General features: G+C 36.7%; 3 protein-coding genes and 1 long non-coding RNA gene across 5 annotated transcripts; 2 read left to right on the plus strand and 2 right to left on the minus strand.

Moving 5' to 3' along the window:
• Positions 1 to 324: 324 nt before the first annotated feature.
• Positions 325 to 15821, plus strand: CFAP36 (cilia and flagella associated protein 36). Its single transcript, XM_034427343.3, has 10 exons — positions 325 to 703; positions 2976 to 3040; positions 4656 to 4757; positions 5662 to 5776; positions 7116 to 7203; positions 9673 to 9724; positions 11127 to 11232; positions 12162 to 12292; positions 14244 to 14396; positions 15439 to 15821. The coding sequence occupies exons 1-10, from the start codon at positions 577 to 579 to the stop codon at positions 15523 to 15525; spliced, it is 1026 nt and encodes a 341-aa protein (XP_034283234.1). The 5' UTR covers positions 325 to 576; the 3' UTR covers positions 15526 to 15821.
• A 557-nt stretch (positions 15822 to 16378) lies between these two features.
• Positions 16379 to 61708, minus strand: PPP4R3B (protein phosphatase 4 regulatory subunit 3B). 2 transcript variants are annotated; one of them, XM_034427338.3, is made up of 16 exons: positions 61267 to 61708; positions 59631 to 59686; positions 56076 to 56174; positions 54860 to 55483; positions 48529 to 48606; positions 47869 to 47985; positions 46316 to 46432; positions 44102 to 44233; positions 39607 to 39709; positions 36051 to 36089; positions 35307 to 35465; positions 32793 to 32962; positions 26160 to 26299; positions 24355 to 24539; positions 19765 to 19967; positions 16379 to 18728 (listed from the first exon to the last, which is right to left on the minus strand). In XM_034427338.3, the coding sequence occupies exons 1-16, from the start codon at positions 61406 to 61408 to the stop codon at positions 18633 to 18635; spliced, it is 2460 nt and encodes an 819-aa protein (XP_034283229.1). In that variant the 5' UTR covers positions 61409 to 61708; the 3' UTR covers positions 16379 to 18632. The 2 variants fall into 2 exon arrangements, with proteins under 2 accessions (XP_034283229.1, XP_034283228.1); XM_034427337.3 differs by having other exon boundaries at positions 44084 to 44233.
• On the plus strand, positions 61210 to 65633 carry LOC148116935 (uncharacterized). The gene is made up of 2 exons (XR_015732828.1): positions 61210 to 62597; positions 62865 to 65633. It is a non-coding gene; the product is annotated as an uncharacterized LOC148116935 (long non-coding RNA).
• Positions 65634 to 65891: 258 nt separating this feature from the next.
• PNPT1 (polyribonucleotide nucleotidyltransferase 1) lies at positions 65892 to 100189 on the minus strand. Its single transcript, XM_087888616.1, has 28 exons — positions 99775 to 100189; positions 99110 to 99170; positions 98875 to 98949; positions 98201 to 98306; positions 95949 to 95998; positions 95179 to 95242; positions 95036 to 95083; positions 94386 to 94499; positions 90680 to 90866; positions 88713 to 88764; positions 85188 to 85245; positions 84093 to 84189; positions 83542 to 83644; positions 82665 to 82735; positions 81016 to 81052; positions 79550 to 79616; positions 79380 to 79469; positions 78695 to 78748; positions 76138 to 76247; positions 74682 to 74753; positions 74511 to 74574; positions 72551 to 72634; positions 71052 to 71135; positions 70852 to 70958; positions 70069 to 70124; positions 68413 to 68491; positions 68011 to 68058; positions 65892 to 67116 (listed from the first exon to the last, which is right to left on the minus strand). Exons 1-28 carry the CDS (start codon positions 99984 to 99986, stop codon positions 66964 to 66966), a joined length of 2403 nt encoding a protein of 800 aa, XP_087744742.1. The 5' UTR covers positions 99987 to 100189; the 3' UTR covers positions 65892 to 66963.
• Between the last annotated feature and the right edge of the window lie 24377 nt (positions 100190 to 124566).

A 124566-nucleotide genomic window follows, 5' to 3' on the forward strand; every position in this document is an offset into this window, starting at 1 on the left:
TTCCCTATCCGCAGGTGATCATAGATGAGAAGGGAAAGGGGAATCCACCAATCTGGACTTTTGAATTGTTTCAGACTAAATTCTTAACGGCCCCTCTCCAGCTTCATCTCTGAGGCAGGCAGCGCACTTAACGTCTGCATATCTTTCTGGCAATTGAAAGACTGCAGGAATGCAATTAGGCAATCTTGAGAAAAGGCAACATGCCGACCCTCTCCCTCCACGTGCTTCAAACTGTTGAGTTACGGAAGTCCGGCTCTTACAAAAGAGAGAGAGAGATATATAATTGGACAGCAAGGGGGAGGAGCGGCGCATGCTTATTGAGTTGGGTACGATCTCGCGCCTTTTCTCGCGTGAGTTTATTATAGACCCTTCCTCCCCCCCACTTTTTAGTGACGGCGATTGCCATAGTGACGGCAAATCGAAGCCCAACCGTCGCCGGAGTTTAGCTGTCATCTTTTTTTTTTTTTCCCCTCCCCTCCGGCGCACGCGCATATTGTCTCATTTCGCCGTACAGGGCGGGACGCGCGCGAGCTCCTGCGCTTGAGGGCGTGGGAGCAAAAGGGGAGGGGAGATGTGATGGCGACCGAGGGAGAGGCGGACGTCGAGGCTGAAGTGGAGTGGGTGGTAGATAGCATCGCCGGCTTTCTCCGCAGCCCCGCGTGGTCTATTCCCATTCTGGAGTTTGTGGAGCACAAGTGTGAAGGTGAGAAAGCTTGCGGGGCCTGTGGAAATCCCGCCAATAGGCTTGTCGCCGTGTCCGAATGGCCATCCTCGGGTGGTGATTTTCCTCATTCCTCTGTATAGTTGCGTTTAACGGGCTGTGGATTATTATCGCAATCATTATCACCGCATTACGGTAGGTCATAAGGAATGGGAGTGGCTGCTGGTCATGATTCAGCCGAAGCTCAATATTTTACTATCCCATTGATTTCGGTGAGTCCCCTAACCAAGGGGATGTTTATTTTTTCCCTTACGATGTACAATGCGTAGAATTATTAAACACCCCCTCCCCCAAAATTAAGATGTATTGTTGAATTTAATGGAAACCTACGAAATGAGTGATTTGGAAGGATGGGACGTTCTGCCATAGCAATGTTTTAGATTTTTCAGCAAATTGGAGATTTAGGATGCTGTGCTGCAGGGGAGAGAAAGTGCCATCTATTTTATTTGGTAAGAGTAGCATGCTATTCTTCTTTATGAAGTGTTAAGATGAGAGATCTGAAGTTTTTTAAAAAAAGTTATTGACATATTTAAAGAAAAATTATGTGGTCACCTACTCATTCATAGTGACTCTGGCCAGCTGACAGAAGAAAAACCCCAAATACAAAATCCATCCCCCCGCTCCCCCAAACAACAATCAAACCTCTTGGTGGGCTCTATATCATCCTGGGGTCCTAAGCCTACTGGTAAAAGCCTGTCTTCCCAGACTTTCAAAAGAGTGTCAAGGTAGGAGCCAATCTTATCTCCATGGGGATGATGCTTCACAGGGAGGGAGCCACACAGAGAAAGTCCTTCTTGTTCCCGTTAGATCACAGGTGTCAAACTTGTGGCGTCACATTGCCCTCACATGACATTTTGTCATGGTTTTTCCCCTTTGCGGAGCTAGGGTGGGCGTGGCCTGCACGTGAAGCATCTGGCCCACGGACCGCCAGTTTGACACCCCTGCACTAGATGGACCTCTTTAATAAAGGGGACCAACAATGTACCCTGCCTCCCTGATCTGGTGGTTGTAACTGGGAAAAGATAATTTTTCAAATAATTTGATCCCAAATAATAGAGGGCTTTAAAGGTGACCACCAGCATCTTGAATTGGAAGCAAATCAGGAACCAGTACAGCTCCAAACGATGCAGTTATTTTGGGTTCTGGTGCAATGGAGTGTGTGGAATTTTAAGTATTTCCCCCCTTTTATCAGGAGGGTTCTGTTAAACTGTAGTTGTTTTCATTTTTCTTATAGTAGGCGTTTTTGTTGTATTTTAGTTTACTGTAAACTGCTGGGAGTTAAAATTATTTGGTGGTATATAAATTTAAATAAATAGTAGTAAAAGTACTAAAGTATACTGGCAGGTTAAAAACTTTTGCCAGTAAATATGTATGTATGTATGTATCAGTGGTAGGTTGCTATTGGTTCGTCCCGGATCTGGCGAATCAGTAGCGGCGGGAGATTCCACCCACCCACCTGGAGGTCTCTGCACATGCACAGAAGCTTGTGCACATGTGCAGAAGTGTTGCATGTGCGCATGTGTGCACGCGCGCCTGCGAGCAAACCAGTAGCGACCAAAATTGAAACCACTACTGATTTGTATGTATGTTTCTTTAATACAGACTATCCCTTGACATCTGCTTAATATTTTAAAGAGTGGGATGAAAAAATATAGAATGCTTTTATTTAATGCATTTATGGACCTTAGTAGAATTAAAAATAAGAACTTCGGTAGCACAGTGGTGTTTGGTGATTATTTTTATCATTCCAGGAGCAATTAGTAGCTGCTTTTCAAAAAGCTAAAACAAAAATTCCTAAAGTAATCTCCTAGGTCTAGGACACTGAAGCTGCTACTGTATTTGTTCATTGAGTCAAGATTACAGAGTGGCTTGGCTCAGATGAGCTGTCAGATCTTTCAAACACTTTCTTGCAGGTTCCTGAAATAAATAAATAAATAAACAAAGAGTGTGTGTGTGTGAGAGAGAGAGAGAGAGAGAGAGAATGAGCGAGAGAGTGAAAGAGAGAGAGAAAGAGAGCGAGAGAGCGTACTAGCTTGCAGATGTGTTACATGCACCCTCTTTGGGTGCCTAAACACCCAACACAACATGTGCCTGCACAACGCATTTTGTACGAGCTGGAGCTTTTATTTTTATATATTTTATATTTTAGTTCAGATAAATGTTGCGTGCAAAATGCAATTTTAAGATATTACTAGATGAAACTATTTTTTTAGTTTGCATATTGTAAAGAACCACGAAATATTACTTTTTTCAGTTTTTGATGATGAGGAAGAAAGCAAGTTATCTTACACTGAAATTCATCAGGAATATAAAGCTTTGGTAAGTAGAATTCCTTAGCCTTTAAAACATAATATGTTAAAGCAGAAATGTGCTGTGTATCTCTTTGAATATATTATAAAATGTAGTTTCATTTTTTGGTAAAATGGGAAATCAGAGATTCTTATGTATTTATATAATTTAGTACTTATGTATTCCAAGAAAATATACATTGATTAAGGAAGTGTTATATGTGTGATGTGCCAACTCACACAAGATCTGAATCCATCTTTTCTATTTTGAGTCTGGATTGCTGTAGATCCCTACAAGAATATATTTTATTTATTTGTTGAATTATATGCCACCCATCTTACTCATAGAATCAGAATCAATACTGAATATCCTTCTAAATGATTTTCACAGTCTTTTCATAGAAGGTCTATTAAAAAGGAAAGGGGCTGTATTACATGAATATTGAAAACTTAAGTACTTTTAATTTTATGACCTATATATCTTTAAGTTTTCTAGGCATAGCTTTCTTCATTCTAGCTATATGTTTTCCAGATAAAAGAAGAATGTACAGATGTTCTGTGTTTCCAATGTTTTCCAAATGCTTGTTTCCCAGTTTCCCAGGCATTTGAGAAGATAAATAATATCATCTTTCTCATGAAACGTTTTGGTATAACATTTTTAGCTTTCTTACTCAACTAAGCCCAAGCAAATATAACCAAAATAATTGCAGATTCTTCCCTGTCATCCTTTTTCTTCTCTTTTCCCTTGCTGAATTTAAAACTGTAACTTGTTAGGGTCTATCCTGCTGCTTTTAGTAAACATCATTGAATATTGAGCTCATGTGTTCAAAATCAAAATTACTAGCTTTTAGGAAAAAGGATTAATCACCTTGAATGCAGAAATAAAATATAAACTAAGAATGTGGATGGAGTGCTGAAAGGGAGTAAAAATATTTGAAATAAAATATTCCACCTACATGGTCTATTATAGAAACAATTTTAACATTCTTGGTAATACTAGTATAATCATTCATGATGGTTTAATCTGAGATTGTTTCTCCTCATCCAGTCCAATTAGTTCCAAACATTGATTCAGGACTTCCATCTCAGCTCTGCCTAGGTAATGAGTACAATGGACTATTATCAGTGTACTGCTGATATCTCAGTCTGCCTCATACCGCTCCGACTTGTTTTATTTGGTATTAAATAACATGGAGGAGACATCTGAACTTCCATATTGGAGGAACATCTCTCTTTTCCTTGTAACTACTGTTTTATTTTTTAAAAAAATATTTTAGCTACATTTATAAGGCCAGTCATCTCAAACAGTGTGACTCTGTGTCATGCAGCAAGAAAAAAAACCCTATATAATAAAATATGTATAATATACAAAAATACTGAGGGATTTAGGAGTATTTCAGAGCAGATTTGGGAGATGCAGGAGAAACAGAGGAAATCCTGTTGTGGGAGGTCATTCATCCACTAATAAACCTTTTATGTGATTTTAGATGTTAACCTCTAGATTTATATTTATGAATCTGAATCTGATTTCATTGTATTTTGAATGGAAGCCACAACTACTGTATTTCTTCATTTAAAGTAATTTATGTCCCATTTCTTTGGTAAAAAGATGAATAAAAAATATCTGTTTTTGTTGTTTTTTAAAGGTTGAAAAATTATTAGATAGTTATCTTAAAGAAGTTGGAATTAATGAGGACAAGTTCCAGGAAGCTTGTATGTCTCCTCTTGCTAAAACTCGAACCTCCCAGGTAAACTTTTTAACAAAATTAAAAATAGCAGTGAGCAATCTTTTTCTGACTAATATTGTACTTGTTAAAAACCATTTTTGATTGATGAGACCTGCAAGTCATTGGAATTGATCTAGCTGAACTTTTTTGTCCCTTTTCCCCAGTTAGTTTGGGATTTAATGTACCTATTTTGCTACTGTTTTATTTTTATAGTCGGAAATTGGACTGTATGGCACTGGAAATTGGCTTAGTGTGGCACTTGGGAACTACAGAGTGCTCTTAGGGATTTTATGTTGCTCAATTCTCACTTAAAGGCTGCACTTTATCAATTTAGAATAATAGGATTATGCTGATGTATATGAATAATGTTATAAACCACAGAGTTAGGCAAATGTGATTTAAAATTACACATTGAAAATAATGGAATTTATGAATTATTACTCAGAATTGCTAACATTCTGGCCAGACACAAAAGAATCAGATTGGTCCACAGAAAGAAATAGACATGTATTGCTAGTACAATTGGGACCCTTGTTGTCCTTATGGAAGAATTAGGGACTGAAATTTTCCTCAATGGCAATGAATGTATCTTGCAATCAACTAATCAATCAGCTATGAGTTGCTCATAGATTGCTCAGTGGTTCTAGAACAGCCACCGAGCAATTCAGTGTTCAGAACATTCAATGCTATTGAATGCTCACGTTTGGGACATTGCTTCTTCCAATATATCCTTGTTAAAATAAAAAACGGACGTCTCCAAAGCAGTCTTAAAGCTAAATTGGTTTTGGCTTTATGTCTGCCATACCTGAGATCTTACTAAATGTCTTTTTCCTAATATTTTGATTATTGTCATAAGGAAATTTTGAATTGTTTAAATTTTGAATTTGTTGGCATTCTGAAATAAAACACTTTTCATTCCTTTCAGGCCATTTTGCAGCCAGTACTGGCAGCAGAAGATTTCAGATTGTTTAAAGAAATGATGGTCCAGAAAAATATTGAAATGCAGTTGCAGGCCATTAGAATAATTCAAGAAAGAAATGGTAAGAAATAATAAATAGAACAATATTTTCATTTGCTGGGATTAGCTGGAACATGGGTTTAAGTGGATTCCCTAAACCTGGATATATATAGCCAAATCAGATGAATAAAATCAATACTGATCAAGGAGGCTTGGTGGCGCAGCAGTTTAAGGATGCCAGATCTGCTGACCAGAAATGTTTGACACTCTAGTGGTTTGAAGCCTGGTAGCACCGTGGGATGGGGTGAACTCCCGTCACTCGTCTCTAGCTCCTGCCTTGCCCACCCAGCAGTTTGAAAGCATTATGGTGAGTAGATAAATGGGTACCACTCAGTTGAGAAAGGCTAGCTGCAGAAGGAGAACGAGAGCTGGTGCTGGACAACTCGAACGCCATAGCCAGATTGCTACATACCACAGCCAAGCTAGTTATGAAACCAAACAAACTAGCAGTTAGGCTGTCAGGACTACTCTGTAAAGTGTAGATCTTCCTGACAAATGTATGCTATACGAAACAAACAAACAAACAAACAAATAATCAAAGGAAGGTGAAGAGAGGCATTAAAAGACTAAACTAAATAGGGCAAAAAGGAAAAATAAGGAAGGAAAGGAAAGGAAATAAGAAAGGCAATGGGAAGCTGAAAAGGTAAAAAGAAAAGCCAGTATGCAATTAAGATGAAGGAGATATCCTGAAAGGTTTCCTCAGTCAGAAGATTAAGCTAGTATCTTACTAGTTGGCTTTTGTTTTCATCACCCATTGCAATTGCTTGCATAGATAATCTGAAGTATATTATTGCTTTTAAACTATCTTGACAGTGATTATTTACTATATTTACTTGCTTTTCCATGTGTGAAGAAATTGATCTAGTATCAATTGAAAAAAATGATTTTATTAAAAGAAACAAAATCAACCATTCTATTAACATACAAAATATGTGGGTTAAAACCATTTCTAAGGAAACAGCATTTAACAGCCAAATATATTTTCATATCCCCATAAAGGCAATGGCAAATATATCTGTTAGAAATCTTCCTAAAATCAAAGGATAGTTATATTTCCTTGTGCAGTATTTTATTTCATACTAAATACTAAAGTCAGAAGTCTACAACTTAATTGTCAATCTCAATAAATCTCATTGAGATTGCCATGTGTAAAGAGAAATATACATTTCATTTAGAAACAAGCTTTGATGATAATTCAGTTTGCTATCTTCAAATCACGACATGAAAAAATTAAAGCAATATTTTGAATATAATTTATTTTCTACTCTAGAAAAAATTCTTGATTTTGATAATTATTTGAATAGTTTGTCATTACTTTAATCACCTATTGATCCTTTTACTCTTTTTTCACCATAAAATAGGTGTGCTACCTGACTGTTTGACTGATGGATCTGATGTATATACTGAAACTGAAGAAGAAGAAATGAAAATACTAAGAGAGGTTCTTAGGTTAAAAATAGTTTTTTCCCTTGTTTTATATACATGTACTTGGATATGGCCTCTTAAAATAAAATTTGATTGCCACAAGATCCACCTAATTTGCACTTGAAAGCATTTTGCACACATAGTGACTGAGGATTCATTATTCCATTCTGTGTTAAATTAGAAATATATGGTTAAGTATTTGGAAAGTTTGAGATACGCTTTTAGCACAATGCATAAGTAAATATTGATTATATTTTTATTGAAGGGCAATGGGAAATGTTACATTTCTTCTTAAATCTTTGTTTTAGATAGTGTCATTGCAAGTAGTCCTCATTTAGCAATTGTTTCTGGCAAAAGAGTCACTAAGCAAACTACATGACACAGAGAGAGAAAGATGCTGTGAAGATTGCTGGTTGCTGCCTCCTCATTTAGATAAAGTTCTCTTGTGCAGCAATGCCAGTGTTATTTTCACCGCACACGTGTTGTTGTCAGGTGGAAAAATTTGAGAGTAAGTGCAACCATTGCTCAAATAACATTTTTATTAGTTTATTACCGTTGTATTTATGGACGGTCACTTAACAAGGCAGTTGCTAAAAAACCTACTTGTATATTATTTTATTGCCAGGTCTTACGGCATCTGTAGGCTTGGATCCAGAAGGACATTGATAGCAAGTAGTGAACCTAAAGTGACTTTCTTCCTTTTCTGGGCAGTTTTTCCATTTTGCTCAATCAATAAATGAGAAAAAAGGGAGAGAAACCTTGCAGAAACATTAGACATTAGTCTGCTTGTTAAGTTTGTTTTAAACATTTTTTCATTCAATTGCTTAGTGCCTTTTTTTTTTTTAACCATGGAATATTTCAGAAATGTATGTCATTCACATTGACTTGAAAGATTTAGGATTGTATTATATTATGGCTGTAAGTTTGGCTGCTTGCAATATTATGTGCTTACTTGAATAAATATAACTTATTTTGAATTTGAGTAAATAAAGTATGTTAAATAATAAAAGTCTCTTACCTTTTGAGAATTTTAGTTTGGAAGTTTCACAGCTATTGTAATTTATTTTTCAATTTATATTTATATAGAACTTCTATTCTGAGAGCTTTTATAGATGGGATCTTCTAGCCCGCTTTTGTTCACCCTAAAATCTAAGCAGAATCTTAAATTTGTTACTTAGCTTACATCCAACAATCCCAGCCTATACTGGGAAATTAAAAAAAAAACTTAACATATTGGAAGAAAATACAGGCAAACTACTTCATAGTTGGGGCTCAATGGCTCAACACACTGAATCTGTTAGCTGGAAAGCTGACAGGCCGGGACAGTGATTTCCTGTCCCTGCTCCTGTCCACCTAGCAGTCTAAAAGTATGCAAATGCAAGTAGATTAATAGGTACCACTTCAGTGGGAAGGTAACAGCATCCCATGTGCTTTTGGGGTATAGCCATGCTAGCCCCATGACCACAGAAATGTTAGCTCCCTCAGCCAAGAAACAGAGATGAACCTCACACTCTAGAGGAGGGGTCTGCAACCTTAAACACTCAAAGAGCCATTTGGACCTGTTTCCCACAGAAAAGAAAACACCGGGAGCCACAAAACCCTTCCCATGCCTGACTTTCTTGAGCAGCCACAAAACTAGCATATGTAGTTGAATTAAATATTCTGTTTTCTTCTGAAACTTATTTCTTTTCTTGGATTTATCCATGGTTGTCTAACCGGGGGTTGAAAAGCTCAATAAAAAGCTCAATAAATTGCGTCCCAGCCAGTGTCGCACATTGTGTTGTGATTCATATTTTGAGTGACAGGGAGTCACAGCAGAGGGGTGAAAGAGCCACATGCGGCTCCAAAGCTGCAGGTTGCTGACCTCTGTTCTAGAGTCTTTATATTTTTATTTCATAGTCACTAGAAGCAAATCTGTTCAGCTTTTTTTCTTTAAAGAATGAATATAGGGATTTATAGGATTTTCTTTAAGGAGTGCATATAGGGATCTCTTATTTTATCCTCAGACCTACAAACCTGTGATGTAGATTAGGATGAGAGTGATTGGCTCTTTGACTCTGCTCCCTATGTCTAAATAACAGAAGTAGTGGTCATGAATTGTGTTCCCTGGGTTACTTATGCCTAATATTCATAGTGTCCTTTCACTTCTCTCCACAAGTCCAGCCTCAGAATTCACTTTTTCCGTGAGGTCTTTGCTCTTTTAATTTTTTGTTCCCAATTACTTGAACTGTATTCTGACTATTACATTCTGTTTCATTGTGTTAGCTTTAATTTTGTATGTTAGTCTTATGTTTCTTATCAACATTTTAAAGAGATATTTCAATAGAGAGTGGTAAAACTAAATTTCTTCTCATTTGTCTTGTCATTTTAAAAACTATTTCTGGTTTGTATTTATTTAGATTTATTTACTTAAATAAACTGCAACCATCATATGACTGTTAAAGAATGGTAAGGCAGTGTATATATTAAAATATTTCCTGTTTATCTTTTCAGGAAATCTAAGGAAGAATATGATCTAGAGCAAGAAAGGAAAAGAAATAATGAGGTATATTGGGAAATCAATTCAACAAAACCCCAAGTGGTTGCAATTATACAATTATTATCTTCAGTAAATTCAGTCTTCAGTAAAAGCTGCCCAGAGTTGCTTGATAGTGAGATGAGTGGTATATAAATTTAAATAAATAAATAATGAATGAATGCATGACATTTATTTTTCGTAATTGATGGAATAAAATGATCAGCATATTCCTACTAATTGAAATCATTTTTTGCAACTCTGGGTCTCGTCCCAGAGACATTTTGGTAAAATTTTCTAATTATTTTCTAATTATTACAAAAAAGAGAAGCTGATGATGAAGCTGAGGTCGTTAGCTTTATTGAAGTTTCAAGGATCCACAGTTCAAGTGTATAACGAACTTTGTCACCAAACAATTAAGTGGAGGCGTAGTGTTAAATCAATCACCGAAGAGCTCAAGAGAAGGGAGATAAAGTACGCATGGGGATACCCAGTATTTATGAGGTTTATGTATGATGGGAAACAATATAGGATTACCTCTTTGGAGCAAGGCATTGAGCTACTTAAAAGTCTGGGGCTGGAATTGCAGGGCGATGCTGCTCTTAAAAGTGCCAATGATGGAGGAAGAGGAGCCACAACATTTTTGTTCCTGACAAACCAAAAAACTGATACTTAGAATTATAATTGATGCATAACATAGTCAACCAATTCAAAAGTTCTTCCAATTAATTGACTCATCCCTGTGCAGTGGTAGTACATTGCTTCCTCGTGACACAATCATGAAAGCTGCCTTTTTCTCAGTACTTAGTTGCCTGTGAGCTGCAGAGAGGTTCACCACAAAGCAGTTTACTCTGCCTCAGAAGATGCCAGTCATAACTGCTGGCAAAACATTACACAAAACTAGATTATGGCCATTTGCCTGAAAATTCATCACTGCTTCGTTGATGCCAGCCATGAAAACTTACATCACTATATTGTTCTGGGTTTGTTTACCCAAGTTACCGTGTTGGATAAGTTGATTGAGATAGAAATTTGCACAATAAACTCCTTTCCCTATACATTTAAGCGTTTTGTGCTAAGGTGTTTGCGAAGTACTGTGAAAAAAAGGTTTTGATAGTTTTTCTTTTTTTAATGAGAGTATTTTTATTTGTGAACTGTAACTTTATAAGAAACATGTTTAATTTGTAAGAAAAGTACAGGAAACAATGGATGAAAGAAAATCTTGCAGAAGCCCAATCTTTCTTTAGGATAACTCAATCTTAATATTTTAATTATTCCTACATCCTGCTACCTACTTTAATAATGAAGAAAGTAACTAGATTTAAATAACATTTATTAAATAGTGTATTTTATGATATGTTGGTTTTTACTGTATTTGCTGCTTTTGTAATACTTAAATTGATTTCTCACTATTTTTTTCTGAAAAATTCAGGCACATGATAAACTGAAATCACCTGATGCTGCACATAAATCTCCAGGACATTTTAATGAAAGTGCAGGACCTAAGAGGTCTCTAGAACACACTACAAAATTGCCAGGTATGATTATTTTCAGATATTTGCCACATTTATATTAAACTTTGTGACTGTGTGTGCTTTCAAGTTCAGCTTGACTCCTGTTGACAGAACAAGTCCATGTAGTTTTCTTGGCAACATTTTTGGAAATAGTTTCTCACTGCCTTCTAGGAGAGTGGCTGACCTAAAATCACTCAACTGGCTTCGGGCTTAATGCAGGACAAACTCACTGTCTCACAGTATCTAACCTAGTGGTTTAACTACTACCTGGCTCTTTTATTAAACATACTTAGGGTATTTATTCATATTTCTGTTGAAAGAAATTTCTTGCTTCAACTAAATTGATGCCAAACTTTGTTAGTTGGGTGTTAAATATCCATTATAGCAATTGGTCAAAACTCCATTATAAACAAAATCCTTATTTTCATTTCAAGATAAATTTAAGGAAGTATGTTTTTGCTTCTGAACACATGGCTACTGGTTATACCAATTGGATGGCACAGTTGGAGAAAAAAGGAAAAAAGTTAGTACATATTCATTGTGTAATTCAGCATTACCTGAAAGTAATTTGTTCATGAAATGTATTTATTTAGTTTGTAGTTTTTCTGTTATTCAAAGTTGCAGCTCTAGATCCAAATGCCAAAAAGCATTTTTTTATTTGAGATCTGTATGAATTGATACTGAATTCCAGTTGTGCTATGGATTTATTTAGTTTTTTGTAGTTGTAAAATGGAAAAAGAAATTAGTGGCTTTCCTTGTCGAATGGCTGAGGACACGTTTCCATCAAATTTAACTGTGAATTGCTTTGCCTATTACATCAAGTTGGCAATTATTCTAAGAAGTGAAAAATTAAATTAGAAACCTTTGATTTTAACTATTCAAGTTATAGATGATTAATATATTCATATATGGCAGACATATGAGTATATGCATTTATTTCAATATATATTTAGGTCCAGAAGCAAAACAAAACGATATATCTATTCAAGATCATTCCTCTGTCAAACTGAAGGAAGATAGTTGCAGGAAAGCAGTTGGGGATGTCTCTGAATATGTAACAAAGCAAGGAGTGCTAGAAGGACGTGTAAGCTGCATGCTCACTTTATTTAAAATATTATTGAACTAATATTTTGTAACACACACACATATAACTTTGCAATAACTCTATAACAATAAAATTTTAGGACCTTATAGATGTTGTGCATACCTAATAATACAAAGCCTTCCTTGTAGCTTACCGATTAAAGCAAGCCACAAGGGAAGAAACATCATAGAAAAACTGATATATAAGCTCAATTATTGTAAAAGTGATAAAAGCAGTTTTATCAGGTATTTAAATGTACTGTATTCATCCCAGGATCCAGTCAGATAGCAAAAGGTAGTAAGTTTCAATGATGGGGAGCAGTAGAGAAGAGTAGACTATTTGTGGACTTCTGTTATGATTAGATCATTCTCTGATTGCTTTGGCGGCATCCGAACCTGGATGGAGATAGGGTTCATTAGATCAGCTTACCCCAATCAATTTAAGAACTCCAGAGGGTTCTATGGATAGCTTAGTGTTCCCTGAAGGTCTGCTGGGCGTTAGAGGTTCTTGTAAGTAGGCAATATCTTCTGAGTATCTTGGTTGTTGACATCTCTACAATACAGTGTTTGGTACACTACTTCCATCTTCCTTTGATCTCTTTTAAACCAGTTGCTATGTGTCCCTTGGCATTGTTTGACATACCAATTCAAAGTTGGAATTTTCTTCTAAGTTCAGAGATCTTTCCTTGTTTTTCCATGTCTCTTTCCATCTTCTGTGTCTTTAGATGTTGTTGTAATACTACTTCTTATCTCTTCTAACACATGTCTGAAACTCTTTTGTTTAATATCTTTCTGCGATTTTTTTACTTTCTTGGTTTTGACTTCTCTTTTCTTTTTAGCAATTTCCATGATTCGTTATGATATCCACTTGCTTTCTTCTTTTTCTTCATTTTTGGCAGTCTCTTTTCACATTCTACTTAACAAATTCTTTAAGTTCATTCTATAATTCCTCTGGTTCTCTATCAATGACCTTTCTGGAAAATGATGGGCATATCTGCAAGATCTTATTATGGAAGCTGACACGCTTTTTCATTTTAACTTGGAATTTACATATGAGCGGTTTGTGATCTGTTCCACAGACAGCATCTGGCCGTAAATTTGATGCTGTAATGGACTCTTCCATCTCCTTTTTGCAATTATTTGATTTTTATGTACTTCCATCTGCTAATGCCTATGTGTAGGGCATCATTTTGGTTGTTGGAAGACAGTGTTAGCTACAGAGAAATCAATGGAGCCACAGAAATTAGTTAAAATGGTCTCCTGTTTCATTTCAGTTTCCTAACCAACTAAAGTTCCAGTCTCCAGTCACAAGCAGCACATTTTATTTGTATCTTGTTTGCATGTTCTGACAATTTCAAATTGAACTTGATCATGTAAACTTCTGCATCAGTGGTTGGAAGTCATAAATATCAATTAATTTGGTCATTGACTGCATTGTAGCAAAGTTCTTACTTTACCCCACCTAAGAGCAGTGCTATCTTTCTTTACTTTTTATCCTGAATATGATCTTTTGACTGAAAAATCAATTCCAATCAATCTTAATTCGCTGTTGCTTAAGATGTCCATTGTTAATTGTTTGATTTTTCATATGTTGAGCTTTCTGTGTTCCTTTTAATTCCAACATCACAGCAAGATGCAAACATAGGATCACATTTTCCTATGTTCCATGTCGACTTCTCAGATGCAGAGTAAATGGGGAGTTTGGCAGGAAGTGGCAAGTTGTTCCTACTCTTATTTTTTCTACACTGTTTTTCAGTCTCATTTTTAGCTGAAAGAGCATGGTAGAATAAACTTTCTTCTGCTACCCATATTTTGTGATCTGGATGGAATTTGGGAAGGTTTTGAGCAGTTCTGCACAATGTTGTATTTTTTCTCTCGTTTTATAGCAACTGTATCCGATAAAAATGTTTTTCAGAAACTATATATAAAATCTGATTTTTAAATTCAAATAGAAATTATCAGAACTTGGAGCAAAAGAGTTGAGAGAGCGTGAGGACTATCTAAAGCAGAAACGAGATGCATTGATGGCTTTGAAGAAGAAATCAAAAACAAGTATCCCACCACAAAATATAGAAGAGAAAGAAGAACTGTCCACTTCTAAAGAGGTGAAGGATAACAGAATTAAAATTGCCTGTCTAACCATCTGTCTTCTTTAAAGATCAGTCTACTTTGGAAAAACATTCTAATCTGGAAATGTACATCAGTCTCAAGGAGATACTTTTACTAAAACAAACAAGTTAATCTATTTAAAGGCCTTGTTTACTTAGTTGGAGGCAGTGGAGGGCAGATAGTGAAAACAGCTAAATCTCATGAGGATGACTGTGGCTAGAAAAAGTTAATTCAGTTCCTGAGTAGTTCCTGGCAAAACTAATTCCATTCATTCAGCTGCAGCTGCATTGTGCTTGACAGTGTTAAACCTCTTATGAAGTTGCCAAAATACCATCTAAAGTCCAGTGACTGTAGGAAAAAAATTGGGCTACCTTAGAAATTTATTTTGTTTATTTGACATGGCATCCTCTGCCTTTGACTAAATAGGGATAGGTCTAGAGATAGGCTCCTTTGACTCTGCCCATAGTGGCATACAGCTATTTTACGCCAGTGTGATTTTTTTTCCCTGTTAAAAGTAAGAAAAAAGTGTCTCAAAGTGATAAGCTGCTAGCATTCTTTAGGCCAGTTGAGGAAGGATGATATTGAACATTTTTACTCTCCCATTGATGATTGGGACAATCTTCATTGGCAATGCATTAAAGCTGTAACAAATTTTCAGAGCAGATAAATAGGAAAACACTATTATAAGGGAATGCTTTAAACATTAGGCATAAATACTGTACAAATAAGAACTGAAATCACAATCACACATATTCCTGTCCAGGACAGAGCTAGAGTTTGCCCTTTCTAATATGTGAAGTAGCATTTTATCTATTGCTTTTCTTACTTTAATATAACCTACAAAATGGTAATGATTTTATTTTTGTTTTAGTGTACAAATAGAAACTAACGTTTATTTACATGTTCTACAAATTGTTTTTGTCTTTTGCCTACAATCCAATTTATCTTGAGTGGAAACTTCATTGAAATCAATGAGAATACTAAATATAAATGTAGTTAGCCATAATTACTGCAAGCTAATATATATTTTCTTTTCAGGCAATGTCAGAAGAAGAGGAACAAAGATTGTTAAAGAAGCGAATCCTTGCAGCAAAATTAAAAGAAGAAGTTATTAATAAGCGATAGTTTAAAGAAACTGCTTCTAAGGTTATATATTTAACCATGAACTGTTTGCTTACAACCATTCCATGCATTAACTTGATTTTATATATTATAAAAACAGTAATTCTTTAAATTGGTTCAAATGTAGAGTGGAAAGCAATGATTCAATATTTTTAATAGATTCCACTATTTTGTTTCTTGCTACTTCTGATATATGCTGGATCAGGCTGGTCACTGTTGTACTTTTGTTGGATTTAATATTACTTTTTGAACGTTGCTGTCAAATACTTTTATTAAAACATTAAATTGGCTAAACTTAATTTTTGTCTTAAGATAGCCTCATCATCCTAACCAAGAGATGGGAAAAACATACATGGGCAACATCAGTTCATACACTAATTGAAAACTGGGGAAATCTCACTCATGTGCTCCACTGTGTCTGTTATCACAAGCAGATAGAAAAGATTTTAGTATCTCATAGGATTTACTGCTATTCATAATAATGGTACTCAAGGTAGCTCTTTAAATTTCATAGGAATTAATTATATTTGTTGAGCTCAATTCCTATTGTTTTAAGATCAACTTATTTATAGTCTGGATTTAAACTCTGTCATTGTGTGAATCAGGCTCGGTATGCATTGTACAAATGATAGCATGATTAATCAGATTGTTGAATGTTAGCATTTCCAAACCTTTTAAATGAGCCTATGCCATGACTAATTTTTTTAAATATACCATTCAGCTTCATTGTAATCATAATTATGCCAAAGAGCTTTCTAGTATTGCTTATATTTCATTAGTCAGAGTAACTTAAAAACTCTACCTCGGTGGTAAGAAAACTTTTCATTCTTGTAACACAGTATAAACACAGGTCATCCACATTTCATATAACTTTTTATTAAAATAGTATTTAACTCAGACATGTTGGCAGATGTCATCTTAAAAAAAAAAAAAAAAAACCTTAGTTGAAGGACCCCAGGCATTTGAAATGTAGGCTGTCTTGTGGCAAAGAAACCAGACTAAAAGAACTGAGATGGAAGTATGTACCTGAGGCAGATTGCGTAATTTAAATGGGAGAAATTCAATGCATTTTTCACACCATTGCTGAGTGTTCAGATATTGGCTAAAGTGTCACCTATTGTTTATATTGAAGTAAAAAAAAATCTTTTGTTCTCATGTATTGAAGCAGTAGGGTGAAAGAAAATGATCCAGATGTGTATTGGATCTTTTTTCCAGTGATTTATTAAATAGTTTGCATCCAGGCCAGATGAACATCACTGTCAAGGAAATGGCATACCTTTATTTTCCTATGGTTTGTTATTCAGTTTTATGGGAGTTACTTCTATGAAGAGTAAAGACTTGCCAAGAGTAGTCGAAAAAGTGCAAGTCAACATAGAAAATCTGCTGAAGCAAACTGTTTCTGTAACAACTTCTTCTAAGTTTTCATTGAAAAAGAGAAAAGGAAAGCCCCATTGTTGGTTGCCTGGAGCCCCTAAAGGGCAGAAATATGTCCTTCGGACCACATTGTCAGTCATCACAACACACTGAATCAAATCTAAGAGTATTGCTTTTTCTGCTAGATTTGATTCAGATTAAATTGTACAAATCACTATCATTAAAATAAACTAAAATGGCCACATCTCTAAATTTGAATTAACTTACCATTTACAACAATAAAACAATAAAAAACCATTAATCATGGAATTACAGGGTCACATTTTAATTCCTGAATTTTACAGGTCAGCATTAGTATTACCACATGTATACAAATGGTGTAAAACAAGTACAGTGGTTTTTTTTCCCCCTCAATACAAAATAAACTTCTGTTTCATGGAAAAACTATACTTCATATCTACAGACAGCCCATCTTTTCAAACAATAGTTAAAATTAAAACTATGAAATTTCCAGGAGAAATGGACCCATGACGTATTGTTAAGAGTGACCAATAACTGAGGATTCCTGCTGGTTTCAATTTGTATCACTCTTATCACAATTTGTAATTTAGGGAATTTTGTGTGTGCATGATCTCAGATCATATATGGCCAAACTAACATTAAAATATTTACAATTCAGTTGCTCTGAAAGGAAAAAAGTCTCAAAATTGTTGCCTTCATCAATTCACCTAGTGTACTTTTAGACATTTGCTTAAATACATGGAATGTGTTTAAGAAACAGCTTTATGCTAAACCCCTTAGGTTTATAGTGCTGCATATTAACTCTGCCCCCCAGATTACATATATCGTTGAAGTAAGGTTCAAGAGTTTCTGGTAGCATTTCACAACACCTGCTTTTCCTAATGTGAAATGTGAATGGCTGAAGGAAAAGATTTTTGGAAATTAGCAGGGAGCAATTCCATTCAATGTTATTTCTGTAAAATGCTACTAGTAATTGCAATTCAATTGTCATTTCAAGTACCAAGGTTTATTGATAATTTCTAGAGGGTTGTTTTTTTTTCCTGGAAAGCTGATGATCTATAGAATGATTTTCCTGGATAGCTCCTTCTAGTCCGCTTGCATTTAGAACCCAGGTTCTTTTTTTTTCTTCCAAAATAATGGAGTTGAGAAAAAAATAAATTTGCCACTCAACATGCACTATGTAGCAGTGTGCAACCCTCTATAATTTGGCTGACTGTGCAAACAGTGGTCCCCAATTCTGATTTTTTTTAATGGAAAGAGAATTCACTATTTAAAAAGAGGCAATTGCTAAAAAAAAAACACAATGGACAGCACCATTACGAAGTTATATTACTAGGTTTGCAACTGAAGCCTTACAAGTTTCTTCTAGCTTGCTACAAACTGGGGAAACCCTGCAATATCAAAATTTCTTCTCCCATCCCCATCCCCTCACAGAACCCAAGATGACTATTTTTTTCTGGCAAGCTTTCATTCCAGGTGCTGATTACTAATCCACTGTTTTAACATTTTAACAGTCTGAATGGCAGACTCCTTGACTAGAAAGGGATTAGGTTCTTTGGAAGCGTGGTGTTCTCAGAACATAACCTTTCTAGTAGATTTTCGTTTGCTACTCCTTGTATTCTCATGTATTTTCCAGGGAGAACGCTTTCTGAGTCAGACTATTTAGTTCAGTCATAGCATTTAAGCACCCTCTATCAGAGTTTGTTCCAACATTTTTAAGAGCCAAGACGAGGTCTTTTTCTTGGGGATGTTTCTTCTTCTTCCTCTTCCTCTTCATCATCTGGATAATCCACAAGGCCAACTAAACTTCCCTGTTGGATGTAAAGAGTCACATGTGAACCAATGGAGAAAGTCCTTACAAATAGCAATGACATTTTCCCATTTTATAAACTTTGTTCTCCACAAAATGTGCCAGCTATCACTCAATGAATTGATTTTAGAAGAGCTTTTCCAAGAAGAGATCAGAGACCAGCAGTTATGATAGCTAAATGACATTGCCATGATAGAAAATACTGGGGCAAAATACTAAGGAGAGGCTTTGAAGTCTTGGTTATGTGGCTAAATAATAAGAGTATAGATGATCTTATTCTCATGCAGCAGGGCAACGTGTTCATTTACAATTCTGGTTACCATGTCTAAGGCTGTCTATATTCAAACTAGGACAATTTAAACAATGTAAACGTAACAGTTGCACCTATGAACATGAACTCTCCTGCATATACAAAATCCAGCATTAGAAACAACCCTAATGCCTATCAATATCAATATGGCAAAGTAGCCATTTCATGGCTTCAATATAGTACATTTTGAGTTTATTAAATATTTAACCTCCCAAATAATACATTTTAAGTGACACATACTATTAACATTATCTATGTATTACATCTTAAGTGTTTCAGCTTGCCTAATTACCAGTATGTATTTATTTAAACATTTATAAGGCTGCTTATCACACGAAAGTGATACTGGCAGTGTAGGATTAAAAATAATTTAATAAAAAGCACAAACTCTACTTAAAATAGATAACATTATTTAGCAGAGCTCACCTAATTATACTACCCAAATGCCTAGGGGACCATACTATGAAAATCATTTCAACTCATGAACTCATAAATTCAGGGCACAACAAAATGTCAAACCTAATCTGCTGAAAACAGTACAAGCTGCAAGTCAATATTACACTGTAATAGACTACTGACAAAAGATATGCAGCTTCACTTTACGCACTGAGCAAATCCCCCCTCTGGATTCTTGAAGTGTTATATATGGATGTTCACAGTAATTGTCCTTATCATATCACTAACATAATTTTAAACTGCAAAACTCCATAACACATGTTTAACTCACCTTTGTGGCTGTGACTGCTGTAGTCAAATTGGCATTCTTGGAAGAAGAACCATTTGAACTTGCTGGTGACGTTTGAGCTGCAACAGATTTATTATTTGTACTATTTGCTCCATTAGTTGCACTGGTAGAATGGGAAAATGTAAATTTGAAGCCACCTGTGGAAGTCCTTTTGGGGAGATTTTCTTTGTCTTCACTTTCTTTTGCTAAGAGAAAAAAATGTTTATTTATAGTAGTCATTGAGATAAATGAAATCCACTAATTCAATCTGTTGTTTTCTTAACAAAATAGCATATTAGTAAGGGTGGGGAGGGGGCATTTTATCTAGCTACATGCTTAGAACTTTTCTGATAAAACCAAAACATGACCCTTGAAATGATGAGACCAACATTCTGTATTGGTGGTTTCCTCTTATTTTCTATTTCCCTCAACCTTGCCATGCACGCTGTAGTCATTTTTCTTCCTGGTTAATCATCAATAGACATCATTTATTCAAAATATGAGAGTTACGCATTGCTGATCACCAATAAAGGAAGCAGTCAACTTTTATTTGGTCCAGAACTGGTTGATTGATTCTTCTTGAAACCCACTGTGTTCTTATTAACCATTTCTATTATTTTATGTTGTCTTATCTTTTTAATCTTTTTCAGTGCCCACGTTCCATAGCGATTCATTACCACTAGAAAGGCAACTACTTTCATGTTTGTTGTCACTGAATGCCCAGCCAACTATGAATACCCAAAAGGTGTGGCAATTAGTTTCCACTACAATGATTTTGCAAAGGGAACAAAGTTTGCGTATGAATGAACAGAAACATACATACAACATGTATACATACAAACTGGTGGTTGTAGATCACTTTCATAGCATAGTTTCACAGAAATTAAGACACATTAGGAAATTGGGTTGTATAAAAAGTTTTTTATTTTTATATTTTTATTTTTCCCAGTCAAATAAAATGCAATGGATCCTCAAACATCCAAGGTATAACATTTCTAAGTGACAAAAGGAACTGGAGAAGACTAACAGAATCAAATCGTGGCTGAAATCTATTGATTATGGAAAGAAATGCATTATCTGGTCAAAGATACTTATCCTTTCATAAGAATAAATAAGGCAATTAATCCAAAGAGTTTCACAAGATAAATAATAGAAAATGCTTCTGAGAATGTCTTACTAGAGATGGAACAAAAAATTGCATGAAGACACTAAAACCCATGCAGCTTTGTATGAATGCTGTTCCATCAATCCATTAATAATGCAATATAAAGGAACATAAAAAAGAAGCAAGCCCTTCCACTATAAAACAAACATCTTAAATGTGACAAAAGAGGAGGAACCAATATTACAGAAAGGACAACTTTAATTATGCAAATGGGAAAAACATTAAAGTTTCAGCCTTCTTCAGAATTGGAGCAATGGCAATGAGTACCTTTGAGACTCTGTTACCCACTACTGCTAGCAAAGACTATTATGTTCTTCCATGAGAACAGAAACTAATCTGGATTAATAAAGTAATAGAGTAATAAAAAAAACGGTAATAAAGATGGAAAGACTTGTACTGAAATTAGGCAGTTCATGAAATGAAGCACTCTGTAAAATGGCTGTTCCAGTAAATGTCTGATGATTTTAATGTTTTTATGCTGTAAGCTGTCCAGAATTGCTTCAAAATGAGATGGGTGGCAAATAAATAAAATAAAAAAGTAGACTTTAATGAAGTCTACTGACATATTCATTAGGAATCTGCTAGAGAAACAAAAAAAAAAAAAAAAAACCCCTATGATGTCTATATCAATAAAAGAAATTAGTGAAATATCAATAAAAAAAAATTCCAATTTCTCCCCACCAGTGGATTCAGTAAACTTTACTAAACAAGAAGCAAAAAAAAACCTTTTCCTCCAGAACAAGGGATATAATTTTTTGAATATTCTCAGGTAAGAGGATGGGAAAGAGTGCAAAGAGCAACACAGATGATTAGATGGAGGCTAAACATATAGGAATTGAGTATGTCTAGTTTAATGAAAAGAATTACGGGTGACATGATAGCAGTGTTTCAATATCTAAGGGGCTGCCACAAAGAACCTTGGTGGCGCAGCAGACTAAAGTGCTGTTAAGTAACACCAGCTGCCTGCAATTACTGCAAATTCAAATCTCACCAGACTCAAGGTTGACTCAGCCTTCCATCCTTTTGAGGTAGGTAAAATGAGGACCCCGGTTTGTGGGGGCAATAAGCTGACTTTGTATAAAAAAGAACACCGCTTGGGGGCCCCCCGAAAGCCCTACTAAGCAGGTATATACAAAAGTATGAAGGCTATTGCTTAACGCATTGTAAGCCGCCCTGAGTCTCCAGAGAAGGGCGGCATATAAATCGAACCAATAACAAACAAACATATTCTCCAAAGCACCTGAAGGCAGGACAAGAAGCATTGTATGGAAACTAATCAAGGAGAGAAGCAACCTACAACTAAGGAATAATTTGCTAATAGTTAGAACTATTAAATCAGTGGAATGGCTTGCTTCCAGAAACTATGAATGCTCCAGTACTGGAAATTTTAAAAAGAGATTGAACAACCATGTGTCTGAAATGTTATAGGGTTTCCTGATTGAGCAGGGAGTTGGACTAGAAGACCTCCAAGTCCCCTCTCAATGCTGTTATTCAATAGTAGGGACTCATTTATAATGAATGTTCAACCCAAATGGCTGAAAAATTGAGAAGATCTATTGAAGTCTGTCAGCAGAGGTGAAAGGGAGAAATATATTATTGTTTTATTGAACTTATTTAATATTATAGATGTCTAGTGTGGACTGAATGCACAAAAAAGTATTTCATGATTTGTGGAGTCCCAACTTTGAGGATGAAAAACAATAGGCCTCATTTTACATGTGATCTTCAGTTTTTTGGATTCTGTCCCTAATATAACCTATTTTGGCATTAAATAACCTTTATTATTAAAAACAATTTATCTATTTAGGATCTGACTTCTTATATGAGCATAGACAAATATGTCAATATTTGATGTATAAAGCACCAGCTCAGATGCCATATAATGACATACAGTTATTTTTCTTTAGCCAGTTGACTTAAGTGAATACTGTCACTCCTTAATTATTGCCTTAAGGAAGATGGCTCAAAAAGATGATAGTCTTCTTTTGATTTGAATACCTGGCAAACTTGATAATTAGCAACAAAAGGGGATAACATTGCAAGGGAGTTCCATTTTATTGTATTATTTCCTTTCTGAAGGGATGATATTAGTTTCAACAATTTCTCCAATTCTTTAACAGCTATATGAAGGCACTTGACAGGATCAACATCTCTACATCTTGATCCTCGGTTAAATACAGAAAGCTGTCAAAGTGCTACCTTGGTGCTTGAATGCTGTTCAGAACAGGATTACACTCAATCTCAGAAATTTAATTTAATTTAAATATTAATTTTCTGTGCCTCTGGATTTGAAGGGTTTGCCATTTCTAGAGAGGTACCATTTTTAGTTCTGAATGAGATCTTTTCCCAAGAAGAATGTGGTCAAAATTTGATATCCAAGATTCATATGTATCCTTTGTACCAACTATGAATTTTCCTTCAACAGAAGAATTACTGTCACTCATGTCTTTGTTACGTTTTGATGGATTATTGCGATACATTTCACATGAGACTGTCTTTGAAGATTGTCTGAAAAATAATGCTGGTCCAGAGTGCAGCAGCCTGAATAAATATATTGGTGCACATCAAGGTTCCCATATAACCTCTGCTTTGAGATTACAAGTTACTTTTGACCCCAAATCAAATAGTTGAATGTCATCTTTAAAGCTGTTCGTGAACTATACTCTCAAGCCTGAAATTCCTAATGATCTCCTCCCAGTAATATTTGCCCACTCAATAAGACTGAATGGAATGGGTTGTCTTCATGTCATCTACAGAGATCGTGTCTGAAAAGACTTGGTAGCTCCATTGCTTTATTTTTTGTGCTTTCAAGTCAGCATTGACTCCTAGTCGCTACAGTTTTTTGGCAAGATTTTCAGAAATGATTTGACATTGCCTCTTTCCTAGAGCTGACAGAGAGTGACCGGCCCAAGAGCACCCAACTGGCCTTTTGCCTAAGGTGGGGCTAGAACTCATGTTCTCCTGGTTTCTAGCTGAACCACTGCACTAAACTGGCTATCAGCTCCATTTAGAAGATTTTAAAAATTCTACTCTAAGATACAGATGGTCCTTGACTTATAATTGAATGTTTTGATTAAATGTAACTTTTGACCTACAGTATATTTACAACTGACAACTGTTGCACCACCCCCACAGTCACAGGATCGCAATTCATGTTCTTGACAACTGGCTTGCACTTATGACAGGCTGCAGCATCCTACATTCATGTGACCATGATTTGTGTTTCTTTTTGTGATTTTCAGGAAAGATTCCCATTGGGGAAGCTGGATTTGCTTAATGATAACCATAAAAACTTATCATAAAATTGTCTGACAAGTTATGACTGAATAATTTATGAGGGAAATTCTATTTCCAATTGTGGTCATAAGTCAAGGACTACTTGTAAGTCACACAGAAATATAATGTGCTACAAAATAGAAAAAAAATACCTTTTTTTGTTTCCATAAACTTCTCATAACTTTCTGGAAAATCATCCTCAGACTTGGATTTCTCTACAGGTGGTACAATTGCTTCACCTTCTTCCTCCTCATCTTCATTGAACCACATTTCTTCATCTTCCTCCAAAGTTCTGGCATCTCTACGAAACCTATTGCTACGCAGTATAGACGGGACGCTGTAAAACATACAAATATATATATATATATATATACACCCCTTTACAATTTGATAATGTGACTGCAAGCAAGGCTGATAAATACTAGTAAATAGTTTTGAGAGTTTATATTTTTATTAATGTTGCTATTATTTTAGGCTTCTTTTAATAAGTTGAGGGCAATACATGGGGTTTCATGAGTTTCCTTCTGAGCCTAAAGGCCAGGTGATAACACACATTTTCTGTACTAAACATAATCTGGATTTAATAAATTAAGACCAGATATATTTTATCTTTATTATGGAAAGATTACAAGATCTGTTAAATTCCCTTTCCCCTATTTTTTCTAGTCATTCTCTTTCTAGAACGACAGAGCCTGTTTTATTTTGATTTATAGTTCGTTCATAGTTGATGAGAATAATAAGCAAAATTATGCTCTTAAAATATTGTTAAAATGTTTCTCAAAAACTATGCTTTAGTATCTAAAATACTGAACTAACTAAGTCCTAAAGAAGATAATAATATGGCTTATGACAGATTCTATGGTAATATAGAAAGTTAATTTCTTAATACAAATAAAAAAAAAGTCAAATGCACACAAAGGTATACCTTTTGATGGGTTGGAACACTAAGTTAGCTGTGTAAGCAAATGTCCTCTTTAAGAACATCCTAATAAGCCAAAGAACAAAACTCATTGCTATTAGTTTTGCACTGACATGCTTGGTGGTACAGTTAATATCTATTCCCTTTTGTTTGATTTATCACCCCATCTTCTATAATATCTTAACTTGAATTGGGGATGCAAATACACCAAGGCTATTTGTAAGCTGTAAAGGCTTGGTTAGAGCCCCTAGAACCGTGATGGCAGACCTATGGCAAGTGTGCCAGAGATGGCACGCAACTCCCTCTCTGTGGGCACGTGAGCCGTCACCCCAGTTCAGCTCCGCCGCGCATATGCACACACCTCCAGCTAGTCTTTGGGTCTGTTGCACAGGTGCAGGCGGCTATGCGCGTGCTGGGGTGGGGCGCATGCAGGGGGGCTGCATGTGCATGCCTGGGGGAGCGGGGTGCATGCGCAGGGGGTGAGGCGCATGTGCAGGGACCGCATGTGCATTGCATTTTGGCGGTTCAGGCGCACATGCACATTTGCATGTATGTGCGCTTTGGGCACTCGGTCTGGAAAAGGTTAGCCATCACTGCCCTAGAAGCTTTCCCAAAGTTGTTTTCAAAATTAAATTCTTAATATGACAGGGGAAAATTAATATCTGGGGACCATTCAATAATTTAGCTGTTCATCTCTCAGGGCACTACCGAAAGTCATAAAACAGATCCCAATCAAGAATAAACCACAACATCCTTCCTGACAGCATGAATCTGAATTTTTTTGGTTATTTAGAAATTTTGAAATATATTTCAAATTAACCAAGAACAAAACCTTAAGCATTAGAATATCTCTAAAACAAGGACTGGAGACAGATATGGATTATATATAGAAATTCCTGTGACAATTAAAAATTGCACTGCTAAATATAATACCTATATGAAAAGTGCATATCACAATATTAATGGAACAAACAATAATGGCTTAGGAAACTAGACTATCTAGTACTGGGTTTCAGATTTTAGTTTTAAGGTGTGTACCTGTTCAGTTTCTGGCTCTGTCTGTCTTTCTCCTGCTCATATTTTGTCTTCAAGCCTTTGAATGTTTGAACATATTCAATAGATTCAAGTGCCTTATAAAAATTTTCAACGATATGGGCAGTAAGTGATTTGATATCTTCCTGCATTAATACAAAATAAAAGTTTAGTGCTACTCAGCTAAAAAAGATAAGAAACATCAATATGAAGTTTTCATTAGTAATTTATGTAAGTTATGTAACTTATGACGGCAAAAGACTTGATTTTTTTCCCAAGGACTACAAAGGAATTCTAAGTGATTCACTTTTCTCTTCTACATTGGTGAGCTGAGACAATATTAAGAGCCTTGATAGTACAGGGGTTTAGTGCACCCTGTAATTAACACAGCTGCCTGCAATTTCTGCTGGTTCGAATCTCTCCAAGGCTCAAGGTTGACTCAGCCTTCCATCCTTTCTAAGGTAGGTGAAATGAGGACCCAGTTTGTGGGGGCAATAAGCTGACTTTGTATAAAACATACAAAAGAATGAAGGCTATTGCTTAACGCATTGTAAGCCACCCTGATTCTCCGGAGAAGGGCGGCATATAAATCAAATTAAAAAAAAAAAAAAAGGTAATTTGAATATACAGAACACTTTGTAGACAAGAATTCTGAGATCATTGGACAAATGTTTCTCCTACAATGGAAGAGAAGACTCAAGAGCATGTCTTTAGGATAATTTTCCTCTACTACATCACATTTATTTTTAACCTACTACACAGAAGACGGAAGCAAAGCAAGTGGATTATTGTCCAAAAATAAGGAAGATAAAGGAGAATCTCAAGATGTCTTTGACCTCATGAAAGTGGTATCTCTATGGAAGCTCCACTATCTCTCCCTTAAAGGCAGAAAAAAAATTAAGTAGTCTTACAAAGATTTTGTTCCTAGCATCAGTGTAAGTTTGGCTTTCTTGAAGATATTATAGACTATGCTGAGATTCTGGGATGAAGAAACAATATGTTCTAATGTTCTATAAAACTTACTTTTTTATACATATGCAAACACACATATTTAAATCAAATCCAAAATCTTTAATAGTTTTATTTAATAGTTACATACATTTTTATTTAAGAAGTGGGGATTAAATTTAGATTATTATAAATTTTTACTTATCTCTTGGGGGGGGGGAAGAGCACAACATATAAATGCAATGAATGAATGAAATTTTACTTAAAGCTTTATTTGCACATAGAATAAATCTGATTAACTATATCTTGTCCAGCTGCATGCAGTTTGTGCAACTGTATGAAAAATGATGTGGAGCAGATAGAGAACACTGTTGATATTCATGGGAACAAAATAATTACCAGAACTATAACATTTAATTTGTATGTATATATTTTTTCCTTCCTAATGTTTTCCCACAAGGGCAGCATCTATTAATTTCAGACCAACTTTGTGTTGATCCATTGGTTGTGATAGGAATTGACCAACCAGCTTGGTCTGAGAGAGAGTGACAGGCCCAAAATCACCCATCCAACTTTCATGCCTAAGGTAAGGCCAGAACTCAGTTTCCTGGTTTCTAACCTGGTGCCTTAACCACTAAATCACTAAATTATTAACTAAAATTACCTTTCTCATTAAATAAGAACATGTTCCTAGGAAAGGTTGCATTTGAATCACAGGGAAAAAAAAGTTTAGATGCATACAGGGAAGAAACAGGAGCAGTTCTGAACAGAAGCAGTTTTTAGCTCACTGAGTAAGCACAGTAGGAGTAGTCGTAGGTGTTTGTTTTATGGAGTTTAAAGGGAAGTCCCTAAGAATGTTTTCCTCTAAATCAAGCTCAAAGAGGAAGGCAAAGAAAATGCTATATCAACCTACAAGACAGAGTGTCATGATAGTGATTCATTACTGTAAGAGACTGAAGCACACACATGCTGCTTGTGAGCCACACTATCTGACAAGAGCAAAGAACTCTTGATCTTTGATAGACAAATTCCAAGATGGTTATATCCATTTGCAATCATACTTCCCTGCTTCTGGAGACAAATTACAACACAAAGAATAGCTCAATATGTATTACTAGAGACTTTGAAAAGATGTAGAAGGACATTCAAGACTTTGGGAGCTCAGGTAGCATTCTCTTCTTCCCTTCTAATCATGGTAATGGACCAGAAAGAAAAGAGAAAAATACTACAAATCAATAACTCATAATGGCATCAATAAGACACACTTGGTCTAAATAATCTAAATTATCTAGATGATGGACTATTGATACACTAGCTGCGTTTCAAAAGGACTAGTAAAACTGTACTAGGCCACAAGAACCCTTAACTGGGAATGTTTTAAAATGAATAACATGATGGTAAGAAACAAAATACTGAAGAAAGGATTTCAGAAAGACATGGGTATGGTAAAAAATGGGTGTGTTGCTCACCTGGGATAGGATGGGGATGCTTTGGGTCCCATCAATTCAGGAAGACAGGGCTTTTCTACCATAGTGCACACTCTTAAGAAATATTCTCCCTCCAGAGATAAGAATCACCTGACCCTGTTGGCCTTTGTAGGCCCTAAAAACATGGCTCTACAGCACCAATTTCTTGGTTAAATTTGTGATTATGGGCTATATTTTCTTGGCTGCTCTGTATTTTAATTTTTGCATTGTTGCAATTGTATTTAAATTTTGTTCACTGCCCTGAGCAGACCTGGGTATTTTATGCCCTGCAGGCCATGTATCATCCTTTGGATGTCCCTTGGCGGTGTGACGCAGGGTATCAGACTTCGGATGGGGGTAGTAGGGGCATTAGGGCATCAACAGGGGATGGCACATCGGTGTGGGAGGGTGGGACAGTGGTAGTCCTCCACAACAGTCCCAGTTTCTCATGTGGCCCCTTGGAAAAATTAATTACCCACTCCTGGCTCAGAGTAACTTGCTGAGATGGAGAGCCATACAAACTGAATAAATGAATGAATTCCAAAACCAAACTGCAAATCCCTCAAAGAGGCACAGTGATGGGTGACTTTAATTATTTTGATATCTATTGGGTGACAAACTGTGCCAAGAATGGTTCTTCTAGAGTAATTTCTGATTTCCCATGCTGACAATTTCTCCTTTAGAGGGCAGAGTTGACACAAGAACTATTTTATAGTATCTTATAAGAGCTACGCGAGTTTAGGTTAATTAATTTGGAAGACACTGAGGAAGTGAAATTACCTGGAATACTGGGGAAACATGAACCATATAATGATGATGTTTTAGAATTTTAGAGAAACTGATTATAATTAAATATGTATCTTAAACTTAGAACAACATAGTTTAATGAATTCTGAGCAATTACAAGTAGGTTATTATGATAGAAGCAGATAATGGGCAAAGAAGTTCAAGACGACTTAAGAGTTACTAAAGAAACATATAACAAAAGCATAATTCAAATAATTTTAAGGAGGAAAAAATGCAATAAAGCAGAAAAATTAATATGACTATGTAAAAAAGGTAGTGAAGATGTGAAAACAAAAAGATCCTTACAGAAAATTAAGAGGATCAGTTGCTAAGGAAGATTATAAACAGTATCCAGAACAGAATAGCTGAGGTCAGAAAAACAAGCACTAGCATACAATGACAAGAATAATTAAAAAAAGGCTTCAGTAGATATGCTCAGAATAAAATGATTTTTTTTTTCAAAAAAGACATCAGTACACTACTTGTTCCAGAAAGATGGAAAAATGCAAATAAGTAGGAACAATAATAACAAAAAAACCCAGAGCTATTCAATTCCTATTTTGGTTCAATATTTTCAACTAAAAGAATATTTATTCCACCAGGATATTATAAAAAGCAAGATGAAAGGGAAGAACTGAAATTAATAGAGACATGGTCAGGGAATAAATACCTCTTTATTTTGAATGAGTTTTAAATGTACAGGATCAGATTTGTCTCTTTTAATATTGATGGAACTGGCCAATGGTCTATCAGAATCCTTATATATTTATTTCATTTATTTTATTTTATTTTATTTTATTTTATTTTATTTTATTTTATTTTATTTTATTTTATTTTATTTTATTTTATTTTATTTTATTTATTTTATTTTATTTATATGCCGCCCTATCTCTGCAGGACTCAGGGCGGCTCACAACAATAAAATATCCGAATAAAAACATGTTAAAATACATATTATCCCCCCAGTTTTTCTATACTTAGAAAAATTCTGGAAAAATAGTTGATTTCTAGATGAGTGGAGGAAAAGAAATGTCCTCAGAAAGGGAAAGCAGAAAGATCAACAATGTAGGATCACTCAGTCTGATAGCAGTGTTTTGGAATATTTTAAACAGATTATAAATAGATTGATTTGTAAGCACTTTAAAAACAAAGTATTGATTATAGAAGTCAGTATGGAATTATCTAGACCTTATGCCGCAATGTCTTGAAAAGGCTTTAATTTTAATGTGTCTAGACTTCAACAAACCACTTGACAAAGTAATCCATGATATGCCAATTAGTATGCCGCTTTAGTAACATGATACACAGTTGACTCAAAAACCATAATAAAGAATACAGGTAATCCTTGACTTACAATAATAATTGAGCCCAAAATTTATGTTGCTAAGCAAGACATTTGTTAAGTGAGTTTTGCTCCATTTTACGGCCTTTCTTGTCAAAGTGTTAAGTGAATCATTGCAGTTGTTAAATTAGTTACATGGTTGTTAAGTGAATCTGATTTACCTATTGACTTTGCTTGTCAGAAGATCAAAAAAGGTAAACACATGATCCCAGAACACTGCAACATAAATGTCAGTCAGTTGCCAAGTGTCTGAATTTTGATCTCATGACTATGGGGATGCTACAACAGTCCTAGGTGGTCATAAATTCCTTTTTTCAGTGATGATGTAACTTTGAATGGTCACTAAATGAACTATTGTAAATCAAGGATTACCTGTATTCAACATTAGTTCTTAATCAAATCTGAGCAGAGGATCAAATGGGATTCCATAAGAATTGGTCTTGGGTCTTCCATTCTTCAGTATTTTTATTAATGATTTGATGAATAAGTGAAGAGAAGGGTCATCAAATTTGCAGATGATACAAAATTGTGAGAATATACTCGATGTCAGAAATAAAATTTAAAATAATTTTGATATGTTACAGCAATAGATTGAAAGTGATGTGAAAAGGTACCAGAAACAATATTTTTTTATTTAGGAAATCAAATCACAAGAAATGGGAGAGAATAACTGGCTTCATAATTCTTGGAATTGTAACTGATTGTCAGTTGAATATGAGCAAGCAACATGATGTAATTTCAAAAAAGACAAATGCAATTTTAAGCTGAATGTGTAATTTTCAAATCACAAGAAACAATCATTCTACTTTATTTTGCTTTGACTAGTTCCAACCTCATGCATTACATTCAGTTCTGTTGACAAAACCTTAAGAAGGATACAGAGAAATTGCAACAGATTCAGAGATTGCGACAAGGATAATAAGAGGGCCTGAAATGAAATTATGTTTTGAGAGATTGAAGCAGCAGGATATGTTTAGGCTTGAGGAAAAATGACTGAGCCCATTCCAACTTTAGGATTTTGTTCTGTTCAGGCATTATTGAAACTGAGTTAAAATACTGGCTTAAACTCTGTGATTCTCTGAGCAATAATTCTGTTTGTTAATGTTAAGAGCTCTATCGCTATCATTTTCTTTAGCAACTACTGATATCAGTGCTAGAATAAAATTAGTCATTCGTCACCTTACTATTGGAATTAGGACCATTTTTAAACAATAACACTCATTTGGGAAAATTTATACAATCAACTTCAGCATTTACTGCAGAGCAGGATTTATACTTCTAGTTTTAACCTTACCATCTGACACCCCTCCCCCCCCAAAAGCTCACCTGACATCAAACTTCTCCAGTTTCCAGCACTATCTACATTTAATTCGGTGTGTTCATCATTTCTTCTAATTTGGATCTAGCATAGGGGTCCCCAAACCTTGGTCCACGGACTGGCACTGGGTCGTGGCATGCCAGAAACCAGGCCACAAGCATGCGAAGCCCTATTTGCAGGATACAGGCAGCATGGAAAATCATGCTCCCCCGGGTCCATGGAAAAACCTCTCTCTACGGAACTGGTCACTGGTGCCCAAAAGGTTGGGAATCGCTGATCTAGTAGATTGATAGAGGTTTTAACTGAAAACTTTGGTAACAAAAAGAAAATTTTCATTTATTCTTACTGAAGATGATTCTGAGCTCACAAGTTGATGAGCTCAGTACCTCTTTGTAATTTATTGAAGTACCTAATCTTTTTTTCTCCAGGTTTCTATATAACTCTGAAAAAAGATGCTATTGCTTTATGCAATCTAGTTTTTAAAGTTAGTGAATGCCATAGAAGTTGCTTTAATGACCAGAAGGGTGTCCATAATAATATGGATATAGTTGTAACTATTGGCTCTTAACAGATAAAGGGTCAGAAAATATAAGCAATGGACCAAGACGAAGGTCCTTTCATCTTGTGTTCATCTCACAATAGTTTTCTAGAAAAGAGGCTTTTTGATATTGCTGCCTTTTTTAAAATTGTGGTTTTATAATTAAAGTCTTGAGGTATTGCTATGCCTAAAACAATTATGTTTGAACGATAAAAAATTGAAAAATATACATAAAACTTACCACTCTGATGAATTCAAAAAGTTCAATGACTGCTGAATTCAAGAGATTATACCTAGTTCCGTTATCCAGAAGAGCATTTATGACTGGTTCAAATAAGTTTCCTTTGGTAATATAACGGTTATAAAATTCATCTTTTAGGCCAATTATCCTCCTCAGAAAACGAAGGGCACCTATAACATTAACATATTAAAAGCATATTTCTTGTCTTTCCTATATCTTTTCTCCCATTCTTTGCATTTTACAATAAACATTAAAGGTTATTCTACTTCAAAAAAGAGCAGCAAAAAAGCTGCACAAGAATTTTAGGTATTTAAAAAGGAGTTTACAAATACATTAACGCCAGGGATCTAGCCAAGAGAAGTTGCAGCACCTCTGAAATGTGAAAGCATTTTAAAAGTACAAGCATAATCATGTAGTTAATGAAGGGCAAGAGCGTTGATCGTGGAATGCTAAATTTTGTGTTCAGGGTATGTTTAAACTAGTTTTATCAAGCCCTGGGAATCTTTCTGGAGCCAGTAGAGAAACATTGAAGACATAAACAAATAAATAATGAAAACCAGTTTCTGGATTTTTTTTTAATTTCCATTTTTAAATTTCACAGTGTTGGCTTCTCTATATCCTTTGCTCACTTCTTCTCACTGCCCCACTGCCCATCTAATGGGAATTAGGAAACATTGTATGTGTGTGTGAACGCCAATGTTTAATTTTCATGAAAAGACATACAGGGATTTAGGTTTCTACTATTCTTTTTAATTATATATATATATTTATTTATTTATTTATTTATTTTTTGAATTTGTATACCGCCCTTCTCCCTGAGGACTCAGGGCGGTGAACAGCCAAATAAAAACATCAGATACAAATATTAAAATACAGTTAAAAAAATATATATAAATTTGGCCCCATTAATTAAAACAATAAACCAGACAATTAAAAACACTTAAAAAGAATTAGGCCAGCCCGGCTTGTTGGAAAAGGAAGGTTTTAAGGGCACGGCGGAAGGCACTGAGGTCATGGATTCTCCTTATCTCAGGGGGCAACTGATTCCAGAGGGTGGGAGCCCCCACAGAGAAGGCCCTCCCCCTGGGGGTCACCAGCCTGCATTGTTTGGCTGATGGCACCCCGAGGAGGCCCTCTCTGTGGGAGCGCATGGGTCGATGGGAGGTCGTCGGTGGCAGCAGGCGGTCTCGGAGATAGCTAGGCCCTATGCCATGGAGCGCTTTAAAGGTGATAACCAACACCTATATGGAGAGGATGGGGATATTATGTAATAAATTTTATAGTAAGTATAATTTATTAATTTAATTTGTGACTTATAACATGATGACATTTATGAAGACCAAATGCAATTTATGGCTCACTTCAGCTACATTATTTCTTCATATACATGGTGTCATGGTTCCGAATAATGATCCCAACTGTCAGAACTCTGAGACTGGAATTCTTCTCAAAGATTCTCTTTATTGGGTACATCATATCAGCATGTTTAAATATTTAAAGAAGCCAACTCTAAATATTTCCTGTGATTCAGTATAATTAAAAGAGTAAATGATTCCCTCCCCACAAGTGTCACAGATCATATTGCCCAACTGGGTAAATGGCAGGCTCTTCAGGCAGTGTTCAGGACTTGTTGAGATGACCTTGGCTCTACCAGCCTCTGCCTGTGTTATGTCTAGCACCTCGTAGAATAGCATTCCAAACCTCTATACTCCCCCAATCTGTGTGGCAACTGAGAAACGGGAAAAAAATGCCCTAGCCAGAGTCGTTTTGAAAGTTGACACATGGAACAGAAGGCACCCTGAAATTGTCCTGAACAAGCCACAAGAAGAGAAGAAAACTGATCAAAAGTTAAGTTCTTCTGTCAATTTCATTAAGTATTACAACTTTGTTTGGAAACAAGAAGACTTACTCAGATGTGATTGTCTTTATGAGTAAGGTTTTATTTACACTGGACTAATGAGAGCCCAAAATACTTCCTGACACACTTGCAGAAGAACTAAAATAGCACATCTTAAAATCTGAGCCAAACAAACCAAGGTACAAGTTTACCCTCAATATCGTGTTCTGAAATTTTGATTCACGAGGACATGAATTTATCTTGGGAATGAGAAAATTTACAAAAGTGATCTGATGTCTTAAAACATATTCAACTTAGTTGATTACTTGGGGATTTCATCAATTCCATTATGCAGTGAGATACATTTAATTCTGGTTTATAGTGTCTGCTTTTTCTTATTTTGCACAATTTTTGCTGATTCTAAAGATCATGATAATGACAAGAATATAATCAGGCAATTATCCCACCTTAATTTCTGAGATTTATCAGGTCCTTGCTCAAACATTTTTAAAATTTTTCTCAATAGTATTTCTCTATTCATTTGTTCAGGATAGATGTAAATGAGTTCAACAACATGTAGAGCCACCCAGAATCACTTGACAGTGAGAAAGGGGGCATATAAATTTAATAAATAAAAATAAAATGTATCTTTAAGAGAAAACTCTGCTGCTACTTACACAGTGCCAAAAAGGTGTGTTTTGAATTCATCAAGACTAAAACTCTTCTCAGCAAATCCTTATTCATAATATAGTTTTTGATGTGATAAGTGTGATGTTCCACACAAAAAGTAAGCAGCTCCAAAATTAAAGCAAGCAGCTGTGCTGTCTGATAGTTATCTGCAAAATAAACAAAAAGGAGGCTCAGACAACCCTGTGAAGAATTACAGAAATATTACTCCTGAAATATGACTTTTAATGCAGTCAGGGTTTTTGTAATGCAAACAAAAAGCTAAATAAGTCATTACCTTAAAAGAGGCAGGGATTCTAAAAATACAATTTATTTAAACAGCTTGCCATCATAATTAAGAAGTTGTCAAGCATAGATCATTGTTATTCCCTGTACCAATTAGATTCTGATAATTTTTAAGAGAAAGAAATCTATCTATGGACCTGTAACAGAACATTTACTCCTGACAAACTACTATTCTGTTACTGTATTCTAGGGAGATCATAACAGCAAAAATGGTAGAAAGCAAATATATTCTTAAAATTTAAAACACCGACCATGATTTTGCTTAAAGGTAGAGTTAATTTCTCCTACATCAGCAGAAAACATAATATGAAAATTGCACTATGAGTTACTTTTTTCCTTCCCAAATCAGGAGAAACAGGAGATATTAATCTAAAATTTAAAACATAATCTTACATGTCATTTAAGTAATTTAAAGACTACATATATTATACACAATGATTTTCACCTACCTGGGCAAATGGTATTATTCTTGTTTGCAACTACAGCATCTTTCAAAAAAATAAAAAGAAATGTGTAAGTTTCCTACTTAGTATCTATGGTACAGAAAAAGTATTTTAGTTAAGAAATATAACTCATTTCAGAGCCTGGAAACTTTTTTCTTTTTAATTAGATTTCCTTTATACATAAGAAACAAATCTACTAAAGAAAAAAAGAGAAGGAAGGAAGAAAAATGATGCAAAGAAAAACAACAGAAAAAGCTAAAGAAACTAAAGTAGATTTTAGTAGATGACTTTTTTCATTAGATATTAATAAATCCATTATCAATCTTCCTTCTTAACTATTTGAGAAATTCCCTCAACCCCTTGTTTAATTTTCATCTTTTTCAATCATTAAATTCACAAATCATCATGTTATGTTTTTTTCTTCTAAGCAAAAATCTGTATAAAGTTTCCAGTCTTTTAAAAAAGGGCATTCTTTTCTTCCTTGCGAAACAAGTCAATTTTGCCATTTCTGCCAGTTCTGACATTTTGACAATCCATTCCTTCACTGTGGAAATTCAGAATTGTTTCACCTTTGGATTTGCAATCTAGCTACTGCCAAAGCTGGAAACTTTAAATTTCCAAACATACCAGAAGATGCTCATTTATCATCACAGATGTTACAATGTTACAGTCCACCCAATTTTGTCTGGAATTTCAATACAGCCTCATATAAAATAGCAAGGAGCTGGTTTCTAATCAGCATATGTGCAATACAACTCAATAAAGATGTTATTGTAGAAGGAGTGGCTCAGCCTAGGGTTGGGGTCAAAAGAGGAATCAGCGAAGAATCCCTATGTAGCCACAAATGTACTATGTCCAACCCACTGTGAACTTCTAGCAGGTGCTAGTCATTAGTTGAGAATATTCCCGTGCATAGGCATGAGCAATAAATCAGCAATTCCAATAATTGGAACCATGTATGGTCCTTGTCTTTCACACCTGGCAGTTACTGAATTAAAAAACCCCTTTTATACGTTGTTGTTACTGTTAAAATTTATCATAGCTGCCACTCCCATAGACTTCTGGGCAGCTTAAAAATACAAATGCAAAACAATAAAAAATGTTAGAAACGTACAACCTTACAGGCAGCCTGGACTAAAACAATCAAATCAAATGAGGGGCCCCACTAATGTATTTACCCCATGCCTGAAAACAAAGCCAGGATAATTTTCCTGTATTGGATTTACAAAAGAGGGTTGTTAAAGCTTTGAAGAATTTTGCGAGAAGAGAGAAATAACAAATGAAAAGAAATGAAGTTAAAGGACCTTATTTGAATGGAGTAAAGACCAGGAATCTTACAAATAAAAGAAAGGAATATAAAGTTGGTTTATTTAATCAAATTTAAAATAGATACGTTGTTATATCTGATATCTCAGTGATGGCGAACCTTTTAGGGTCCGGGTGCCCAAATTGCAACCCAAAAGCCACTTATTTATTGCAAAGTGCCAACACGGCAATTTAACCTGAATAATAAGGTTTTACTACCAGTGGTGGAATTCAAATAATTTAACAACCAGTTCTTCTTAATGACCAGGTGGGCATGGCTTGGGGGTGGGTCATGTGACTGAGTGAGTGTGGCCAACTCTACATCACTCATGTGGGTGGTGCCTGTATGAGACAGGCAGGGTTGAGGAGGGTATCCAGGAGTCTCTGGTGGGAAGAGGGGGAGGGGGAAGGGAGGAAAGAAAGATCCAACCTCTATGTGTGTGTGTGTGTGTGTGTGTGAGAGAGAGAGAGAGAGAGAGAGAGAGAGAGAGAGAGAGAGAGAGAGAGAGAGAGAGAGAGAGCGCACATCGCTGTCATCCCTAATATAACTCTCTGAGATTGAATCGGATCTCTGTCTGTCTGTCTGTCTGTCTGTCTGTCTGCCTGCCTGCCTATCTGTCTGTCTCTCTCTCACACACACACAGATTAGATCAGATCTCTCTCTCCCTCCCTCCCTGCTTTAGGCAGGCTTAGAAAGTCTGCCAGGCCTGGCATGCTACTTGCCCCTTTGCCTGGCTTCCCACCTCTGCGATCTCCTCGGTGCTCACTCACATTCTTCCTCTCCAGTCTAGCTTGACGCAGGCAGCAGTGCAGCTCACACTACCCTTTGCAAGCCCGCTGTCGGTAAAGCTGGGTGCCAGTGAGGGCTGGCTTTTTGCCTAGCTTTGTTCGGCTGTTGGGGGGAAAAGAGACGGGGGCCTGGGGAGGAAGCCTGCATCAAGCTAGACTGGGAAAGCTGGCTACAAGAGGAAGAGAAGCCGAGTGAGCTGGACCCAGACGCTTCCCGGTCCCCTCATCCCAGAAGCAGCAACCTTGCACTCTCCCCTCTCTGCTAGTCCTTCTTTGCACGGGATCGCCCAGCAGCGGGAACGGAGAGGGAAAAGGGAGCGGCATTCCTCCGTGCTCCAGTTTCTGTGTGGCACTCTCCCCTTAATGCTAGCGGCCGCTGCTGCCCCTTTCTCCCAGCTGGACAAAGCTAGGCAAAAAGCCAGCCCTCACCAGCGCCCAGCTTCACTGACAACGGGCTTGGAAAGGGCAATGTGAGCTGCGCTGCCGCCTGTGTCAAGCTAGACTGGGGAGGGAGAACGTAAGCGAGCTAGCGGTGCTTCCCTCCAGCCTTCGCCCAAAGCCCTGTGCCACACCAGGAGGCTGAAGTCAGAATTTTTGTCCCTCTTCCGACCTGCACATAGCTTGGCAATGGAACTATTTCTCTCCACCCCCTTTTCCTCTTTTGTCTGCCGGATCAGTGCAGGGGGACAAACCTAGTTTTGCTGCCCATTGCAGCTAAGAATCTCAAAGCTGAGAATGAATGTTTGTGTTGTAGCTAGCCCGGGTGCTAGATTGGCCCCCTGCAAACTCCGTCTCTCGAGGAGCCCAGCTGAACTTTTGTGACCCACTTGCTGAGGTGGAAAGTGGGGTGGAGCTAATATGTTCCAAGCTAAGTGCTTGAAGAAGCCCAGCTGGCTGGCAGGGAGGTGGGGCATCCCAACACAGGCAGCTCTGCAGGAAAAGCAACTGCTTTTTTTTGCCAAGCCGAGGCAGGGTCGCATTGTGGCTCCATGTCGTAATAGGCTTCAGGAGGACGGGATCCTGTCTCCTCCATTGTGAAGCATGCAAGTGAAAAAGTTCACTCAATCAATTCCAACTTTGCGAGATCTTTTTCTTTCATGAGAAGTTGGAATTCACTGACTGAAACATGATGGAGAAATGTGATTGGAACTGTGTTGGGGTGGCTGTGCGCGCGCCCACAGAGAGGGCTGTGCATGCCATGTCTGGCACACGTGCCATAGGTTCGCCATCATGGTGATATCACTTAATAGATTTATGCTGACATCACAACTGAAATGATATGTTTTTATGTATTTATGGATAAGAGATGGGGGATGGGAAGAAGAGTTCACTTCTATTTTAAGAGAAGGTGATATTAAAATTGTTTATAGAAAACATGATACATTTCATCCAATTCAAAATTCATAATATATTTAGCAAGCATAGATCCTGAATAAGAATAACAAAGGAGAAGAAGAAATAATTTTACCTTTGTCAGTTTTATCTTCTGATGTATTTGCCAGAAGTGGAGCAGTGAGGACATGCATGCAATGATTGTAGAAAAAATTTAGAAATTCACTTTTCTCAGTTTTCTGGAACATAAATATGTAATATATTAACAACACTGTAAAAATATTTGAAGTTATGAAGCTCACAAATAGAATCAGTCAGTTTATTCAATGTCTAATATCAATCTAAGTGTCATTTTGGTGTTCCCATTTTCTGATATGAGATAGTCTGTCCTCTGCTCTAACACTTGTTACTCATTTTTATGCAAAAATTATTAATTCTTCTGGTACAATTAAAAAAAAAGCATTTCAGGTTCTTACATTGTGGTTTTTGATAAATTCATTTGTTTATTTGACTTACTCTTTCACACTATTATCATCTACTTTAAAACAGCCTGCAAGCCATCTTGAAAGTGTCATAATGCAAAGGATTAAAATATTAATAATAATAATAATAATAAGCAACAGACATAAAATTCTGCCTCTGCAAAGAAGCTAAAGAAACAGTGGACCACCAAGAAGGTTGCACAGTCTGACTACAGATAACGTCATGATAACGTAGCCACAATGATGCATTGGAATATCTGCAAGAAGTACCATTTGACTGCAAGCAAGAACTGATGGGAGCACAAATAGACAAAGTAATAGAAAATGAAGAAGTTAATGTGCTCCAGGAGTTTAGAATTCAAACATACAAGAATCTGACACGTAACACCTCAGATTTACAACTGTCAACAAGAAAGATAAAAAAGTCTGGACATAGCAGTAGACAGCAGAATAGAAGAACTGGAGAAAATCACAAAATACAGGTAGTCCTTGACTTACAATTGTTCATTTAGTGACCATTCGAAGTTACAACAGCACTGAAAAAAGTGACTTATGACCATTTTTCACTTATGATCACTGCAGCATCCCCATGGTTGCATGATCAAAATTCAGATGCTTGACAACTGACTCATATTTATGACAATGTTACAATGTCTCAGGGTCATGTGATCACCTTTTGTAACTTTCTGACAAGCAAAATCAATGGGGAAGCCAGATTCACGTAGCATCCTGTTACTAATTTAACAACTGCAGTGATTCACTTAACAACTGTGGCAAGAAAGGCTGTAAAATGAGGCAAAATTCACTTTACAAATATCTCCCTTAGCCACAGAACTTTTGAGCTCAATTGTGGTCATAAATCAAGGACTACATGTACAAAGACCTGCTAATAGAGGTAGACTGGCTGTGGTAAAAGAAAGCAAAGATGATAGGCAGCTTGGGTGAAATCTGGAGCACATCTTGAACATCATCAGCATTGATAATATCACCATTAGTCAATTGCAACTTTACTTGGAACAGCTTACATGCTGTGATGATATATTTAACATCACTGAACAACACCAGCCTATTCCAGATCCTTGACAAGGCCTCAAAAGCAGTGGTGAAATCCAAACCAGTTTGCTATTGGTTCGCTGGCTGCGCATGTGCACCAAATGCACACTCTGTGTGCGTGCATGCACAGTACGCACCAAAAGGAGGCTTCCAAACGTAAGTAGAAGCGAGGGGGGGATAGCTGTGCCGTGTGATTTAGCTTTGCTAGAAAGCAGAATTTCCTGCTCTGCACAGCTGATCTCCCTGCTGTTCTACTTACCTTCCCAAGTCTCCTTTTTGTGCATGCTGTGCACAAGCGCATGTGCAATACGCACCAAAAGGAGGCTTGGGAATGTAAGTAGAACAGCAAGGGGGGGATCAACTGTGGCGCGCTATTTAGCTTTGCTAGAAAGCAGGATTTCCTGCTTTCTAGCAAAGCTAAACCCCGCTGCACAACTGATCGTTGGAAATACCGGTTCAGAGGAACCGGTAGCTTTTTTAAACTACCGGTTCACCCGAACCGGTAGTTTTTATCACTACTGGTTCGCCTGAACCAGAGCGAACCGGTAGCATTTCACCCCTGCTCAAAAGGTAGATTAAAATATCAAATCCAGTTAAACATCTGGCTGACTAAGTGACAAACCATAGTAATGACAGCAATTCACAAATTAAATTGCCAATATTACTGTAAAACTGATATGCTATGTACCCTACTTCCATAACTTTAGGAAATGTTGATGTAAATTTGAGGGCATATACAGTTGCAAGAAAAAGTATGTGAACCCCTTGGGATTACGTGGAGTTTTGCATGAATTGGTCATAAAATGTGCACTGAACTTCATCTAAGTCACAACAATAGAAAAACACAGTCTGCTTAAAATAATACTGCACAAACATTAGATGTTGCCATGGTTTAATTGAACATAATATGTAAACATTCACAGTGCAGGGAGGAAAAAGTATGTAACCCTAGCCTAATGACTTCTCCAAGAGCTAATTGGAGCCAGGAGTGAGCCAACCTTGACTCCAATCAGTGTGATGATATTGGATGTGTTGCTGACAGCTGTCCTGCCCTTTAAAAATACACACCTGTTTTGGGTTTACTGGTTTCAAGAAGCACTGTCTGATGTAAACCATGCCTCGCAGAAAAGAGCTCTCAGAAGACCTACGATCAAGAATTGTTGACTTGCATGAAGCTGGAAAGAGTTACAAAAGTATCTCCAAAAGCCTTGATGTTCATGTGTCCACGGTAAGACAGACTGTCTACAAATGGAGAAAGTTTAGCACTGTTGCTACTCTCCCTAGGCGTGGTCGTCCTGTAAAAATGACTGCAACAGCACAGCGCAGAATGCTTCATGAGGTAAAGAAGAATCCTAGAGTGTCAGCTAAAGACCTATAGAAATCTCTGACACATGCTAACATTTTTGTTGACACATCTACAATAAGGAAAACATTAAACAAGAATGGAGTACATGGGAGAACATCACGGAGGAAGCCATTGCTGTCCAAAAAAAATATTGCAGCACGTTTGAAGTTTGCAAAAGAGCACCTGGATGTTCCACAGCACTACTGACAAAATATACTGTGGACAGATGAAACCAAAATTGAGTTGTTTGGGAAGAACACACAACACTATGTGTGGAGAAAAAAAGGCACAGCACACCAACATCAAAACCTCATCCCCACTGTAAAACATGGCGGAGGGAGCATCATGGTTTGGGGCTGCTTTGCTGCCTCAGGGCCTGGACGGATTGTTGTCATTGATGGGAAAATGAATTCCAGAGTCTATCAAGACATTTTGCAGGAAAACGTACACCATCTGTCCGCCAACTGAAGCTCCGCAGAGGATGGGTGATGCAACAGGACAATGACCCAAAGCATACAAGTAATTCAACAAAAAAATGGCTTCAACAGCACAGAATATGCCTTCTGGAGTGGCCTAGTCAGAGTCCTGACCTCAACCCGATTGAAATGCCGTGGCATGACCTTAAGAGAGTGATTCACACCAGACATCCCAAGAATATTGCTACACTGAAACAGTTTTGTGAAGAGGAGTGGTCCAAAATTACTCCAGATCGTTGTGCAGGTCTGATCTGCAACTACAGGAAACGTTTGGTTGAGGTTATTGCTGCCAAAGGAGGGTCAACCAGTTATTAAGTCCAAAGGTTCACATACTTTTTCCTCCCTGCACTGTGAATGTTTACATGTTATGTTCAATTAAACCATGGCAACATCTAATGTTTGTGTAGTATTATTTTAAACAGACTGTGTTTTTCTATTGTTGTGACTTAGATGAAGTTCAGAGCACATTTTATGACCAATTCATGCAAAACTCCACGTAATCCCAAGGGGTTCACATACTTTTTCTTGCAACTGTATGAAGTACAGAATAGAAGTAAAGGAGAAGTCCTGCTGCATAATTGGTTGTCAACTTGTGTAAAGATAAATATCAGTTAAGCACTGTTAAAAATTTCCTTATTTCTTATATATTTCTTAGCTTTTCAATGGATTACTATATAGAGATGGTAAATGTCACGTAGTAATTCAAATTTTGGATAGATCTGAGGAAATCCATCTTCAAATTCCTATTTGGATATGGATCTCATTGGTACTTTTATCAAATTATACCTCACAGTTTAGCTTGCTCAAAGGACTACTGAAATGAGTAGAATTGGGGCATTTTACATTAAAATCCTGAACTATTTCTACTCTAAAATATTTACAGACCAGATTATGTAGCACCCTGGTCTGTAGGCAATGACAAAATCTGTGCTCACAGATATAACTTTCTATTTTTTTGGCTCATGGAGAGGAGACATTATTGTGGAAGAACTGCATCACCAAAACATGACTTATAATCAAAGAAATAACTGGTCTGAAAACATAGGAATCAAACTTCTGAAATCTCTGTATACTGCAATAATATAGATTGGCAGTATGCTATGTGGACCATTTTGAAAAATAAAGCTACAGAGAAAAAACATTTCAAAGAATATTTGCTCAAAATATAAAATGTTCTAAGCAGTTTTTCAAAAGTTAACAAGTATGCTTAAAGTTTTTATTAAATGTGTTTTTTTTTAGACAGTAAAGTTTCTTTACCCCTTTCCATTTTCTTACATTAGCTGTGGCCAACATGTTCTCAGGATCAATTAGAGTACGCAAGAGGCCCATTAATTGAACAGCACCCCCAAGTTCAGGATCAGTGTCACAAATCATTTGCTCAATGACTACATTTATGAGGAGGATATCCTGTAACAAACCAAAAACAAGTTATGTCTTGCTTTCAAAAAATTAACAATGATATTAAAACTTCATAGCTCTCAAATATTTTGTACCCATATTCTTCCTAAAGATAACAATTTGATAACTATTTATTACAGGGTTTTTTTTTTTGGAAATTTTGTGTTAAAATAACCTTGTAGTGAAATGAACACTATACATCAGGACTGTCAAACTTGCAGATGGCAGGCCAGATGCGTCCTGCGCTGCCACGCTCACATCCGATTTAGCAAAGGGGAAGAAAGTCCCGCTATATCACATGGCATTGCGAGTTTGACACCCCTGCTATACATCGATGAAGTTTACTCTCTTGAGCCTATTTGTTTCCCTAAATAGTCCTCGACTTATGACTGTAATTGAGTCTACAATTATAGTTGTAAATTGTGATGATCCTTACGTGGGTTATTATGTGATTGTGATCAATTTTTACAATCTTTTTTTGTACTGGTTATTGTGAACACAGCGGTTGTTAAGCAAACCCATCAGTTGCTGTGGGTCATTTGTTTTGCCAGAAACTGGAAATAAACACGTTTCCTGTAAAATGTTGTAAATCACAGTCACATGACTGTGGGATCCCGCAAACAGCTATAAATGGTTGATTGTTGACACCCAAAATGTGGCCACATGACTACTGGAGGTTGCATTTTCTATAACACAGGGATATTCACAGAGAAGTCAGACTTGTGGCTCACACCCCTCATATTTTTGTTGGGACAGGATCCAGAGGACACCCTCTTTTTGGACTATACAGGATGAATAGAATCATGTTTGGTTTGATTTGGTTCCATACAATTATAATTACAAATGTAATTGCAATCGTAATTGGTAGTAATCAACAATTTGAACTGGCCAGGAAGCCTTCTGGCAACCAATGCAGTGACCACAAAATAGTATTATTCTGCAATAGCAGATCTGAGCTGCTGACAGCATGTTGGTACATTCTGTGCCAATTGATGTTTCTAGAGTCTTAAAATGAAGTTCTACATAGAGTGCATTGCAGCAGTCAAACCACATGGTAATCGTCACTGTATTTTAGGATACATTACTGATGCACGAACTGAAAATGGCCAAAGGTCCTCCTGGCTAAGGCATCCAGTTACAGCTCTAGCAGTAGCTATGGGTTCAGGAGGATCCCCTTGATGTGAACTGATCTTCAGGGTGAGCTTCACCATACAAAGAATCACCATCTCAATCAATATTTTTAGAAAGCCTAACTGTTTATTGGCAAATAAGACCGCTATGTTTCTTCCCATCTAGTCCCTCACTTTCCAAACTCTGCATGAAGACTTAAAACAGCAGCCCAGTTGGGAAGATGACAGTATAGTAACATGATCGTAACATGATAATAACATGAAGAAGATAGTAACATGAAGTAGGGAAGGGCCTAGGGTTATTCAGAACAATGGTGAAGCTCCGGATTTCATTACATAGGAACAAAATTGTAGATAAGAGCAATATTAAACTATTAGAATAATCCCTGTTTAGTTCTTGCTTCTTGAAATTTGCTGGGACATTTGTATTATTAATTAAATTTATCTAAACAAAATGTCATTTATTTAATTCATACAGCTACCCATCTCATGCTTGTGACTCTGGGCAGCGCACACCATTAAAAAACATATAACCAAACAAAATTATTAAAACAAAATTATTAAAATACAAATAAAACACTTAAAAATTATAATAACAAAAACACAGCCAAATGCATTGTAAACTTATATACAATACAACTATTTACTGGGCTTCACATTTCCATTTCATGGTTGCACATTAGTAAATCAAAGAGGTAAAATTAACTATTAAGCCCTCCAATCCATATTTTGATCTGATTTCCAGAAGCAGAGGTCCAGCAAGACAGAAAGTGATTGATTAAACAATACATTGTTTAAATGTATTGTTGAGACAACAAATCCATATTTTTAGGAGTTGGAAGAACAAGATTACACAGAGAATAAATACTTTGTTTTGACAAAACAAGAACTTTATTCTAGAAATGGCCACTATATATTATGGATATAATATATATCTGTAAGAAAGTTGCATGGTTCTTACATCATCACTCTGCTGTGCTTCTTGCATTACAAATTCCCGAACCATAGATGGACTGAATTCTACCAGATAAGAAAATATATCTGTAGCAGCAGATCTAACTTGTAAATCATCCATACCCTGAAATAAAAACCAGATCACTTAGTTAAAATGAAACATTTCTGATAGAGCATTAACTTTATAGAAAAATTCAAATGAAATGAAGACCTCAAATATTTGGGAGGGAAGGAACTAATTCAAGATACTGTGAGGCAATCAGATTGGATCTAAAGACTGGGGGTCTTCCATCCTGTTATAAAACTTATATAAATATATGCCATGTCACCTTGAATCTAAGGTCTTCCATAAGTGGTTAGAACTTGCTCTACCAACCTGAAATTCCTTATACGGCATAAAGTTGAGAGAGAGAGCTCAGAAACTATTAATAGAAACAATTGTTTTAATCATTCAGTCATGTCCAACTCTTGGAGACTTTATAGGCAAGTGCTCTCCATGCTACCCTGTCAAGCACAACTTTTTTAGCTGTTGAATGTTCATCTTTGTATCAGTTTTGATATTATCAAGCCAGTATGTTCTTTGCTTGTCTCTACTTCTTGCTCCAATAACCATTCCTAGCATCACTGACTTCTATTTGCATGCATGACATGGCCAAAGCAAATCAGACGTAGTTTTGTGATTTTGATTTCTAATGATGTGTCTGATTTTATAGAATTCATCAACCATATATCAGTCCCAAGCCCACCCAGATAAATAGAGAGGGTCAGGGAAAGCAATGACGAACTACCCTGCAAAAAAAATCTCACCAGAACACCTTATGGCAATAACTCAGCATGACTCAGAAACAAGGGAAGAAGCATTTTTTTAGCCCCGGGAAAGGAAATATTAATAGGGAGAGGTTCATGTTGGCTCCTCCCTGACTGTGGGGTATCAAAGGAAGAAAAGGTAAAACAGAAGCAACTTAGCAAGATTCTTTACTATCAATAAAATATAGTTTATACCACTTTCTGTAGAGTCAGTTTCTTGATCTGATCTAACTTGTTAGGCTGGCATTTCAAACATGTCCCCCCAAATTTGATGTGCATATCCACACATACACTGCATATTATTACAGATGAAAGTCAAAGTTCAGATGTCTGCTGAGTATTTAAATTAGTATGTAAATATTTATTTATTTATACATTATATAGCCATCTATCTTATGTTAAACTCTCGGAGGCTTCCAAACAACAAACACCCAGAATCATTTGCTATGAGATGGGTGGCAAATAAATTCAATAAATAAGTAGAATTAAAGCATTAATAAAAATCAGCTTAATACAGTCCATATATCTATTAAAACCATAAACTTTTAAAAGACCAAAATTAAGGTTTCAATATCACTAAATTTCTCATCTTTCTCATCCTACCCCAACATTTATGCAGAATATGCAGGATATATAATATGCAAATATGCAGAGTAACTCTGAATTGTATCTATTTCAAATGATAAGTATACAGTGGAGAATGATATCCTTATAAGCAAATGTATAACATGCCTTGCCTGGAATTCAACTTACCATTACTATTTCAAGAGCAGGAAGAATTCCTAATTTTGCCAATGTTTTGAAAAAGGTGTCTCTGTTTTGAGGCTGTAATGTCTGAGAAAATGCACAGAACTCCTTGAAAAAATTAACCTGCACCAAGTGAAAGAAAAAATTTATATAAGGAAAAAATACATTGCTGACGAGCACACCTGTATTATATGGCACCGTACTCAGCAAAAAGAGTATACATTTTTTAGGAAATATAGGTAAAAGTACTAATTTAATGAAATGTTATTGCCTCTTTTTTCATTATTTCTTCCCCAAAACACATCAGAATATTGTTTGGTATCTGAAACTACATTGAATACTTATCTTATTCAGTAAAAGTAAAATATTATTCCAATATTTTGAATTAAAAAATCCTGACAAAGCTACAGAACTACCTATTTGTTGACCTCACATTTCTGTAAATCAGCCCCAAAACAATCAAACCAAACCAATGTAGAACTGAAGTCCTGTGTGCCATATCATGATATATAGGCACTCACACAGAGTACCTCTCTGAGGGAGATGGGCAGTTTTAAAATATATTAAAAAAAATAAAGCAGTCATAAGTATAATCTTTCCACACACATGGAGGAGCTAGCTGAACAATCAGAAGAATTTCAGAGTTAAATCTACAAATGAACTTACCAGTTCACGTCTTTTGTCATCATCAGTAGCTTCATCAGTTAGCTGTGCAAAAACTTCAGACAAAAACTTTTCATCTTCCTGTAGAATATTGTAATGTATAGTTTTAACACAAAGTTCGCTATTTTAAGAATTAGAATGTAAAATAAGATTTTTTTCTCCAATTAGTTCATTTTGTGTGCCACTAGTTATACATTTTTATTTTTTATTTTTACTAGAATTTCATATCATAGCTTTACAAATGTTGTTTCTTTTCAGTCTCACTGTAAATGGTAAATTTACAATTTAATTATAAATGCTTCATTTGATGTAAAGTAACACTGCATGTGAATAATTATTGTAATTAACAATAGGCAATTCACCAAATCATGAAGATCAGTTTACTCTGAAATGGTACAAGTACTGTAGTTAGCTTAAGATATTTTCAAATAGCCACAATCTACTGAAATTCATATCATTATCACCTTTCCATTACTATCCCTAGTTAAATAACTAGAATGGCAAGAAAAAGCAGGGTTATAAACTGCCTGAAGAGTTTAAGAATGTAAAGTAACCTCCCTGCTTCAGACTTTGTGTGGCAGGTATAAAATGATGGAGCCACGCAACAGTGATATAGTTACAAGGAGAGCCATTCTGATTTTTGAATAAGCTTGAACTAAATGCCTATTTTATGCCTCATCACTATTTTAAACAGATAGGTAAGAATTGCTATTATAACTTCCCTAATCCTAAAATTGGGTGCATCAGAAATTGAAGGAGGGGGGAAAGATGGAAAGGTTCTCATACTGTTACTACTTTGTCTTTTCGTTGTAAAATAGGTTCTCCTCTCACAAGTCTCAATTGTTCTCAAATTCAAATTGGAATCCAGGAAAACTGATAAGGTTGGAAGCCAAAGGAGCCTAACTGAACAGTTAATCCAATTTTTTTCTCAAAGCTGCTCTCTTTTCTTGTATAGATCTGTAATTTCCACACGTTACTCAAACTAGTAGAAAATTATGAGAATTATTGAAAATGCCCTTAAAGGCACCTTAAAATAAGAACATTGAAGCAAGCAAAAAAAGATGGAGCACGGCTCTTAACCAATACAGCCAACAGCTTTACTGTAAAGAATTTAAGAGCTCAAACACTTTAAATTTCCTCTTTTTGGAACACAGCACTCAAAGGTGCCCTATCATTTGCGAACTGTACAAAATAATTGAGAAAAAAAATGCGGACATGGATACAGCAGTTTCCTAAGACCTGTAATTTCAAAGGCAAATGTTATTTTATTTTATTCAAAGTCAACGGTTATTTTACTAATCTTAAGTATACTCACAATTGATTTACCCTATCTCAAAGGTATAGAATATCTAGAAATAATAGTGATTTGTATTAAATGTCTTAATAGTTCTAGTAGTAAATTTAACCTGTATTGGGAGTTTAACTTGTAAAGACTGTACTAAGATTTAGAGAAAAAAGTATTATGCACAGTTGAAGTAATCACAAACTGTCTATTCTTAAATGAAAGCATATGATTACTTTTAACATATTTTAATTAGGTATATATAAAAAATGAATTAATCTCATTTTTTTTCTAGCATATCAAACCTGCCCATCTCCACATTTATGGTAGCTATGCTACTGTTGTAAGCACAAAATCAATATAAACTTGCCAAACAGGTGCAGGTGAAATATACTTTGGAACTGGGGAAGGTAGTAGTACAAAAAATAAGTCACTATTTCCTTCTTCCCACTATAACGTTTCCCAAATGTCCCTCTTTCTCATCCTTCCTGCTTCAACAATACGTTTGCAAATCAGTTACTGTCTTGCTGATCCCTGAAAAATGTGTCATGCAAAACAGTCATGACTACTACAGTCAGTAGGCTGCATTTCTAAATATTCCGTCCCCAATTAAGAGTTAACATGTGTCAAAAACCTCATACTCATGACACATCCTTTTATCAAAATATCTAGCCTAGAAGTTCTAACTAGTTGCCACAAAGGATAATTATTGTGGCTCCCCCACATTTTGAAGAACACTGCACAACTCAAACTGATATTTTTAGAAAAGAAATTCTGAAGGTACAGTCTGTTCTCTTTATTGCTTCTTGGCTACACAGTTAATATAATTAACAGTAGTTTGTGTGTGAAGTTGTTAAGCATGTGTCATAGTTTCTATAAATCAGTTAATACTGTACCAAAAAAAGACAAAATGTACTCTCTATAACTTTACCATCATATCATATCATATCATATCATATCATATCATATCATATCATATCGTATCGTATCGTATCGTATCATATCACATCACATTAATAGATTATTTCTACTTTAGTTACGTATTATGCTTCTAAATATATAGCCATATTGCCTTGCTATTAAGAAGCAAAACATAACTTTAAAATATTTTGGCTATTCAATTTTTTGCTTTTGCTTTATTTATTATTAATAAAAAAAAGTTTTAGATGTGGAAATTTGAGAAAAACTACTGTCTATCCTCCACCAGGCCAATGTTTTGCAGTAATCACAGTAAAATGAGCTTTAATTTCGTCATTTCAGCACAAAAGGAAAATATTTTAACTTAATAAGGAAGAGAACTAAGGAGATCTAACTTGGTAAAAGTTAGATCTCCTTAGTTGCTAAATTCAAGATGGAACTGCATCGTGAAAACTGCTTTCATTTTATTGCTGCCCAGAATTTGGTTTGGATCTGGATTATCACAATTGATTTCTATGCATTTGAATTGAAACACCTTTATGAATCCTCCTCCTTCTGAATGACTATTTACTTATATACAATATAAGGGCCAATGTACTAAGCTTTCTCTACAAATTGCTGAATGCTTTGTTTTTTTGAAAGGTCCTAGCTATGCATACTGTATATAGTTTAATGCCACTCCAGCATTGTTCATGCTCCCAGGTAACACAAAGATTCATCCAATTTGTTTTCCTTTCTGAAGCAGTCCTGTAGAGCAGGCAGTAACAAAACTCAAAACACACAATTTCGTATAGTTGCCAGTAGTGCTAACATTGCCAGAAATAAAGGAGATGGTTTCCACAACATAGCTGTTGACAAGTATAAAAATTTATCTTACGTGGGTCATGCTCTTTGAAAATGTGAGGGGGTGGAAAGGGAAGAACAGTAAGGCAGTATGGTAACACTAAAAGATTGCCTAGCTTCTATCATTTACAATATATTTATCACATACTCAGAAGTTTATCACAATTAGTGCTATATTATTAAACTTATTAAAACCAAACCTTAGAAATCAAGAACTAAACACAATATTAAATATCTGCAAATCTAAAACTTCATTAAAACATTACCTAAGAGCAGTATGACACCACCCTGAAAAAGCCAATTCAGCTCAAATGGCATTGTGATACTTCAACAGAATGCTTTAACTAAAACAAAAATAACTATTACATAGGTAAAAAAGCTACTAAGGACCAAATTGCCAACTGATGACACAATAACATCAATAGCTTGTTGAAGAGTACCCTGACAAAACATTGTCACTACAGCTTGATGCAAAAAGACCAAATGATCTGAAAAATCAAACAAGCTAAATATTTTTAAAGCTATGTTTTATCATGCTCAGAATTCAGGTTATCAGTACATGCTAAAATGTTATAGTCCAATTTATTTTGGTGACCTTGTACTAAATGAACAACAATTTATCTGCTGAATACTGAACTATCATATACTTAAAATAAGATAATCCAAGAATTATAGTAGAATGAATGATAAATCAAAGAGTTTTTAAAAAGCAGTATTTGTTGCATCACCAGATTTACTATGAAGTACAACAGTCATTTGTTGATTCAGAAGGAATAATAACTCCAAAATACTTTCTAGTGATTTTAATTCTTCATGTTACAATGTTTAACAATCACCCCAATCTGAAATCTCAGGTTGCATTTTGTCCCTTCCTTGAATTCTTCAATGAATCCCCAGAGTTGTAAAACTGTCATTCTGCTGTAACTGATGTGACAATATTAAATCCATTTTGAATAATTACAATAGCAGCATTTAACTAATTTCACAACTAATTTTATTTTTTCTCCTAGTCTCTATACTCTTTTGGAGCGAGGCATCAAGAACCTCATTCAAAGGCCAAATGCAGAACTTGATTCTCTAAAAGTTCTTTGAAAGATCTAATTAGGTAACATAGGCTTTGCATACAAAATATCCCATTTTTAATTCCTATGCAATTTTGGAAAATCTTCTATCTGAAACTCAAAAGAATCATTATCCATTAACCCAGATGATACTGATCTAGGTAAACCAGTGATTTCACTTGGTACAAAGCAAGTTTTTCCTATTTAAACCTTCACCAATTTAGCTTCAACTCAACTTCTTCCTTCAGTCACCCACTATGACATGTTGAATATGCATACATGCACAAAGGAAAAAATCTGAGTAAAAGTAAAAACATATAATGGAATATTATAATCAAACTGAGGGTACTTACAATAATAACTCAGTTCAACTTCTTATTTCCTCAGCTCTTTTCCAATTGGTTTTTATAAGAGATACTGTTTATTTTAAAATGCCAGAAGTTTATTTTTCCCCCTCTTCCCACCTCTCTCCATTTTTTCATTTTATGTTGTCTTTTTCTGACTGTAAGCCTATGGACAAGGATTAACTTGTATTTACTATATCAGGCTAGCAGTTCTAAGAGTCTTTTTGCTGAACACTATGGTAAAAAATACTTTAAATAAATAAATATCAGGTGAACAATCCCAGAAAACTCTTAATGTAGATTATATAATTGTTTACTTAATCACAACACATATCTGAACAGTCTTAAGAAGATTCAGTCCACTTCTTCCTTTTCAGTAAACCTGCTGGATTTCATTGGACCCAAAATATTTCACACTGAATTGAATTTAAACTATTGTTTAAGGAGGTGGGAGTGCAAATTCTATTCAGCTTATCTTTGACAAATTTTACTCAAGAGTTTAACTGAATAACAAACAGCCAATAGCTATGGCAGTAGCTAAACTTTGGCACTGCTACCATCATAACACAACATTTTAGAACTACATCAATATAAATCTAATTCAGCATTATCATCTAGATTTGCACCTGTGATACCATTTAGGAGGCAAACAGGGACAATAAAATACTTACAGATGACAAAATGTTGTCATCCTAATCTACTTCATCAGGTTCATCAAAATAAGAAACAACAACTAGCAAATATGTAGGGTCTATATGTATTATCACCACCATAACTGAAGAGAGCTTTTTTTCCAAATATATTCACTGTCAACAATATAACTGAAATAAATGGGAAGCCCATCAAGAGCTTAGATGTATTTTGCATACATAAGGTTCTTGGAATGCTGAATTTAAAATAAATTACGCCAATTATAGACCAATAGAAATAGGATGTTTATACTATCAGGTAAAGATGGACAGATCAGTGGTATATACATTCTCTATATGCAGAGACACAGAACCCAACCTGTGTATTATCAATGAAGATAAAAAGATCTTAGTGTAGGAGTGTAGGAGATCACTAAAATCCTTTGGAGTTGTTGCCAATTAAGCTATGTAAGATTGAGCTATATGGACAAAGTAACTTGGGAAAGGGAAGCTTTCTATAATCCTACCTCCCTTGTCTGGTTTTATCTCAGTTCTGTATTTTTTTCTTATCTCAATACCAATATTTATAAGTATAATTTATAACGAACAAGGCAACAGCCAGGAGATTTTACATTTATTTTCCTTTTATTTCAAAAGGATTTTTATTCAGAATTTTTATAGTTACAGTATACCAGTAGAAATTACTGTATGTTTTAATATTTTTGATTCATCTTTGGAACCTTATGACTGGTGCATGACTGATTTTTAAAGAAATAAATTTTAACAAAATTAAAAATAACACCCTTTCCATACAGCCTATAGAAAATGTTTACTGCTCACATATTGCTGAATATAGATGGCACGGGAAAAAATAGTGATATTATAAACATCTGTGATTATGGCATGTTATTTTCAGTACCATGTTTAACACAACTGCTTAAAAGCTAGCATCAATGCTAACTAATATAAAAGAACTGTCAGAAAACCATGTACATCTCATAGCATTTATAAGAATTTTTGTGTAGTCTATCTTGTTTGAGAGAAATCTACGGTGTTCATGCAAAGCCTATGAAATATACATCGATGAATACACAAACAACACTGCTAAATTATGCTCTGTGAGTGGATAGTGAAAAGTAATTTATCAGAACTAGTAAATAAACATAACAGCAGCATACTAAAAGCTTTATGGTTAGCATCATAATTATATTTAGAATTTTCAAAATGCAACTCTTTTAGACTTTTGAATTCACTTACCTGTAGCATACTGACAATCTCGACTTTGTTAAAGAAAATAAATGAAGTAAGGGTAGAAAGAAAATTCTCTTCAAAAACAGATGGTGTTGGCAAGATGATGTCCTGAATGTATTGTACCCTGTAAGTCTGATGAATCTTTTGTCTAAGTTCAGAGTCTGTTATGGGTATAACCTCTTTAAATTTTGCTGTTTTGGTCAAAAATTCCCTATGCCTTTTTGGTTGAGCTAATGCAGGGTCATATTCAAGGCATCCCACAACATCCATAATGCACTCATCTGAGAACATCACCTCAAAAAGAGTTGCTTTATTGAGGAACAAAATTCCTCGAATAATTTCATACAAATGATGCAAGCCTTCAGTATTTTCTAGGTTCTCACAAAGTTGGAAAAGCTGTAATAATTTTTTAATATAGCCTTCATTCTCCAGTGCTAAGGCCAATTTTTCTCTACGAATGGGTGATGAGAGAACTGAGGTAACTAGGTCTGCTATTTCTTCGAGTTTGTTGAGTTCACAAGTAGGGAGATCAATCAAATGACTAGTTTCAGGCATTTCCTCAAAGCGTTCTTCTTCTGATTCATCAATGAGATCCTGTGTAACTTCTACAGAAGGGTCCTTCCCTTGAACCTAAAATCAAAAACATTAATAATTATTGACTTATTCTGACATATATTATAGATTTTGAAAGGCAAGGAGAAAGAAGTATGAAAATCAATGTTATTATCAAATATCTAAATCATATATTAATATAGTTCTGACATTCTGTGAACTGTCAGTGAAATGGGACTGGTGGGCTGCACACCAAATTTAGGTTGCTGTATCATGTCAGCTGATGAAGAAGTAGTACAGGAGGGAGGAGGAAGGAAGGATATTCTTGTAAACCATCACAGCTATCCACTTTTTCTGAGCAATATCAATGGTATAAGTTAATAATAGTATTTGTAATTGATGTTATACAGCAGAATCACAGTCACTGCAAATCTCAAAATAATTTCATTGTAGAAGTATAAATGTAAAGCTGTCCTGAAACGGTATTTTAAATAATGCCATTGAAAAATCACACTTCAGCTAAACTAGAAAATAAAATTTGTAATTCATACTATAAAAATTAAGATACAATTAAATGGGTCATCAAAACATTATTTCAATCACAAAGTTTATGAACAGTCAAATCTAATTTTTTTAAAAAAATAATAAGAACTTTAAATGTAATCCTTACCTGGCAAATTTTTTCCCAGATTTCATCACAGCCAGCTTTTTCTTGAAAACTCAGAGCTAAATCATAATTTTCTGCTTCTGACCAAACAATCAAAGTGTCCTATTTTAAAATGGAATATTAAATTTATTATTTGACTCTACTGAAAAATGTAACATACAGCTAGGTTTAGGTGTCAAGAAAGTAGCTTTCAATCACCAGTACAAAATGTAAGAGAATAGGGGAAGAATAGGGGAAGAGAAAGACGATCCACCACTATTATATTTTTCTCCATGACTAGTCATATAACCTTTCAAAAAACACATTTTATGTAGGATAGATAAATCCTGATACACACACTACCACTCATTTTTAGGAGCTCTAGTCCAAAGAAGCATCTTACTAGGAAGATGGCAAATACTTTAGCACAAGATTATCTTTCAAGGATTCTTATTACTATAAAAGGGTTATAGTGAGAAGACTATATATACATATACAGTTAAAGGCAAATATAGGAGAATATAAATATGATCTTGTATGAAAGGAAATGACAATCCACTCCCAATATTCTGTCAAGGAAACCAAATAGACATTCATAACCAAGACAATGCCAAAATGAAACTGGAAGATGAACTCTTCAGATCAGAAAGTATCCAAAGAGCAACTAGAAAAGAACACACAGCTCTGAGTGGTATTTATGATGTGGCTGGATAAAGGTTGATAGGAACCCAGGTGTTCATGTGGCCAAAGGCAAAAGGAAAATTTAACACAGTAAACATATGTACCCCATTGGTATGTGGAATGTCAAAACCAAAAACCAGATTTGTCAAAGCAGAAATATCTAGATATAATACTGACATTATGGAAATCAGTGAACTGAACTAAACTGGGTCACTTCATCTCAGAAGGACATCAGATCTTTTATCGAACATCATAGAACAAATGGAGTAGTGAAAATATATCAAAGTTAGTGTTCAGACATAACAAAATGACAGGATGATCTCAATTTGAGTCCAAGGCAAATCAATTGATATTGCAATGATTCAAATCTATGTTTCAAACAAGAGGTAGCGAAGGAGTGGAAGGGTTCTATGGTATTATGCAGCACTTTGTTAACATCAGACTAAAAAAGGGAGGTGTCATATAGGAGGATGGAATGCGAAATTAGAAATAAAATAACAACTGGAATAATGGGAAATAATGGCTTTGGCATACAAGATAAAGCAGGAAACAGACTATTAGGGATCTACTAGTCCTAATAGGACTAGTATACCTAGTAACTATAAGCAATTTCTTATTTCAACAATCTGAAAGATAGCTTTATACATGGGCACCACTTGATTAAAAAGACAGCAAGTACAGTTGGAGAGGCTCAACTGATTCAACAAAAACAAGACCTAATCTCACTGAAGCTCATATCACAAATTATTTCTTACAAGATTATAATTTAACTTAAAACGTAAAAGAATCAAACTCAAAAGATACCTCAATAATATTACATATGATTATGCATAGAATGTGAGTTAAATTAGTGATAAAGATGAAACAAATAAAAGTATTTCAAAATGCAAAAGGTCAGAGAAGATACGTCTGTTTGTAGACATAATGAAAGTACCGGTAGCTGAAGGAAGATAGAAAGCAAAAGGCAACAAAAACACTGAGAATTTTATGCAGTCTATAGAAGAATTTGCATAATAATTAAGTCAGAACAGAATAGTGGGAAAACAGCATATCAAGATTTATATCGTCACCATGTTTATTTAACTTGCATACAAAATTTAGCATTACATTTTAAAGACCATATGTAGGATTGTGGAATTTTTAGATGTCAGCAAGATTCTCTTGTGATGATCTCTTTCACTAGAAAACCACGAATATAGCATATTCGTTTCTAAATACTTGGATGCATAGTTTAATTTTCTGATTTGCATATGTTATATCTGAACATTCACTATATGCTCTTCTTATTTTAGATTATAAAGATCTTTTCAGATACTAATGCTAGTTTATCTCTTAATTTTTCACTCTGAGGAACTGATCTAGTAAAAGTATCCTCTGATAGTACTTGGGACATCTATTAAAAATATTTGAACACTTTTAATGGCTGGGTTCACACACTGCTCCAAGCAACAATATGGTTTGTTGGTTTATAGTTTATCATCATCTATGTATCCACAGTTGTAATTTATAAATCAAGATTCATGGGTTAACCTAATACATAAACTAAGCCACCTGTAATTTATTCATTTGAATCATAATTTCAACCATGGTTTATGGGCTGTACGAATTCAGCCAATATATTTTAGCTGAATTAACATAAGAGTAAAAATAGTAAAGCAGTAGCTGACTTGTCTGGTTTTGAAGTTAACATCAAGCCCGTAGTTTGATGGGAGATCTCTAGTAAAGGGACTGTAGGCTAGGCTGGGAAGTCAACAAGATATCCTGGAAAATGGTAACAGCCAACTGCTTCTGTAATGCTATGAAGAAAACTACACAAATGTGCCCATGGAAGTCTTCACAGAATGAAATTGACTTGAGACTATACCATTTTATGGAATTTGTTAGAAATCTATTGCAATGAAAAGGGCATCATTAACAACTAGAATAAAATACAAATAATTTGTTGTTTTTGTTGTTAGTTGCAAAGTCATGTCCAACCCACTGCGACCCCATGGACAACGTTCCTCCAGGCCTTCCTGTTCTCTACCATCCTCTGGAGTCCATTTAAGCTCACGCCTACTGCTTCAGTGACTCCATCCAGCCACCTCATTCTCTGTTGTCCCCTTCTTCTTTTGCCCTCAATCTTTCCCAGCATTAGCCTCTTCTCCAGTGAGTAATAATTTGAGATTTGCACAAATTGCAACCCACCAAGATGTATGCAAGTCATCACCCCAAAATGTAACCTACTAGATACTTGGCACTAAACTTTGAAGATTGGTGAACATTCATATGGGCTGCAATAAATAGCTGAATAGCTGCATTCAGCATGGAGTAATATAATGTAAACTAGTACATTACAAAATAAATAATAATTAATGTATTGATAAAAAAACAAAACACCAAATAGTATTATTAAAACCGGACAGAAAACAGAAAACTAATGGCAGATAGTTCAGCAAAGGTGCTGCCCAACATATAATTCTGTATGGCTCACAACAAAAAATTATAATAAAATCAATAAAACATAAAAATAAAAAGATGGCAAGTCTGATGAAGCAAGTGGTTTCACTCTCCCTCACCAAAAGCTGGGGTGAAGAGCCAGGTGTTCTTGGCTCGTCTAAATAGCAGTGGAGACTATCTGAAACTCAGAGGCAGGGGGAGCCTTGTTTCAGAGGACAAGCACTGCTGCAGGTGTGTATTTCTAGGGTCCCAAAATGTGAATGTAAAAGATAGCATTTTCATATATTAATCTCCAATATTTAATATACACATATCCCTTGGCTTGCCTTTATCAGTATGTGGACAACTAAGATTTTGATATATAACAAAACTCTAGTTGTCCAGTTACCAGACTTTTTTTTAAAAAAATAGTATTTTCAATAATAGTAACATAGTTGAAATATAGAAAACAATACATGCCTGTTGTTTTTGATACGCAGTGTTTGGATTTATCTTCGATTCCAACAAGAGTGAACCTGAAATGATGAAAAAAATCCACCAAGAATTTAAGTAAGTAAATAAAAAGTCTTAGGCAACTTAAGTAATAATTATCCACTTTAAGGACTGTACTTTATTCTAAAACTTTTATGCAAACAGTGATCAAATCTGGGAATTTTAAGATAAAATTTCAGTGTGCCTTTCTCAAGCTATGTACCATTCATTTATCTATGAAAAAATATTCTTATTTTTCTTTGATAGCTAACATACATTATATTTACAAAGCTAAATTATGTAATCCTGAATTTATGTATTATATACAGTGTCTAAGCAATCATGTTTCATGGCAACAGCTCTCCAGCAATCACTTCCAAGGTTCACAAGATTTATTTAGTGTATTAGCACTTGTTCATTAACAATATCAATACATTTTCTGCTAAAAAGAGCTTTCTAATTTTGAAAACATGGTAAATTTTATTTACCATAAAAATACTAAAACAGAAAAAAGGCCTTCCATCAGCATATAAAATTTGATACAAATGTTTATTTTTCTTTTTTTCACCACCAAGTACAACCAAATTAATGATTAGAGACAATTTTGAATATTTTGCTTTCTTCAGATATAGTTTTAGGTCACTTCTACTGAAATATTATGTCCTTAATTCAGACACATTCAAAAACAACAAGACAATAAATTGGATAAGAGTTTAAAATGTAAGAATTTTAAGTACCCAACATTCTAAACAATAGAAAATATAGTAACACAAAGTACAATTTTTTTTCAAGAGAAAAATTATAGTTTGTTGTAGCACTCTAAAAAGTAACAATTTAAATAATTATGTTAAAACTTAAATGCCATAAACGTTACTACTTTCTTTGCTTCACACTAAATGCACTAAATTTCTGAAAATAAAGTTTAGATGTAAGATGATGGAAAATAAGCAAATCCCTAAAGAATACTGTAAAATTGAAAGAAAATATGAAAACTGGAGCGCTCTTCTCATGGTGGCAAGCTTCAGAGAAAACCAACCCAGAGTGCTGGGACATATCTGAAAAGCTCATAGTATCTGAAAGTATAAATCTGTACTACAAAAGGCCTATAAAAAAAAATCATTAGCCAGATCATCTTCAATGAGTAACAATTACCACAGTTTAGGATCATGAAAGTTCTGAAAGTTTTCTAGAAGTTAATGTTTCCCACTCCTCACAACACATTTAGTATCCTTTCCCCAAAGTCGCCCAATTAACTGACAGAGGAGTTACCAAATAACTTTTATAATCAACTAGAACAAATGAATCCCTTAAAGCAGTCAGTAAGGTTCCCTAACTATAACATGCATGAATTCAGGGGACTATCAAGAAAGTGCTCAAGGGTTTCGGGGTTAGTAATATTTGGGGTGAAGGGGTCCACTAACCTGACCCCACGATTTCGCCTAAATATAAAAGAGAGACTACATATGCGGGAAGGAATCCGTGGCCTCAGCCCAGGGTGTGTGAAGTGGCGGTGGCGGAACTCTCCCATGGGTTGTTTCCCATTCCCCTGGCTGGGCTCTATTGTCCCAGAGAGATTAGCAGCTGCCGCCATCCCCTGCCTGCCATTATCCTTCCCCTTTCTCACCGTCCGACTCGGCTCGGACGAGCAGCGACATCCCTTTGAGCCGCTCCACGTATGTGGACGAGACGTGTCCGGTGCCTCTGTCGTCCCATTGCCGCTCTTCGTTGAGCGTGTAGACCTTCACCCGCCGCCGGGTATCCGACATGGTGGGGCCCCGGCCCGATCGCAAGGGACGGGGGAAGGACCGGCCGGGGGCTGAGAGCGTCACTCAGGAGGCCTTTAACTCGCCGCTTTTCATGACGTTCAGGTCGGAGCCGCCGCTCCTCTGCCACAGCAGTACCAACTAGCAGCAGCAGCCACTAACACCGCGGCATAGCCGCCATCTTGTAATCCGACTCCTGTCCCGTCCCTGCCTTTCTCTTCCTCTCCTAGCCGGGGGAGGGAGAGGGACGGAAGGCCTGCACGGGCTCCACTAGCAGGGGCTATGGCGGCCGGGAAGGGAAGCAAAAGAAAAGGTTGTCAGTTTGCGAAGGAGGAAGGGGTTGAGAATACGTTGCGCCTGCGTGGTGTATACTCTTCTGCTGGCGGCGGGAAAGCTGCGTTGCCCTAGCTTTTTTTCCCCCCTGCAGTAACAGTTACTTATTGCCGGGGTTTCTTGGAATGATAGCGCCTCTAAATAGGAGGCGTCTCTGAAGGTCCGTCTCCCAATATTCCCAGCAGTTCTCTCCTTTATTTATTGTTTTATTAAATTAATCTGGGTTTCTTTGCTGTTGCCTTTGAGATGAAAGACCCATTCCACTGGTTGCAAAGGCGTTGAAGACGATGACGACGAGTTGGGACGAGACAAAATCATCCACCTCCCGCGCTCATCAGTCATAATACTGTATTTTTTTTTCATCAAAAAGATTCTAGAGCTATTTTACCCCAAGACCTGTGCTTAACCTTTTCCTTCAACTGCCTTTAGAAAACGCGCTACTTGATAACAGCTGGAGCACAGCCAAGAAAGACTTCAGAGATGGACAAAATAAATAGAGTGGTATAAAGAAGTTAGCTTCAATTTTTGGAGTTGGAGTACTTTCAGATGCAAACTGACTTGCTAAGGATTTTAGCTTCTATTCATAAATAACAGTCTTGATGCCCTACAGTTTTTATCAATTCTGCATGGTTTAACACAACTGTTTGTTAAGTCATGATGCATAAAATCAAGAGCAAGCAATCTAAGAAACAGAACTAGAAGGATGCCATGACTGATGGTATCAATTAATAGAATAACAGTTGGGAGGGACCTGGGAGGTCTTCTAGTCCAACCCCCTGCTCAAGCAGGAAATGTATGCGTCAGACAACTCAATCCTTTCTTAAAACCTCCAGTGTTGGAGCACCCACATCTTCTGGAGGCAAGTTCCGCTGATTGTTCTGTCAGGAAATTTCTAAGTTGCTTTTCTCCTTGATTAGTTTCCATCCATTGCTTCTTGTCCTGCCTTCAGGTGTTTTGGAGAATAGGTTGACCCCCGTCTTTTGGGGCAGCCCCATAGATATTGGAACACTGCTATCATGTCGCTTCTAGTACTTCTTTTCATTAAACTAAAAATACCCAATTCCTGCAATTGTTCATGTTTTAGCCTCCAGACCACTCATCATCTTTGTTGATCTTCTCTTTCTAGAGTCTCAACAACTTTTTTATATTGTGGCAACCAAAACAATGCAATGTATATTTACCAAGGAATTATAAGAATGCTGCTGAGAGGTCAAGAAGAACCAGAATGGATGCACCACCTTCATTCCTTTCCCGTCAGAGGTCATCCATGAGGACAATTAAGGATTGAGGCCTTCTCAATCCCAAACCATGACCTGAACCCTGATTGAAATGGGTCTGGATCAGGGGTCCCCAAATGACTGACACCAGGCTGCAGCATACAAACAAGTATGTACAAGTAAAAGTGGTTCCAGGGCTCAAATTCTGAAACTAACAATTTCTACTGAATTAAAAATATTAAGGAAAAGGGAGAAATATTTAATCTAGGTCCTGGAATGTCAGAAAAGCAGACATTTGGGGTTATTGTACAAGACAGGATAATATAGCAATATTTTTCTTTAAGACAATCAATAAACTTGTGGCACTTAGATTTAAGCATCATACTATAAACCAAACTATGCACTGTATTAGAATAATTACCCTGTTTTCCCCAAAATAAGACATCCCCTGATAATAAGTCCAATCAGGCTTTTGAGTACATGGCAATAAGGTCAAGCGCTTATTTCAGGGTTCAAAAAAAATATAAGACAGGGTCTTATTTTCAGGGAAAATTTATATTTCACATTTCTAAACTACCCATCTCCTTTCAAAAAGGGGCTCTTTGTTAATGTTAAGATCACAACTAAAATAAAAAGCTTCGGCAACTGAATTGTACATAATATCTAAAACACCAATGTAATGTGAGTAGGAATTTTGCTGAAAGAAAAGTGGAAGAAAAAAAAATGCCAATAGGAAAATGCTGATAGACTTTACTTAGGGAGATGCATTCTAGCCAGAAAAGGCTTCTAGAAATCAAGCCACATAGGGCCAAAGCTAGTATTGTGATTTGCACTTAGAAATGTATAATCAATTGAGGTTAGTCACTCTTGATATATTTGCATATTAAAAAATACAAACACTATCATCCCAGGCTGCAAGAACCAGCTGCAAAAAGGAACTCTTGCATTACTTATAAAAGAAATGCGTGTTCAACTGAACATCTACAACTGCTGAAAATATTCATAAAGTACAGTACATATTTATGATTCTTCCAGAGCTCTAAAAACATCACCTTGCTTTTCATCAGCACCAAAAAATGGTAGCTGGCATCCCCCATAGTCTTATCCAATTACACTGCCAATAACTGTACCAATGATAGCTGACTATTGGCAAACGCTTCCCACTGTTTGACAGGAAACATATAAAGATTATAGTGTAAGTCATCAAGTAGATTTAATGCAAGAAGTGAAAAACCACCATCACAAAAAAATCAGTTTATATCACACCTCAACCACTGTAGTCTTTGCTTTCTAATCAGTTAAGTCCAGTCCCCATACACCTAAGTATCCATCTGTATCATTTAAAGACTACAGTTGTTCATACACAACACAAATGACTTACAAATACGATTACTAAAAGACAGAAATGACAAATTTAAAAATTTTGCAATTTTAATGAAAAAGGAATGGCTTTCGATATATTTAATTTTTAGATTTAAAGAAGTGACTGAGAGATAATAATCCTTAAAAAAAGTAGCAAGTTCTCAAGTGCCAAGGTAATACTTTAAGATGACAGTAAAAGGAGTATTTCTCACATATTTGAGTAACACAACAGTCACTTACTCTGAACATAAGGGAATTTTATTGCCATCTCGCCAAGTTATGTATAGGCCTAGTCCATCAGTATTAGCTGGAATAGATGCAAAAGAAGTTCTGAACTATTACTTAAGCTCCTGACATATCAGATAATCTTGCATTACTGGGGTAAGACTCTTAATTATTAAGTGTCACAGAACTAAAATCCTTGTTTTACAGGCTAAACCAAATTTTGAATTATGTCCAGAAGAATATCATGGCAACACCAATTTCCAGTCATAAGGCAAGCAAAGCCTATTATTAGGAGAAGCACATGATAACCCACTGTAGATCAGATGAGAAGGGTAAATATAGCACTTCGTATATCAGCAAATAAACATTTGTAGTTTGTCTGTACTTCATAGGCTTCAAAATGTAGAAAGTTTCTACAAATGATGTGTATATTTGTTTTGGAAAAGCTAGCACAAAGGCTAGATACCCTGTTTTCCCCAAAATAAGATATCCCCTGATAATAAGCCCAATCGGGTTTTTGAGTGCATGGCAATAAAGCCAAGCGCTTATTTCAGGGTTCAAAAAAATATAAGACAGGGTCTTATTTTCGAGGAAACATGGTATTTTAAAAAATACAAAAGTATCTCAGCCTCTGAGACACTTAAGATACGAAAACGTATCCAGTTCTTTAAAACTAAAAAGCCTATTATTTTTTATACACATTATCAATAAATCAATTTGACATGCAAATGTTAAGAAATGAGCGGAATAAAGAACCTGAGGGTCCTATATTATGGAAGTGTTTTAACTTCTACAGCAAGAGTGTCAATGGCCCTCAAATTACAATTTACACAACGAAAATATTTAGAGTGTATTTGATTCCATTATGTTCATATAGAAAAACTGTCAAAACAGCATTTTGTTGGATATGTAATAAGAATGTTTTTTTGTTTAAAAATGTTTCTATACTTAATTTTGGGAGAAAATATTACATGATTATGCAACAAAAGCTAAAAATATTAGAGTATAATATTTTTCTAAATTATATACCTAATACATGGAACTTGACAAACAATATAAAATGGATTTGCAAATAAATTCTGTCCAAATCAGACAATGTGATTGTCTGGATTTGTTTTCTCATTTTGTCTCTCATAGTTGAGGTCTACCTATGATGACAATTACAGGCCTCTCTCATCTTTTTAAGTGGGAGAACTTGCACAATTGGTGGCTGACTAAATACTTTTTTGCCCCACTGTAACTGTTTATTCTTTGTATTTTTCTTTGTTGTATTTGTTTCACTTTTTGCTAAAAGTTTTTCTTTTGACAATTTTTTATTAATTAAAAAACAAAAAAAAAATCCATAAGAATGTGAACAAATTTACATATCTTTAATAGCTTAAAGTAGCAAAATAAAAGTCTGTATATTCATATTACATTTATATTCCTTCAACCGCTCATTAATAAAATATTACATATAATCAAAAATTATATGTACACATTGGATTTTTTGTAAGATTTTGGCATTTGTTTTTTATCTCCTTATACTGAATGATTATACTGAGATAACCCACTTGGCACAAATGACAAGGCTCAAATTATCCTACATCAAATACATCATGCAAAGACTCAGCTCTCTGGAAAAGGCTCTAAAGTTGGGGAAAATGATAGGAAAGAGAAGAGGATCATCATCATTTTAGGAACAGGTTGTGATGGAGAAAATCTATCTATGTACTAGATAGCAGTTGAAATTGATGGCACATAATATCAAATGACTTTTCTTGTGGCGGTAGAACCACAGATAAACTATATAGAATGAAGGTATTTTCCATTAAAAGTATTCGTAGATTCTATAATTCCACAAAAGAGTATTTATTGTCAATAAAAGCTGCTAACCACTTTTATTTGCTTGGAAAGATTCAACAGTTTGAGATAATGTACTTTCCTGGGATTAGAAAAATCCCAGGATTCCAAAAATGTGTTACAGCCAGGTGTTGCATTTGTATGTTCATGTTCGGAAGCATCTTCTTCAACATGATTGTTCTTCCATTAAAATTATTTCTGGGAGCATATATTACATAAATGTAATAATACAGATTTCTACATATATAGGAAAACAGCTTATGCATGTGAAATGTCTTGTTAGCATTAGAAATAAGGTTTTAAATAGATATTTGGATGGTATTGTATACTTCTGGAAACAGTCATTCTATTCATTTGAAAATGTCTGTCAGCTTTTCGACAGTGGACAAAGGGCTATGAATTCTTATTTTTCAAAAGAACTCCAAAGGCATTAAACACAAGGGAAAATTACCTGGTATTCAATCATATTTCTATGAAATTTAACATATACACGGGCATATAGAAACCTGTATATGTTACCAGTAATTACTCAGTCTCTATCAAAGGGAACAGTTCTATTACTTCAGAAGGATTCTTGTGCTATACTGAATTGGCAGACTCATGAACTCCATTTCCTATTACTATACTTTTGTTGTCACTCAGTGTTTTAACAACAGATGTAGCTGGAGACTGAAGTACTTTTCGTGAAAGCCTCATTCTTCCATCAGTTGGATCACGTCCAAAGTATTTTACCTGTTCATAGAAGGAAATGAGATTGAGCTCAGGATGCAGCATGATTTATGTAGTTTAATTTTTTAGTGAAAAAAAATGACATTTTTAAAGAATTAATGATATATAGAATTCTAAAAGTATTAACATCTTTAAAATAAATAAATAAAAATAAGAGAACTATCAGAAATTAACATTTCAGTGCAAGTAATATTTTTCTGTCTTCAAATGACAGTCATGTTGCATCTATGCACAAAGAATTCCTACTGGCACAAAGAATTCCATCTATGCACAAAGAATTCCTATATTGAAGTATTAAATTTGTGAAATCAGATCTTCCTAAGTGTAGCACAATGGCTACATCAAAAGTCTTGATCATACTGTTAATTTTATTATCAAGATTGAGTATAACAACAATATATTGCCATTTAAAGAGTTCCTTATTATACCCCACCTTTTTACTCTGGCAAATGCCTAAAGCAGCTAACAAAATCTAAAAAATAGAATATTAAAATAAAATGGACTGTTGATGGAGGTTCTCAATCATCCAGGTCCTGGTTGTCCCAAAGGTGCTTTTCCAAAAGGCTACTGGACTTTTCCTGGGTTTTCCCTCCCCTGAAAACATTTTGCTTCCCATCCAAGAAGCGACTTCAGTTCTTCTTAGATGAGAAGCGAAATGTTTTCAAGAAAAAAAAAATCATTTGGGACAAAAGGATTGAAATTAAAGAATAGGTACCATTTAAGAATTAGAAGTGTGAAAGTAATGCATGATTTTCTAATACTTAAGAGTGGGATAATATTTCCCAGCATTCTGAACTACAGTGAAAGTAACAGTTCTTGGGGGAGACTGTGTCTGTAGTTAAGCATATATAGTAATTATCACCTCCAACCACATATAATAAAGATGTAACAAGTTACCTGGATTTCTTGACCGATTTGTAATCCAATAGCACTAGGATGCTTAATCTAGAAAAAAATATCATCTCATTATAGTTGTCTCATTGCTTCAGATTGCTTTCAGTACAACAGCATATACAATAGTTTCTATAAATTTACTTTTCTTATGAATTATTTCCCAAATTTCTAACTCCTTTTTACTCTATATTAACAACTAATGAGAGAATCAGCAGGTACATGGAATGTTTCAACAATATTGTTTAATATAGGAGATGTCTATCTAAAGTGACTATTCTAATAGCAGACATACACCTCTAGTTGGTTCCACATCATAAAGCAGGGCCTTCTATGGAAACACCATACGCGACAAATGGTAATTTACTAAACAATATTGTTATATGAATAGAAAAATAATAAAAGCACCTTTCTTTGATCCAACTGCGAGTTGTGAAGTAGAACAGGAGTCATGTTTGGGTATAATTTTACCATCACCCCAGCATCTCTGCATTTTTTTAAAAAAGAAAAGAATGTGTCACACAGAATGTTTATTTCATTATTACCATATTTTTCGGACTATAAGACGCACCAGAGTATAAGACACACCTTAGTTTTTGGGGAGGAAAATAAGAACAAAGCTGATTGGGGGCTTCCCGGAATACCCCCAATCAACTGTTCCCAGACAGGTTCGTTGGTTGTGAGCTCTGCGCCTTGCTTTTTTTTCAGCCTCTGAAGCCTCTGTTTGAGAGACTTTTTTTCCAGCCTCTCAAAGGGAGGTTTCAGAGGCTTTTTTCAGCCTCTGAAACCTCCGTTTCAGAGGGTGGGTGGGGCTACATTCAGACAATAAGATGCACCCAGATTTTCACCCTCTTTTTGGGGGTAAAAAGGTGCGTCTTATACTCCAAAAAATACGGTATTTTTATTTATTTTGCAATATCTGTACACCTCTTCAATCAATTAAGGATTTAACAGCGAATAATATAGCATAAAGAAAACATAACAGAAAAATTAATATAATAAAATGCATGCATGAATTCATTGAAATATATACCCAGTCACAATCAATTAGGGCTAAAGGTCCAATGAAAGACTACCATTTTCACCAGCTGCCAAGGTGGGAGGTGGCTGAACAGAACTCTGGGGCAAAGGTACTCTAGACCACGAGGCCTAATATGGGAAAGGCCTAGCATCACATCTGCATCCCATGTATTCGTATGGAGGTGATGGGCTACTCGCTTGTTAGGCAACACTGACCTTATTCCCTCTTTGTTTCAACATTTTGTCTAAATAAAGAACCTCATTTTATCTGACTGAGCACGTTATAAATTATTTAACTTTTAAAAGTTTTTTATAATCCTTTCCTCAACTGAACTTTGTAAATATTGTCAAAAATTGTTACACAGTTGAGTTCTCTTCACTGAAAGAAAGAAAAAATATTTGTGAGATCATTACTTTTTCTTATTTTTGGAAGAGAAACGGAAGTCCTTATCAATCACGTATTCAGTCTTTTATTGCTTCCCTTGTACCAGTTCACACACAAAGGCCTAATGAAACTCTCAAAGAATCAAATGAATCAGTGTTAAGAGTGAGATAAGGTTGTGATAGTGTGCATCTCTGTCTTCCATTATTTATGTTATTTCTGTGCAATTAAAATTATTAAAATTCCTTTTAAAAAAATATACACCTAAGTAGTTGGGAAAGGGAGTCAGGCATAAAATGAAAGATTTTAGTTTAATGCCTTAGTTAAGGTATTAACCCATTGTTTCCTCACTTCTTCATTTCATTTGAACTGTTTGTACATTACTGCCTTTTTCTTAATAATCCCTCCAACTAATATTGCTTTTTTTCCCTCCTTAACAAAATTAGAACGCTAGACTGGTTTGCTTCAGAATTTCCTCTGTACCTAAGAAGTAGCCTAGAATGGTTACATATAAAAATGCTGAAATATTTTTTTAAAAGAAATAAAGATTGTGAATATGTAGTAAGTATATATGTAGTGTGTGTGTGTGTGAGAGACAGAGAGAACACACATCCATATGCAGAAATACTATCTGATCAACTTCACAAGATGCACTTGTTTACCTTAATTCAGTTATTGTTGCTGTATAAATAGCTCCAAATTCCAATTGATAGTCTTGCTATAAATACAAATAAAGAAGAGTCTAAATATATGCGAAGAACAAAAACATCCTTGCAAAAGCCAAGGGATTTTTAGAACAGTTCAGTTTTTTAAAAACATGCAATATGGCATGGACCAACTATTCAAAGAAAATATTAAAATTCTCAAAGACCCAGTTTTTCATTCATTCAATATAGTACTTTGGAAATCAACTACAGGTAGTCCTTGACTTACAACAGTTCATTTATTGACAGTTCAAAGTTACAACAGCACTGAAAAAAGTGACTTATGACCATTTTTCACATTTATGACCATTGCCCATTGCCCATCCCCATGGTCATATGATCAAAATTCAGATGCTTGGCAATTGACTTGTATTTATGATGGCTGCAGTTTCCCAGGGTCGTGTGATCCCCTTTTGTGACCTTCTGACAAGCAAAGTCAATGGGGAAATCAGATTTGCTTAACAACCAGGATAATAATTTAGCAACTGCAGTGATTCACTTAACAAACATGGCAAGAAAGATTGTAAAATGGGGCAAAACTCACTTAATAAATTCCTCTCTTAGCAAGATAAATTTTGGGCTCAATTGTGGTCATAAGTTATATTTTATTTAAATCTATAAAACTTGTCCAGGCTGAAAAGACTTGGAATAGGAAATGTAAATGCAACAGACTCCAAATGTCTGATATATTTAGAAAGTTATTATGAATAATAAAGCTAAAGATATCAAAAGGGCTCTTACATCATCTTTGCATATTTCATTAATAAATTCTTTTGCTTCATACATAGCTTCTGGTACTGGAGCAAATATGGAAAAAGTCTCTTCATCTACTTGGCTAACAGTTACCCCTTTGGAATAAGAGCAGGTTACAATTAGTATTTAATCTATTATATTAGTTTTAAACAAAACATGGAAAATATAAAATCTAAAATAGAATTAACCTGTTTCAGCTTGAAGTTTCTTTAAATTATAACCTCCTGGTCCAAGAAATCTTGCTCTTTTTGTCAATGGTACCTGAATAGTTTCTGAAATGAACAATATTCAAGATATGAAGACAGTGTAACACTAGGATTTAGGAGTTGACTTTTTCATTTGTTAATTTTGCCTTTCAGAAGAGTAGTATATAACAGCATGCTTGTATTTAGAAATCTAAATAAATCTCAAGTTCATTTGACCAATGAGAATATCCTAAAAACTATGTTTTGCTCACAGGACACTGGGGTGGATAAAAGAGAAGATGGATATAATATTAAAGAATTTCTCTTACAGCACTATTATATCCACTCCAAATCTGCAGAGGTTTGGATAATCATCAAAAACAAAGAGACAGCACAAAAAGAAAAAATAAATGATAAACAGATACTATCCTTTGTCAGTTATATTAATGAACACATTTGCTAAACAAAATTACCAGATTAACAAAAATGTTCCCCATAGATTTTATGTGAATGTGGTTCATTAGTAGTCTAAAAGGGAAAAAATACTCCACATAGATACCAACATTTGCTAACTATTTACAAAACCTTCTATAAATATTGCTACTATGATTTTTTGCAGAGAAGCATCTATTTCTAAAGGTTTTTAGAACAATGCAGAGTAATTACTAACAGTGCTGCTTGTAATCAATCAAAACTGCCACATTGCATTAAAGACAGAGCTGCTATTAAAAAAACAAAATTAAAACAGTATTAGAAAAATTATATTGAATCTATTTTTATACTTGACACCAAAAGTTGGTAAAAGTAGTATCTGTTTTTTCCCCTTTGTTCCCTTCTCTCTGCATTCCTTTAATTTTTTTAATTTGAATTTTTACACTTTGTGAAATTTAAATTCCCTTAAATATTTTTCTATTTTCTCTCAAGACTAACATGTTGTGGATTAAAGATAAATACCCTTCTTTAACAGATTCTGATTTTATTGATACTATATGATTTAGAAAAGGGATGGGGTGGCTCAGTGGCTAAGACGCTGAGCTTGTCAATCAAAAGGTCGGCAGTTTAGCAGTTCGAATCCCTAGTGCCACATCTGCCAACCTAGCAGTTCGAAAGCATGTAAAAAATTCAAGTAGAAAAATAGGGACCACCTTTGGTGGGAAGGTAACAGTGTTCCATGTGCCTTTGGCTTTTAATCATGCCAGCCACATGACCACAGACGTTTTCGGACAGCGCTGGCTCTTCAGCTTTGAAACGGAGATGAATACTGCCCCCTAGAGTCTGGAATGACTAGCACATATTTGCAAGGGGAACCTTTATCTTTACCTTATATGATTTAGCAACCTTGGCAGGTCATATATGAAACTGAATTATTGAAATGAAATCCATAACTCAAAAAAGTCATAAATCTGCATGTAAATACTGGGTCATCTTCTTACAAGTGACATTTTATGCATTTTAGGAGAAAACCCCCTCTAACCATGCCAGTTAAAAGTATAGGTCATTACCTGTAAGTGGTCCATTCTCTTTTCTGCTTGGTCTAGGTTTTGCAATTACTTTGTTCATTATTTGCAAGATCTCTTTCTTTGCAACTATGGAAAAATGAATAACATTTTAGTTTAAATACACAACATATACAATGTAATTTTTTCATTAAAAAAACTGCTGGTGTTCTGCTTTTCTTTTTAAATATGACTAATCAAGCAAATCCTTTCCAGCATTTCATCACCACAAGGGTTTAAGACACTTTAAATCAGCTGTTATATTAAGTTAAAAACAATATTATTTCCAGTCTAGAACTTTATAAGACCAAATGTTTTGTCTAGTTTTCTGTACTATTTCCAGTGCATCATGGAAGCCCTCTACATTTCCACTGGTAGAGAATATTTATGAGAGCCAGTTTTGTCCAGTAGTTAAGGCAATGGACTAGAAAGCAGAAATGGTGAGTTCAAGTCCTCTTTAGCCGTGAAAGCCAGCTGGGTGACTATGGGCCAGTCTTTCTCTCAGTTTAACCCACCTCACAGGGTTGTTGTTGTGAGGAAAATAGGAAGAATGTGTGTTGGATATGTACACTGCCTTGAGTTATTTGTACAAATAATAAAGGTGGGACATGAATAAAATAAATAAGTATTTCTAAGAATTTAAGTAAGCATGGAGAAAGAGTAATTTGTAATAAAGGTGGGACATAAATAAAATAAAATAGAATAAAATAAGATTTTAAGTAAGTATGGAGAAAAAAGAGTAACTTATTCCATTTCTTTTAATATTTTAAGCTTTTGTTGCAATCTTTTTTTATTATGGACCTATTAAGTTTTTGGGCTAGTTCTTGGAATAAAAATTCAGTCACATTTGGCTGTATAGAACTAGTCACTTAAGACAATGACAGTATTTTCTGAAGTAAAATCAAATACATTTCCTTGGTATTCTTCTTCTTTAGGAATAAAATAAAAAGCATGCTAAATGCATAGTCCATTGCCGACATAGAAACAATGATGAACACAGAACTTTGCTAATTTTTATGTTGAAAAGCAAAGAAATTTAAAGGGGCCTATATTTTTTAATATTTTAACAGGTATATTATTTGGTTTAAAACTTTTAACTGATCAATGGGACTGTGATTAAAAAATCTTTGGAAATATTTTGTTTTGAGTAAACTCAGATTAGTTCCATCTCTCTTACCATTCTGGAAGTCCCCAAGATCTACCGTATTTTTCGGAGTATAAGACACACTTTCCCCCTCCCTAAAAGGGGGTGAAAATTTAGGTGTGTCTTAGACACAGAATGTAGTCCTGCCGACCCACTGGCCCCCATCCTTTGGTCTCTGCCTCGCACCAGTTACCTCCTTGCAAGCAAACAGCAAGAAAAAACAGCTCCTTTCAGCTTCAGCACAGCCTAATTAGCACAAGTTGATTGGATCGGCCTCCTGAGTCTCAGCTGATTTGCTCTCAGTGTTTTGGGCAGGGCTCTGCTGCTTGCTGCAAAGAGGTAAACTGCTGGAGCAGATTTTTTTTTTCCTTGTGCTAATCAAGCTATGCTGAAAACGAAAATGAAAGTAAAGCAGGCTGTTTGCTGCAACGAGGCAAAATTGCTCAGAGGCAGAGGCAGATTTCTTTTTCTTCTTTTCCTCACCAAAAAAGGTGAGGTGCATCTTATACTCCGGAAAATACGGTAGTTCTGCCACTAGGCCTGGGGGAGATCTCATGGAACTGGAGATGTTCTTAAAGGCCTCCATTCATGATTGATCTTTTATTCTCCCCTTGTGGTTTGTATATTTCCAAATTTTTCAGTTTTTAATTTTTAATGATTAGTTTTTTAATTTTTATGAGTTTTTGTTGTTTTATTCTACTGAATGCCAATCAAAATATGAGCCTGGTCAGAGATCGTTTTTACAGATTTACAACTTATCCTTTTATTGATATGAAAAATGTAGAGAAAAAAGAAGTCAAGAATTGTGGTTGTCCTTCTCACCTGTAGCTTGTTGAATAGCTTCCATTACTATTTTTAAGGGTATTCCTGGTATCTTGATATCAGCCTAGTAATGGACAAATAAAAAATATAGTTTAACATCAGCTAATATCAATGGAACTCTTTTCTAGCAAATTGGGGGGTGGGATAGATTAAGATGATTAGAGCGGATACCTGTAAGGCAGTGATTCCTTTATTTGTCCCAGCCATCTTGAAGTCCATATCACCATTATAATCCTCTATTCCCTGTAAAAGAGCATTTGAAATAATCAACAAGTTTGCAATAGTTCTATTAACAATCCAATCATAAGTGTCAACACAGATTCTGCTGTGATACTTCCTTCAGAATTGCTGCTAAATTCTACACTTATATTGATATAATGGATGTCCCTAAACTATCTATCATGTCCTTGGAAAATAAAGTCAACCAAAGTTACTCTAAATAGTTAAATACACTGATGCCAGAAGCTTAAGCAATAAACCAATAAATGATTTACAGCATAACAAAGATCCGCTTTAAAATACTAAAATTCCCAAGATTTCAAATAAGTTGTATAAACTTTTTATGTTACAAGATGTTATAATTAATATGAGTTTTGTCTCAGCGGAATGGGAAATTACATAGACTACAGACTATAGGGTCAACATGAATATAAGTAGCCTCTAATTTACAGCCATTCATTTAGTGATTATTCAAAGTTATACGACTGCAATGAAAAAAGTGAGAAATGACCAGTTTTTACACATTTGACCATTGCAGCATCCCCATAGCCATGTAATCAAAATTTGGGCACTTGGCAACTGGCATGTATTTATGACAGTTGCACTGTCCCAGGGTCATCTGATCACCATTTGTAACCTTCCCAGCCAGCTTCCGACATGCAAAGTCAATGGGGGAAGCCAGATTTGCTTAATGACGGAATGATTCACTTAACAATTGCAGTGATTCACTTAAATGTGCAAGGAAAATTATAAATTGGGGTAAAACTGACTTAACAACTGTGTTGCTCAAATTGTGTTCGTATGTCAAGAACTAATGGTATATATAATACTCGTATCAGGCAGATACTTAATTCAACAGTGAGTTTGTATAAATGCAAGAAAAGATATATGGCTGACAAACAAAAGAATTGAGTAATCTCCAGTCCACTAGTGTTAATATTTAACATTAAATTTTCATAATGATTGTATAACATTTAAAGTACTTCACACAGATTATATTTTAAAATACATATTTTTAAAAAGTATTACGGACCCAATTGGCACATTGGACCATATTGGTTGGAAACATGCAGAAGAGGCTTTCATCCTGCAGTGGATAGACAATGGCTAAAATGATATCTTAAAATGTGTATGGGTGGCCAATCCTTTTAATAGATAAGTAGGATATATGAGGAAAGTAGTGAGTTTCCTAAAACCGCATATCACTCATTAGATCAAAAGGTATTCTCCTAATTCAAAGCTCTGCCTCTCATCATGTTATTATGAATTTATTTGCCAGTAATATATAATGGTTATGGATTTCATTTTTTTAATGTTTGTGAAAAAATAATAATTTTGTAATAATTTAATATAAATTTTATAGATTGAAGATATCTCAAGACTGAGAAATAAACTTAAAGATACTCACCAGAATGTCTGTTAATAGGCAATAATTTTCATTGTCTCCAATTTTTTCAGGATTTGGCTTGGTAATCAAACCAATAGCAACACCTGCTACAGGAGATGATATGGGAACTCCTGGCAGAGGAAAAAAAAAGCCCCAAAATCATGCTGCTGAATGAAACTAAATAGGCTTTGGAATCCAGCCTCTGCTCAGTTCAAGAGATATTGCTCACATATCTCCACTGTGAAGGCAAATATATGTCCCAGGATAATGTTGCAGGATCCAATCTAGATTGGTCACTGGAACCAGAGATTTTGTCCTTCGAGCTTTCAGACTCGTGCTGGAGACAGTGTGTGTGCTGTTCTGTGTGGTATTTCTAGTGCCTGTTGTATATACCCAGACTGGATCCTTGCAAGAGATATTTCTTCCTAGCCTCAATGTGAACATATTCAAAGAAGAGGACTATCAGTTTTCTAGGTAATTTGTTTTATTGACAAATTCCTGTATCATTGGGGGAAAACTGCCCAACTTTAAAATAAAATCTTTTTTCCCCAAGCTTGCATTCCTCCAAGTTGTAGTGAATGGGGAAAAGCCTCCTCCCAAACATTGACACAAAAGCGTTAAAAGTAAAACCAAAATGTAATTGGCCAGTCTACGTAGTGGACAGAAATAAACAAACCTAGAAAAATCAAACTGAGAAGAACCAATCAGAAGAAAAAAACTCCTGTCATGTAAGTTTTTCCAAAAAGGATAGGGCAACTCAATTTTGTCTTTTGTACCTGTATCTGGCACTGGCTTAAAAACCAAATACATCACAATTGTGATTAGAGTTCAGGAATTAGAAAGTTATCTAACCTACAAAACTAGGTGAAATGAATATCTATTTTTATTTCAGAGACTGATATGAACAGCTGTGATTCTTTTATGTGTTTGCTTCTCTGTGTAGAAACAAGCAAGGGAATCCTCTTCCAAATTAATGTCCAATTCTCCTTTTTAAACATTTCATTTGTTCTTTTTTAACTCCATTTACAGTAATGTGAAAAATAAAATCCTGATTTTTTTGACTTTTTCAATGTATTTCAACATACAGTTATTTGACCTTAATTTCAACAATATTTCAACAACCATTCTACTGTCTGAAAGACCCCCTAGGAGATTTCAAACTGTGAATTTATTTAGACCATCTATCAGGGAGGTGGAACAAGGAGAAAACTTTTGCTGTCCAGAAAAAAATACTAGGGTAAAACTAAAGTTTTCTCCTGAAACCTAGGCAAAGACCAGAGCTTCTGAAACAATGTGTTCTGGATAAACAAGGCAAAGATAGTTATTTGGTCAAAGTACCAGAACACATATTTGGTGAAAATCAAAGATAGCATTTCACCAGAGGATCCTGATACAAACTGTAATACATAGTAGTGGAAATGTTTTGATTTGGGACTGCTTTGCTATATCAGGAGCTGGGCAGCTTACCATTATAGAATCCTTATGAATTATCCATTGATGATGTTATCTAGTTTGGGTAATGAAATGTCTGCATGAAAACAACCAAGATCAGACAGCACCAAGGACTCCTGAATTATTCATTGTACTGGAGGGTGCTTGAGGATAATGTAAAATCTACAAACCTATATCTTTATATATTGTTTGAATTACAATAAATTATTGTTATGTCTACATATTTTAAAAAAAGAAAAAAAAACTTTTCAGGGGTGAAACTTATTATTTTACATAGCTATATTTCCTCAATCTTGGCATATATTTTCCTGCTCAGTTAAACTACTCAGAGAATGTAAGTAATTTGGTACCTTCTTTCTCCCCAGTAAAATAATGCAGAGATTTTTTTTCCTCCAAAACAAAGTAGATCAGAATAACATACCTACTAGATTTTCCTAGGGAGTGTGAAGCATATAGAAATTGGAGATGGGGAAGATTTAGGGACTCCTGCTTAATGAGATCAAAAGGACCAACCTGCTACATTCCAGGTATTTACAGTATGTGCAATCATACCTCATTATACATATCCTGCAATCTAGAACAGCGGTCCCCAACCTTTACAGCTTGACAGGGGTTGCCGGGGGGAACTGGCTCCGTGCCGGCCTGTCGCTTGTATTAGTTTTGCTGTGCGCATGCACGTGTCCACCAGCCCACCGCTTGCATGGCTCAGAACTGAACTGGGCCAAGGCCTGGTAGTGGGCTGTGGCTCGGGGACTCCTGGTCTAGCATTATACAAGTCATGAATCATCTGTGTGACAACTTTTCAAATATTTCACTTATTCTCTCATTAGGGCCAAACCTTCCTAAATTCTTAAATTTCTTCATAGGAATCACACTGTTTGAGTTGGGCAGTCTTATAAATCTAGTAAATAAATAAATAAATATTCCTACTCACTCCTTTTAATATCCTTTTTCTTAATTTGTCCTGCAAACAGTTTGTATTACCCAGAATTGGACCCAAGAGCAAAAGTTAGATCTGACCTTTATGCTATTTGAAACCAGTATTTCTAATTTTACTATTTTCCTAGCATTGTATTGCATAAATCAATTCAAAATATGAAATTCATACACTTTAGGGAAAACATACCTGCATCCATCAAGGCTAGACTCCCACCACAAACAGAAGCCATTGAAGATGACCCTGTGGACAGAAATTATAAGATATCCCTTAATGCATTGTCAATTAACACTATCTTTCTAACATATAATTACAAATGAGCTGCTTTCCCAGTGACAGCCAGTTTGATGTAGCGGTTAAGGAATTCTATCAAACCCAGAGACCACCAAGTTCTAGTTCCTCCTTAGGTACAAAGCCAGCTGGGTGATCTTGGGTCAGTTAGTCTTTCTCAGCGCTTGGAAGCAGGCAATGGCAAACCACTATTGAAATTTTGCCAAGAAAGATGTAGGAAATAATCCAGGAGGTCACCAGGAGTCAAAACTGACTTGAAGGCAACTTTCCTCCTCCAAATGTTTCCCAGTAATATGAAGAAAATTCATAACTGTCCATCAACTTTTGATTTCTATCTCTTAGATGTAGATTCTTCAGTCATTCTAGATACAAGTTAACAAAGTAGTAATCCCAAACCTTGATGCATTTCAGAAATTTAAAAAAAAAGCTTGGAATAGGAGTTGAGGTATAAGAGTTTTAAACATTCATAAACTCTATTTTTACCAAAACCACAATGCAATTTTCTACTAGAGGTAAAAAAAGGCTACAAATCCCTTCTCCCAAATCCTAGAGATTAAAGCAAATTATATAAAAAAGCAAATACCATTTGATTCTAATACTTCTGAAGTAACTCTTATTGTGAAAGGGAATTTACTTGGAATCACCGATTTCAAAGCCTTCTCTGCAAGTGCACCTACAGGTAAAAATAATGTCATGAATACAAAGAATACTTAACTTCAATATAAACAATGAGTTGCCTAAGGGTTTACTTACCATGACCAAGTTCTCTCCTATTTGTACCTGAAACTCTGCCAATCTCATTAGTTGCATATGGAGGGAACTACAAAGAGAAGGAAGACACTTTAAAAGTCAGTATTTATGTTAAGATACAGAGCCAGAAATTCACACCACATGCATACTTCAGAATTTAGAAATTATTTGCACATTTTAAGTGGTTCATTTATTCTCAGTTCTGAAGAAAAATATTGGCTCTCACAGTCCACTGGAATTAGACTAGATGTTTATATCATAATAGTTAAACTGCATCTAACATCTACTGCTTGAAATAACTATAATAAATACATATATGCATCTATTTGCCATCCTCCATAAATCTGTGCAATATATCCACATATAAACAAACACACACACACACACACTGCAGATGCTGTTTATGAACAACCTGAGGGGTATTTCATAAAAGACCTTTAGTAAGTGATCATGTGAAGTAATTGCTTTTCAGTGGCACAAAATATTCTCATTTACAGACAAGAAAGGGTATAGCAACTTCTAAATGGTCATATACAGATAGTCCTCAATTTACGGCCACAATTAAGCCCATTTCTGTTGCTAAATGAGACATTTGTTAAGTGAGTTGCCCCATTTTATGACCTTACTTGCCACAGTGGTTAAGTGAATCACTGTATTTAAGTTAATAACACAGTTGTTAAGTGAAACCGGCTTTGCTTGCCAGAAGATTGCAGAAGGGGATCACATATCTCTAGAACACTGCAACTGTCATAGATACGAGTCAGTTGCCAAGCATCTGAATTTTGACCACATGACCATGGGGATGCTGCAATGGTCATGTGAACAATGGTCATAAGTCACTTGTTCCAGTGCTGTTGTAACTTTGAATGGTCATTAAACTAACTGTTGTAAGTTGAGGACTACCTTTATCTGACTCTGTACTGACTCTGACTTGATGCTTTTAATTGCTGTTGCCCAAATCTAATCTACTTCTCTCAAAACCTCTCAATGAATTCACAATTTAGCCCAATATGATATTTATGGCTTAACATTAGATGGAAACCCAAGTAATGTAACTTGTTTAAGTGGGAACCCAGACAATGTTGTTTAAGTGGGAACCCTAGAGGTAGTGGTCACTTGCAGTGTATATTAATTATTTTTCTTCCTAAAAATACTCAAAGCAGAGTAATATATTAAAATCTCATTAAAAAGGCACAAAAGTATCACGATACTTCTAGCAAATGCAAGTATTAAAAGTGCACAACAAATACAACAGCCAGAGCATTATTATTACAATACAGCTGGTCTTTCCACAGAAAACTCTGGAGTTCCCTTCAGATCTGAATAAACTTATGACACAGAGGAATTTTCCTTTTAGAAAAGCAATGTGGAATCAGCCCTAAGCTCAAGTACTGAAGTTTATTGAAGTTTATTGATTAGGCATCCTTAAAAATAATAAAATTCAAGTGAAACAAAGAAAAATATCATACCTCATAATGAAGCATAAAGTTTTTTTCTTTTATTCCACTAAAATAGAAATAAAAAGTTATATAGATCTTAATGAGCTGTATATGATTTAATCAATCCATTAACATTTAAATAAAACTACTTTGTTCTCTTTCACAAACCAACCAACCAACCATGAAACTCAGGATTTAGGGCACGAGAAACCTCATTTTCCAAGCAACTTTCCCAAGCCATAAATTTCTGCAGAATCCTTGTAACTTTCAGAAGCAATTTACATTTTGAAGTAAGTTTAGCTTATAGTAATGTATAATAAATACATTATTATGGAGCCCTTTTCCTGATTAGACCAACCTCTTTTCCGAACTCAGAAAACTAATCTGATGAACCAGTATGAAGTTATATTTTTAAAACTCAATCTCCCTAAACCTGCTGTATCTTTTATAGGAAATTGTCTGAAGAAGTGATTTTACACTCTGTGTACACTATGTGCCCATCCACGTATGCACATATTGATTACAGAAATGTGTCTGCATTGATATTTTAGTCATCTTTTTGTAAGATAGTGAACAATGTTCTGAGCACTCTCACAAGGAGCTTGTCTGTTCACAAAAATGACTGGCATAACCCATCACGGAAAATTAATTTATAAAAAAATGTGAAATTGTCCATCATTTTCCCTTCTAGAATGCTGGTTTCTAATCCAACATTTTCTCTGTAAGAAAACTTACAAAGAAAGCACTGGGCTGCAATGAATCCACTTTTATTTTACAGCAATGCACCGGAAGCTTATATTATGCTTAGAAGCATTCTTATAAATACAATTATTCTAGGGGATGACATTTTGGTTGCAACTTTTCATTAAAAAAAAAACATTGTTAGAAGGGATATTGAAGCTTGTAGGAACAAAGATGTTGGAGACATATATGTATTCAAGTACCATAAACCATTGTCCTACAGTAAGCCAAAATTCTTAGTTTATAAACTAAGACAATGGCACTGACAAAAGTGACAACTGGTTCTGACACTTAAAAGTGTTGCAGCATCCCCACAGTAACATGACAAAAATTTGGGCGCTTGGCAACTGACATGTATTTATGATGGCTGCAACATACCAGGTCACCTTTTGCGACTTTCCCAGATGGCTTCTGACAAGCAAAGTCAATGGGGATGTTTAATGACTGCATGATTCACTTAATTGCAGTGATTCATTTAACAACCATGGCAAAAAGATAATAAGATTGAGCACAACTCACTTAACAACCACTTTGCTTATCAATAGAAATTCTGGTTCCAATTATGATCCTTTGCCAAGAACTATCTGTATTATGAATTAACATGATGTGAAAAGTTGCTTCCCATGATTTATAAACAATGTAATTTAGGGGTCCCCAATCTACTGGTCCGCGGCCTATTCGCAACAGCCCCACTAGCATGAGGGTCACAAGCGCTCAGGGCCTCACCTGCGTGAGTATCACGGCAACTTGTGCCCTCACTTGCGCAAGCATCGTGGGCACTTATGGCCCCAGTCATGCAAGCGTCATGGGCACTCAGTGCCCCACTCGTGGTTAAGTAAGGACTATCTGTATAAGCAATGTTATAATCAAATGATCCAGCAAAGAGCAAAAACTGGCAGTGTAAAGAAGGTAGAAGGAAAATATACAATGGGACATACCTGGCTACTGTAGTGATAAGATCAGATTTAATACTTGATTCTAATGAATCAAATGTAACCGTACAGAGGACCTAAAAATTAGCCAAAAAAGAAATGATATTATAAAACCATTTCTCTTTATGGAAATTAAATTAAATTACTATAAAATAAAAATGATAGTAACATAAAATGTCAGAAACTCAGTGAAATTATGTTTGCCTTCATTTCAAATGTTTCTGAGCTGTACTTGTTTAATATTATACTACAAATATAAACACTGAATATTCAAAATTTTAATCAAATATATGCACAAATAACTGAACTTATTTTTCAGAAGGAAAAAATATATGAAAATATTTACTCTTTTTACCAGTTTTAAGATCAAGAAATCTCATCACACATACTATTCATCTATAAGAACCTTTTCATTCATTGACATGCATATCTCATACATGCAATTTTAACAGCAATGCAAAACAAAACAATGCCCTCTAATTTCTTATGCACAAAGAAAGTTAGGGATAATTTTAGAATAGCAGTCAACTTATTTCAAAATTTTGTAGTAGCTTAAAATCATAAATTTGGTTTTAATTGTATACTAACAATATACCACTATTTGCAGTGTAAGATTTTTTCCTTCTTAAGACACAGACTCATGCATTCATCTTCCCGAGTCCCTGAGCATGCAGGTTTTTTTTTCCAAATGATGATAAAGCTTTAAATCTTGAACTTGTTCATATACAACTTGAGTTTTGCTGCTGATTATATCCCCCTTTAAATGCTTTTACCAGGATATCAGCCAAGCCAACAAACAGAAATAAATATAGTAATTCTTTAGAAATGGAACATTTAAGAAATGTTTAAATTTATAATATTCAAAAACAACAGAAGTGAATACCTGTGTTTGTCCCCTTTGAAATAAAGCTGAACCATGCAAAGTTTTAAACAAGTCCACTTCACAACTGATATTTCTAAGTGTATTGAAATCTCTACCATCACATCTAGAAAAATAAAGTTAAAAAGAAATATTTTTTATTTCCAAAGCCTTATTTCACGAACTTAAATACAGAATGCATCCTTTGATTTAAATCCAAGAGCCGTGTTACCTATTAGAGCTGATAGAGTAGAGGAGTACATTTATTACAACACATCCTGTTTCTACTATTCAACTGATGTGTGACATACTGGAGTAATATTCAAATATAGGTCCAATTAAAATAGTTTGTCAACAGCTTAGACCAAATCAATCGACATACATTTTTTAAGTTTTTAATCCACTATAACTTTCTAGAACACATTTTTTTTCTGGTTCATCATGCACATGTTCTCCTGTTAGGGATTCTATTCTTATTGGCTCATGTACAAAGCATGAGATATTTCAAAATCACATTTTGCCTTCTATTAGCATTGAAAATAACTCCACTTAATGACAATCAATTCCACATTTACCTTCGGTATTCATTCATGATAAGATTTCTAAAGATTTCCTTGGAAACAACATTAAATGATTCCGTGATTTCATAAGAATCAGCCCCTGGAAACTTTTCTGGAGGTTAACATAGAAGAAAAATTATTTTCTGATTTAGTGAACAGCATCCATTTTAGCAACAAAATAATTAGCATGGTTTTATATCTTTTTCTTTCAGCAGATTCAAAGAGAACAGCTGAGCAGAAATGAAAGCAACCAAATAGGAAGGAAAAAATATGGTACATGTGTGTGTGTGTGTGTATGTATGTATGTATGTATGTATGTATGTATGTATGTATGTATGTATATATATATATATATATATATATATGTAGGTCTTTGGTTATTCGGGTCTTCTCCCATGTAAAATTGGAAGTGTCTTGGCGACGTTTCGACGAAGTCTCATTCGTCATCTTCAGGCTGGTGGTCTTCCAGGAAGCCGAGAACACCAGCCTGAAGATGACGAATGAGACTTCGTCGAAATGTCGCCAAGACACTTCCAATTTTACGTGGGAGAAGACCCGAATAACCAAAGACCTACATACAAACACCCGCGAAAACCTGAGAAAACAAATACACACACACACACACACACACACACACACACACTGTATAAATATATATATTTAAATGTATACATATATATTCTATTTTTCTTATAAACAACCATCTTAGTGAAACTCAAATCTGTAGTTCTGTGGACATTTTACATGGATGTTGATGATAAACAAACATGTGTGTGTGTATTGTACAAAGAAAAAAAGTCCAGGCATAACAAAAAATAGAATATTCATCTTCTTTCTCACATACTAGGTTTTTTTTTTTTTTTTTTTTTTTTTACATCCAAGGAATAAGAACATTCAATCAGGCTAAACCCTGTAGTCTGAAGTACTACATTGCTCAGACATTAGTTTATCACCTTAGTAAAATCTGGGTTAGATTTAGGTTACTGACATGTCTGTGAAAAAGAACCTGTGCCTTTTTTTTGCCTATTAGACATAGATCTGTACAGAAAAAGTCTATCCAAAATATACTTCATAATATGCATGTACATAACAATTATTAGGGTATCTGACCTTTTAGCTGTTCTTCTGTTTCAAGCCTGATTTTGTTGATAGCTTCATCTCTTGAAATCTAGAATGCAAAATGACTATGTATTTATTAAGTTTATCTTCTACCTTTCATCAATAGTGATCAAGATGGAAAAATACAAAATCGAATCCAAACACAATATCCTATTTATTAAAATAAGAATATATAATTAAGAAAAAAATCCACTAGTTCAAAATCATATTAGAACCTTAAATGTCTTGCTGAATGATAATACGGAGGCAGAAAACACTACTTCATTTGCAAGCAATTCTAAAGCCTGCAGCAGATATGAAAAAATGCTTTCACATTCTCACTAGAGGAATGTCTAAGAGTGGCAGGGAATTTCTCATGTACAAGAAAACTATGTTCAGGATAAAAAAAAAAATTACATACAAATTGTATAGCTTACGGTACTTTAAACCTATTGCAGATGGACTAGCAGTTTCCAATCTTTGATGTGGACCAGAGTATTATCATTGCAAGCTTTTGAATCAAGAGTCAGTAACCTGATAACTGCAATTATTATTATGTATCTAACAATACTACTGGACACCAAAAATAAATTGGAAGTTATAAAAAAATGGCTAAATCCATGGATTTTACACTCTCCTGAGATTTGGGGTATTTTAAAATAATGTGGGAGATTTATTTTTAATTTTATTTATTAAATTTATATGGTACATAGACTGTACATGGATAACCTGGAACATCTTTGCAGACAACAGTGGTCCATGGGCTGTGGCCTAGAACCCACTGACATTTATAGCTGAGCCGTGGTGGCACAGTGGTTAGAGTGCAGTACTGCAGGCTACTTCTGCTGATCACCGGCTGCCACAGTTTGGCAGATCGAATCTCACCAGGCTCAAGGTTGACTCAGCCTTCCATCCTTCCGAGGTGGGTAAAATGAAGACCCAGATTGTTGCAGGCAATATGCTGACTCTGTAAACCACTTAGGGCAGTAAAGCACTGTGAAGCGGTATATAAGTCTAAGTGCTATTGCTATGGCTATAGCTGGGAGTGGACCTGTTTCATAAGAAGCAAGGTGAACTGAAACTTTATGCATTTTATATTCATTCATTCATTCATTCATTCATTCATTCATTCATTCATTCATTCATTCATTTATTTATTTATTTATTTATTATTTATTATATTTCTATGCCGCCTTTCTCCCATAGGACTCAAGGCGGTGTACAGTCAAGAAAAATATAGACACACAAACATCATAAAATTGCTAATTAAAATTATTACTTAGTTTGGTCAATTAAATAAAACCCAGAATTAGATAACATTTAAAAAATCATTCACATGTTCGTATGTTTAGCCCCGCCTGTTGGAACATCAGGGTCTTGAGGGCACGGCGGAAAGCATGGAGATCAGGGATATTCCGTATCTCCGGGGGCAGTTCATTCCAAAGGGTTGGAGCCCCCACAGAGAAGGCCCTCCCCCTGGGAGTCGCCAGTCGACATAATTTGACTGACGGTACCCTGAGTAGTCCCTCCCTGTGAGAACGAACTGGTTGGTGGGAGGCTATTGGTGGCAAAAGACGGTCTCGTAGGTACCTAGGTCCTAAGCCATGGAGCGCTTTAAAGGTGATAACTAACACCTTGAATCGCACCCGGAAGACCACCGGGAGCCAGTGCAGCTTGCGTAGGAGAGGTGTTACATGGGCGTAACGAGCTGCGCCCATAATCACCCGCGCGGCTACGTTCTGGACCAGTTGGAGCCTCCGGGTGCTTTTCAAGGGGAGCCCCATGTAGAGAGCATTACAGTAGTCCATACGGGAGGTAACTAGGGCATGAGTGACCCGATCCAGAAAGGGACACAACTGGCGGATCAGGCGAACCTGATAAAAGGCACCCCTGGCCACGGCCGTCAAATGATCTTCTAAAGATAGCCGTGAATCCAGGAGGACACCCAAGTTGCGGGCCCTCTCTGTGGGGAGCAAGATCTCATCCCCTATTGTCAGTGATGGTACCAGCTGACTATACCGGGACGCCAGAAGCCACAGCCACTCGGTCTTGGAGGGGTTGAGTCTGAGCTTGTTTCTCCCCATCCAGATCCGCACGGCCTCCAGGCAACGGGACATCACAGCAAGGGCATCATTGGGGTGGTCTGGGGTGGAGATGTATAGCTGTGTGTCATCAGCATACTGATGAACACTCACCCCAAAACCACGGATGATCTCGCCTAGCGGTTTTACATAAATGTTGAACAGAAGGGGTGAGAGGACTGACCCTTGCGGTACCCCACAAATAAGGTGCCTCGAGGTCGACCTCTGCCCCCCTGCCAACACAAACTGCGAACGGTCAGAGAGGAAGGAGGAGAACCACCGAAGCACGGTGCCCCCTATTCCTAACCCCTCCAGCCGGTGCAGTAAGATACCATGGTCGATGGTATCAAAAGCCGCTGAGAGATCTAATAGGACCAGGATAGAGGAGCAAGCTCTGTCCCGAGCCCTCCAGAGGTCATCCACCAATGCGACCAATGCCGTTTCTGTGCTGTATCGTGACCTGAAGCCCGACTGGAACGGATCCAGATAGACAACTTCATCCAGGTATCGGGGTAGTTGTTGCGCCACCACACTCTCAACAACCTTCGCAACAAAGCGAAGATTGGAGACTGGACGATAATTTGATAATATAGCCGGGTCCAGGGAAGGCTTCTTGAGGAGGGGCTTCACAACCGCCTCTTTCAAGGCGGCGGGAAAGACACCCTCACTCAGAGAAGCATTTATAATCCCCTGGAGCCAGCCTCGTGTAACCTCCCGGGAGGCCAGTACCAACCAGGAGGGACACGGGTCCAATAAACATGTGGCAGCGTTAAGCTTGCCCAGAATCCTGTCCACATCCTCAGGAGCCACAGAGTCAAACTCTTCCCAGATAACGCTCTCATGACCTGCCCCCGTCTCCTCCCCTGGATCTACCCAATCGGAGTCCAGGCCTTCCCGAATCTGAGCGACTTTATCATGCAGGAATTGTACAAAATCCTCAGCTCGACCCTTTAAGGGATCTTCCCGTACCCCCACCTGAAGTAGGGAGCGGGTCACCCTAAACAGCGCAGCTGGGCGGTTCTCTGCAGATGCAATAAGAGCGGAGAAGTAGCTAAACTTCACCGCTCTTATCGCCACTAGGTAGGTCTTAATATAAGATCTCACCTGTGATCGGTCAGATTCAGATCGATTTGTCCTCCGATCGCTCTCCAGGCGTCTTTTCCGACGCTTCATCTCTCTCAGCTCCTCGGAAAACCAAGGAGCTAGATGAGATCGGCATCAGGTCAGAGGTATTTGTTAATACTTTCATTTTTTTCTCATATAGATCTTAGATTTTGCTGACACATGCTGTTTTGTTAAAGAATTGCTGCCAGATGTTATACTAATTAAATTTTTACACTGCCCAACTCCCAGTGTTTTGAATCATCTTTTGCCTCTTGAAGCTAAGGTCAGTATGTTGCCCTACTGGGATGCACAAAGAAAATCTAGAAGGGATTATATGAATGCAAATACTTACTTTATCATGTGTGAAGTCTGAAAATACTGCTGTGACTTTTTCAGATGCAAGTCTTTGCAGAAGTGGAGGAGGAAGCATGGAAAAATAAGAAAACAATGTAGCAAGTTCATACTTTAATAAGTACTTCATTCATATTGTATATGTTGAATTTTCCTTCTGCTTTGAAAGAGTAAGCCCTCCAACCTAAAAAAATTTGGTTTAGTAAAGTTTGCTTTTAATTTACAAAATAAGCTGAAGCGAATATTTGAATTATTTAGCAAAGCATTCTAGATCACGTTTGCTGCTTCTATTCAAAATGAGCATTCAGTATTAAAAGTAGATTTTCTCATGTGCTTTGGTTTCAAAAAGATCCATTTGCCATTTAATAAATGTTTGGTATTACTAAGTACCTTTCTCATCATTAATCTATTTAATCAAAGGTTTCCTGTACAATAATCCAGCAAGTATCCAAACATCTACGTTTAGAGCACAATATATATATATATATATACATATATATATATTAGTATATACAAAAAGTATATACTAATAAGATCTATTATATGCATTTGAAGTCCAAAAAATAAACATTGATTTAGCAAACAAAATCTTCTCAATGTTATGTTGAACACAATTTAGATATTTAGCTTCATCCTTTGAAATTAGAAAAGAAGCCAGGTTCATTTTTAGTAAATGAACTGGTTTTGATAACAGCTTTCAGGTGCAGTATACTCTAAGCCAGGGGTCCCCAACCCCCTGGCTGTGGCCCATTACTGGGCCATGACCTGTTTGGAACTGGGCTGTGCTGACACACGGGCATATGCATAGCTTGACTTGCGTGACTGGCAGGCACACACGTGTGTGCACAGCTCAACTTGCACAAGGGATAGGCCAGGTTTCCCTCTCCCCCCCATACCCCGGCCAGGCTGCCAAAGATAGGGGACTGCTGCTCTAAGCAGTCCTCTGCTCCAAATTTCTAAGAATGTTTTTACACTCTTCCCAAGCCACAAATCGGTATCTAATCTGGTTTGGGGGATAATGGAATATTAACAAAAAAGAATGATGCAAATTTGGCAGAGTCAACTTCAGACTATGAAACCAACTAGAACTCAGAGCACTAAAGTGCTACGCCACTAATGATCTGACTTTACATAACCTCGTAGGTGCTAGGTCTAGGACATCCTTGAAGAGGTCTTATAAAGAATGTTATTAATTTAACTGGAAGAGCGCTAAATGGTATACATTTTACAACCCTATTAAGTACCTGCTTTACTAAACATTTTTAAAAAAGGAGTTTGCCTAATTTGTTCTTAAAGTATGATGTAGGAATATATTAAAACTCTACATGTACTTTCATTTTCTTCTAAGTTTGTTTTTCACTGAAACATTTTTTCTTTCATACCTGTAATGTTTCTGCAAATTTTGCATCTTCAGAATTTAACCTATCCACCTCTACCTATTCATATAGATGGTCCTCGAGTTACAATCACAACTGAACCCCAAAATTTCTGTTGAGTTTTGCCCCATTTTATGATCTTTCCTGCGACAGTTGTTAAGTGAATCCCTGCAGTTAAGTTAGTGACATGATTGTTAATTGAATCTGGTTTCCCCATTGACTTTATTGTCAGAAGATCACAAAAGATGGGACACTGCAACTGTGATAAGTTAGTTGCCAAGAGTCTGAATTCTGATCATATGACCATAGGGATCTACAATAGTCATAAATATGAAAAATGGTCATAAATAACTTTTTTCAGTGCCGTTGTAACTTCAGTCACTAAATGAACTATTGTGAGTTGAGGACTATCTGTATAAAATGGGTTTTGAAGAAAGTATATTATTTCTGTGCCGCTTCAGTCATTTGACATTAGGCAGCATATGTTTGTGTGCAACTATTATGTAGCTACAATTATTTTTAAGTAAGAAAGAATACAAGAAGCCAATACATATTCAATTACGAATCTCCAGATGCTTGTGTCCACACTTACTGTTGTGCATATTTCACAATCTCCTCAGGGGCAGTGAATAACTTCTGGTCAGTTCTCTTTTTGACTCCTTGCTCTCTTTCCAGCTGCTGTATGCCTTGAATGATCTGCTGGGTATGCTTCAAACCTACTTTGATGGCATGGCAGAAATCTTGTTGCAGGATGTTGTCTGCTGCAGCTTCCAACATAACTATTGAATAAAATTGAGAGGTAGTTTTTTTTTTTTTTTTTTAATTTTGATTTATATGCCGCCCTTCTTCGGAGACTCAGGGCAGCTTACAATGCATTAAGCAATAGCCTTCATACTTTTGTATATTTTATACAAAGTCAGTTTATTGCCCCCACAACCGGGTCCTCATTTTACCTACCTTAGAAAGGATGGAAGGCTGAGTCAACCTTGAGCCTGGTGAGAATTGAACTCGCAGTAATTGCAGGCAGCTGGAAGCTAAATACTACCTTTAACAGTAGCATTAGTTTGCTGCGCCACTCATGCTCAGATTAATCATTCCAACAGCTTTCAGTATGGAATATACTAGCTATTAACAAAATTTCTAAGTAAAAGAAATGGCCAGCCTATATTATGTAATGAATTAAGATAATGACTTAAGATTCACACATATGAAAACTTAACTGCTTTGCTGTAAAGAAATCTATCCTATTTCACTTAGCTTTTTCTGCTCTGGCTTGGAAACACTATGGTACTTTAGAACCTTCCTCAAATAACAAGTTAAACCAAGTCACTGGCAAACAGCAATAAACATCAGCAAAAAATACTTAAGTCCATACTTCAGACAGCTAGCTTCTTTGCAAGATTTTTCTGATTCAGAAGTATTAAGTATTTTATTTAATGAACCTATATGGCTGCCCATTTTGCAAATGCAACTCTGGGTAACTAACAAAAAATAATAAATTAATAACAAAATTAGCAAAGAATAAACAAACTGTTCTGGGGTAATAATTAATCTTGAAAGACAACTGTAAAAAAAAAGCACTAAATGCTTAACAATTGTGACAAAAAAGTACTATTTGAAGAAGGCATTGGGGATGAAACAGATTTAGCATCTAAAAAAAGTGTTTAAATCAGGTACACCAAAAAAGTCTTTCAGAAGAAGTGACAAAATATCATCAAACATGTCTTTCTGGCTAATTGTCAGGGTTGGGGGCGAGTAGCACATACAGTATTGTTTTTCTTCTTTCCTCTGTTGCTGGTTCCAGTCAGTGTTGATTGGAAACTAGAGGTCCTGCCCTCAGCGCCTACATTGTGGGATGCCAGAAGACTCTCTTCACTCCTGTTCAACATCTACATGTAGCTGCTGAGAAGTTATTGGTAATCATGTGGTAAGGTAGGGCTGTCAAACGTGTGGCCTGCAGGCCGGATCCATCACGTGCTGGCCATGCCCATGCCCGGTTTAGCAAAGGGGGGAAGTCATAAGTCACATGATGACTCTGTTTGACACCTCTGTGGTAAGGTATCATAAGTATGCTGATGATACCCAGCTGTAAATCTATACACATGGTAAAGTCAATGCTATTGACATTCTGTCTTGGTACCTAGAGGATGTAGGGGTTTGGAAGGGGAACAAGCTTCAGCTCAACACTGGCAAGATTGAATGGGTGTGATGGAATGTGTCTGCAAAGAGGAAGGTTCTGTGATGGACTACAATACAGTGACAATTTCCCAGGACAAAGGGAACACAGGAGAGGGGATGAGACAAGAGGCAATACAGCCCAGAGTTGGATCAGAGAAAGAGATTTAGGACAGTCACTCCCTAGAATTTCTAATTATTTCTTCAGTAGTGTAGATTTAGTCTGGCAAGATTATATGGTATTTATTTATTTATTTATTTAATTTTTATACCGTCTTTCTCCTGAAGGACTCAGGGCGGTGAACAGTTAAAATAACATACATATAAAATGTGAATATAAGATGATTAAGCCAAATTGGTTCATCGGTTAAGAATCTTCAGCATAAAGATTTAGAACAATTAGAAGATATTTATGCCAGCCCAGCCTCGTGAAATAGAAAGGTCTTAAGTGCACGACGGAAAGTACGAAGATCTGGGATCATTCATATCCCTGGGGGTAACCTGTTCCAAAGGGTAGGTGCCCCCACAGAAAAGGCTCTTTCTCTGGGAACCACCAGTTGACATTGCTTTAGTGACGGCACCCTGAGGAGGCCCACCCTGTGGGAGCGTGCTGGTTGGTGGGAGGTTATTGGTTGAAGAAGGTGGTCTCGTAGGTACCCAGGTCCTAAGCCATGGAGCCCTTTAAAGGTAAGAACCAACACCTTGAAGCGCACTCGGAAGACCACTGGGAGCCAGTGCAGCTCGCGTAGGAGAGATGTTACATGTGAGTGCCATGTCACTCCCAATCACCCGCGCAGCTGCATTCTGGACCAATTGGAGCCTCCGCGTGCACCTCAAGGGGAGCCCCATGTAGAGAGCATTACAGTAGTCCAGACGGGAAGTGATGAGGGCATGAGTGACTGTGCGTAAGGAGTCCCGATCTAGAAAGGGTCGCAACTGGCGAATCAGGCGAACCTGATAGAAAGTTCCCCTGGCCATGGCTGTCATATGCTCTTCTAAAGACAGCCGCGTGTCCAGGACACCTAAGTTGCGAGCCCTCTCTGTGGGGGCCAATGACTTGCCTCCAATAGTCAGCAATGGTATCAGCTGGCTATATCGGGATGCCGGCAGCCACAGCCACTCGGTCTTGGAAGGGTTGAATCGGAGCCTGTTTCTCCCCATCCAGATCCGCACGACTTCGAGGCACCGGGACATCACTGCAAGGGCATCATTGGGGTGGTCTTATTTGTATGAACAAATAAAGAATTGAACTTTTAGCTATATCATTTTTGGGTTGAACTTGGCAACAGCTTTGGATTTTGGGACCACACAATTTTGGAATTTATCATGGATAGGGCTTCACTACCTATACAGAGCCAATGTCCTTCTGGACTCATGACTACTGCTCAAGGAACAGGTTGCTGTCATAGCAAGAGGGCCTTTGTACAACTTCGGGTTGTATACCAGCTGTGCCCATTCCTGGATTGGGGGGCCCTAGTCACTCATATCTTAGTTGCCTCCCACATTATTATAACATTCTACATTGGGCTGCCTTTGAAGAGCATCCAGAAATTTCAGATGGTGCAAAACACATCATACCCCTACTCTGCAAAGCAGTTCAAAATACACATTATTTCAATAATCTCATATAATTCTAATATGGGATTATAATTTCCAAAAACAAAATTTCGTTTCTTTCAGTTTCTGGCAAAAAGTCCAAAAGTGGTTTCCATGTAGAAGTAAAATTGTTCAGTCTTTTTAAATCAAAGCTAGGTAGTCCTCAACTTACAATTGGGACCAGAATTTCAGTTATAAATTGTGACAGTTGTAAATCAAGACATGTATATGACTGGATATGATTTTATGACTCTTTTTATGGTGGACACTAAGCAAATCATAACGCTGTATGCCCAAATCATGTACTTGTTAAGTGAATCATGTGCTTGTAAAAGTTGTGAATGTAAGCTAGTTGCCAAGAGACCAAAACGTAGTTATATGGCTGCAGGGTGGGAGGAGGTATTTTATGACCTCTAGAAGTGCTTTAGAGGCCATAAAGCACTTCTGAGGCTGTCATAAATCCAAATGTTCATTAAAACCAGTCTCAAGTCAAGAATTACCTCTATATGTATATCTGAACCACTTACCAATATGGCTCCGAGGGGCTCCAGAAACCACTAAATTCAAAGTACTAGAAGACATTTCTTTTCGAGTGGGATTAATAACAACTTCTCCATCAATCATTCCAACTCTTACAGCTCCTAAGAAGGTATTCCATAAATTAGGATATTCCATCAGTTATGCAAATCAAACAATAAAATCAATAATTTGTGAACCTCTTCAATGTTTTTGAACTACAAAAAATACAGCTTAGATAATACTGGTAATGTACTACTTATCAAATTTGCTGTTTAAAAGAATTTGCTTTACTGAGCAAATATTTTAAAAGCTATACCACAGACAATTCTCACACAGTGCTTGTGTCTAATTCAGCAAAGGAAGGAAAGGAAATAAGGAAAAATTTGTCTTTGCTTAAACTTGAGAGGATAATAGCACAACAATGAATATAATGTATGATAAATGCTACTTTCCTGGTGCATCTCTGGCAGTTGTTTACAATCAGATTATGATAATTTAGAATGGGGAAACAAAATACCAAGTGCTAGGACGCAATCATGAACTTTTATTATAACTCCCAAAATTTTTATATCTATGTATCTATCTAACTGTCTGTCTGTCTCTCTGTCTGTATTTTTAAAAAAACTAAATAATAGTTTAAATTATCATCTGTACTTACCAATAGGTCCATTCCATGGAATGTCTGATAATGCAAGAGCTGCAGAAGCTAAAAAGAGTAAGAATTATTATTTGAAACTGCTTATGGTATTTCACCATGTCTATCTATTCTAGAGGGGAAAAAAGATTTTAAAAATTCATTACCTGCATTAATTGCCTGTACCTCAGGACTGTAGGTATCATCTACTGCTAAAAGATTACAAATGATCTAACACAAGAAAAACAATTAATACAGTTTTAATTAACAGTAATTGAATACTAAATTTCAATAGCCTGGCAAATGGTTCAACACTGAGCAAGAATGTATCATGCCTCTTTGGTTGTTTAATGCATTTATGGACAAATGTATAACAAATACTTGAAACGAGTTAGAGACATATTGTCTCTAACGCAACTTTTGTATTAGTTGAAAACCCAAATGATGTCCAGAAATATTATATAAATTGTAAAAAAAATTAAAGTAACTAGAAGCATGGCAGAACGTTCAGCAAAGATGAAGAAATGAGCAGATACTTTCAAGTACTCTTTCTTAGAGGAAAATCAAGTTTTACTAAATAGCATTAATACTGTCCAAAACATAACAAACTAGCATAAAATGCTGCATATTTTCACTCATATTATCAGGCTTATTTCTTCTTTCATTTTCTTTAAGTCTTTATGCTTTTATCAAATGGGAATCACATTAAAAAAAAATGCTCTGAATTGAAGTTGGTTTGGGAATGCATTAACAATCCACTAAATTTCCGAAGTTTTAGAGGGCACAAAGAAGAAAAGATTGTTCCTTGCCACTTCCAGAAACAAAAGCAGTTTTATAATAGAAAAACAAACTGGATTCTACATTACTAAGTAGCTACTTAGCACCAATATTGCACTATTAACTAGACAGAAAATTAGAAATGACCGAAATAACCTACCTGTGTATCATAATAGTAGCCTGCTGGAAAAAGTGGTCGAATTGATCGATCTGTAAAATATAATATTTGAAGATGTTGTATAAAAAAACCCAGAAAATTTATTTATTTATTTAAATATGCTCAGATCATCTATAACGGTAACAACTTTGCAATATGGCTTTTATAATAATAAAAAATCTTATTTTAGTCAAAGGTTTTCCAGAAATAGGTTTGTTGCATCTATTTTTATGATCCAGTACAAGTAGTCCTTGATTTACAACCATTCATTTAATGACGTTAAATGACGTTGAAGTTACAACAGCACTGAAAAAGTGACTTATGACCATTTTTCACACTTTGACCATTTCACCATCCTTATGGTTACGTGATCAAAATTTGGACACTTGGCAACTGGCATCTAATTACCTTTTGCAACTTTCTGACAAGCAAAATCAATGGCGAAGCCAGATTCACTTATTTTAGGCTCAGCTGTGGTCTTAAGTCAAGGACTACCGGTACCTCACTTAAAAATATGGAGCTGGTTGTCTTTTCTTGTTGATAAAAAAACTAATAGTCGTTCAATGATATTTCTTGAAAATTTAAGTATTGGTGGATTTTTAAAAGCTTTCTCAATTGGTTATTTACTGATTTATCATTCTAATATTTTAATGTTTTATATTCATATTTTTATCTAGTTGTAAGTTGCCTAGAGTCAATGCCTAGAGTTGCCTAGAGTCTAGTTGATGGTGAGATGGGCAGCATATAAATTTAATAAATAAAGTTACAGTAATGAATTTTCAGAAGCCAATATCATATTTATTAAAATAGCATATTATTTCTTTAATTGTTTTTTGTGCAGACTATTGTTAAATAACAAAATAAACACCCGTATAAAAATAAGATTTTAGGGGCTACAATTCCCAGAATCCTTTGGCTATGCTGGTTTAGATTGATGGGATCTGAATCTAAAATATCTGAAAACCCATTGTACTATCTCTGTAATAAGAAAAGAGCAAAAACAAAATAAGCACTATCAAAAATAACATAGATCAATCCTAAGAATTCCTCAAATTTAAATCATAGTTCTGTTATTAACCAAGAGTCCACTATCACTCCCTCCAAAAAACAACAACAACAAAACCCAACCCAAAGGAAAAAGGTGTTGCTTTCCTATGAATAATGCCTCTATTTTGCCCATATTAAATATCAGGTTATTTACAAAATTGTTTCTAGATACTAGCTCAAGAATTCCATTGGTTTTTATGAAAAAGAAAATATGGAATAAGGCTCATTATCACTTCTGTTAGATGGCTTCCACGTATATTTTCATTAGATACAGAAAAGCATAAAGAATATACTGGTATTAGTACAGGTAGTCCTTGACTTACAACCACAATTGGGACCAGAATTTTGGCCATTAAGCAAAGTGGTTGTTAAAACAAAACATCATGCGACTGCTTTGCTCAATGGCTTCAACCCCAGCAGTGGTTGTTAAGCAATCTTGTGGGTTGCTAAGCATATGGAGACCCAAGTTAGGAGTGCAGAGTGCCTCAGGGGAGTGGAGAAGACTCTGGGAGGGTAGCTGCAGGCTGTTCAGGACTTGTTTCTCTAGTCTGGCATTGAAAATCCTGTTTGCAGCAAAGAAGCATGGGGGGGCGAGGGTTGCTTTTTCCAAATGTCCATTGTGCTATATATTGCCAACTTCTTCCACCTCCCTTCCAAGGAACAGCATATGTACTTTTAGCATGGAAGGCAGGAAAGGCACAACAGAATAGGAGGGAGCCCAAGAGGAAAAGAGAAATAAAGTTTCCTCTTCCTTCTCCTTTTTCTCTTCGTTCTCTGGCTAGACTCCTTCCCAAATAACTGGAGATAGTACATCTAACTTTTTATCAAATGAAAATATCAGTGGTTTTAAATTCAGACTGACAATGTGATCGAATTATGGTATTTATTAAATTTGTCACCCATCTCGGATATGTAGTAGTTAGTGTGCCAGGCAAAATGTATTAGTTTGTTCTGACCGTCACCTACCAAACCTTACAGCAGAAAACAATTTAGCACTTGTTCTAAAACATATATCGCTCTCTTGAACAGATGCCCCAATGCTACACTAGATACAGAATAAGTATATCATTTATTGATCAAATTTATATGGCCATTTTACAAGAGATGTAATTACTGAATATGATCCAATTCAGAACTCTCTCTACAACTTGTCTTTTAAAGAAAACCAAGACTTATAAATAAGACTACTTGATGTTTATACTGCATACCTATTAATCTGCTTGTAAGAATTTCATGATCTGTAGTACCCAGTTCTCTTCTCAAGTAATTTGTAGGTATTCTTCCTACAGCAGCAGCCTTTTGCCGATAGTCAACCTAATGAAAAAAGCAGCATTTTGTTTTGAATTTTTAAGCCAAGGTGACATTTTATGTAATGAATCAGGAATAAACATTCCAGTTTATCTGGTCTATTCAGAACTATGAAAATTTTTTCAATACAGCATCTAAAAATCTTATTATTTTGACAAATGTTCTGCATTATGACCAAAAGTTATACGAAGTAGTTCTCGACTTACAACAGTTCATTTAGTGACCGTTTGAAGTTACAACTGCACTGAAAAAAGTGAGTTATGATCATTTTTCACACTTATGACCATTGCAGCATCCCCATGATCACATGATTTACATTTGACTACTTGACAAGTAGTTCATATTTACGAGAGTTGTAGTTTCCAGGGGTCATGTAATCCCCTTTTGTGACCTTAAGACAAGCAAAGTCAATTAGGAAGCCAGTTTCACTTAACAATCATGGCAAAAAAGTCATGAGACAAAACTCACTTAAGAAATTTCTCACTTAGCAACATAAATTTTGGGCTCAGCTGTGATTGTAAGTCGAGGACTATTATGCTTGGCATATAATATAATTGTCTATTGAAATACATACCACCAAAGGCAGGAACTGTGATTGAGTAGCTTTTGTTTTACTAACCGCTGTCACCATCACTGCTGTATCACCTAACTTAATTTAAACATACAAAAAACAGAGGAAACAGAGATTACTCATGCTAGTTCTATTCACAGGATTCATTACATTTTTAAAGGATAAAAATTGAGGGGAGAAACCAGCCCACAAACCTCTCAATGGTATGACCAAAATTATTTCACAGTGAAGTGAATACCTTAACCACAGCACAACCATCAGCAAATCTGGCTAGTTTTCCTGAAGATATTTCCAATTTCCTAGAAAAGGAAGAACATAAACATTGTTTATGTTTAGTTAATTTTAGAATTTTTTCATCTCAAGCCAACATCTTACTAATTGGATGCCAGAGAGAATTTAACAGCTGCAGTGGCGCAGTGGTTAGAATGCAGTACTGCAGGCTACTTCTGCCGATTGCCTGCAATTTGGCAGTTCGAATCTCACCAGGCTCAAGGTTGACCCATCCTTCCACGGTGGGTAAAATGAGGACCCAGATTGTTGGGGGCAATAGGTTGACTCTGTAAACCACTTAGAGTGGGCTGTAAAGCATTGTGAAGCGGTATATAAATCTAAGTGCTATTGCTATTTTAAAGTGTCAGGAGGAAATATGCTGTGTTCCAATCCAGCCAGAAGTAATTCTGCATAAGCCATAGAACACGACCACCACCACCACAAACAGCCCAGGGAGGAAGTCAACCTGCACGTGGTCAGAACTACTTGAGATACTCCGAAACTTAACTATGCTTTGGAAAGATTCTCCAGGGGTTTTATCATCCCCGCGCGTATTTTCCTCCTGGGAGGAAAAAGAGACCCCTCCCTTGATAAAGAGGCAAGCCTTCCCGTCCGTCCGTCTTTCTTTCTTACTTGCTTCCAACATCCACAGTCGTTGCTACAGAGGTGGCAGGAGAGCTATTAAAGCCTGTGGTCGAATTCAACCGCGTAAGGCGAAGGCAGCCGGGCCCCCTCAACCGAAGACCCGTAGGGCCGACTTCGCGGGAGGCCGCTATCACAGCACTCCCCACCGACTTCGTCCTCCATCTCGGCCACCAACGGCAAGCAGCACAGCAAGCAGCCATTAACGCTAAGAATCACCCGGCAAGGCGCTCGCTTCACATTAAGATACAGCTGATTGGCTCTGCGCAACAAAGTCGCTCGCCATTGGCTCTTGTGGCACGCACGTGCGGGTTAGCTGGAGGAGCTGAGGAATGGAAAGAAAGGGACGAATGGAGGCGGGCGCTTCCCGCGGTTTACTTTCGATTCTCCAGAAGGAAAAAAAGAACGGCGCAGAGGTGGTCGCTCGCCCTCTAGCGGTGGGAGTTTCCTCGCAGTTTTAAAAGTTTCTAATACTCGAGCAAATCCCTCTTGCGCTTTTCCTGTTCCGGGGAGGCTCGAAAGAGAGCGAGTTGGAGCCTTTCTGAGTAACCTTTTAGGTTGGAAAACGGGATTGAACTACCTGGCACTTCTAAATGAACCCTGGCTTAGATATTGAGACCAAGTGCCTGGTAGCAAATCACTTCTAAAATCTCTCTCTCACCTGGTCATTTAGAGGTGCCAGGTAGCTCAATCCCGTCTTCCAACCTAAAATGTTACTCAGAAAGGCTCCAGATGCGGATGAGAGATAAAGAGATTTTAGAAGTGATTTGTCTTTGTCTGCTTCCTAGGGCTGATATCTTCCTAGATACCAGACACCTGGTAGCAAATAGCTTTAGCTGGGCAGCTATCCCTCCATCACAGCTGGGCAGCTGTGATGGAGGGATCTCTTGGGCAAAGGATCAGTTCATTCAACACTGGAAGACAGCTGAGTGACTTTGGGCCAGTCACTCTCTCTCAGCCCTAAAAAGCAGACAAAGACAAATCACTTCTAAAATCTTTCTCTCCCATTTTTATATATTGTCTGCTTCCAAGGGCTGAGAGAGAGTGACTGGCCCTTTATGCCTCTGAAGCAGGATTAGAACTCAATCCCTCTGTATGGCTCATTTGGAGAGACTTGTTATTCATGCTCAGGTAGCAGAATAATTCAGACAACTTGAATGAAAACTTTCTGGAGTTTCAGATATAATTGGATTAGCACAAGCAAATTATAGTGCATTATAGGTGCTCCATTTGTCATTACATGTGTCCTGAAAAAGCTATGCTTTTATTATACATTGTTTAATTTTATTTCTTTGAAATAATACAGTGTGATGGTGGCTTGTTTGAACATCACTAACAAAAGTTGGATGCAATTACAAAGAAAATAGTAAACCCAGAGACACAAAATTATTTGTGATAAAGGGTGGGAGTGTCTTTGTGGTGGTGGTGTTGGTGAAACAAAAGGATGATGTGCATCATTCACGTGACTTGAATCAGCTGTCATAATACAGTTGACCCAAATTACATAATTGTGAAAATTATGGTAATGATGATTATGATGATAAAGTTGGATATGGCTTCATTTTGATGCCATAAAAATTGCAAAGTAACAGTCTGTGGTTTGGCTGATCAGTTGCAAACTGGGAAGATTCTTAACATCTTTAATAGATGAATAAAGGATCTCTACTAAATATAAATTTCTTATAAAATCAAAAGATAGCTTCAGTTTGTATTATTCATTTAGTCATTATACAGGGAGGTTATACATCACTGAAATAAGCAAAAAGAAGATTTATAGAAGACCATAAGGTCAAGGAGTATAGTCTTGTATTCTGTAAAATCATATCTTCTATAAAACTCCAAAATCTATAGAATAAATATAGCAGCAATAACTGGTGATCTTAACACATTCCTAAGTCATCTATTAAGTGATAGCTTGCTTTTCACAATGATTCTGAAAATGGATTAAAGTGCATTGTTAACCTAAAATAACAAGTGTTGCATTTTAAAAGAGACAAAATAAATTATGTTTTTAACTGGTGTGTATAAGCCAGTTTATAGCAACCACATACATAGATTTTCTCCAGGAACATGTGTTTCCAACCTGGTCCATCAGGTATTCTAATGGTACACCCATCACCGCTGTAACTACTTTGCTGCTGTTCTCTTTCCTTCTACTTTCTCCAAGATTAGAGCTTTCTCCAGAGAGTTGGGTCTTCACATAATGCATCTGAAATAGGATATTTTGAACCTGGTCATTTGTGAGATTTATACAATCTTTTTGGGAGTATTTTCAGGAGTCCACCCATATAGTTATCACAGGGAATACTATTGCTTGCACAATTCTGATCTTTGTACATAGAGACACATTACAGCATAATATCTTTTTCAAGGCCTTCATGTTTATTCTGGTGCTGGTCTGCAGTGTGTTTGACTACTTGTTCCTTTACTATGAATGGTTGAATATAAAAGGCAGAAGTCATCTACCACTTCACTATCTCCATCATCCCTTCTAATATTGGTTGCTATATACTGTACAATCTTGTCTCATTCCTTTACTATCTTAAAGCCAGTCTGTTTTTACTATGTTTTGTTCCATGATCATCCCATGCCATGTCTTTGCTTTTATAGCTGAGAATTTCCACCTCCTTTTACGAATAACATAGTCAATTTCATTTTTGTGTAATCAGTTAGGTGATGTCCATGCATAGTTTTGATTGTTGGAAGAAATAACAATGAAGAAATAATTGAATTGTCAGGAACTAATAATATAGAATCATATGGCTGGAGTGGACTTTGGAAATCTAGACCAATCCCCTGCCCAAGGCAGGAATCCTTATACCATCCTGATAAATTATCCTCCTTCACTTCATGTTCTTACATTTTGTTCTCTGATATTTCCAACTTTTAGCATTCCAGTTTCAGACCACAAACAACACCTCATGCTTGTATATTCTGTTGATTTCAGATTGAACTTGATCATTACACATCTCAACCTCTTCTGCATCAGTGATTGGAGCATAATCATCATATAATGACCATATTCAAGAATTGTCTGTGACATTTAATGGGTATTGTTCAATCATTGACTGTATTGTACTCAAGTGTTGTCTTTGCTATATGTTTTCTGATTATGAAAGCAATGACATTCCTTTATTTTTGTGTCCTGAATAGTAAACAATGCTATCTTCTGATTGAACTTGTCCAATTCCAGTCCAGTTTAATTCACTGATGCTTAAGATGTCAATAGATAGTTGATTAATTTCATCTTTCACTGAACTACATTCATGCTAAGAGCATTAGTAGTTCAAAAGACAATCGGCTCTTCTTCAGAAGTACCTTAAGCAATATATGACCTGATAGGTCCATCATCTGGCACTAGATCAGGGCTGTCAAACTTGTGACCCACAGGCTGGATGCGTCACAGGCTGGCCATACCCACGCCCGGTTTAGCGAAGGGGGGAAAAGTCACGATACGTCATGTGACGCCGCTGTGATGACGCAAGTTTGACACCCCTGCACTAGATTGTCAGACACTTTGCATAGCCTATCCAGGAAGACTAGTTTAGAAAATTACAAGCCTTAAAGATCTTGGTTAGTCTAACCTCAACATCCCTTAGTTGGCAGTAAGAGACATAAAATCTTTAATCTTGTATTACTCGTTGCATGTGATAGATTGCAAATTGTTTTAGGATAGTTTTCTTGGTAAAATATAGTGGTTTACTATATTGCTTTCTCCAGCACAATATCAAATGATGTTTTTGCTGAGGTTGCTGAAAAGATTACTGCTTCCAGCGTCTTCCTGTATCATTGCTGCCTGATATGGGTGCTTGTGGGATGACCTTTGCACCCTGAGTGATTTTGCTGGGAGTATATTCTCTTGACATACATTTCACTCATCCCTTCCAAGAACATCCCTCTGATACAATGAGGTAACATAGCAAAACATGGGGGGAAATTAAATCATAGTGGATATTAAAATAATACATTACATTACCTTGCAAATCCTTTTGAGAATACAAGTCTACTCTAAAACAAATCCCACTGAGTTTACTGTGATTTATTACAGTATTCCCAGGTAAGTACCTATTCGCTTGTTATGTTTAACAGACACATCAGAAGGAAAAGTTTTGAATAAAACGGAGATTCCATTAAGGGAAAGATGATAGCATCTTATGTTATTAGTAAACCAAAATTGGCTGCATGCATATAGCATACTATCTGAGGTACTAATTCTTTCCAATCATATCAACCAATTCCATCAGGTCCAACAAGAGGGGCATGCATTGGGTCCCGTCAACCAGAGAGTATCATCTGGTGGGGCCCAGGAAGAAAGGCTTTTCTGTCATAGCAGCTGCTCTGCAGAGCATCACCCCACTTCCCCCTGAGATCAGATCAGCCCTGAATTTTGCAAGGTCTTTGCCAATGGGCTGCAGACATAGGAGCATGGTAGAGCTGGTATAGTGGCTATATTGACTGTTATGGATAGATATGATCATTTTGTTCATAGACTATGAATTTTGTTAGAAGATTTTATATGTTTTTACATTGTATTGTTGTTTTTATGCTGTTTTTAATTGTGAGCTACCAAGAGCCTTATATTGAGATGGGTAGCTATGTAAATTTAATAAATAAAAAAAAAACCTGCAATAATTGACATCACATGCATAAAACCAAACCCAATAAGACCATGATATATAAAAACATCTAGATAAAATTATTATCCACAGCCCCTGTGACTAAACTTCAGCTTTTGGGATCAGCTGAAGTTTTGAAACTGCAGCTCCCATCCTTCTCAGCAGTGAATACAGCCAATTGAATAACCTCCTTCTGAGATCCTATTATGGGATAGAGTTTTGCATTCAACCAAGGAACAAAAGCACCCCTCCAAGCAACACCTGATGATCAATAAGTGACATTTGTTGGATAGGGAAGCTGTTTTAATTGCACTCTTGTTTATGTAAAATCAATGAGATCACATCAGTGTCCTCTGCTGTGGTTTTTTTTTTTGTGTGTGTGTGTTTAATTAGATCTACCCAGACAAGAAAAAAGAAAAATACTTCTGCACCTAGATTGTCTGTTTGTTCATTAACTATATTTTGCTGTCTTCAGGGATTTTAAAAAAACATTATATAAATAGGTTGTCTGGGTTAATGGAGATTAGAAGAAGAGGGGGATAAGTAAAGACAGAAAAGTATGGTGAGTGGGATAAGAACATATGCAATTATTTATCCTAGATTTATCCCCCATATTCCAAGCTAATACCATAATTAACCTATCATAAAAGATAAAATTGACCCCATAGATAGTATGTTCAAGACTCATTGATGACATGAATTAGCTTTATTTATTTATAGTGCCTTCTCTGTTTTAGCACCTCTGGAATGATATCCTCCAGAGATTATGGCTCCCATTTAGACCTTACTTAAATGAGATCTTCAGCCTGGCTTTTCCCCCAGAATTTGGACTAGAATATGTAGTGGCCCCCCTTCTTGTGTGGGTTGTTTGAGTTGTGAAATTGTGATTGCTTTTTTTTCAGGAGATTATCTACTAGATCCGTGAGGACGAACCTATGGCACGCGTGCCACAGGTGACATGTGGAACCATTTCTGCGGGCACACGAGCCATCGCCCTGGATCAGCTCCATCGTGCATGCACACGTGCCTCCTGCCAGCCAGCTGATTTTCAGGTCTGTGTCGTGCATGCGGGAGACACATGCACATGCCCATGCCACCTTGGCCCTCCCAGGAGTCTTCATGTGGCCCATTTTGGATGCCAGGTAAGTACAGGGCTCGCACGGAGGCTCTGGGAGGGTGAAAAACTGGCCTACCGGAAGTCTGGAAACGGGCCATTTCCGGCCTCCGGAGTGCCTCTGGAGGGCCGGGGCAGACCATTTTCACCCTCCTGGAGGCTCCAAGAAAGCCTCCGGAGCCTGTGGAGGGCGAAAAACAGGCCTCCCAGAAATACTGAAAGTCCGGAAATGGAGCGCGGGGGTCTCACCTGCCTGCGCAGGGGGGCAGTGCAGTGCAAAGGGGATTGCGTGCACGTGCGCAAGGGGGCAGGACATGCATGGGGGGCATTGCATTATGGGTGTGGGCACGTGTGCATGCATGCTTTTGGCACTTGAGGGAAAAAACGGTTCACCATCACTGTACTAGGTCATTTTAATTATATTTTATATCACCCAGAGTCACGGTAAAATTGGGTAGCCTAGAAATTAAATATATACTTTTACCCCACTGCAATCAATATGATTCTCAGCTGCTATTTTATTCTAGTTTACATTAAAAATACCTAAGCCTTAGTTCAGTGTTTCCCTACTTTTTCTCTTATGAGAATCACTCTGTCATTATTGTGTGCCCCTTTTATGGGCATCATATCAGTGGTGGGTTTCAAATTTTTTTACTACCGGATCTGTGGGCGTAGCTTCGTGGGTGTGGCATGGCTTGGTAGGCGTGGCATCGTGGATGTGGCAGGGGAAGGATACTGTAAAATCTCCATTCCTTCACCACTCCAGGGGAAGGTTACTGCAAAATCTCCATTTCGTCCCAATCAGCTGGGACTTGGGAGGCAGAGAATAGATGGGGGCGGGGCCAGTCAGAAGTTTTACTACTGGTTCTCCGAACTACTCAAAATTTCCGCTACCGGTTCTCCAGAACTGGTCAGAACCTGCTGAAACCCACCTCTGCATCATATCATCCAGGATCAACAACATGGAATCTGTAGGCATCCCTCCATTATCAAGTGATGTCCAAGGATTAAAAGATTAAATAAATAGTTTTTAAAAATTGTGGCTTCAAACTGCTTGAGAAATGTGCAGAGCCCTCAGGGTAGGGAGGAGAAGAGCGAATTAGTTTGACCAGGAGTCTTCAGATCACAAATTGTGAACCTTACAATGGTTCACAATTTACCTCCAATAAATCCATTGTTTTCCTCAACTGATGCTCTTCAGATGTGTTGGGAAGTTTGGCTGGAAAATATCAAAGTGTAGTATGCATGAATAGAACCAGTTAGAGGAAGATTACCGGTAATTAAGAAAATTACAAGCCTTAAAGATCTTGGTTAGTCTAACCTCAACATCCCTTAGTTGGCTGTAAGAGACATAAAGACTTTAATCTTGTATTACTTGTTACATATGATGGATTGACTGCAAGTTGTTTTAGGATAATTTGAGCCTGAAAGCAACATACACCTCTTTGAGATAAATAATTCTTCTAAAATATCTTTGTGATTATATAGGCTTGTGTGATTTTTGAACCAGAAACATACTGAAAAGAAATCTTTCAAATATTGTAGTGTTTATTAAAGCTCTCCTCTTTTAGCCATTAGATGGCATCATCAGCTAACTGTCTGATCAAGAGTTTTTAATTAATTGATTAATGAAAGTCTTTTCCTCTTGCAAAGCCGATAGAAAAAAAAATGACTAAAAGAATTAAATCTAATTTTTTGTTGGAGTCACACTGAAAATAGACAAAACATTTGGATAATTAAAAATCCATGTCTTGTCATGACTTTGACATAAAGAAATATTCTACAGTAAATTTAATCTATGCTGAAACCTGATTTACAAACGGAATAACTCAAATTCCAGTACATTAGACAATACAACCCTACCACTTTGGATTAGTACCAGAAACTCAGGTTTTTATCTTGTTAATCTTCTCTTAATGCTACAGCTAAATGCTTGCTTATTTCAATGGTGTATTAAACAGTATTGGGCAGTATTGGAGTTACTACCATACAGCACAATAGCCCATAAAATGTGCTTTCCTAGTGACTCTCATCAATCTATAAGCTAAATTAAAATCTTCTAGTAAGCTTTACAGAGCTGCAGCATTGCAGAAGAAATTCAAACTTTGCTTTGGTTTCAGAGCACTTCCATTTGAGGATTTTGTGCCAGTTTGAGAGCAGCTTCAGACCTCTGTTTCTAGGATGGCAACGGTGTTGGAGAGTGAAACTACTTTAATTCAGTTGCAATGTGGTTGGAACTCCTACAAAGCTGGGTTTTTTTTCTTAAATTGTTCTGCTTCTCCTGAGCTTCAGGCCCTGTAAGGAAAATGATAGCTTGGAGGCTTTGCAGTACGATCTCAATAGCCCAGATAAAAGGACCAAGAAAAAGAAATGGACAAAAAGTGGTCTGTTTCCCACTTTTCTTCAGCACAAGTTGAGCAGGCTTACAAAGCTTCAGGATTCCTTCCTGTTCCCCTTCATTGGGGACGGGAGAAATTGCGTCTCTGAAAGACTTGCAGCAACTTGGGGGAAGACAGTGATTTTCCTCCTTCCTTCTATGAATTTCAAGTGAGCAAATGTGAAGGCAATCTCGAGATTGCTTTTAAATAGCTTTGGGGGGCAATATGGAAGCACCTTCAGATAAACCAAAGCAGAATCAGATAGGAAGAATAGTTAATCCAAAGACCATGACGATTCACCATAAATGAAGGGTGCAGATTTGCCCTTGACTGTTGCAAAGAACTGCCCAACTCAGGGAATTCTTTTTCATTCACACTAATTTTTGTAAGTCTCTATCTTTGTTAGGAAGATGACACAGATAATGTTTGGAGAATGCTGGCAGATTCTCATCTTATAACCTTTTCACTCAATTCCTTCTACAACTTGAGCTCTACAAGAAGTACTGCATGTGCGTGGAGTGATGGTGATAGTGGTAGTGGTGGAATACACTATCCTGATTGGAATTATGGGAGGTTAAGTGAAGAAGAATATAGACCTTGAGATGTAGCAGGTTGATGTGGCACAAGCTATAGATTAAGCTCATACCATTTATATCCATTCAGAGCCTTCATATTGCCAGCCAAACAAGTAGGTTGGAGGGAACAACTTGGAAAAATCTATCTGTTGAAGGTGGCTGAGGTAGACTGGATTTCTAAAATTATGAAACTAAAGCTCACCTCCAATTTCTGAAATTAAATGAAAGGGTCTAACTTCCAATTAGAATGTACAATTAACAGCAAAGCTATTTTATTTATTTGTATCCCACTTTATTATTTTTAGAAATAACGCAATAGGTGTGTTGTGTACAACACACCTATTTTCCTACAACAACAACCCTGTGAGATGGGTTGGACTGAGTGTGTGTGACTGGCCCAAGGTCACCCAATCAGGTTTCATGGCTAAGGCGGTACTTGAATTAATGGCCTCTCTTTTTCAAGCCTAGTCATATCTATAGATTTACACAAGAAGGTTTGTTCATTGGTCTTCTTGGAGGCCTTTATATTGGTATAAACCTCAACCTAATAAAAGCAGATAGGTTTTTTAAAGAACTGTTTTTTTAAAACTCTGGTTCGTTTTTAGCTATTTTGTCTTATTTTTTTGTAAATTATTTTTATTATTTATTATTGGGTTTTTTTTGCATTTTCTTAATATGTTTTTGCTAGACCTTTTATGGTGTACATATTTTATATGATATAAGGTATTTTTTGAAATTGTACCAATTTCAAAGATTCCCCCCCTCCCAAATAGTTTAAGAAACCTAATAAATACCTCTGAGGTCTTTACTCTAGTTTATACACTGTATAAATTTATATCAACTGTTGGAATATACAAAGCTCCCAGAAATATACAAAGATATTTCTTGAAAATTTTAAACTAAAAGTATTTCAACAATCCAGAGATGTCAACTTGCACAAAGTCTTCATATGCAGAATTCTTTTGTTACATAGCTATTGTCTGACTAGGCTTGGCAAATAATTTTTAAAAGTTTTGTTGTGTTTTGTCTTTACAGACAAGATTGAGATTTCCTTTTAGAGCCTGATATATTTAACAAACACAGTAAGGCTGTTCCAGTGGTGAAATCCAAAAATTTCCCCTACCGGTTCTGTGGGCATGGCTTGGTGGGCGTGGCTTGGTGGTCATGTGACCAGGTGGGTGTGGCCAACTTGACGTCACTCATGTCACTCACTGTTAGAGCCAGGAGATGTCATGGATTGAGTAAAATGTGATGAAACTCACTTAACAACGCTCTTGCTTAGCAACCAAAATTTTGGGCTCAATTGTGGTCATAAGTCAAGGACTATATCTGCCTTCCTCTGCATGGCAGCCTTGTCCTAATAAACTCCTTCTCCTTTCTGGCAATTTTCCTCTCTGTTAGATGGACCAAAATAATTCAGACCATGTAAGGTTTCCTGCTGGAGTAGGGAGTTGGACTAGATGACCTCTGAGATCCCTTCCAGCCCTAGATTGCTATGCTGTTTCAAAGCGTCTTCTGAAGCCATGTCTAGTGCCAGGGTTTTTGGTGCTTTCTTACTTTTTCTCTCTCTCTCTCTCTCTCTCCCTCCCTCCCTCCCTCCCTCCCTCCCTCCCTCTCTCTCTCCTCCTTCCTCCCTCCCTTCCTTTCTCCTCTTTCTTTTCTTTCTTTCTTTCTTTCTTTCTTTCTTTCTTTCTTTCTTTTTTCTTTCTCTCTCTCTCTCTCTCCCTTCCTTCCTCTTTTTCTTTCTTTCTTTCTTGTCTCTCTCTCTTTCTCCCTCTTTCTTTCTTTCTTTCTTTTCTTCTCTCTTTCTTTCTCTCTCTCCCTTCCTTCCTCTTTCTTTCTTTCTCTCTCTTTCTCTCTTTCTCATTCTTTCTCTCTCTCTCTCTCTTCCTTCCTCTTTTTCTTTCTTTCTTTCTTGTCTCTCTCTCTCTCTCTCCCTCTTTCTTTCTTTCTTTCTTTTCTTCTCTCTCTTTCTTTCTCTCTCTCTCTCTCTCTCCCTTCCTTCCTTCCTCTTTCTTTTTCTCTCTTTCTCTCTTTCTCATTCTTTTTCTCCTCTCTCTTTCTCTCTCTTTCTCTCTCTTTCTCTCTCTCTGTCTCTCACTCACACACACACACACACACACACACACACACTCACAGACACAGACACAAACACTTGGTCTGAGCAGTGGCAGCAATGGGAGAAGGAAGAAAGTGCTCCCGGAGGGCCAGTAGCCTGGCCCAGAAGTGGCACGTCCCCCGTCATGGGCTGGATGCGGGCAGCGGGACCCAAGGTGGAGGGAAAGGCAAGTGGATGGCAGTCGCCAAAGGCCCTGCAGAAGCCAAGCACACCAGGCCCAAAAGGTGAGCGAGCCTCGCCATGTCCCTCCGAGGTGGCTCCTTTAAAACTGCCATTATATCCAAGCTTCAGATTCTCAGGAGATATCGTTAATATTATAGAAACCTCTCTTCTGCTGAGTGCATGGGCATTTGAAAGCTACTGCATTAATTTGCCACAAAATACAACACCAAGCAAAAACAGGGCAAAGTGATAAACAATACAGAATAAAGACATATACAATAACTGAATGAGGCCTTGTATCCCTTTGAAACTGGAATACGAAGCTAAATTGCTCAAGTAAAAAGAGCAATAATTTACAATGATAAGCTAAACAAACACATGCATCGTCTCTGCCTAACCCTTTTGTTTCATTAGACCAGGAACAGAGATGTGGGAAAGAGGTTTGCTTTTTGGTTCCAATATAAACCAATCCAAACCCGCCACTTGAGCTATGTGCCAAAATATAAATGCCATTTGTTAGACCCGCAGAGAGTTCATAAATCTTACCTGCCAGGCAAAAATGTTTGCCCTCCACTCTGCAGGGTGGGACTGAAAGATGGTAGGAAACTGTTCTTCTTTTCAAAATTTAACTATTGGGCATGTCAGTAGGAACTACTAAAAACCAAACACAACAGGCCACAAACAAAGGTAGAACACATCAAGCCTGTACTTTTCTTAGGGCAGATTCATACCATGGGTATGGTTTTAAGAGAAGGGAGGGATATAGTTTGAATGACAGATTACCAAAAGAGAAGTCATGAAATTTCTTCTCATGCATGTATAAGGTGACCAGACGTCCCGCTTTTGGCGGGACAGTCCCGCTTTTTAGCAATTTGTCCCGCGTCCCGCGGCGTTTCAAAAAAGTCCCGATTTTTCATTCTGCCTCCTCAGTCCCGCTGCCTCTTGAGCCCCAGCTGATGGCTAGAAGAAAAAAAAAACTGTTTAAACTCTTGCCCGGGGCTTCAAAGGGCCGCCCTACAGGCAATCAGTGTAAAGAGTTTTTTTTTCCCCTAGCTAAGCTGCAGAAACGAAACCGAAACCAGGATCTTTGGTGCAACGTGACAAAATGAGGCAGAGGGAGATTTATTTTTATTTTTATTTTTCCTCCCCAAAAAAGGTAGGTGAAAAACTGCAAACAATGGGAAATTTAGGAGGAGAGTTCAAGATTTTAAAACACAAAAGAAAAAAAAGCTGTATTTAACTAGGGAATTGTAATAATTGAATTGAGATACTATTAATTGTATATTGTGTTGAAAGCAGAAATGTTTAAGTTGTGGTTCAGAGGAATATATGGGGGAAATTATTTGGTTTATTATTATTGGTAAATATAATTAATTGATTTGTAAGAAATTGGATTGCATGGAAATAATTGGAATATTCATGTTCATATTGATTAATATACAAAAAAGATAGTTTTATAACTAATTGATTTATATTAAAATGTTGAATTTGTATTAAACAACTGTATTACATAATTACATAATTAAACAATGTGAGGATGGATATAAAAATAGATGACAATGGAAAGGGGTATAATATAGAATAGAAGGGAAAAATTGAATTTGATTAAGATTAGAGATGAGGATGAAGGGTAATATTGGTTTTTTAAAAAAAATAGATGAGAAATAAATATGGCAAAAAGGAAATATAGAAATTGTAAATTTAATTGAAGTGACTAAACACTGTTTAAATTTGTGAACCGGCCAAATACTCTGTTCAAAGAAAATAAATTGTATGTTTGTATGTGTGTTTCTAATTACTGCTATTTATTCATATTTGTTCTCTTTTATTCTTTAAAGTTTAACCATTCATTCTTTATCTTAATATCTTTATATTTGTTTGGGGTTGGTTTTCTTCCCTTTCATCTTTTTTATTGTACAGCAATCTTTCTCAAACCTACCACCTCTCTCTTTTCTTTCCTTCTTACTTTCTCTTCCCCCCCTCTTCTTCTCCTCCGTACTTCCTCTTCCTTTCTCCTTCTCCTCTCTTCCTCCCCCTCTTACCCTCACTCCTACTCTAATTTCCCTTCCCTTCCTTCATCCCTCTCTATTGCTGTATCCTTTTATGCATATGGACTACTCAGAGGGCTGAAAAAGTTATTTTTGACTGGTCCTCGCACTTTTGACCAGTCATCGAACTTACGACTGTCTTCACATTTTATATTTTTTGCCCTATCTTATCACCATGGTGAAGAGAAGCAGTTGTGAAATGAGTGACATGGTTGTTAAGGATGCTGCATGGGCATAAATGTGAGGATGGTCATAAGTGTGAGGACCAGTCAAAAGTGCGAGGACCTGTCAGAAATGACTTTTTTCAGCCCTCTGGTTAGTCCTTTTGTGCATATGGACTACTCAGAGGGCTGAAAAAGTTATTTTTGATTGATCCTCGCACTTTTGTCCAGTCCTCGAACTTACGACTGTCCTCACATTTTACGTTTTTGCCCTATCTTGTCACCATGGTGAAGAGAAGCAGTTGTGAAATGAGTGACATGGTTGTTAAGAATACTGCACGGGCATAAATGTGAGGATGGTCATAAGTGTGAGGACCAGTCAAAAGTGTGAGGACCTGTCAGAAATGACTTTTCAGCCCTCTGAGTAGTCCCTATACACATAGCCATGGCCACATGACCAGCTAGCCATGCCCACCCAGTCACATGGCCTCCAAGCCACGCCCACACAATAAGTCACGCCCACAATGGTGTCCTTCTTACCAATGTTAAAATCTGTTCACCTTACCCTATACACATAGCCATGGCCACCCGGTCACATGACCAGCTAGCCACGCCCACCCAGTCACATGACCAGCTAGCCACGCCCACAAAATAAGCCACGCCCACAATGTCCCTCTTTACCAATGTTAAAATCTGGTCACCTTATGCATGTATAAATCTTACGAACGTCTCCAGAAGATACAGAAAAAGAGGGATGAAAGCAGAGGTGGGTTTCAGCAGGTTCTGACCAGTTCTGGAGAGCCAGTAACGGAAATTTTGAGTAGTTCGGAGAACCGGTAGTAAACATTCTAACTGTCCCTGCCCTTATCTATTCTCTGCCTCCAGAGTCCCAGCTGATCAGGAGGAAATGGGGATTTTGCAGTAACCTTCCCCTGGATTGGGGAGGGAATAGAGATTTTACAGTATCCTTCCCCTGCCATGCCCACCAAGCCATGCCCACCAAGCCATGTCATGGCCACTAAGCCACCCCCACAGAACCGGTAGTAAAAATTTTTGAATCCCACCACTTGATGAAAGAATGTTATCAAGTTAAACATGATATTGAAATAATGAACAAATAGCTATTTTACTTCTTTCTGTATTAATAGAAAATAGGTTTATCCCACTGAATCAGTACCTAATAGATGGAGTCCAGTCTGTGTGACATGTGGTGAGGAATGCTAGGGTTTGTAAATCTGCAGTGTGGAACTCCAAAACTTTTGTCCATAAATGCCTTAAATTGATTAGTTGAGATTCAAACCATGCTAAAGAACAAAAGTTCCTCAAACATCTTGAAAATCCACCCCAGAAATTTCCCTGTACAATTTATATGTAGTATAATAGCTCTGCCTTAATTACCCTTGTAGTTGTAAAGAGTTTAGTAGTTGTAAACTCTGCAGGGAATTACTTTGGTAAGATTTCAAGATTCTATTACCTTATAAGTAATTGAGAAATTCACATGATTGTTGCTTTCTCAGCTTGCCAGCTTCAGGGGGTTTGATAGAAATGTGAAATTATTTAACAGTATCAGGATGCCTGTATTATCCTAAAATCAGCTGTACAGAGTTCTCTGTGTGAGGAAAAGAGCAGCATGGCTAAAAGTTGCCCCTTCGAAAGAGACATTGCTGAAATTCTCAATTGGCATGACTGCTGCCAGGCAGAACCAGCCTTCTACCTTCCCCAAACTGAAGCTTTGTTTATTCCCTGACCCCTCCACATGATGTGAGAGTTATTACTATCTTGGCTTTGCCAGGAAACCCAAAGAAGGAGCTAGCATTTACCAGCTAGTAGAGAGGAATGGATTGACCAGCCACAGGCCCACTTATCTGCATCCATGCCAACTTTCCAGTTAGCCAGTTAGTCTTATTCAGCTCTTTGATGGACATAACAACATCTACAGCTGGCTAGTGTAGCAGTACCTTGGTCACAATCTCTGCCTGGAACCTGGCTGGAGAGCTCAACTTTTGCCAAGGAATTCACCGACCACACTGGTCACTGCACTATCTATGAGCCCTCTCCTCTGGTTATTAGAAACTTGTCTGTGAGATTTTGCTTTGAGCCTCAGAAGGAACTATATCTGTCTTTGTATTTCCTGATTGGCATTTCCCAGGACCAGATTTTAGCTGTGCTTCCTGTCAACACAGGTTTACAATTTTTTTTTACAAAGAACGTTAGATCTTTTTTAAATAATAGTTTTTGCAGTCTCTTGAAAACACCCTAATCTTTTTCTGCCCAGAATGGTGATATTAACCGGTTCAGAGGAGCCAGTTCTGTTTGGTGGATGCTGCTAATTATGTCACAATTAAATCTATTAAGGGAGTGAGGGATAGTTTGCTGCTTCCGCTTGGTAGCATTTGTTTGTCGTTTTTACTACTTTTATTCCTGAGGGTTTGCAATGAGTGTTACTACTGTTCCCCTTAGCAATTAATTTTGTTGGGTCCACTTCACGCAGCTGCAGTTCCTGTAGCTATTAGATTGGCCATGGTTATTTAGACTGCCCTTGGTGGGAAGGAAACATTTTGTATCCTTCATTCTGACTTTTCTAACATGAAGTGCATTGGGGATGACTTGTTTTCCTACCACTTGTCAATTAGGTAACTTGCGAGGTGGCTAAACTGCTAAATTCCAGTGCTATCCAGAACTACTGAATCTCTAAACTCAGCTTCCTCGTTGCCGATTCCTATTTGGTCACTGCAACAATTATGATGTCCTTACTGATTGTGGGCAACATTAAGAAAAGAGAAAAGATGCTGCTGGCTAATCAAGAGGAAGATCACTTTTCAGCTGGTTTACCTCTATTTCTAAGCCCAAAGGGTGGAGAAACCAGAAGCAAAGAGAAATCAATGTTAAGCTGCTCTGTGCCATTAGAAGAGCCCTAAACTGTTAAAAAGAGCCAGCCTTTTTAATGGTTAAGGCATCAGGCTAGAAACCAAGAGACCATGAATTCTAATCCTAGTTTTGGGCACAAAACCAGCTGGATGACTTTGGGCCAGTCACTCTCTTTCAGTCTAGGAAGAAGCCAATGACAAACACCTCTAAAAACCTTGCCAAGAAAATTGCAGGGACTTGTCCAAGCAGTTGCCAAGAGTCAACACTGACTCAAAGGTAACAATCACAACCACAAACAGCTGTTCATATTATCAAGTCACAGCTCATAGATAACTTTGTTTGGGCTTAGAAGGTAAGCAAGGTGAATTCTGGTTAGGCTTTTGATTGGGTACTTCCAGGGAACACTGGGGTTAGAGTAGAATGCAGAAACACATCTAAAGAAGCAGCAATAAACCACTTCTATCCTGTTGCCAAGAAAACTGTATGGTTTCCATGTAGCTTTTACGTATTTAGTCTAATGCAAAAGATACTTTACTTTTAGGCTGTTAAGTATCATATGCATCCATTGATTCCTGGACAGAGTGATCCACAAAGGATCCATTCTGTAAACCTAGAAATTTGTCACTGATCTTGCTGGATTTTTTTCCCAAATGGTTCATAAGCCTTCAAGCTTCAGAAAAATTCTGCTTAGATGAATATGTCTTCAGATTATGCCTGAAATCTTGTTTCTTTTATAATATCTAATAACATCATTCCAAATTAGTCACAGTATTAGCCAAAATCCTTGAGTATTACATGCTACTGAACTAACTTGGCATCTGAACTTGGCTGTTCTGGGTTGGATGGGATCATTATTTGTAAAATGATAAATTAGGAACCTTAAAAAACCCACAAAAGAATGGAAGTATTGATTGACCTAAACTCTCCTTATGTGTATTTTTGTGTTTGCATGCTTGTTTCCAAGGTCACAGAAAATCTTTTTACAATGAAACCTAGTTTTATCACACAAATGGAGAGCCTGTTACAATGAATACCTTTTGCATACGAAAGTGTGTTATGCACACTTCTAATTCACATAATTTGTATCATGTCATTATGCACATTGTGCAGATAATGTAATTTGCATCAATTCATGTCATTTGTGTAATGATAACATGAAAATATAATTTGTATCAATTTATATCATTTGGGTGATGAAATAATTATAGCAATGGCATAAATCAAAGAAGTTTGGTTTATCTCATGTGAAGTCTGTTGTAGTACAGGCTGCTGAATAGACATTATTGTGTTACAGGCTGATAGATTAAGCCTGTTTATTTTCTAGAAATGTAGTTGATATATGCAAACTATATCCAGACTACATACTCAGATATGCCTAATTCGTTCAAATCAAATGTTCATAAGATTCCCAAAAAAGGGTCTTCTATCAATGTGAGTTGCCTGGTTAGAGATTGGATTTGTTTCTATATCTGTCAGCTAGGCTATATTTGGACAACGGATTACCAGCCTTACAGAAAACTGATGTATCATTCTTCCTGTCCCTTGGGCTAGAAGGAGAAGCTAGGAAAATTCTTGTCAATTTTACTCTAATTCCTAAAGATCTCAAATCAATAAGTATTGCAAGGGAATTCTGGCAGCAATTGGCTGTAGAACCTGGAAGTATTTGCAAAATGGTGTTGTTTCACTGTATTTATAGTGAACAACCGTGACCATAGGGGCCATCAGCCAATCAATGCAGGCTGGTGACCCCCAGGGGAGGGCCTTCTCTGTGGGGGCACCTACCCTCTGGAATCAGTTGCCCCCAGAGATAAGGAGAATCCAAGACCTTAGCGCCTTCCGCCGTGCCCTTAAAACCCACTTTTTCCAGCAAGCCGGGCTGGCTTAAGAAGAAATTTTAAATGTTTTAATTGGTTTGAATTTTTAATTTTGGGCCAAATTTATATATATTTTAATTGTTTTTAATATTTGTATTTCATGTTTTTTAATTCTGGCTGTACACCGCCCTGAGTATATAAATTTAAAATAAAATAAAATAAAAAATAAATTTGTCCAGGTTTGCCTGGTGCGCCAGTTGCACCCCTATCTGGACCAAGATGCCCTACACACAGTTACTCATGCGCTAGTCACCTCCCGGATTGACTACTGCAATGCTCTCTACTTGGGACTGCCCTTGAAGACCACTCGGAGGCTTCAGCTGGTACAGAATGCGGCCGCGCGGGTTGTGATGGGAGGGTCCCGATACTCCCATGTTACACCTCTCCTGCGCGATTTGCATTGGTTGCCGGTTGCCCTCCGGATGACATTCAAGGTGCTGGTGATTACCTATAAAGCCCTTCATGGCTTAGGCCCAGGATATCTGTCGGACCATCTGCAACCAGCAACAGCTCCCCATCGCTCGGTGCGTTCTCACAGGGAGGGCCTACTCAGGGTGCCATCAGCTAGACAATGATGGCTGGCGACCCCCAGAAGTAGAGCTTTCCGGTTGGCCCCTGACCTTCGCACTTTCCGCGAATTAAAAACTTGGCTGTTCAAACTGCCTAGCCTGGACCAATGGGGTTTGGATTATTTTAATGTGTTTAATATGTGTTTAATATGTATTTTAACATGTTTTATCTGGTTTGATTTTAATTGTTATGAGCTGCCCTGAGTCCTATGGAGATAGGGCGGCATACAAATCAAATAAATAAATAAATAAATAAATAAATAAATAATAATAATAATAATAATAATAATAATAATAATAATAATAATAATAATAATAATTTATATGGGTTAACACGGAATAGCATCTACAGGTGAGCCTCATTTAACAACCACTTATTCAATGACCATTCAAACATATGGTGGCTTTTATAAGTTTGGATGGGTTTTGGAGAACCCCATAAAGTAATTGATTCAGACCTCTGACAACCTGTCTCTCCTTTCCTCATACATTGCTACAGGAGAAAGAAGTGGATGCTGGAGATACGTATCTCACATCCATTTTGTTGTACTTCCCCATTGCTTTAATCACACTGGAATTTGGCATACAGGCTCAAAATCTTGATCTCTGAGGAGATGTAGCCCTTGATAGAAAAACGTTGTCCTACAGAGCAGCGGCTTTACATGTCCATTCTTACATAGGAATCCATGAAGGAGAAGGGAGCACATATTGAAATGCGTGTCACAACATAATTTCCACCTCTTATGTTCCTGTGTGTAACACTAACACAGTTATGAAAGATTGGTGCAATGTACATTTCATCATTTGGTTGGCTGAAGATGCCGATGCTTTGCATCTAATGTCATAAACAGTGATGGTGTTCTGAACAGGCAATGGAGATTCTTAGCTGATCTCTTGGAAGGTATAGGTCATCTCCCAGCCAATAAGCTGCTATGAGGCCATTCTGTACCTCTTCAAAGTCCGGGGTTGTCTTCTCCAAGACATCTGTGTATTTTCATCAGGCATTCCTTGTTTGTGAACACACAAGGGAGTTTCCTGGTTTACCTCTACAACTGCCTTGCTGACAGAACTATGTGAACATGGTTCAAAAGAAAACTTTATGGATGGTTATAAAAAAAAATCCAGAGGGAAAAACAATAAATAGATCTCTGGCTCTATAACAGACTTTTCTAAATTCCATGAAATGTAGTGCTTGGTTGAAGATTGCACTGGATAATTTAGGGCTTCCCCCTTTTAAGCATTCCAGAGCAAAGACTGAATTCTTCTTTCCCATTAAAGTTTCATGTTTCTATTTTTGAGTTTCATGACTTGGGGAAGAATAAAACAGTCGGGCCTCTCAGTAAAGTCCTCAACATGTTTCTTCATGTTTACCCACTCTGTCCCTTTGCCAGATCTTTATGGTTGTTTGTGGGGGTTTTTTAGCTCTCAAAACACAAAATAGCCTCATTAAATATTAGGATTAAAAGATAAGGACTCTAAGATATAACGCTCAGTTCTTGATTGGACAGGAATGAAATGGCTGGTTGCAGTCTTTCATAGGAATCATTTGAAGTCAAAAAATTTTTCTAAAAAACATCCCTATTGAATTTTGGAAGGATTATAGATGCACACATACACATGCACACAGAGTCACAATTATCTGGGGCCAGGAAGTCATGCCCAGATGTTCACTTGACAAGCCTGAACTCTGTTTCACTAATCAAGTTGGTACTGGCTTTGCAATGAATTTGGGAAGTTTCTGCAAGATGCAATTAAAACATGTAAGTATCTGCCTCGGATGTTTTGAATTCCCTAAGCGACTTCTAAAATGGTGTGCATTCAGCTAATACAGGGCCTATGGTGCTGGACAGCATTTCTTTGGCTGTTTAGTAATAATAGTAATATATCCAAATATATTCCAATTAAATACCCTAACCAAGATGCAACAAGCCACTGAAAAAGCAGTTAATATTCAGAAATGTGGAAGACTTGTTCAGTAAGTGCAACACTTATTTCTGAATTTGTTTGCCTTTTACTGATACTTTACTTTCTCCATTAATAAAAGTCAGAATATGTCAGATTAGTCTACTTAGTTGATTTTCATTCAGACACAAATCGAGACCACTTCCCCCTTTCCTATGTCCTTTGTTTTTAACAATATCCCTTAATATATTTGGAAAACATTTAAAGTGTGTCTGTATGTGTGGGTGTGTTTTGTAATTTAGTACAGTAATTCCTTAGGGTTCCCCAGAAGCTCCTAAGTAAATGGCTATGTTTGCACATTTGTTTTCTGGGCTCACATTTATCCATTTTTTCCATTCAATCAGCCCACCGTACGTAACTGTATTTCTTATTCTGACACAGAGTACTTCTACATACTTGCTGGCTTCACCCCCTCCACAATCTCAAAAACATTTTTGCACTGCTATGTGACTAATCTCATTGTTGATATCTTCACAGTACTCAATGGACTTTTTATTTTAACCTGACCTAACCTTATATTTTAAAAGCAAAAATCCCTATACCCTTAAGTGGAAGATTTTCTAAGTAACACAATTGCCTCCTTTGGGTGACAAAATGCAATCTACCAACAATTTGGCAGTGCAAGTAGCCATCATTTAGCGACTGCTTTGTTTAATCATCATTTGCATTTACAGCAGTGATGAAAAAGCAACTTTACCACCAATCCTCACATTTACAGTCTTTGCAGGTCAGTAAAGCAAAGGAAATCTGAAGGGAGATTATAAACACAGACCCATTTTCATTTAGCAGTTACTTTGTTTAATGACTGAGTTCAGTGGTGAAATCCAAATTTTTTTACTAAAAATAATGGTGTGACTTGGTGTGCGTGGCTTGGTGGGTGTGGCAGAGGAAGATTGCTGCAAAATCTCCAGTCCCTCCCCACTCAGGGGCCAGCCAAAGGTGGTATTTATTGTTTCTCTGAACTACTCAAAATTTCTGCTACCGGTTCTCCAGAACCTGTCAGAACCTGTTGGATTTCACCCCTGACTGAGTTGCTGCCCTCAGTTGTGGTTATTAAATAAGGATTATCTATATAGTGCACAGAAAGACCAGCAATGTTGAACTGCTGTTTTACAATATAGATTTATTGCAGTGGCATACCAAGGCAGGGCAGTGGGTGTGCTGTACTCCAGGTACAGACAATAATGAGCTACATTGTCCGAATCCTATCCAGAACATGGTGGTCGTGGATGAGAAGTTGGATCACTGCTGCCGGCACATCAAACAGCTGCTAGGAGAAATGCAACTGAGATGGAGAAAGGCAGGCTGGCAGTAGTGTGATTGGACCAGCCTGCATTCTGTTACTGTTCCTACAGTAACAGCTTCAGGGCCCAAATATGCTAGGAATGCCATTGCCACATGGAAAATATGAATTACCTGCCAATTGTCCTCCAGAAGGAAATTAAAAATGAAACATAATCTGAGAAATGCTGGCATTTCACTAAACAAACTGATAAATCTATTTGCATGGGCAAGGTCCTGGATGTGTGTATGGAGCATGCAACTATTATATTAAGATTCCATTCTTCAAGTGGAATTGGTGACCAATGTACTCTACTATTTTGCTATAGAAGATACCAGGATTGGTGCTGCTGGGACACAAGAGTAGTAAAAAGACTTTGACAAGATCTTTCAATCTAGACTATTGGACAAGGGGTGTTCATAGGCTGTACCCAGAAGTCCTGCATTCAGATGCTTTTTACATGTATTGAGATCACACTTCTCAACATTCTCAGTATTACTGGTTGAAAATTATGATAGTTGAGAGTAAGGGGACAGAAAAGGCTGGGAAAAGTCCTCTATTGCATCTTGTTCAGCTTGTGTCCACTAGTAATGATTGGGACAAGAGTGATGGTGGGTGGAAATATATTACCCAAATTATTAACTGTGCAATGCTCAGAATACTATTCTGAACTGTGGACAATTTGAACTCGTATTTTATTAAAAGGGTCTGTCTTTTTTAACATATACATAAAGTATATACAAGATAAACAGCTCCATTTAACATCTGTTTTTGCCTAACTATAAAAAGCATTTGACTTTTTACCCTCTCTCCTTTCACTAGCAGCCATAATTTGTTCTGTGGGCCAGATGAAATGAGATTTGCCTCCCCCTCCACAGCAACCAGATGCTGTGTGCTTTAATTTTGTATCAGGCAGGTGTTCCCCCACCTGGGAAATGTGGAGATTTGCCATCTAGCAGAGTTTATGGTTTTTGATGGAAATGCGAGGGCGTTAAATGTTATTTGATGAAGAGTTGCCTTTATCCCTAGTGGGCCCCCATACGCATAGCATATGATCAGTGAAGCAGCTGTTCTGTATTTGAGTTGAAGAGCTATAAAGTTAGAAACGTGGTTGGCCTTTTCAAAACATAAGCAACTGCCTGCTACTATGGTGATGGATTTCAACAGTAAACTCCTGTTTTTAAAGATGTCCAAACATAATAATCCCACTGGACTCATGTTCAGGTGGTCCTGAAGAGTGAATGAACTTGGTTACTATGCCCACAGCAGACTTGTTTACTCAAGAGTTTTATTTTTACTGACACGATCCAGGTTTCTGGGAAGATGCTGTACTTTAGGGACAATTTTATGTTATTTCAAAACAGTTGCAAGCACAGAGCAGATTTCAAGTCAATTGCACATACTCCTTAAGTCACTTAAAGGAGTAAGTAGCACAGAGCCACATTTTATCTGCTACTTGAAGATGCATATCCTTTCCATTCCAACCTAGAATATGAGCCACAAGGACATCCTCATGTGAGGAGCCTGTGCTAATCTAAAACCAGCTCTGTAGCTGATCCCATGATATTGGTGGAACTGATTTATTTTGCAAATGATCTTCAAACTGCCTTTGAAAGATGGGTTTTGGGTATGATGGAAGCCCAAAAGGCTCACTCAGATTTTTAAGTGACAACTCCCCCCAAGCAACCATAATGCAAGGGACAAGAATTTTTTGGAGCTGTAATCTAAAAAACCTAGAGGGCACCAGGTTGCATAATCACAAAACAATAAGGGCACTCAAAGTAATTTGTAATCTAAACATGAATATTGCTTAAAGCAATATTACAACATATTAAAATGTGATTACCATTGTGCAGTTCGGTACTTTCAGAGCCCTGTTGTTTCATATATCGATTGTTATTCCTCCTTTCCTATATGTTGCAGAGATGGAGTAATTTACCGGTAGGATTACAGCTGCAGTTTATCAGAGGAGCAGGTGAGGGATAAGAATAGAGAAGAAATAGAACCAAAGGTAGAAAGACCACTTCCCCTCCCCCCAAGCATTTGTAGAAAGCCCTCACCTTTTGGGCTACAGCACAAATCTGGAATTCTGTAGTTCTGGGTGGGCATCTTCACAAAGTGACTGCCAAAGGGAATTGGGTTTAAAAGCTCCAATTTACCAGAGTGTTGGTTGTCACAATCACTAGCCATACCACCACCGCCCCCCTGCTTTTCTTTGGTGTTGCTTTTTGTCTATGCTCTAGGTGTTATTTCTAAACAAACACTATACTCCCAACATTTTTATTTTCTAAGAAAGTTCAAGGCACCATTTGGGGCTAAGGACCATTCCTGAAATAAAACTGTGGCTGTTTTGGAATGCCACATTGAAAATACCAGAGTTACAACCTAAGGGAACTGAGAATTGCAGCTAAGTCTCATAGAAAATTGGGGAGGTGGGATGTGGACAAGCAAAAATGGGTGTAACCTACTTTTCTAAATTAAAATAAATCTTAATCAAAACACCAAAAGGCATCCAAACATCTGCTGAAATAAAGGCTGCATATCCATTACCAAATGTTCATCCCTTGTGTATCAGTTGCCATATTACACAATCATATACCTTCAATGCTTTCCTCCTCCATCCTGCCATCTCTGCAGCTATCTTCAGATCAGTCCCAGGTCCTCTCCCTCATGTCAGGCTGACCCTCAAATGCCCACTTTCTTTGCTGGATGCTATTGGTTTTCTGCAGCTGTCCCCCAGCCTAGTGTTCCTCCTTTCCTTAGCAACCTCCGATTCTCCCCTCAGAAGCGTCTGGTGTTTGTTTGGTTTCCATGCTGCCATTCCCTTGCTTCTCCCTTCACTAGGACCTGCTGTTTGGATCCATTGATTTCTTATTCCCCACTTTTCCCCACTTCAGCCTGCTTTTCTCCCTCATGTTATGTAATTGCATAATAATGATGTACAGACCATCTTTTTTTTTTTTTTTGAGGTTCATTAAAGTGATGGACATCATGCTTCCTATTGCTGAATTAGAGCAACAATCTGAACTGATTCAGAGCATAGGTTAGTGGAAAC

The sequence above is a fragment of the Pantherophis guttatus genome, chromosome 1 (assembly GCF_059756535.1).
Source record: "Pantherophis guttatus breed Tessera chromosome 1, ASM5975653v1, whole genome shotgun sequence".
In the NCBI taxonomy this organism is placed as follows: domain Eukaryota; kingdom Metazoa; phylum Chordata; class Lepidosauria; order Squamata; family Colubridae; genus Pantherophis; species Pantherophis guttatus.

What these genes read in the sequence shown, in the direction of transcription:
- PNPT1 (XM_087888616.1), bottom strand. Translation starts at nt 99,986, where the DNA reads ATGGCTGCTTGCTGTGCTGCTTGCCGTTGGTGGCCGAGATGGAGGACG. An exon ending in TTCAAAGGGGACAAACACAG is followed by an intron (nt 82,736 to 83,541) that starts GTATTCACTTCT and finishes GCTAATTTTTAG; the next exon opens with GTCCTCTGTACGGTTACATT. An exon ending in GCAACAATAACTGAATTAAG is followed by an intron (nt 68,492 to 70,068) that starts GTAAACAAGTGC and finishes AAAAAAATGCAG; the next exon opens with AGATGCTGGGGTGATGGTAA.
- CFAP36 (XM_034427343.3), top strand. Translation starts at nt 577, where the DNA reads ATGGCGACCGAGGGAGAGGCGGACGTCGAGGCTGAAGTGGAGTGGGTG. An exon ending in TGTGGAGCACAAGTGTGAAG is followed by an intron (nt 704 to 2,975) that starts GTGAGAAAGCTT and finishes TACTTTTTTCAG; the next exon opens with TTTTTGATGATGAGGAAGAA. An exon ending in ATCAGGAATATAAAGCTTTG is followed by an intron (nt 3,041 to 4,655) that starts GTAAGTAGAATT and finishes TGTTTTTTAAAG; the next exon opens with GTTGAAAAATTATTAGATAG.
- PPP4R3B (XM_034427337.3), bottom strand. Translation starts at nt 61,408, where the DNA reads ATGTCGGATACCCGGCGGCGGGTGAAGGTCTACACGCTCAACGAAGAG. An exon ending in AGAAGATAAAACTGACAAAG is followed by an intron (nt 36,090 to 39,606) that starts GTAAAATTATTT and finishes TTTTTTTGAAAG; the next exon opens with ATGCTGTAGTTGCAAACAAG. An exon ending in GTTTATGGAAACAAAAAAAG is followed by an intron (nt 19,968 to 24,354) that starts GTATTTTTTTTC and finishes TTTTTCTCTTAG; the next exon opens with CAAAAGAAAGTGAAGACAAA.